Source organism: Gossypium hirsutum, chromosome D05 (assembly GCF_007990345.1).
Source record: "Gossypium hirsutum isolate 1008001.06 chromosome D05, Gossypium_hirsutum_v2.1, whole genome shotgun sequence".
In the NCBI taxonomy this organism is placed as follows: domain Eukaryota; kingdom Viridiplantae; phylum Streptophyta; class Magnoliopsida; order Malvales; family Malvaceae; genus Gossypium; species Gossypium hirsutum.
In genome coordinates this window covers 7,578,137-7,705,576 of record NC_053441.1, presented here as the reverse complement: position 1 = coordinate 7,705,576, position 127,440 = coordinate 7,578,137, and the positions used below count along the sequence as shown (strand labels likewise).

Genomic DNA, 127,440 nt, shown 5'->3' with positions numbered 1-127,440 from the left:
TGTACATTCTTGGAAATAGAGAATCAATTCAAATGCAACAGAGCGATTTCAACGATCTGGGAAAACTGTTAGTCGAATTTTACTGATATGTTGCATATATTGCTCGAATGGGAATAGACACGATTAAACCCATTGAAGGTCAATTAGAGGAAGTACCGAACCATATTCGACATGATACAAGATATTGGCCTCACTTTAAGGTAAAATTTACACAATCTTTATATTTTTAAAACATAAATTATTTCTAACTTTTATCTCATTACTTGTATTTATTTTAAAGGATTGTATTGGGGGCCATAGATGGAACACACATAAAAGCATGCATTTCGCCTTCTTCTCAAATACCTTATATTGGACGGAAAGGTGAACCAACTCAAAATATTATGGCAGCTTGTGACTTCAACATGTGCTTTATTTTTGCATTTCCTGGTTGGGAAGGAACAGCACATGATAGTAGAATTTTTTTTGCAAGCACTTAGAAAGCAAGAGTTGAAGTTTCCACACCCTCCACCAGGTCGAACTTTAATTTTTTAATTACTTTTTACATAAAAATATTAAAATTTTTAATTTATTTTTAAACTTGATATATGTTTTTACTTTTTTTGCAGGAAAATATTATCTTGTGGATTCCGGATATCCACAAATGGCAGGTTTTCTAGGTCCATATAGGGGGAAACGATATATTTACCTGATTTTCGTCGAGGTAATCATCAAGTATCTGGAAAAAAAGAAATCTTTAATCATGCCCATTCTTCGTTACGCTCTGTGATTGAACGAACATTCGGAGTGTGGAAAAAAAATGGCCAATATTAAGAGATATTCCAAGTTATTCATTCGACAAGCAAGTTTTAATAGTTATTGCAACAATGGTTTTGCATAATTACATTTGAAGACATGCTTGGTCAAATGATGAGGATTTCGAGAATTTGAGAATATACCGGACATGCCAGTCTCTTCAAGCCAGTTTGACAGAGGTGAATCGAGTTCTCTAGCAGAGAAAGTGACCTTGAAATCACAATGTTAAGGGAAACCATTGCAACTAGTTTAATGAATCAATATTTGTAAACACATTTTGTATCATAACCTAATTTCTAGTAATAATGAAACTTGTTATGTCTTATGTTACTATATTTTTTTTTTATTAAAAATCATCCGTTTAGATACTTCAAAATTAGATCCAAGTATAATATTATTATTTGTGAAAATAATATTTATCATTGTTATAAAAAATATTAATTATATCTATAAAAAAATTAAAAATAATTATCATTTTATCTAATAAATAATTTAAATTAATTATATAATTCATTAAAATATTGGAAGATACATTTTAATATTTTATTAAATGAATTTGCATATTTTAATAATTTTAAAAAAGTAAAATAATTTAAATAACTTCTATTATATATCAATTCTAATTTGATGTCCTTAATAGTCATTTTTCATTTTCACCTCACCGTTACAGCTGCGTTTGAATCCAAACACACACTCCACCATTGTAAAAATAAGGATAGAAAATAGGTAAAAAAGCATATTATTTACATGAATTATTATTTTTGAGCATTTGGGCACCATTTATAAAAATTAATATTTTAAATAGAAATAATAAATAATAAAATTTTAATTTTAAAAAGTGGGTTCGCGACAAGGGGGCGGCACTTCTTTTTCCCCATACTTTTACCACCTTCTTTTTTATATTTTTTTAGTTTTATAATATATTTTTATACTTTATTAGTTAGTTTTATATTTATATTTATATTTATATTTATAGTTTTCATAATTTATTTTTTTTAAAAATGGTTGAGTTGTTTATTTTATAATTACAATTTTTTAATTTTTATAATTATAATTATATTTTTAATGTTTTGATAATATGTATATTTTGAGGGCAAAATGTATTGAACTTTTTAAAAATAGAATGCGTAAAATATTAAGGGTTAAATTTTTATTTATATCATTTTGTTGGTGACCAAAATACATTTAATGATGAAATGACTAGAATTAAAATTTACTTAACGAAATTAAATAATAAAAAGTTTCATGACCAAAACAAAACTCGCTAAAAAACTTAAGTGACTATTTAGGTAGTTTACCCTAATTTTTTTATGTCACTTTACCAAAAAATTATCAATTTAGTTATTATTCTAAATATTCAAAAATTTATAATCATAAATATTAAAGAATAATAAAAATATGAAAATAAAACGACTTAAACATTTTTTATTAAATAAATAAAATTATAAAAACTATAAAATATAAATATAAAACTAACTAATAAAATATAAAATCATAAAACTATAAAATATATAATAATAATAATAAACGTACGGGGGAAAAGGAGTGCCACCCCTTTGTTGGCGACACCCCTTTTAAAATAAAATTATTATTATTCTTTTATTTATTTTCTTAAAATATTATTGTCTTTTAAATAATACATTCTTGTAAACAATTTATTTTTATTTTATTTCGTAATTAATTTTACGATACATTATTGGAAATAATTGTTTTATTTTATTTTAGTAATTACTTTTTTTTCATGTAAAAACCGTTTTAGTCGGAATTTTTTAAAGATCAATAGTGATTAATTTATTTCTTTAAAGAAATAATTTATTGAACTACTCAATTAAATGTCCCATTTATTTTTTAAAATAATTCGTCGAGTTTTTCGCCCAAAATCACTCATATTATTATTTTTACAATTTATTTTAATCCTACGAATCACAATGGCTGTATTTATTTTTGACTGGAATAAATAAGGGTATTCTTACAATTTTTTGTCCAATTTTAAGGGCAATTTACCACAAAGTCTTTTTTTTCTAAATTTATCGAAAAGGCCCAGTATTTTATTATTTATCGAAATTGACCCTTTTCCCCTAAAGCGTGTCCACGTCAGCTCGAAGTCAGGGGACGTGTCAGCGAATCGCGTCCACGTCAGTGCGCTTGCTGACGTGGCAAAAAAACGTGTCCACGTAAGAGCAATTTGTGTCCACGTCAGCAAATCGCGCTGACGTGGACGTGATTTGTTGCCACGTAGCGCGCCCCTAAGGACGCATTTCCCCCGCGCTGAACAGTGCAACGGTCATTTTTTTTACCGTTGCCCCCCCAACAATAAAAAAAATCTATAAATACCCCCACCATTTTTTTTACAAACTAATCCTCTCTCAATTATTTTCTCAATTTCCTCTCAAATTCCTTCTAAATTTCTCTTAAATCCATATTTAATCTCAATTTGCTCTCAAGTTCCTCTTAAATTCTCTTAAATCTCTATTTTTAAATAATTTTAAAAAAAAATTTTAAAAATTTTTTAAATCGTAAAAATTTGTACGACTTCAGCAATGGCCGGAGAATTGACTCGTCTTGATAAGCAGCACATATCCGTCGAACAAATGAAAATGGTAAGTGTTAAATTTAATTTTAAAATATTATTTAAGATTTTTTTATTTATACATTTTTAGATAATATTAATTTATTATTTGTTATAAAAGTCTGTAAATCGGATATTGGAATGCTATATCCGGAATATGCATGCCCTTCCATCACCGTGGTAGAGAACTATCTCCGGGAAGTGGGTTTTTGGCACGTGACGACAGTAGGCTGGGGATGCAAGTTGGACCCGAAACTTATCAGTGCGTTGATCGAGAGGTTGAGACCGAGACGCACACATTCCATCTCCATGTGGGAGTGCACTATCACTTGGAAGATGTCAGTCTGCAATTGGGATGGCGGTGGACGAGTACCCAGTTACCGGGTCTGTCCAATTTAGCGATTGGGGAGCGATGTGCTACGAGCTTTTGGACGCTATTCCAGAGAAAATGGACGGAGGTCAGATCGAGATGGGCTGGTTACGAGACACATTCTCGAATCCGGATGATGATTCAACCGAAGTAGAAAGAATCCAATATGCTCGGCATACATTCTTCAGATAATTAGAGGTTATCTGATGTCAGACTTGTCATGGAGCCGCGTACATCTAAGATGGCTGCTGAAACTCGTTGATTTTAGAGCAGCTGGTGAATTGAGTTGGGGTCTGCAGTCTTGGCAACATTATATCGGGAGATGTGCGGGGTGATGTGACCAAGTAAAGCAAAAATCGGAGGTTGCCTGTCACTACTGTAGTCATAGGCACGGTTTCGCTTTCCATTTCTACGTCCTCGAGTGGACCATCCATATACATTCTCACTCATAACGAGGTAAATTTTATATTAGATTTAACAATTATTATGTAGATTTTAAAAATAATAGTATGCTAAAAATTTATTTAATTAGGTGGAACCATCCGGCAAGTCGTACTTGATTACCTACCTCTCTTGAAGATATACGGCTTCAATTAGACCAACAGTCGGAAGCACATGTAAGTATTAAATAAAATTGATATTTCCATCATTCGCTAGTCGATTGGTATTTAGTATTTAATATTAGTATTTACTATTATGTATATAACTAATATTTCTATCATGTTCATATAGTTTCAATGGACACCATACGAGGATCTGGCAATTCGGGCAGTAATTCCGGATGAGTTTCAGCTACGCGACCGTAGAGATGCACCAGTCAGACAGAGTGATACGGTAATTTGGATGTAGACAACCGATTCCCGTGGCAGCTGAGATGTTTGATGATCAGCACAAATTGACCTACGGCAATTGCATACGGATTGGCTGAGATTCTGGTCCAACTACATTGAAATGTGGAAAGATCGGTATGAGTATATACCTACTATGGAACCAATCATCATTCCGGAGTTAGCGTGTGTGCCGGAATATATGCCATGATTTAGGATCCATGGCGAGTCGTATTTACTGTCGGTAGAGGAAAGGCAGCGGCAATTACGTGTCCAAAGGGAAAGATGTGGGCCTTTAAATCCAAGACGAAAAGACGATAATGCTGGCCCATCAATGAGGCCCAGACATTCACCTGGCCCATCATCAGCGGCCATTCAATCACCAGGCCCAACAAGAGCACCGACACAGTCACCTGACCCAGCAGTTCAACCGACGATACCCACGGCACCGCCTTTTCAGATGATGCCAGGTGCGTTTCCTAGCCCTTTTATGTATCCTAACCCTTATATGTTTCCTTTTCCGAGTCCTATGGCAGGTTGGAGCCAATGGCCCGGTTCAGCTCATTTTCCTGTTACGCCGAGTAGACCGTCGATGTATAGGCCAGCGGGACACGAGGGATCGTAAGAGGGGCCGTCGGGGAGCTCTTCTTTTTACCAAATCCCACCACCGTATGGGTTTCAAACACCGTCGCCGTTGGTGATGCAAACACTTCCACATCACTATTCTATCAAGGTGGCTCATCGTCCCAACTCCGACAACTAGATGCCTTACCGGATGAACCAGAATCCTCGCCGGAGGAACCACAACCGCCGCCAGAAGCTGGACAAAGAAGGAATCCAGCGCGTAACCGTCGACGGTCGCCATGTGGCACTGAATCCGGTGGGCAAAGAGATTGATTTGTATTTTAATATATTTGTACAAATATTTGAATATTTTGATATTATTTGATGTGATAAAATAGAAATTTTTTTAAGTTATTACTTACAAACCCTAAACTAATTTATTAAAAATTTATAAATTTATAAATTACAATTAAATACATAATTTAATTGACAAACCCTAAACCCTTAACTTAAAAACCTTAAACTTTTAACTTAAAAACCCTAAACCCTTGACTTAATTTAAAAACCCCTTAACTCAAAACTCCTAGCCCTAAACCCTAAATGCTAACCCTTAACTTAAAAACCCTAACCTTTAACTTAAAAACCCTAAACACTTAACTTAAAACCCTAACCCTAACCTTAACCCTTAACTGGTACTAACAATTAATAATTTGATAATTTTACTAACAATTAATACAATTATCAATTAATAATTGAAAAAAATATAATTTGTTTACAATTACATTCAACTATTACGATTACGACATGATCGACTTGTATGGCCTGGATTCCTACACTATCCGCACAACTTATGTTGACTAGCTGTTTCCCGGATATCCATATTGTTACGTATTCTAGTCGAGCAAGGTCGACCCTTTGGTTTGCGACGCAATTCTCTATCCGGTAACAGCTTAAAAAGAGCAAGAGATACGGGTGGCCACTTACGTTCATCTGGGACCGGTGGTAAAACGTGTCTCTAGGCGTTGTACATGTTTTTTAATTTATACACTTCGTCCACATAGCTCATCGGATCCAAACGGAGATTCTGACTAGCTGCAATAACATGAGCACATGAATAACGAAGTGCATCAAACATCCCACAGTGGCAAGTCCAGTTTCGCAAGTGTACACGATATTCCCCGCTAACAACACCTTGGTGCGGTCTGTCAAACTCTGTCACGCGAAACCATAAGTTATCTCAATCGTAACACACTGTGTGCATGGTGTTCGCTCGCGCCTTGGCTTTGTTAATTTCTTGTACTACCTTACTGCACCATACATGGCCTCCCTACATCTGGCATGTATAACTCGCTGCTCGCTTTGGAAATAGCATCGCCAAACGAAAATATGTCTCTCGCACAATCGATGTTATCGGTAGATGGCGCGTTCCTTTTAGAACATAATTTATGCATTCAGTCAAGTTTGAGGTCATACGACCATATCATAGGTCGCCGTCGTATGCTTGTGCCCACTATTCGAAACGTATGTTACAAAGGTAGTCCACCCCTTCTCCGTTAATTGAACGTAAAATTGCCAACATCTCGTGAAAACGATCTTTATTTATTTCATACCTTGCCAAAATAAGTTCATAGCAAATATTACATACCACTTCTTCATTTACAACTAATCAAATTGACAAACAAAATAACACAGATAAAGACTAAATACTCATGTTGGTCACTTGTCGACATTCGCTCTTAGATGGATATTGCCTGTAGTAGTTTGAAGCAACGTGCCTTAGGCAATATCGATGGTGTGTGTGCTGCCATAAGCTTCTCTGTCGATCAAATGCAGCTAGTATACCTGTACCCCGATCTGAAATAACACAGATATCAGGTTGGGGGCACACATGCCTCCTTAACCTAGAGAGTAAGAAATCTGAGTCATCAGACAACTCCCCCGGTGTTATTGCAAACGCAATTGGAAGAATTCTCCCACCGCTATCCTGTGTCACAGCAAGCAATAGCCGATGAGTATACCTACCAAACATAAAGGTACCGTCAATTTGTACCAATGGCTTGCAGTATGGAAATGCATCTCGACATTGCTTAAAGGTCCAAAATAGGCGTTTAAACACTTGGCATCCACGTAGCAATCGGCCGTTGTAGTACGCATGTTCTGTTTCAAGGTCTGTGATGGCACCTGGGACGTATCTTTCTAGCACTTAACACCACTGTCATATTTCATTATATGAAGTGTCCCACCCACTATGCATCTTCTCCAACGCTTTCTGCTTAGCTATCCAAGCCTTGCAGTAAGAAGGCGCGTACCCCATTTGGCTACGAATATTGGCAATTAAGACCGGAACTGAAATCCTGGGATCTGCCTTCACCGTGGATAGTACCAAGCTAGCTAACATAGTTGAATCCATCTTGGGATGATCTTGTGAAACACCTATAAATGGAGTACATTAAATAATGCAACATTACATAATAATAGTATTATTCAGAAACCGTCAATACTATACCTGCAGCATATGTATGTGGACATTTGTTCTTTTTAATCTCCCACAACTCTGTCCTTTTCCTTAACGAGGCGTAGATTTCCATGAACATGTGTCGTCTTGCACCGCACACTTCACCTCAAACTTATCAGATTTGGATTTAACGACGTGGTAGTTAATGTCATTTTTTTATGCTATGTTGTTTCAAAGCACTAATAAAACTATCCTCGTTGGTAAACTGATTACCAACTTCAAATTCACCTGAATCTAGCCCCGAACTGGTACGATCATGCAACCGGTGTGGTAGATCTGGAAACTCTAACGCATTATCTGCAGACAGATCGACATTATGCATGTGGGCTGAAGGTGAGTATGCTCTGAATCGTGGATTTTCTCCTTCATCTGAACTCCTTTCAGCATCTTCAGGTTCTGTTTGAATAGGCTCCGATTTAGAAAATAAGCTAACTTCTGCACCATCCGGCCTGGGCTATCAAGGTGGATCCAATCGGAGTCATTTCTAACCCACAATCATCTGCAGCGTACGAGGTCCCCTCACCGGTGGACGTCGTAGGGAGTACATCATCCCTTCTTCTAGGCATTTCATAACGTCCCCAATTTGATGTAGATTGCCAACGACTAGAACTTGATGCCGTTCCCCAATACGTATTTCCAGCATCAAACATCGAGCCACCGACGTACATGTCCCATCCACCGACAGAGTGTCTTGCAAGGGATGTGCATTCCACACCACTACCAAACATGGGTTGTTTCGTGTTTTGTAACCCGTTAACCGAGTGTCGGCCAAGGGTCGTGTATACATCTCGAACACCAATCGCAAGTACATCATTTGGCGATGTAAATTTTACATATAACTCAATATAAGGTGCTCCACTAGCAAGATGAGTCTGCACCATTGCCTCCAAGCTACGAGCACCTTTTATGTCGAACGAGTCATATGTCACCGGATCAACAGAAGAACAAAATCGATAAGTAATAGACAGAACTTTCATTGGCGTCGTTCTAAAATTTTTACGCCTAATTCTTTTACGAAGTTCTGTCAAATCTATGTTCTGGTTAAAAACTAGTCGCACCGTATTCTCCGACAAAAAAACAACACCATTCTCGGTGTGACAAACCTCACCATCATAGTAAATAACAACACTGATACGTTCACTCATATTTGAAACTCTAACCTTCTTAGCCTCTGTAAATTGTTTCTGATGTAACTTATGCATTCTGAGAACATTTTTTGCCTCATTTATAGCCTCAACCCAAACATGCTACTGTAGCAAAAGCGCGTCCGCGTGGGCGCGATTTCACAAGTTCTGGTCATAAAGCATCCTGCTTGAAGCGTTTTTATATTATTTGCTCAAAAACGTCAACTCGAAATTATTTTTCCAGGACCTACTGTAGCAAAAGCGAGTCCACGAGGGCGCGATTTCACAAATTCTTCTCATAAAACATCCTGCTTGAAGCGTTTTTATACTATTTTCTCAGAAACGTCAACTCAAAATTATTTTTTCCAGGACCAACTGTAGCAAAAGCACGTCCATGAGGGCGTGATTTCACAAATTCTTCTCATAAAGCATCCTGCTTGAAGCGTTTTTTATACTATTTGCTTAGAAATGTCAACTCGAAATTATTTTTTCCATGACCTACTGTAGCAAAAGCGCATCCACGAGGGCGCGATTTCACAAATTCTTCTCATAAAGCATCCTGCTTAAAGCGTTTTTTATACTATTTGCTCAGAAACGTCAACTCGAAATTATTTTTTCCAAGACCTATTGTAGCAAAAGTGCATCCATGAGGGCGCGATTTCACAAATTCTTCTCATAAAGCATCCTGTTTTGATTTTATCTTAAAAACCCATAAACATGAAACGTAATCCAATTTTGAATAAATTATAATTAATTTACTTTTTCCTCCAAAACCCCAAACCCTAAAAACCAATAACCTAACGTGAGAAAAATAGGAAAAATGCGTCCAGGGGAGCGCTACGTAGCAGCAAATCGCGTCCACGTCAGCGCGATTTCTGTGCACGTCAGCAAAGCGCGCTGACGTGGACGCGATTTGCTGACACGTCCCCTGACTTCGCGCTGACGTGCACACGCTTTAGGGGAAAATGACCTATTCCGATAAATAATAAAATACCAGGCCTATTTCGGTAAATTTAAAAAAAAGTGGCTTTTTTAGTATTTTACCCAATTCTAAGCCTTCAACACAACACAACCCAACAAATAAAATCCAATAAACCCAAATTTCAGTGAGATTCTGGCCTGAATAAGGAACAAGCAGCCTCTGCCCTTTGGTTTTATTATTTTCTTTTTAAATTTTTGTCATTAAAAGAAGGTAATGTAATTACCATTGAAGATAGTATCTGTAATTGACAGCTTAGGATTAAGTAATTAATTGAATGTTTATAATATAGTCAACAATCAGGTCCCTTGCTATGATTGGCCCTGCTCCTCCATTTCTAGCTTGACTGATGGTGTAGACAGAAGCAGGTATGGTTCATCGTGCATCGTAAAAGCTAGCAAAGTATAAAAGTCATTTTTATATTTTTGGTAAAGAATTGAGGAATATGTAAGACCTCGATGTTTCATGTACGGTTTTCCTTTTTGGGCCATAACAAACGGGGAGACTTGAAATTAACACAAGTTTTTATAGAATTTTCGCAATTTATAGATTTTATTTCTATATGATTTCTAAAGCATTCCAACTATTCATTGTTTTTAAGTACATTCATGTTCGGCAAATGTTGAAATATTAAGAAGTTGAACATATTTTGCATCAGTGTGCTAGGAGGTGCAGATTTCACTGGTGATTCCCATGGGAAAATAAAGATGGCCGTATGAGTTTTAAGTGCCAGTTAAGCAAAAGATACTTAACCCAAATAATTGGGAATCAAAACTTTGGAAGAATAAGAGCATAGCATTTTTCAATAGGGGAAGATTAAAAGAATGTGAGAGCGATTTTTTTTTCTTTTTGTGACAATTATTGGGTCATTAATCACCGAGTTGCTGCTTTGTTCTATTAGAAGGCGAGTTACAGCTTGAGCCAAGCCCCCTCAGGCCGTAGCACATCATTCAACAATGAAACAAGCTCTCATTTCACCTTCCTCAGGTCTCATTCACACCCAAAATCCATTTTCTTCTTCTTTTAAACCTCAACTTAACACCCATTCGATCCTCTTTTTCAAACCCATAGCTTCCTCTTTACTTCAATACCGAAGTCCAATTTTGAATCAAATTCGAACCATGGCGCTGAGTAACATAAAATCTAACAGATGGTCACTCCAAGGCATGACAGCCCTGGTAACTGGCGGCACACGTGGAATCGGGTAAAAACAAGAAATTCCCCATTTTTATAAACATGAAAAAGCTTGTCCTTGTAGTTGCCATGTAACGTAAAGCAGTAAACTTTGAGCTTTTTTTTTTTTTGGATTGGTTTTTGTTTTTCTGTTTTGTTAGACGTGCCATAGTTGAGGAATTGGGGGGACTTGGAGCAAGAGTGCACACTTGTTCACGTAAGGAAAATGAGCTTGACAAGGCTTTGGTAGACTGGGAAAGTTTGGGCTTTGAAGTTTCTGGTTCTATTTGCGATGTGTCCATTGCAGCACAAAGACAGAGCTTAATGGAAACGGTTTCATCATTGTTTGATTGCAAGCTCAACATCCTCGTAAGCTTCTGTCTTTCCTCATTTGAATGTATCTGTTATGTTTGTTTATTTGCCCGTGAGAGTTACAGCAATATAGCCAAATAAGGCTTGTTTCTTTAATCCTCCTGTTTTTGGTGTACTAATTGCTAGAAACGGATGCGGGATGTTAAAAGTAATACGAACAGTAAGGATTAAGATTACATTTTACCTTTTTTCACTCAAAATATGAGCAAATTAGTCTCAACTGTTCTATCCGTTAAAAATTTATCCATTTCTACTGATAAAAACTGGAATAACCAAATAGTTAATGTGGCATATCATGACCAGTTTTTAAGAGTAAAAATAGATGAAATTTTTAACACAATAATCAATTTGCTCTTTGATCTAATGTTCATGAACTAATTTGCTTTTTTTAGTAAAGAGGACAAAATGCAATCCAACTTAATACAAGGGCCTCCATGGTACTTTTACCATGAATGGGTCTTCTTGTTTGCATTCTTACATGTTAAAACTAAACTGCAGCTTTGATTTTACAGATTAATAATGTTGGGACAAATATAAGGAAACCAATGGTAGATTTCACAGCTGAAGAAGTTTCAACTCTTTTGGCAACCAATTTTGAATCTGTTTTCAATTTATGCCAACTTGCTTATCCACTTCTCAAAACATCAGGATCAGGAAGTGTTGTATTCACCTCCTCAGTGTCTGGATTTGTTTCGCTCAAGTCCATGTCACTTCAAGGAGCAACTAAAGGTTGTATACATTTAAGATAAATTTCAATGAAAATGCTGATATGTGGAACCAATTTGTTTAATCAAATGGTTATTTCCTTTTGTTTTACTTGGGTGTTGTGGTGTATTTTGATGCCTAGGAGCTATCAATCAACTCACAAGAAACTTGGCTTGTGAGTGGGCAAAAGATAACATAAGGAGTAACGCTGTTGCACCTTGGTACATCAGAACTTCCATGGTGGAACAAGTAATTTTCTTTTCACTCGTACAATTTTTTTTGAAGTTTGAATTGGATCCTGATTATATTTTCACAATTATGTTGGATTATGGTAATAAATAGTAATAGGCAATGGCTTCGATTCGTTGGCATGATAGCTTACATGCTTGTTTTCCTGTTCAACATGTATTTCATACTTAGATTGTTTCAAGTTAACATGGTACTGAACATGGAGACTAAAGAGATTCAGAGTATACTTTTAAACTTACTCCACCATACAGGTTTTTGGAAAGAATCGTTCTTTAGTTATTAAACAGTGTCCGAGTTCTAACGGCTCAGTTTCCTGGTATTGTGAATCTGAATTTGCCAAGTTTCAAGATAAGCTCCAGGCTAATGATACATGAATCGATGAAGCGGTTTACAGGGAATGGCTTATTTGCCATTTTGAATGTCAATAGCAAATGCTCCACAGGTGTGATTTAAGGAATGAAAACCGAAGCATCATTTCTGATTATAATCTTCCTCTCTCGACATCAACGTCTTCCATAATCTGTCACATACTAATCACTGTGTTTTGGAGCTTTAGGAAGACTCTCTTGTTTTGATCTCACTACTTTCTCTAGGTACTCAGCAACAAAGAATATTTAGAAGAGGTGTACTCTCGAACTCCTCTTGGACGACTCGGTGATCCAACAGAGGTTTCATCCTTGGTAGCATTCCTTTGCCTGCCTGCATCATCTTACATAACCGGTCAGATTATTTGTGTTGACGGTGGCATGTCTGTAAATGGTTTTTACCCAACAAATTACTAGAAATCGACTTAAGGATCAACTGGTCATATGCTCTGTAATTGATGATGTTGGAGAGGAAAGTTTCCGGGCCCTTGCTTTTCGACTTTTTGTTTTACAGAGTTATAATTTAGTTTTTTATTGGAAAATGGGGTGGTTTGTAGCCAATTTTGTTATTTAAGACCTCTCTATCTCTCCCATTATTCTGTAGCCCATATAATATTAAAAAAATGACCCATACGAAGAGAAGAGGAGTAATAAAAGAACAATAAAGAGAACGTATAAAACAAAAAGAAAAAAAACAGTCCTCAACCCTTCACTAACCAAAAAGCTACCAGCAAGTAACAAAACGTCGCCTCTCACCCTCTGCTAAAGAAACAAATCCGCAATGAAGTTTTAATTAATGATCCAACGGCGGATCGGATCTCCGTCAGTCCTCATCAGCAAACTTCTTCAGTCGGACAGGTAAATCATTCCACCAAGTAATATTTCAGGGCAAAAATCAGCCTTCTTGAGTAATTTAGTGGACAAGTTGAGTCCCTTTTCTTGGAATAAATTTAAATTTAAAATTATCCAACGGTTTTGTTATTTGAAACTAGATGGATTTTATCTAAAAAGATATTGAATAAATATTTTTCTTACCAACATTAAAATCCTTACAAAGCAAACTTTCCTTAGTGATGGTAATTATGGTATTTTTTATTAAATTAAATATTTGAATTTTTTTAACCATATTTATAAAAGAGGTAACGTCAAAGTTTTCTTGTTTTCTACCAAATTTGTCGAATCTTGCGGCATTAATGGTCTACAAGCATTTTTCTAATTGCAATTGGCACACATAAACGACAGTCTTCCTAGGTATATTATATATATTTATATAAATATATATATAGGTGTTGGTTGTTGTTTGTTGTTTGTTTGTGGTGAGTAATATACATATTAAGCATTCATAGTACAATATGTATGTAAACAATTTTACTGATTTTAATAAATTTGTTTATTTGTCGCATATGACAGGCAGCCACCTAATGGCTTAGCATAAAATTCGTCCACACATATTCTGTGCTTAACAACTCCTCAAGCCGTCGACTCTGGAGAGATAAGAGAGACAGAGAGTGACCGGTAACAATGGCAAAGGATTCAACTTCAAGTAGAGGCCGATGGTCTCTCAAAGGAACAACTGCTCTTCTGACGGGTGGAACTAAAGGAATTGGGTAACCCTCTCTTAACAATGACTACATCTTTCAGTCGTGAATTATTCCACCTTTGAGTTAAAACATTTGTTTGTGTTGCTGCAAATTGCGGTTTTAGGTTGGCTGTTGTGAAGGAGCTGGCAGCACTGGGGGCAACAGTTTACACATGCTGCCGCAACCAAGATCAGCTGAATGAATGCTTGAAAGAATAGAAGATGAAGGGTTTTCAAGTTTTCGGTTCCGTGTGTGATGCAACCTCCCGGCTCAAAGGGAAGCCCTCATCAATAATGTTTCCTCCATGTTTAATGCCCAACTTAACATCCTCGTAAGTTCATTTAATTTTTAGGATACTTTTCTCGTTATTAATTTATATTTGGTAGGAAGTCTCAATTTAATTTACTTATATGCCTCAACTTTTTATTTACTTAACTAGGTGTAAATTTAGATAGAATTTGGATAAAATTTTAGATCACTTTTCAATAAGAATTAAGCAATATAATTAAATAATGAAGAAAAAAATTGAAAATGGTGAAATAAGTTTCAAAATCCTTCTCTAAAACTTATCTCTTTCCTCCCCTTTCTAGACCTGCAATTGTGGTCCTAAATATATGCATTTGAAACCAATATTCAAAAATAAGTAATGAAAGTTACGTTTTTTTACTACATTTTATAAAATATTTATCATATTTTTAATTTGCTTATGATTTTAAAATTCTACAAACGTTGTGTGGAACCTTTATAGAATGCTTGTCAACCCCTAATAAAAAATTGTACGAAATAATTTTCCTAAAATCAAATTATATATTATTTGTCTCTGAATACATGTAAAAAAGTATATACTTTATAGCAAAGACAAATCTAGAAATTATATCCAAAGAGGTCAAAATTGAGATTTACCTATTATACTGTAGTTCCCTCTTGTGAAAGTTGTTTATTGCAGCCCAATTTGAAATAAATCTAACGACTAGTTTTAATATTGAAAAATTAATAAAAATAAATAAAAACGCTTATATTGATGATTACATGTTTCGTACTTGATTCAAATAAAAATATGTTTTTATCATTCAAAAACATTATATCTAATTCAGATAATTAAAATATTATAAAATTATTTAATTACAATAAAAAACATAAAATTGCGTGTATATATTGTATTAAATATTATAGTATTTAACTTTTTTATAAGCATAAAATGAACAATATTAACTTTAAAAATAACATAAAATATACTTGTTTTGATTGATTAAAGAGTAAAGTAACAAAATTAATATTAATTAATTAAATTTAGACAAAATTCTTTTAACAACTTTACAATATAACTCCCTATTTTACTATGTAATTTAAGATATTTAAAAAAATTGAGGGCCAAACATAAATTTTCCTTATTTTTTAGTAGAACTTTAAAACATTTGTAAGGGGCTTGTAAGGAATTACACCAAAGTTGTCATTGTATTTGCCTCTTTTTTATACGAAGGGTTAATATAATTTTCGGCTCCTCAACTTCATAATTAGGTACTTAAATTTGACAACAAGATTAACTTTTGTTCCTAAACTTAGATTTCATCAAAATTTGATGACATGGTACTCTGAGATTGTGTCATATCATCTCCTGAAAATTTAAATACTATTTTTTTACGTGATGATGTGATATAATTTTAGACTCTCATGTCATTAAACTTTTACATTTTCTAAGTTCATAAATTAAAATAGACTTAATTATCGAATGAAAAAAAATACAAATAATAGTCTTAATCATCAAATTCATGGATAAAAAATTACATTAACACTTGTATGAATCAAAGAGTTGAGAAAAGGTAAAACTTTTGACATGAGCTAGGCTTTCGTAGATAAACAATGTGGGGACAAACGATTGGAAACCAACAGCGAAATATACAAGTACAGAACTTTCGACTTTATTGAGTACCAATTTCGAATCGGCTTACCACTTCTCCCAACTTGCTTATCCCCTTCTCAAAGCATCGGGACATGGAAGCATTGTTTTTGTTTCTTCTGTTGCCGGTGTATTCTCAATCAATGTTGGATCTATCTATGGATCAACTAAAGGTACGTAATTACCTGTTTAAAGTCATGTTTTATATATACATAAGTTGAATTTAAGCCCTGTAATTAGCGTTATGTTTAAGCAGGAGCGATGAACCAATTAACAAAGGAACTGGCATGTGAGTGGGCAAAAGACAACATCAGGACCAATTGTGTCGCCCCATGGTTCGTCAGAACCCCACTTACTGAACAAGTAATGTCTTAATTTACCAATCACCACCATACTTCAAATTCTGGAGTACTTTTTTAAATTGAATTACTGCAAGTGTGTTGTTGTTTGCAGGTTCTGAGTAGCAGTAAGTTCATGGAAGCTGTGGTCTCTCGAACACCACTGGGTCGAGTTGGAGAGCCGGAAGAGGTTGCCCATTTGGTAGCATTTCTTTGCCTTCCAGCATCATCATTTATAACGGGCCAAATTATTTGTGTTGATGGTGGGCTCACAGCAAATGGGTTTTTCTTTCAAAGATCAAACCTTTGAATAAATTAATGCATTAAACAAACACTGATCGGATTGCAGGGCTTTGCTAATGGTGTCTCGTCGCCACTAAATGATATTCATCCAAGGTTTTATAAACTCTATCATGAAATAATTCACAGTAGATTTTGTGTCAACTTTTGTGAATCATACTTGCACGAGGATGCATGGGTCGAATCTCTTTTTTATAAAGAAATCCTTTAACAGAAAAAGTTTGGCATTCAATCAAAAGTATATGTTTCATTTTCTTTTTATGTTCATGGAGTATAATTATGAGCCAATAAAAAGTTATATTAACATAATCAAAGGTTAAGTTACAAAAGGAAGAGTACTTAAATTAACTACATAATCTAAATTACCCCTCAATGGAAAGACCTCGAATAAGCATAAATTGTATGTTCTATGACGAGCTAATTTGACCAGACTATAAGCATCTTTAAAAAATTAATATAAATAACATAATAGGTGTACACTGGTAATAAACTATTTAAAAATTTTACAGTTAACTTAATCAAATTATTTTTATCAATCTTGGATAAGCATGAAAGTGAACTTGTATAAAGTTTTTCATAATTTAAGTTCTTCAAACTCAAACTTCGGGAAAGAATTTTTAAAATTTTGAAACATTGCTTAGATCATAAACAGCTCTGATTTGCCGTGCTGATATAAATAATAATGTAGAGCTTACAGAAAATCATCATTAGATTACATAATAAAACATTTATTTAACTTCATTTTAAATTCACAATTATATTAACATTGAATAAATTTTATATTTTCATCTAAAATTATTTTACATATCCCAAGACTCAAGCTTCACCTCTTTATCATGTGCATTGAGGGTGATAGATAGCTCATACAATTGCAACATGCAATGCCTATAAAAGCCAACGGATAAGAATCTTCGACCATTAACTAAAAGGATTACGTCACCCAACACTAACACAATTCTACTTAGACCTAGAATAAATGATGATATTTGTGGTTATAAAAAATGTTTTTAATGTTTTTCTAAATTATCCAAAATTCTCACTTGTTATAAAATTAATGTTTTTTCTTATTTATTAAGGTATCCACTAAAGCGAGTTCAATAATTATTATTTCGCACTCTATAAACTCGTAAAATTGTTTCATACTCAAAGCGAAACCCTTAATCGTTAATTAATATAGAAAAGACTATCTTCTTACCTAACTCTTAGGGTTAAATTAATATTTTTTAAAAATAATTTTTTTTATGAGCGGACTTATGAAATGTTTTTTTCTTAAAGTTAATTGTACCAAACATCTTCATTTTAAATTAGTTTCCAAACTTCAAAACATTCTAATTGCATCTCTAAACTATTGAAGATGTACAAATTAAGTCATTTCGTGTAACACCCAAATTTTCAATGGTGTCGAAAACAAAGATTCGAGATCACTAAATCCAACCAGTAAGTTTTAGAACTTAATAAATTAATAACTATAGGTCAAGTGTGAATTTATAAGAATTTTTGAATTAGTGAATTTTGTGATTTAAAAAGAATTTAATAGGTAAATTGGGTCTAAAACAAGGTATCGAGACCTCAAATTCATAAGTCGAGACATAAATATCTTTATAAATATTTATGGAGTGTCATTGAGATAGTATAAAAGTTTCGTTAGAAAATTTTAACGTTTTGATGGTCAATTAACCAAAAAGGACTAAATTAAAAATAGTGTAAAATTTGTTAAATTGTGATTAAATAACTTAAGTGACTAATAAGGAGGGATTTAAAAGTTAGACCCAAATTACATGGGCTGGACGGTTTGGGCAAGAAAAATCAGCAAGAAAGTAAGGAAAAACAAGGGCAACATTGAAAATTTTGCAAATTAAATATATAAAACAAAGACAAAAGTTAAAAATCTAGAGATTTCTTCATAATTCATCAGCAAAACGACATAGGAGGTCTGAAACAAGCTGGTTTCTCATATTTTTACACCATGTGAGTTCAATTCTTGCTTTTTCTTTGAAAATTTTTATATTTTGTGACTTTTACAACTAGGTCCAACTATTGAATTCATTAGTTTTTGATTCCATGGGTGATTTTGTAAGTTACCATGAATAAGTGCTGGAATTTTATGATGAATTATCATAGATTTGAAGCTTTATTTTCATTATATTATGATTTTATTAAGTGATTTTAGTAGAAAATGATTTCTAGGACCTAATTTTGAAAAAGCTAGGAATTGGGGTTTTGTACTGAAATTCGGAATATCAAAGGCTGTATAATTGCCTAAAATGATTAGATAAAGTGTTATTTGAGGAAAAATTTGTTCAATTGAAGTGTTAATTGAGTAGGGACTAACTTGTAAAAATTGTAAATTTTTAGGTAAAAGTGTAATTTCAAAAATTAAAGGGCATAAATTGCGAAGTGAATTAGTATTGAATTAGATGCTAATGAATGGAAAAATTTATATTATAGATCAAGAATTCGAAGATAAACGTGGAAAAGAGAAAATATCAAACTAGTCCCTAAAATTTGTATGAATTCTTGAATATCAAACTAGTTTGATATTTTCTCTTTTCCACGTTTATCTTCGGATTCCCGATCTGTAATATAAATTTTTTTTCATTCATTAGCATCTATTTCAATACTAATTCACTTCGCAATTTATGCCCTTCAATTTTCAAAATTACACTTTTACCCTAAAATTTTACAATTTTTACAATTTAGTCCCTACTCAATTAACACTTCAATTGAACAGAATTTTTCTCAAATAACAATTTATCTAATCATTGTAGGCTATTATACAGCCTTTGATATTCAGAATTTCAGTACAAAACCCCAATTCTTAGCTTTTTCAGAACTAGGTCCTAAAAATCATTTTCTACTAAAACCACTTAATAAAACCATAATATAAAGAAATTAAAGCTTCAAATATATGATAATTCATCATAAAATTCCAGCACTTATTCATGGTAACTTACAAAATCACCCATGGAATCAAAAACTAATGAATTCAATAGTTGGACCTAGTTGTAAAAGTCACAAAACATAAAAATTTTCAAAGAGAATGCAAGAATTGAACTCACATGGTGTAAAAATATGAGAAACCAGCTTGTTTCAGACCTCCTATTGCGTTTTTTTGTTGAATTATGAAGAAATCTCTAGATTTTTTACTTTTGTCTTTGTTTTATATATTTAATTTGCAAAATTTTCAATTTTCCCTTGATTTTCCTTACTTTCTTGCTGATTTTTCTTGCCCAAACCGTCCAGCCCATATAATTTGGGTCTAATTACATTTTAAATCCCTCATTATTAGTCACTTAAGCTATTTAATCACAATTTAACAAATTTTACACTATTTTCAATTTAGTCTTTTTTAGTTAATTGACCATCCAAACGTTAAAATTTTCTAACGAAACTTATGAATATTTTTATAAATATTTATGGCTCGACTTATGAATTTGAGGTCTCGATACCTCGTTTTAGACCCATTTTACCTATTAAATTATTTTTAAATCACAAAATTCACTAATTCAAAAATTTTTCTAAATTCACACTTGACCCATAGTTATTAATTTATTAAATTTTAAAACTCACTGGTCAAATTTAGTGATCTCGAATAACTGTTTTCGACACCACTGAAAATTAGGCTGTTACATTAGCTACATAAAGTTGATGTTCCATTTAACAGTTAAATTAATGGATTTAATAACGAAAGGACCTTATTGATATAATATTGATAATTTAGATTTGTAATTAGAACGTTTTGGAATTTAAAAACTAATTTAGAATAGGGGTGACAATTGTAATAAAAATAAAATATATTATAATCCAACCTAAAGTTTGAACCGATAAATCCCCTATATATATTTCTAAAAATCCCTCTTGAGGAGGAGGGCACTCGAGATACTTTATTTTTACTATCCTTTTTCTTCTCTACTCATTCATTAGAACTCATCCCCCCTACTTCTCCACTTCTGTTGATATTGTGTATCAACACATATATTCAAAATAAATGGTTACTAACCTCCGTCAGATTTGCATATATGCTAGCATTAATTCGACTCTGACTAATTGGCAAAAGGTTAAGGAAGCCTTAGATAAGTTCGATCTAAGCAGGGGCCTCTTATTTTAATGAGGTAGTAGACAGGGGAAACCTGACTCATTACAACATTCAGGGCTAGTTTGGCAATGCTTTTGAAAAGTGCTTTTGAGAAGTGCTGTGGAAAAGTGCATTTGAAAAGTACTTTTGAGAAGTTTGGTTTAAAATTTAAGTGTTTAGCATTACTGTCAAAAAATACTTTTGAGAAATAAAATGTCCATTTTAGACATGTTATTATCAAGTAACGAATATGCATGTAAATAATATTTAAATTAGTTAATATTATTATATTTTAGTAAGAATATAAAAAAATTATTATAACTTGTTGTTAATATTTTAATATATGAAATATAAATTTTAAATTTTTTAAGCAATAAATATTAATTATTTATAAAATTTAATTAGAATGTATAAACTATATTTTAAATATTTAAATATAACCATTAAATATTTGTAATTAGTATTTTAAAAAATATTTTTTATTTTTAATTAATGATTTTAACTCATTTGTAATTAAGCACCAAGGAAAAAAAATGAAAGTACTATGTTATTGGAGGGGTGAAAAAGTAATTAAGCACCAAAAGTGATATTAGGAGAGGAAAATCTAATATTTTTAGCTTCTCCTTTTCAGAAGTACTTCTGAAAAGAACTTTTGAAAAGCTAAAAATTTCAACCAAAAGCAATTTGTTCTGCACAGCTTTTCTTCCAAAAGTACTTTTGAAGTCATAAATACTTATTTTAAGCACGGAAGAACAGGCCCTCAATATTCCACGTTTCAACATGTAAACGCCAACAAGGATAATAATGTTGGTTGATTTTTCAAAGAAATGATTACTCCATCTACTAATGGAGGGAGAGGCCTGATTTCAAGTAGGGGTGAGCAAAACTCGATTCGATTCGAAAAAATCGAAAAAAATTTGAATTTCGAGTTAAACGAATCGAGTTATTCGAATCAACTTGAATTTTTTTTTCGAATTTCGAGTTCGAATCGAGTTGAGTTTTCAAATTCGAATAACTCGAATAATTCGAATAATTCGAATATCAAACTATAATATTTTACAGTTTTACCCTAAACTCCCAAACCTTTTTACTTTTCCCTCAAAACTTTTACTCCTTCCCACTTTTCCCCCAAAACTTTTACTCCCCTCCCCTCCCAACCTCCCAATCTACCCAAAATCCATTTCTCACCAAAATTTTACTCTCCCATTTATTTTTTCTCAAAATTTTACTCCCCAAAACCCTCAAAACCTTTTATTTTCTCCCAAAATTTTTATTCCCTCCCACTTTTCCCCTAAAACTTTTATTCCCTTTCCATCCCACCTCCACTACCCCAAACCCTCCCCTCTCCAATTTTTTTTAATATTTTCCCTCCAAAATTTTACTCCCCCTATTTACTTTCCCTCAAACTTTTATTCTCCAAAACTTTTTATTTTCCCCCTAAACTTTTACTTCTCACCCTTTACCCTCAAATAAAAAATCAAAATTATCCAAAAAAATTCACTAAACATAAATAGTAATAATTTTATTTATATCTACTATTTATATTATTAAATTAAATTTCACATTTTATATTATTTATATTATTGAATTGTTTAGTCATATTGAATATTTATATTAAAATTGAATTATTAATTATGCCATAAAATATTCGTGTTAAAATTTTATTTTGGTATCAATTTCACATTTTATTTTTAAAATAAATTTTATTAAAAAATTCATATTTTTACATTTAATATATTTTTTAATTCCAAAATACATAGTGACAAGAATCTGAAGACAATTGAAACAACTAAGCAAGCAAAGAAGCTAACCAATATATAAAAAATTAATAAATAAATTATGAGGTGACGTAAGTTAATAAAAAATTTGATTAAGGTGGACAAATTTTATTACGATGGGTGACAGTGGTTACAATGACCCAAAATTATTTTTTAAAATTTAACTCGAACAAATATATTCGATTCGATTCAATTCGATCGAATGCTCACCCCTAATTTCAAGGCCATTTCGGGTTTATCTGATAGGAATTTAAACTTTAAAATCCTCGATTCCTTTCTAATTTTATTCGCCTTTTTGTTTATAACATTTTTATTTTCATATTAATTATTATAATTTGATCCCTAACATGAGTATGGAATGAACTTTTTTCTTTTTTATATACAATATTCAAAATATAATAGAATATCAACTTATTTTAAACAGGTGCCCATATAAGAGTTTTAACTTTTTAAAGATATATATGTACATATGTAAGCAACCTGATTTTTAGGACAAGTGCCTTTATGAGACATGCGATAACAAGTAAGAAAACAAAAATATTTAGTTACATAAAATTAACAGAAGTTCAGTGACACGTCACTTGCCTACCTAAAACTTTATAATTTATTGACAAACCAATAGAGAGCATAAATGTTGGTTGAAGAATTGAATCATGTGACGATAACCCTCGTGCCATTAATCGTTATCGCATTATTTTTAACTACGTACGTCCTTTAAACTATTTTAAAATTTCAACCAATTTTATATTGATGTAAACAAATCTCCTCTTCTTGATGAAATACTAATAATTATTTACAATTAATTACAAATAAACTGTATCTATTTTAGTAGTGCTTATTTTTAAAAGAAATATATATATATAAAGTGTTTTGGATCTCACGGGTGCGATGATGCGATGAAGTCTTGACAATTTGTAATGGGATTTTTTCTTTTCAATCTCGACGCGGTAGCCCTTTGGATGTCTATTGGCGAGGAAACTCACCTCACTGGCCTTCAATTCTCTTTTTACCCTTGACTAAATTTACTATATTATTATTTTTCAAAACCAAGATATTTATAATTGGTACTTGTCTCAATTTTAATAATTTATTTTTAATATAAATATAATTATTAAATAGAAATATTTTTGCTATTTATAATATAAATTTGTATAAAATATGGTTTCAATGATTTTGATTTTTTTAATATAAGTATGAATATATTTTAATTTAACGTTTTTAATGATTATTTTACATTTTCACAATTAAATCTGAATACATATTTCTTGTAATATATAATTTCAAAATTACTAAAATTAATCTCATTAATGATTTAGATGGCCATTTAATTGATGAATAGTAGTACTCTTTTATCACTTTTCTCAAAAGAAGTCATTAACATAACTTTCGGTCACATAATCATCGAAAGGAAAACTTTCGAGTACATAAATGCTTTATTGGGATTTGCAACTATTCAAATAAACTAAAAGAATTCATTAATTAATTAAGGGTTCAGCATTGTTAACTACTCCATTCTACAAAAGTTCAAATCCGAAATGCATGGTCACGTCTCCTAGAAAGGTGTAAATTACAATGATGAAACATTAGATTTTGAAAAGAAAAAAAATTAAAAGCTTAATTGCCTACTAGCTTTGTCTCTCGAACTGGACGGAAATAAGCGTCAAAGATGATATAAAACTACAAACATTTAATATAAAGAAAGAAAAGGAACCCCAAAACCCTGCAAAATCCCCTTGTTCGAGGTTGCCAGATATAACATGCAAGGTGTCAAGTGCAAAACCCTACAACCCCTACCTTTTTCATTCTTCATGCAAGCATGCATGCGAGGTTAGATCGGTAGCGCCAAATGTAATCAAAATCATGCATTCCCCCCCACCTTTCACCACGTAATCCCTCCCTTACCTCAACTCATCAAAACTTTTGTCTTTATTTTCCATCAAACCCAAACACCCTTTCCTGCCCTCTTTCCCCCTTCCTACTCCCCACCCCTATACGTGTCATCTTCGTCTTTCCACGTATCTCTCTTCCCTTTCAAAACCTTTTAGCCACGCGGCACTCCTTTTCGTTCCCCTAGGAGAAAAGACGAAACAACAAATATTAAACAAGTCTCTCCTCATTAATATCTTCTTCTGTTCTGTCAAAGGCCTTTTGTCTCTTTTCCTTTTTTTTTTTTCCATCTTGAGGTAAGAGTTCGGTGGAGTTTCATTTCCAAACAAGAGAAGTTAGGCCTTTGAAACCAAACCCAACCTAATTTAACCATACATTCCTACTCGTGGTTCTATGATAACTAAACTCTGGTTACCATTTTCCTTTTACATGTTAACTCCCAACAATCACGTGGCAACCTCACCTTTTTTTTCCTTCAAAGTGTCGACTTCATTCAAACCTCCCTTCAGTTACTACAAGTTTTGCTTGCCAGCTTGATTTTACACGTGTACCCATCTCCAAGGGTTCTCTCACTGTGGTCCCTACTCTACCTTTACTCTCCCCTCTCTCATTCACACGTTTTCCAATCCATATTCCCCACGTGTCCAGCAGAATCCAGTTTGTGTGATTTTGTTGCTGCCTACCTGAAAATATGCTCCCCCTTTATAATTGTGTACGGTAAAGAGTCTCTTCCTCTTCCTTTTGGGGGCCAAAACTGTAAAAATAATAAATTCTGTGGACCGACCTTTTAAATTAAAGTCGTGATTCGGGTCGGGTTAGACACGTGTTCTAAATTGATGACCCAAACCGGGCTCTAGATATTAATCTACACAGGCGTCAACTATATGGACATGGGGACCTACAAGTCAAAATCATCAACTGATACGTATATGGGTTTGATTGGCCCACGACATCCTAAGCGGAATAAAGTTGGAATTTTGAGTGAGAGAAAAAAATATGGCTCTATCTCGTATTCCACGATGAAGACACGTGGATAGCAACTCCAATTCTTTTTTATTTTTATTTAATCCCCTCTCTCTCGCGTCTTAAAAAGAGTTCAAAATGGGAAGATTAAAAATAAAACAATCTTTGGGGAGGACCACATACGTGTCAGAAAGGAAGCTCCTTGAAGAGCGCTGTTGAAATCTGATTGGATCATGTAAGAAGGTACCGATTAAAAGAAACACGTGGTAGATTTGAAAGAGCAAGAGATGTGAGATCAGCGGTGGAGATGAGTTCATTTAGGGGCAAGAGCACTACGTCACGGTACAAAATAGAGGACTACCTGTTTTCTGCTCTACCCGGGACGATATCGGGCAGCTGCCCGTGGCAACCCAAAATGGAGTTCCTTCACATACCCAAACCTTCTTCAGTTTAAATGCCTCCCTCTGTAGAGCGCGCGACTGTCTTTTTCTATTTCATTTTCGTATTCGATTTTGCGTTGATTTCTTTCTTTCTTTGGTTCTATTTTTTTTTCTTTTTAGGAAAAAAACGATAATTAGGAATAAAAGTTTTATCTTTTGATATTATCATTGATTTTTATGATAATAATGGTGTGGTTCTAGTTCTTGTTATGGCGGAGATCTGTTACGGAGTTGTGAGCGAAGGCGAAGCATCAATACCGTGCGAGCCGAGTTCACGTGCAGCAAGGAGGCGTAGGATGGAGATTAGACGAATTAAAATCGTCGACGTGGCTCCATCTGAAGCTGACAACGGCCGGAAACGCAAGAACCTGCAAGCTTACGGAGCATCATTTTCTCTGGACTGTGAAAACGCTGTAGAAAATTGTGCCTCCGATGAGGACGGAAAAAAGCGAACTGTTAAACCTAAAAATGGAAGACTAAAAACGAAAGGAACAATAATGAAAAGTAACTCGAGTCCCTCGCTTTTGATACCTGAAATCGATTCAGAGTTACATCCTAAATTCGGTGTCGCTTCGGTTTGTGGTAGGAGAAGAGACATGGAAGACGCCGTCGCTATTCATCCGTCTTTCCATCGTCAAGGCCAGGACTCTGCCGCCATTGGCTTCCACTATTTTGGCGTCTATGATGGTCACGGTTGCTCTCATGTACGAGTCTGTAAAATTTTAAAGTTAAAAATAGATGTTCTGTTGGTTTTTTTCCATCTCTGAAGAAATTGAATATGCTTTTGGCGGTTTTGGTTACTGTTTATTAGGTGGCGATGAGGTGCAGAGAGCGTTTACATGAGCTGGTGAAAGAAGAGTTGGCCAGTGAGGAGGAATGGAAAGGTGCTATGGAGCGTAGCTTCACGCGCATGGATAAGGAAGTGATAAAGTGGAACGAGAGCGTGGATGGTGCTAATTGCCGATGCGAGTTACAGTCACCCGAGTGTGATACGGTTGGATCTACAGCTGTTGTCGCTATCGTAACGCCTGATAAAGTTGTTGTTGCTAACTGTGGTGATTCGAGAGCTGTTTTGTGTCGTAACGGCAGGCCTGTTCCTTTATCGTCCGATCATAAGGTTAGCACTCGGTAGTTAGCTCTGTTATTTAACGTAAAAACGTTCTAATTGTTTGAAGTTTGAGAAATCCTGCTAGTTTACAAGAAAATGTTTCTTAGCTGTCTCCGTATTTCTTTCTTGATAACAAAAATTTGGTTCTTTTTCTATTTAACCAAACAACAAGCTTTAAGGAATAAGATTTTCTCCGGAAAATGTCTTCTTTTCCTTTTAATTTCTATGCAGTCAAGCAGCTTAATGTATAATATAGATTAGGTGCACTGCTCATACATATCATGCGGAAACAATGAGATAATCTTAATCTGATGGTTTGGACTTGTTTCGATGTTTTAACGGCCAAAATTTGGAAGAAAGATTTGGAATTCTGTTTACTATAATATGATATTAAGTAAATAAACCTCCTTTCCCCCGTACGTGTGAACAGCCGGATCGTCCGGATGAGCTGAACCGGATCCAAGAAGCGGGAGGTCGGGTCATTTTCTGGGATGGTCCTCGAGTTCTGGGAGTCCTCGCGATGTCAAGAGCCATAGGTAAAATTTATTTAAAAGGCAGATCATAACTTTCATTCTATTTAACATCAGGAGTACGCCGCTAACTTGAAAAACATTGTCTACGCCACAGGTGATAACTACTTGAAACCCTACGTGAGCTGTGAGCCGGAGGTTACAGTAACGGATCGAACGGCAGAGGACGAATGTTTGATTCTGGCGAGTGACGGTTTATGGGACGTGGTATCAAATGATACTGCATGCGGGGTGGCGCGCATGTGTTTGAGGGGAAAGTGTGATGTACAGGCGCCGCTATTGTCACCGGAAGGAGAGGCGGTTGTAGGGTCGATGATGGGAGGAGGAGAGATCCCGGACAAGGCGTGCGCTGATGCGTCCATGTTGTTGACAAAGCTGGCGTTGGCCAGGCATAGTACGGACAATGTTAGCGTAGTCGTGGTGGATCTAAGGAGAGCCACGTAATAGGCGTCCGAAAATTCAATGTTTTTCTCTCTCTAATTCTCTTTTTAGTTGGTCGGGACTTGGTAGTGAAAACTGAAAAAAAAAGTTGGGGGTATTTTCTTTGTTTAGATTTAAGTTTAGCCCTTTTTTAAGGAGAAGAGAGAGAGAGGGCTGAAAATAGTGGGGTGAATGTTGAAAAAAAATTTAAACACAAAAATACTAGTAAAATGAAAACGTTAGATCAGTTTTCTTGCTTCATTTTCAAGAAATCAAAATCTTTTAGCTGACAGAAAAATGTATATGTTCAATTAATAATTTTTAAATAATGATTTGATTTATTCATTTTACTGCTCTAAAAATATTTGATTAGAAATAAAAATAAAATAAAAACAAACGAAATCTCATGTATAATTAGAAAATAATTGCTGTTTAAATTTTATTTTGTATTAATATTATATATTTTTAATTTCATTTGGTTTGCTATTGTAAATGAATCATTGAATCCTAAATGAATGAGATAAATCTCTTAAAAGGTTGACCGACCTTACTTACGGGAGTTTAAAATTTTGTTCAAATTTAGTTTAGATAAAATTTAGTTTAGATAAAAATATTAAAATTTGAGTCCGACCACGTTCATGTTAATTTTTTATATAACTTTAAAATATATATAATATATTAAAAATATTAAAATAAATATTTTTAATAAATTAAAAATAAATTGAATATATATATATTTAAATAACATTAAAATTAAAATAGATATATTTAACAAGCAAATATTTTTAAAATAATAATAAAATTAACAATTGTTTTTAAAATAAATTTTATACAATATTTAAATAATAACAACAAATCAGTAGCAACATAATAAGAAAATAATTTAAAAAAATATTTTTTTTGTCCTTTAATGAATTCGGGTTGGACTGGACTAGGTTCAGGCCAGAAATGCCTTATTTGAAGTTCGGCCTATTTTTTTAACGGGTCTTATTTTTAGTTTAAATTAATTTTTTACAGTTATATTTTTACCTAAATTTTTTTATATTTCGAGCGGGTCTTCGAGTTGGCTGGCCTGACCATTAACAGGTCTAAGTGACAAGTGTTGCTCTGTTAACATAAGATGAAGGGAAAAAAGTGTCAAAGCAATGAATATAAGGAACGACACTTGAACCTCGCCAAGCAATTGGGTCTTGCCTTAGCCTTGGCCTACTAACAGAGGATAATATAAGAGATTTACAAGCAAAAACAGCTTCAGTACAGACAAAGCTTCTAATCCTGGACCCGCCTTTGGCTTAGGCTCCTTTACGGTGATCTGTTGGACGTGGGTACAACAGCCTTGACGATGTTGATTTCACCGACAACTCTCCTCCCTTCTCGGTTGTTAACGGTGACTCACCGGAACTTTGAACTTGATATTTTATGGCCGGACCGGAGGCTGGGCTTCCTTTGGAGGTCTCACCGGAACCTCTTGGGTTTGTAATCTCTTCGGCTTTTAATGAAAAATAAGTAACCACCATGGGTCTCATGGTAGCCGATGATGTCCTCTTCGACCTTGCTCACTAGTTGTGAGTGGGGATCTGACTTTGATGGGCAGTATTGATGTTGTTTTTGCTTTCTAAAGCTGCCTTTCTTCCTCATTCTACACCTTTTTTGGAGAAGATGTGGGTAGCAGGTGGCGGCTTTCCTTAGCAACAGTGGTTAATGTGTGGCCTTCTGATGGGATTTACCCAACCATCGACACTGACATGACAAAATGGTTTCAATGTTGTGCTTCGTTCCTTTTGTTGGGCAAATAAGGACTTTGCTGGGGATTGTCACGCTCCATGGCATGTGTGAGTGGTATGGTAAGCTATCGAGGTTACAGGAGAGTCTCCTCTTGCACCCATGTAAAATACAAATCCAACGTGGTTAAGAGCGATGGTTTTCTGAATTGACTATGTTTATTCTTATTAATAAAGTAATCTTTTTAGATTTTTTTTCTGCTATCAATAATTTAAGATTGAAATATAATTGTTATTAATTTTATTAAGTTTTGAATTATTATTTTATCTTATTTATGTTTTAAATGTAATAAATTATATTTACCTCTATAAATAGAGATTTTTGTTAATAGATCAAGTGGAGCCAATTCATAAATTTTCTATTATTTCATTACTTCTTGTATTTATTTTTGAGGGAGCTTAAAATCACTAACCTTCAAAGCTTTCACTTGTATAAATTATTGCCTTTTTTAAGTTTTTACCTTGTACGAAGATTAGATATGAACACTTGTAATTTCTTTGTTATGAAATAAAATTAATGTTAAAAAAAGAAAATTTTCTATGCCTAAATGTGGGCACCAACACTTGAACACCTGAACCAGTACACTAGTTGATTGTTGGTATTATCATTCTTCAATTTAGAAAAAAAAACGGGTGTTTATGTTCATGTTTTTTAATATAATTGTTTATTAATAATTGGTTTATATAAATTTTGTAGCTTCATATATTCATGTAGTATTCACATTATCTTATATTGCATATTGTTATTGTATTTTATTAAATCCCAAATAAATTAATAGTTTACATAAATTTTCAAGTTTAATTCAAATAATTTAATATAATTAAATTTTAATTCATTTATAATTAGTAATATAAATTCACTTGGGATGTAAAATCTAATTATTAGTTGATGTTGTAAACAAGAACCATTAAAGGAAACACAAAAACAAAGATGCAGGGACAAATATGTGCAGAGAATTTGCAAAAGCTGTATTGAGAATTTAGAGGAGTGTTCGAGACACTCGAACCACTTCAATTCGTTGTAAGTTGTTTATAACTTCAGACAGAGTCAGTCATACGAAACATTTGGTGGTTTCGTCAATTACTCGAGATTCACAATTATTTCATTTCTTGATGTTAGCAATGTACAGTGATTAAATAAGATCATTTCTTCTTGAGACCTTTTACTTTTTTTTCATCATGTGGGAGTTTGAATTAGTTCTTGTTTATACTCGGCTACAAAATTTATTTTGTACACTGTAGAGGGATCTGTTTTTCTATTAATAGGAGTTTTGAGTCTCGGTTTATATGGTTCTAATGAACCAACATTCAAATTTAAAACATTAGCTAACCAATCATATCCTATCACACTGAAAATAATATTCTATGTTGAATTTCTTATTGCTTTACTGTCAAATCACTGATTATACCCTTATATATATGATTACCAGATATCCACGGAGAGGTCCATTAGAGTACTTATATACTTCTAGCTGGATTTTTATTAAAAATGGGAGCATATGGATTAGTTCAAATCAATATGAAATTATTACCCCAACCAAAATCTCAACTCAACATGTGATGTCAGTCCAAATGTAGAACAAAACAAAGCATATTTGTGTTAGGTTTTATCTGGGGAGAACAATATCAAAATTTCAAATGATCTTCAATCTTATTCGGGAAACAAGAATGATTACACGTTCAACTGGAAATAAAAACCAGTAATCCCAATGCACAACTTAGACTCGGGGAAAAAAAAAAGAACACCAAAAATATAAAGATGAAAAAAACAAGCAACTTTCATGCAAGATGAAAGAAAGATTCTGAAATCAATATGATGAAGAATGCCAAAGGCCAAAAACTGAACCAGCTTTTTTGAAATAGTGTCCGGCTATCAGCCGCCAACACCACCACCTGCATGACAACCATCGCAACCACTTCATTCCACAGCGGAGGCATGTGCTGTAGTGGCACCCACTGCTACAGCAGCAGCCATTCCAGCATCACTGCTGGCTGTCGTAGTAGTAGTAGTGGCACCCTGATAATCAGCATCATCCACATTCCCTTCCTTTTTCCCACTTTTGTCAGACTTTTTATGGGATTTTGCTTTGTTAGAAGAACTGTCTGAATCTTCTTGCTTTGATCCTGGGATGCAAAAACAAAAGCTTCTGAATTTCATGGCTGCAAATGAATAAACCCTCAAAACAGGTAATACTTGAAGCAAAAGAACTATGTACGAAGTGGTAAAACACCATATCGTTTATTTATTTAGCTCTAGGTTCCTTGGTTGACAAGCATTTTCAAGATACAAACAGGGATTCTTTTTTAAATTCTTAATTATTCTTCCTCATCAGTATAAAAAGGTAAAGCCCCACTTGTATAAAATGAGTGTCTAAACCAGGTTAATTGAAAAAACCAATCAGAAAAGCTAAGCTGTAAAGCTCGAGAAATTGGGATGTCATATCATTAAATAATAAAGGTAAGGACTCCTTTTCTAAGCTACAATAAAAATAGCAATCTCGAGAAAGAAAAAAGAAAAGAATTGTAGATTCGATAATTCAAACTTGGCACATAAAAAACCTTGGGTTCCAATTAATCTGTTTTAAAGCTGATTAAAGAAGCATTTTAGACAGTACTAAGGGCTTATATCACGGGAAATTTAACTGTTGGTGATTGATAGATTGCACATGAAATGCAGATGCATGAACTGAAAATGAAGCTGCATCAATAATTTTATAGACAGGCTGTTGGCATATATAATCATAACCCATTATTCTGTTTCCTACCTAAAATTATTTTGGCTAACGTGGTTATCCAATAAGAATGTTTTTATTTTTATTTTTATTTTTTTTTGGTAATTCTTTTCCTTCTGTTGTAACAGGTACCCTTGTTGTTAACGGTACCGAAATCCGTGGGTTTGGTGGAATATATGCTATGGGGAGTTCACCAATTCAAGTACAAGCATCGAGTTTGCTAATATTAAAACCTGAATTCCAGGTTATGACGAGTCATTGTCAAGGCAAGCTTGGGTTTCTTCCCTGACTCAGAATAGGGTTTAACGAAACTTACTTATAATCGACATACATCTCTATAGTTCTAGTTTTGAATCAGTACTCTAAGCAATATCCAGTTGATGACGCCGAGAGTTCGACAGAAAAATCAATGTCCATTGAAATATGGTACAAGAGAAACTATACAATGGTTACAAGGCAGCGGAAAACCTGAAATTTCCATGACAGGGCAGCGCATACCCAACATCCGATTAAGTTGTTGTGGGATCATTAATCACACCTAAGAAATCGTCTTTTGTGGTACCAATACAGAACTGCAAGGAAAAGGCCATTAAAATTAGATGAGACGTGAATCAAATAGTTTTAAACCTTAAAAAAAGTACATAAAATACAAAGTAGCCTAAATGTCGTAATATTGACTCGAAATTAGATCATCTTTGATCTCATAACCGCAACACAACCACATACACGGATGTGAATTTTCATTCTGAACAGCATGGCTCTTAAATCACATGGTTATAAAAATTGTGATACAATCGCAATAATTGCATCATTAAGAAACTTGAACTCGAATGCTACCTAGTGAAGGCAATAACCTCCTCCATTAGTACTAGCCATCCTCCATGCAACTTATTATTTGACCACTCACTGGTTTCAGTAATCAGTTACTAGTTGCATTAAGGAATGCTTGAAATTCTCAGTGAAACGAGCTCTTTATCAGGTTAGCATCTAAACATCTAAGTTAATCACACCAACAAGATTGTGAATTGTGATTCATTTTGCTATTAGGAAAATTATATTCAAATATGAAGAAGCAACACAAATGATTATAAAACTATGAGTTGAGAGTGTGTACTATTTCCGTAGCATCTACTCGAGTTCCAATTATCTTCAACCGCACTTCACTATCTTTTTGAATCTTAACCTGTAAAAGAAAATAAATATCAAAGTGAAAAACTAAACTTCTGCAACAGAAAAATTAACAATTACTTGTCTTAAATGGAACTGAAGCATACCGATCCATCAGAGGTAGTATAATTTGGCATATCTCCAGACTGAAACTTCATATCATCAGGAATCAACTGAGAAAACACGCACAAAAAATTATTACACATTTGTGGAAGAGATTGTTGATAAGTCAAATTAAAAAAGGTGTTGAAAAGTCAAAAATGGGAGGTGCAAGTGGCACCGAAAGAAAAAAAAAGTGATAGGCAAGTTGTTTAAAGTTGAATGGGATAATTGCAATTTTGGTCCCTAATATTTTAGGCCATTTGCAAGTTAGTCCCTGAACCTCAACTATAAATAGGCCTAACCATTTCTCATTTCAACCATCCCAACCAATCTTTCTCTCTTAGTTTTCTCTCTTCTCCCATTTGAGAATTCTTAAGGAATTCTATTTGTTTGTAATATTTTGGAGATAGTAAAGTTATCATCTGGTGTTAGTGCCCGAGGACGTAGGTATAATTTACCGAACCTCGTTAAAACTCTTGTGTTCTTTCTTGTCCTATTTTTCTTTCAATATTTGAGGGTATAATAGTAGTATTTAATTGTGCTATTAAATTACTATAGAAGGGATATTCTGTCTAAGGAAAGACTTGGTATTTAAGAGATCCATGTGATCCACCTCTCTTTCCTGGGAATTGAACTTTGTGTGATTTTTTAGTACAATAATTTACACGCTTCTGACCCTATTGGAACAACAAGTGGTATCAGAGCCGAAGGTTAATCGTAGTATGCTCTGTGGTTGCAGTTTAAACTGATCTTCCACATCAGAAAAGATTTCCTTAGGTATATTGAAAGATTATGGAGAAAACGGTCGGTGTAGGAGCTTCAACATCGTCCATGTGGACAAGACCGACAATTGCAAATGCAAGATTGGCCGTGGAGATCTTTGATGGCACGGGCCATTTTGGTATGTGGCAAAGTGAGGTTCTAGATGCCCTTTTTCAGCAGGGTCTAGACATTGCCATTGATGAAGAGAAACCAGATGATGTACAGGAGAAAGATTGGAAGGCGATCAATCGGTTTGCATGTGGCACAATTCGATCATGCCTTTCTCGAGAGCAGAGGTATGCTTTTTCAAAGGAGACTTCTGCAAATAAGTTGTGGGTGGCACTTGAAGAAAATTTTTTGAAGAAAAACAGTCAAAATAAGCTCCACTTGAAGAAAAGACTGTTTCGCTTCACATACGTCCCAAGTACCACAATGAATGATCACATCACCAAATTTAATCAGTTAGTCACTGATTTGCTGAATATGGATGAGACGTTCAAAGATGAAGATTTGGCTTTGATGCTGTTGGGGTCACTTCCTGAGGAGTTTGAGTTCCTAGAAACTACTCTACTTCATGGCAGGAGTGATATATATCTGAGCGAAGTCTGTGCGGCCTTATACAGTTATGAACAGAGAAAGAAGGACAAACAGAAAAACTTAATCAGAGATACAGAAGCTTTAGTAGTCCGAGGTCGTTCATACACTTGGAAGAAAACTCAAAAGGGGAGATCAAAGTCAAAGTCCAGACTCGGGAAAGATGAATGTGCTTTTTGTCATGAGAAAGGCCACTGGAAGAAAAATTATCCAAAGCTGAAGAATAAGGGAAAAGCTGCTGTAGATGCTTGTGTTGCTAAGCATGATACTAGTGACTCTGAACTATCACTGGTTGCATCATCATCGTTGTTCCATTCAGATGAGTGGATATTGGATTCGGGTTGTACCTATCATATGTCCCCTAACCGGGAGTGGTTCTCTGATTTAGTAGAACTAAATGGAGGAGTTGTTTATATGGGCAATGACAATGCCTGTAAAACTGTTGGGATAGGTTCAATCCAATTAAAGAATAAAGATGGATCAACCAGAGTTCTGACTGATGTTCGGTACGTGCCCAGTTTGAAGAAAAATCTCATCTCATTGGAGCCTTGGAATCCAATGGTTCAGTTGTTACTATGAGAGATGGGATTTTGAAAGTGACATCTGGCGCACTTGTGATATTGAAGGGCATCAGGAAAAATAACTTGTATTACTACCAAGGTAGTACAGTTATTGGAGCAGTCGCTACAGCTTCCGGTAACAAAGAATTGGACTCAATGCAGTTGTGGCATATGAAGTTGGGACATGCCAGCGAAAAATCCTTGCAAATTCTGGCAAAGCAAGGATTGTTGAAAGGTGCAAAGGCTTACAAATTAAAATTTTGCGAGCATTGTGTTCTGGGAAAGCAAAAGAGAGTGAAATTCGGTACTGCTATCCATAATATAAAAGGTATTTTGGAATATGTTCACTCAGATGTGTGGGGGCCTTCCAAGACACCTTTATTGGGAGGAAAACACTACTTTGTTACTTTTGTTGATGACTTTTCCAGAAGAGTTTGGGTGTATACCATGAGAACTAAAGATGAAGTGCTTAGAGTTTTTCTTAAATGGAAAACTATGATCGAAAACCAGATTGGCAAGAAAATCAAGCGGCTTAGGATGGACAATGGAGGGGAATATAAAAGTGATCCGTTCTTCGATGTGTGTCAAGAGTATGGTATTGTTCGACACTTCACAGTTAGGGATACACCACAGCAGAATGGATTGGCAGAGCGTATGAATCGAACATTGCTGGAGAAAGTTCGATGTATGTTGTCCAATGCTGGGTTGGGCAAGCAATTTTGGGTTGAGGCTGTGACATACGCTGGCCATCTTGTTAATCATTTGCCATCATCTGCATTAGAAAGAAAAACTCCTATGGAGGTATGGTCTGGAAAACCGGCTACAGATTATGATTCCTTACATGTGTTTGGATCCACTGCATATTACCATGTGAAGGAATCAAAGTTAGATCCGAGGGCAAAGAAAGCTCTCTTTATGGGAATCACTTCTGGAGTGAAGGGTTTTCGACTTTAGTGCTTAAGCACAAAGAAAATGATCTGTAGCAGAGAAGTTACCTTTGATGAATCTGCCACATTGAAAAAGGTAGCAGATAAAGATATTCAAACGAGCAATACTCCACAGCAGGTGGAGTGTACTCCAAAACAGGTGGAGTTTGAGCAGATGGGGATTTGCCCAGTTAATAAGTCTAATTCTCCAGCCACAATGGAGGAATTAGAGGTTGAAGAGGTTCTGACCCAAGAACCACTAAGTACACCAGAACCAGTTGCAGTTGCAAGGCCACGGAGAGAAATTCGTAAACCTGCTCGATTTACTGATATGGTGGCCTACGCCCTTCCCGTTATTGATGATATTCCTATCACTTATCAAGAAGCAATGCAAAGCTTAGAAAGTGATAAATGGAAAAGCGCCATGGATGAAGAAATGCAGTCTCTCCTGAAGAACAATACTTGGGAATTGGCGCAATTACCGAAAGGTAAAAGGGCAATCGGATGCAAGTGGGTATTCGCAAAGAAAGATGGATCTCCTAGCAAGAAGGATATTCGCTACAAGGCAAGATTGGTAGCTAAAGGCTACGCTCAGAAGGAGGGAATTGACTACAATGATGTATTTTCCCCTGTTGTGAAGCATTCCTCCATTAGAATTTTGTTGGCCTTGGTAGCACAGTTGAATTTGGAACTAGTTCAACTTGATGTTAAGACGGCTTTCTTGCATGGTGAGTTAGAAGAGGAGATCTATATGACTCAGCCAGAAGGATACACAGATGCTGGTGGTAGAAATTGGGTTTGTAAGCTTAACAAATCGCTATATGGATTGAAGCAATCCCCGAGGCAGTGGTACAAGCGATTTGATAGCTTTATGATAAGGCAGAAGTACACAAGAAGCAAATATGACAATTGTGTATATTTGCAGAAGCTGCATGACGGATCTTTCATTTATCTACTCTTGTATGTTAATGATATGTTAATCGCTTCGAAGAGCCAAAATGAGATAGATAAGCTGAAGGCTCAGTTGAATCAAGAGTTCGAGATGAAAGATCTAGGTGATGCGAAGAAGATTCTCGGCATGGAGATAAGTAGAGATAGACCGAGAGGCAAGCTCTGTTTAAATCAGAAGCAATATCTGAAAAAGGTATTACAATGTTTTGGTGTAAATGAAAACACAAAACATGTAAGTACCCCACTTGCTTCTCATTTGAAACTTAGTGCTCAATTATCTCCGAAGACTGAAGATGAAAGAGAATATATGGCGAAAGTCCCATATGCTAATGCAGTTGGGAGTTTGATGTATGCGATGGTGTGTACGAGGCCTGACATTTCACAAGCTGTTGGAGTTGTGAGCAGGTATATGCATGATCCTGGAAAAGGACATTGGCAAGCTGTGAAATGGATTCTACGGTATCTTCGAAAAACCGTAGATGTTGGTTTAATTTTTGAACAGGATGAAGCACTTGGTCAGTTTGTAGTTGGATATGTTGATTCCGGCTTTGCTGGTGATTTAGATAAACGTCGTTCAACTACGGGGTATCTGTTTACTCTTGCGAAAGCCCCAGTGAGTTGGAAGTCTACCTTACAGTCTACAGTAGCTGTGTCTACTACAGAGGCAGAATATATGGCAGTTACAGAAGCTGTTAAAGAGGCTATTTGGCTTAATGGATTGTTGAAAGACTTAGGAGTTGTTCAAAGTCACATAAGTTTATATTGTGACAGTCAGAGCGCTATTCATTTAGCGAAAAATCAAGTCTATCATTCAAGAACCAAGCATATCGACGTAAGATATCACTTTGTGCGGGAAGTCTTTGAAAAAGGAAAAATTCTGCTTCAGAAGATTCCAACAGCAGATAATCCCGCAGATATGATGACCAAGGTGGTAACAACAATCAAGTTTAATCATTGTTTGAACTTGATTAACATCTGAGAATTTGAGCACCTTTAGGTGTATGGCGCTCAAGAGCGCATTTGGAGGCACTACAAAAGATAGCTTTATCGAATTTGGGGAGTTGAAGGAAGTGTGTGAAGATGTGATTATCCTAATCAAATCTTCAAGGTGGAGATTGTTGATAAGTCAAATTAAAAAGGGTGTTGAAAAGTAAAAAATGGGAGGTGCAAGTGGCACCGAAAGAAAAAAAAAAGTGATAGGCAAGTTGTTTAAAGTTGAATGGGATAATTGCAATTTTGGTCCCTAATATTTTAGGCCATTTGCAAGTTAGTCCCTGAACCTCAACTATAAATAGGCCTAACCATTTCTCATTTCAACCATTCCAACCAATCTTTCTCTCTTAGTTTTCTCTCTTCTCTCATTTGAGAATTCTTAAGGAATTCTATTTGTTTGTAATACTTTGAAGATAGTAAAGTTATCATCTGGTGTTAGTGCCCGAGGACGTAGGTATAATTTACCGAACCTCGTTAAAACTCTTGTGTTCTTTCTTGTCCTATTTTTCTTTCAATATTTGAGGGTATAATAGTAGTATTTAATTGTGCTATTAAATTACTATAGAAGGATATTCTGTCTAAGGAAAGACTTGGTATTTAAGAGATCCATGTGATCCACCTCTCTTTCCTGGGAATTGAACCTTGTGTGATTTTTTAGTACAATAATTTACACGCTTCCGACCCTATTGGAACAACAGAGATATCATAGAAAAGGGAATTTATGAGCCCATCCAGCAATTCGGAAATGAAAGAATATGGCAAAGCTACTATAATTGACAAAGAAACTTCATTACAATTAACAAGTCAAATATGCAAGTACATAATAATGTATAAACATCACCAGGAAATGAAAGTTTGTTATATATGAATGAAACTTATCTTGAAACATATCGAAACAAGCATGCTTAGAGGAAAGCAACAACTTCTTCCTCTTTGCAATGGTCAGATAGCGAATCTCTAAAAACAAACTTATATTTTCTCCTATGTGACACCAGAAATAGAAAATCTCCCCTAACAAAGAAACTAGACCGATAAAACAATCAAATATAGAAAATCCTAGATTCTATCATTATATAGTCTTCGGCTATGCTTCTCATAATCCTACTTTATCTTAATTATAAGTTATCAAATAATTACGCCAACTCCATAACTTTGAAAAGGAAAGCAAAATTTGAACCTTGGAAGACATCATATATAAGAAATATAAGGAACATATATCTAAAAGGGATTATGATAAATAAGTGATGACAAAAGACATGCAATTTCCTAACTACGCTATTACGTAAAGGAAAAAAAAGAAAGCTTACATGGTTAGAAACGAAAATTTGAAAAGGTCTAGCTTCTGCAAAGAATCCCATCTGTTGTTCCAATAGGGTCGGAAGCGTGTAAATTATTGTACTAAAAAATCACACAAAGTTCAATTCCCATGAAAGAGAGGTGGATCACATGGATCTCTTAAATACCAAGTCTTTCCTTAGACAGAATATCCCTTCTATAGTAATTTAATAGCACAATTAAATACTACTATTATACCCTCAAATATTGAAAGAAAAATAGGACAAGAAAGAACACAAGAGTTTTAACGAGGTTCGGTAAATTATACCTACGTCCTCGGGCACTAACACCAGATGATAACTTTACTATCTCCAAAATATTACAAACAAATAGAATTCCTTAAGAATTCTCAAATGGGAGAAGAGAGAAAACTAAGAGAGAAAGATTGGTTGGAATGGTTGAAATGAGAAATGGTTAGGCCTATTTATAGTTGAGGTTCAGGGACTAACTTGCAAATGGCCTAAAAATTAGGACCAAAATTGCAATTATCCCATTCAACTTTAAACAACTTGCCTACACTTTTTTCTTTCGGTGCCACTTGCACCTCCCATTTTTGACTTTTCAACCTCTTTTAATTGTCTTTCAACAATCTCCACCTTGAAGATTTGATTAGGATAATCACATCTTCACATACTTCCTTCAACTCCCCAAATTCGATAAAGCTATCTTTTGTAGTGCCTCCAAATGCGCTCTCGAGCGCCATACACCTAAAGGTGCTCAAATTCTCAGGATGTTAATCAAGTTCAAACAATGATTAAACTTGATTGTTGTTACCACCTTGGTCATCATATCTGCGGGATTATCTGCTGTCGGAATCTTCTGAAGTAGAATTTTTCCTTTTTCAAAGACTTCCCGCACAAAGTGATATCTTACGTCGATATGCTTGGTTCTTGAATGATAGACTTGATTTTTCGTTAAATGAATAGCGCTCTGACTGTCACAATATAAACTTATGTGACTTTGAACAACTCCTAAGTTTTCAACAATCCATTAAGCCAAATAGCCTCCTTAACAGCTTCTGTAACTGCCATATATTCTGCCTCTGTAGTAGACACAGCTACTGTAGACTGTAAGGTAGACTTCCAACTCACTGGGGCTTTCGCAAGAGTAAACAGATACCCCGTAGTTGAACGACGTTTATCTAAATCACCAGCAAAGTCGGAATCAACATATCCAACTACAAACTGACCAAGTGCTTCATCCTGTTCAAAAATTAAACCAACATCTACGGTTTTTCGAAGATACCGTAAATCCATTTCACAGCTTGCCAATGTCTTTTCCAGATCATGCATATACCTGCTCACAACTCCAACAGCTTGTGAAATGTCAGGCCTCGTACACACCATCGCATACATCAAACTCCCAACTGCATTAGCATATGGGACTTTGCCATATATTCTCTTTCTTCTTCAGTTTTCGGAGATAATTGAGCACTAAGTTTCAAATGAGAAGCAAGTGGGGTACTTACATGTTTTGTGTTTTCATTTACACCAAAACATTGTAATACCTTTTTCAGATATTGCTTCTGATTCAAACAAAGCTTGCCTCTCTGTCTATCTTACTTATCTCCATGCCGAGAATCTTCTTGGCCTCACCTAGATCTTTCATCTCGAACTCTTGATTCAACTGAGTCTTCAGCTTATCTATCTCATTTTGGCTCTTTGAAGCGATTAACATATCATCAACATACAAGAGTAGATAAATGAAAGATCTGTCATGCAGCTTCTGCAAATATACACAATTGTCATATTTGCTTCTTGTGTACTTCTGCCTTCTCATAAAGCTATCAAATCGCTTGTACCACTGCCTCGGGGATTGCTTCAATCCATATAGCGATTTGTTAAGCTTACAAACCCAATTTCTACCACCAGCATCTGTGTATCCTTCTGGCTGAGTCATATAGATCTCCTCTTCTAACTCACCATGCAAGAAAGCCGTTTAACATCAAGTTGAGCTAGCTCTAAATTCAACTGTGCTACCAAGGCCAAAAAATTCTAATGGAGGAATGCTTCACAACAGGGGAAAATACATCATTGTAGTCAATTCCCTCCTTCTGAGCGTAGCCTTTAGCTACCAATCTTGCCTTGTAGCGAATATCCTTCTTGCTAGGAGATCCATCTTTCTTTGCGAATACCCACTTGCATCCGATTGCCCTTTTACCTTTCGGTAATTGCGCCAACTCCCAAGTATTGTTCTTCCAGGAGAGACTGCATTTCATCATCCATGGCGCTTTTCCATTTATCACTTTCTAAGCTTTGCATTGCTTCTTGATAAGTGATAGGAATATCATCAACAACGGGAAGGGCGTAGGCCACCATATCAGTAAATCGAGCAGGTTTACGAATTTCTCTCCGTGGCCTTGCAACTGCAACTGGTTCTGGTGTACTTAGTGGTTCTTGGGTCAGAACCTCTTCAACCTCTAATTCCTCCATTGTGGCTGGAGAATTAGACTTATTAACTGGGCAAATCCCCATCTGCTCAAACTCCACCTGTTTTGGAGTACACTCCACCTGCTGTGGAGTATTGCTCGTCTGAATATCTTTATCTGCTACCTTTTTCAATGTGGCAGATTCATCAAAGGTAACATCTCTCTACAGATCATTTTCTTTGTGCTTAAGCACCAAAGACGAAATCCCTTACTCCAGAAGTGATTCCCATAAAGAGAGCTTTCTTTGCCCTCGGATCTAACTTTGACTCCTTCACATGGTAATATGCAGTGGTTCCAAACACATGTAAGGAATCATAATCTGTAGCCGGTTTTCCAGACCATACCTCCATAGGAGTTTTTCTTTCTAATGCAGATGATGGCAAACGATTAACAAGATGGCAGCGTATGTCACAGCCTCAGCCCAAAATTGCTTGCCCAACCCAGCATTGGACAACATACATCGAACTTTCTCCAGCAATGTTCGATTCATACGCTCTGCCAATCCATTCTGCTGTGGTGTATCCCTAACTGTGAAGTGTCGAACAATACCATACTCTTGGCACACATCGAAGAACGGATCACTTTTATATTCCCCTCCATTGTCCGTCCTAAGCCGCTTGATTTTCTTGCCAGTCTGGTTTTCGATCATAGTTTTCCATTTAAGAAAAACTCTAAGCACTTCATCCTTAGTTCTCATGGTATACACCCAAACTCTTCTGGAAAAGTCATCAACAAAAGTAACAAAGTAGTGTTTTCCTCCCAATGAAGGTGTCTTGGAAGGCCCCCACACATCTGAGTGAACATATTCCAAAATACCTTTTGTATTATGGATAGCAGTACCGAATTTCACTCTCTTTTGCTTTCCCAGAACACAATGCTCGCAAAATTTTAATTTGCAAGCCTTTGCACCTTTCAACAATCCTTGCTTTGCCAGAATTTGCAAGGATTTTTCGCTGGCATGTCCCAACTTCATATGCCACAACTGCATTGAGTCCAATTCTTTGTTGCCGGAAGCTGTAGCGACTGCTCCAATAACTGTACTACCTTGGTAGTAATACAAGTTATTTTTCCTGATGCCCTTCAATATCACAAGTGCGCCAGATGTCACTTTCAAAATCCCATCTCTCATAGTAACAACTGAACCATTGGATTCCAAGGCTCCCAATGAGATGAGATTTTTCTTCAAACTGGGCACGTACCGAACATCAGTCAGAACTCTGGTTGATCCATCTTGATTCTTTAATTGGATTGAACCTATCCCAACAGTTTTACAGGCATTGTCATTGCCCATATAAACAACTCCTCCATTTAGTTCTACTAAATCAGAGAACCACTCCCGGTTAGGGGACATATGATAGGTACAACCCGAATCCAATATCCACTCATCTGAATGGAACGACGATGATGATGCAACCAGTGATAGTTCAGAGTCACTAGTATCATGCTTAGCAACACAAGCATCTACAGCAGCTTTTCCCTTATTCTTCAGCTTTGGACAATTTTTCTTCCAGTGGCCTTTCTCATGACAAAAAGCACATTCATCTTTCCCGAGTCTGGACTTTGACTTTGATCTCCCCTTTTGAGTTTTCTTCCGAGTGTATGAACGACCTCGGACTACTAAAGCTTCTGTATCTCTGATTGAGTTTTTTGTTTGTCCTTCTTTCTCTGTTCATAACTGTATAAGGCCGCACAGACTTCGCTCAGAGATATATCACTCCTGCCATGAAGTAGAGTAGTTTCTAGGAACTCAAACTCCTCAGGAAGTGACCCCAACAGCATCAAAGCCAAATCTTCATCTTTGAATGTCTCATCCATATTCAGCAAATCAGTGACTAACTGATTAAATTTGGTGATGTGATCATTCATTGTGGTACTTGGGACGTATGTGAAGCGAAACAGTCTTTTCTTCAAGTGGAGCTTATTTTGACTGTTTTTCTTCAAAAATTTTCTTCAAGTGCCACCCACAACTTATTTGCAGAAGTCTCCTTTGAAAAAGCATACCTCTGCTCTCGAGAAAGGCATGATCGAATTGTGCCACATGCCAACCGATTGATCGCCTTCCAATCTTTCTCCTGTACATCATCTGGTTTCTCTTCATCAATGGCAATGTCTAGACCCTGCTGAAAAAGGGCATCTAGAACCTCACTTTGCCACATACCAAAATGGCCCGTGCCATCAAAGATCTCCACGGCCAATCTTGCATTTGCAATTGTCGGTCTTGTCCACATGGACGATGTTGAAGCTCCTACACCGACCGTTTTCTCCATAATCTTTCAATATACCTAAGGAAATCTTTTCTGATGTGGAAGATCAGTTTAAACTGCAACCACAGAGCATACTACGATTAACCTTCGGCTCTGATACCACTTGTTGTTCCAATAGGGTCGGAAGCGTGTAAATTATTATACTAAAAAATCACACAAAGTTCAATTCCCAGGAAAGAGAGGTGGATCACATGGATCTCTTAAATACCAAGTCTTTCCTTAGACAGAATATCCCTTCTATAGTAATTTAATAGCACAATTAAATACTACTATTATACCCTCAAATATTGAAAGAAAAATAGGACAAGAAAGAACACAAGAGTTTTAACGAGGTTCGGTAAATTATACCTACGTCCTCGGGCACTAACACCAGATGATAACTTTACTATCTCCAAAATATTACAAACAAATAGAATTCCTTAAGAATTCTCAAATGGGAGAAGAGAGAAAACTAAGAGAGAAAGATTGGTTGGGATGGTTGAAATGAGAAATGGTTAGGCCTATTTATAGTTGAGGTTCAGGGACTAACTTGCAAATGGCCTAAAAATGAGAGACCAAAATTGTAATTATCCCATTCAACTTTAAACAACTTGCCTATCACTTTTTTCTTTCGGTGCCACTTGCACCTCCCATTTTTGACTTTTCAACCCCTTTTAATTTGTCTTTTCAACACCATCTGTATGTAAACCATAAACCACAAATCTAGTTATAATCACACACTCACACACACACAAAAAAAAAAGTGGCAGAAATCTAATTACCCAATTAACAAAAGAATCAAACAAAGTGAAAAAGAAGGAATGCATGCCTTGTTCACCATGGTAACAACAGCTTCCAAGATCTCCCTTTAAATGGTCTAAATACAACACATTGATACTTCACAGGGAATGTCACAAACCCTGTCCCGTCTCGAATCAAGCCTTTCCCTATGTTCTCTATGCCTGTTATTGCCACCACAAAACCATGTCTACCACTGCACATTTACCAATTACACTATTCAGTTATGTTTGCCCCTAGATTGCTTTTAGAACCAAGCAAATAACCAGAATCCATTGGAAGCTTAAAAGGGAGCCGCCATGTTAGAACCCCCCATCAACTAGGTATAAAATTACAGCTATAGCATCACCTCAAAAAACATCAAACAAACTGAATTCAAAGGGGAAAAATCACAGAACCCAAAACAAGCAAAGATTGTAACTTTTCGAAACCCTGTTGGAAATTGGAATTGTGAAGGAAAGAACAGAACCTGCAAGTGCCCTCAGCATCTTTCATGAGATCGGATACAAGGTTTTCCCGTAGATTACGACCAAAGTGGCGAGGATGCAATTGCATGTTCCTCTCCAATACTATGTGGAAAAACACGCCCCTTTTTGGTCTCTTCGAATAAGATTGAGAACAAAGATTTTCCCTGTCTGAACTTTTCTTAACATGATAGTCGGTAAGGACTGTAAGGTCAAAAAGTTGAAGGTGTTTAATAGGATACGGTTCGCCTCTTTTTCTTTCCTTGGGCTCCATTATATGGCATTGAACTTGGGCCCCTTGGGTTTGATTTCTGTTTAGCTTTTTCGTTTCACAGCCTTGTGCTTGTAGATCCTTTTCTCGGTTATCAATTGCCACCGTGTTTTGGGCTTTTGTCCAGAAACTACAATTCAACATCTTATTTTATAGTTCCACAAAAAGCTTCTTCATCGGTACTCGGTAGGAAGAAAAACCTGTACCAATGGGCAATCTTGATCCCTCCCTTTACAACAAAGTTGGGCCAATCGAATGCTTGAAGATGATCGGGAACTAACCCAACAAGTTTTTGTATCTTTTATTTCTCTGATGATCTCAAGTCTCGAACTTTAGCTTGCTTAGCTGATTGAAATATTCAAGCAAAGTAACCCTTGTGAGATTGGAAGGTGCTAACAGAGACAGAGAGAAGCAAGCACAAGGAAAACTTTCTTATGTTATAATTTTATGGTCTTAATTTTATATATAGAGCAGAAGAAATGACCAAACTTGAAAGAACTTTTTTCCTTGACTAAAAGATACCCGTTGCTTTATGTTTACGAGTCGTTTTCTTCTTACAAAAAATGTGTTAGAAAACTTCTATCGTTTATAGGAAAAAAGTAGTATTTGTTTCACTTATTGGCTTAACTCATTATCATAAGATCATTAAGAGATATAAATTGCCATTAACAGAGTACTTTTGTTGACGTGCCTTAATTTTTTGTCTTGTTTCTTTCTATTTCGCATTTTCAAAAACATAACATGCATGCAAGTTATAGTAGGACACGTACATATTATTAATAATATTAATATTAAATGATACAAAACATGTATTATTAATATTAAATATATACGATTATACAATATTTAAAACTTCAAAAACAAGCAGCAAGGTGATTACTTTTATTCATTATATATAGTCCCAACTTCCAAACTTTAGGGCTTGTTTGAAGCATCCCGAGGTTCAGCATTGGGACGTTTCGTTAGAGATGATACTTTATGGTACGGAGACGGCAAAGTATGGAGGAGAATAGCCACCTGAAGGTGGAGGATATTGATAAGGTGGTCCATAGCTAGGGGGAGATTGAGGAGGCTGCGGATGAATTTGAGTAGGTGGTGAGTACTGCATTGGTGGTGGATGACTTTGAGTGGGCGGCGAGTATTGGGTTGGTGGTGGATGAGTTTGAGTTGGAGGTGAGTATTGCCTCGGTGGAGGATGAGCTTGAGTAGGTGGTTCACAACCTTTAGTGGGTGGCGTGTATTGCATTGGTGGTGGATGTGTTTGAATGAGTGGTGAGTATTGCCTTGGTGGCGGATGAGCTTGTGTGGGTGGCGGGTATTGCGTTGGCGGTGGATGTGTTTGAGTGGGTGGTGGATGGGTTTGAGTGGGTGGCGGATGAGCTTGTGTGGGTGGCGGGTATTGCGTTGGCGGTGGATGTGTTTGAGTGGGTGGTGGATGAGCTTGAATAGGTGGTGGGTATAGCCTTGGTGGTGGATGTGCTTGAGTGGGTGGCGGGTATTGCCTTGGTGGAGGAGTTTGAGTTGGTGGTGGATGTGTTTGAGTGGGTGGTGGGCATTGCCTTGGTGGAGGGTGAGTTAGTGTAGGTGGTGGATGGCCCTGAGTGGGTGGCGAGTATTGCCTTGGTGGTGGATGAGCTTGAATGGGTGGTGGGTATTGCCTTGGTGGAGGATGAGCTTGAGTGGGTGGCGAGTATTGTGTTGGTGGTGAATGAGCTTGAGTGGGAGGCGGGTATTGCCTTTGTGGAGGAGTTTGAGTTGGTGGTGGATGGCCTTGAGGGGGTGGCGAGTATTGCCTTGGTGGAGGATGAGCTTGAGTGGGTGGCGGGTATTGCCTAGGTGGAGTTTGAGTTGGCGGTGAGTATTGCATTGGTGGTGGATGTGTTTGAGTGGGTGGTGGGTATTGCCTTGGTGGAGGATGAGTCTGTGTGGGCGGTGGATGTGTTTGAGTGGGTGGCGAGTATTGCCTTGGTGGTGGATGAGCTTGAGTGGGTGGTGGGTATTGTCTTGGTGGAGGATGAGCTTGAGTAGGTGGTGTGCAACCTTGAGTAGGTGGTGGATGAGTTTGAGTGGGTGGCGGGTATTGCGTTGGTGGTGAATGAGCTTGTGTAGGTGGTGGATGTGTTTGAGTGGGTGGTGGGTATTGCATTGGTGGAGGATGAGTTTGTGTGGGTGGTGGATGGCCTTGAGTGGGTGGCAAGTATTGCTTTGGTGGAGGATGAGCTTGAGTGGGTGGCAGGTATCGCCTTGGTGGAGTTTGAGTTGGCGGTGAGTATTGCATTGGTGGTGGATGTGTTTGAGTGGGTGGTGAGTATTGCCTTGGTGGTGGATGAGCTTGAGTAGGTGGTGGGTATTGTCTTGGTGGAGGATGAGCTTGAGTGGGTGGTGTGAATTGTGTTGGTGGTGGATGAGCTTGAGTAGGTGGTGTGCAACCTTGAGTAGGTGGTGGATGAGTTTGAGTGGGTGGCGGGTATTGCGTTGGTGGTGAATGAGCTTGTGTAGGTGGTGTGCGACCTTGAGCGGGTGGCGAGTATTGCGTTGGTGGTGGATGACTTTCAATGGGTGGTGAGAGTTGTATAGGAGGAGGAAGTCGATAAATAGGAGGTGGGTAGTCTTGAGATGGTGGTGGATATCGTATCGTTGGTGGACTTTGAGGAGGTAAAGAGGAAGGAGGATACACGTATAAAGGTGGTGATCGACCATACTCCATTCCATCTTTCATGAATACAGATTGAAGAGCAGTGGAATGCTTTGAAAAGCCAGCTTTAACATCACCATTTTGCCTCCCATATACATTGGTTAAAGAAGCAAACGAAAGGGCAATGCTTTGATCTGCGATCACTAGCAGCACCACCAATGTAATTTGCGGAAGCAAAGCAAACAACTTCATTTTAAAGCATATATGAATGACTGTTTTTGGTACAGTGAAAGAGCGGCGAACTCACTGTATAAATAGCCTCTCAAAGTGACAATAGCTGACAAATGTTCTAACACAAACAACTTGTTCTCTTTATCATCTCTAAAGTTTCAGGTTTATTCACACACAGTCTCTTATAATTTCTGGTTTATGCACAATATTCCGACGTTAAAGTTTATGTTCTTTTGTACCGTTATACACCGACATGCATCTCGCCCATACCCTGTTTCATATCAGATTTTGAATTTTTATTTCATAATTTCAGTTCAAAAAATAAGAGCACTTTGATATAGCCATTGTCCACGCCTAACGTGTACCTTACACTGCTTCAAAATTCGCCAATCTATTTACCTGTATCACTAAAAAATTCTCAAAATATTAAACTAATCTTCTTTTTCTAATGAAACAATCAAATAGTTCTTTTTTAAAAGAAAATTTACCCACTCTCTTCTTATTGGAAAAACACAAAGAAAAGTGCACAAAATCAAAGGAAGAAGCAGTCTAAAACTTGGATTTGTTATATATGAAAATAAGCTGCCACCTAAGCAAGTTACCATTTTTTTTTTGAATATCCTACTATGATTTGATATATATGATATGCTACTATATATATATATATATGTATTTATCATGTACATGAATAAGTTACCAATATATATTTTACCATTTATATTGACAAGTAGGACATACCACCTGTCAAAAAAAAATACAGCCAACTAAGCAAATTACCATTTTTATTTGAATATCCTAATATATGGAAACTCATTGTAACTAGTTTATGATAATCTTTTTACTGTTTAAAATTTATCCACGTTTATTAAAATGTGGTTTTTAAGGATTTTATCCACATTATACCTTATTATGAGGCTCCTTGATACCCTAAACCTTTGATTATCAGGCAACAGAGTATGAAGGGGTAAGTGATGTTCATATTTAAGCTATTTTTTAATGATGTTATAATTTAATTAAGTTGTCAACTTACGACCCATTTATGAATCGAATGTTTGAAGCCTGAAATATCAAACATGCACCCCCACCGACATGCAAATGAGCTGTTTTCTTCATCGTGTCAATTAGCATACACCTTTCCCTCCATGTGTTGAAAAGCTAATGTAGTCGCATGCAAAGTTTGAACACTAAAATATGTTGATTATGAAATCCAATCCAATTGTTGGAAATGGGATATGATTACTGAAGCTGAAATTCACTCATTGGTATGGTAAAAACACCGCATACATATCATGTTTTCCAGAAATTATTTTATGTTTAAACTATCGAGGTTTTTCTTGGACGTCATTTGATTGACTATTCGGAGGGGGGAAAATACACGAGGAATCTGCTGACACTATAAAGGGAGACCATTGCCACCATTTTCCGGTTCAAGAGTAACCGAAATTACTCATATATGTATGATTCAGTGCATGAATGCGTTTCTGATGCATGCAACTCATCTCTCCACGCCAACTTTTCATCTAAACCCAAATACCTTTCAGATTACAGCACCACAGCCTTCGATTTTTCTTTCTTTATTTCATTCTTACTACCTTTTTAAGTAGTTAGAACAATTTTTTAGGGAATAAGTAAAATTTTAAATTTTTATAGTCAATATCTTTATAAATTTTAAATGATTAAATTATTTTTTTTAATTTTAGGGGGTCAAAGTATAATTTTACCTTTACTAATTTAAAATTTTAAAAAATTTTAAAGAATCAAAATAACAATTTTCCATTTTAGGGGGGGCCGTGGCCCTTGCCAGCCCCTTTAGATTCGCCTCTACTTCTAAGCTTAATACAAAGTAACATTATTTAAAAGGGATAAATCCCAAAACTATACATGATGAACTTTGATTTTATGCAATTTTATATATTAAATTTTGATTTGATCTAATTCTTGTAAATTATTAATAAAATTATTGCTATAACATCATTTTATGTTTATATATTGCATGCATAAATAATTATATTTATCCAATATAAAAATAAATTGATGTATTTTTTTCTTTAAATGTGTATGATTAAATCAAAATTAAAATTTTAAATACACATTTGAACCACAATTAGAGTTTCATGTGTATAATTGTACCAAATTAAAATTCATTTATATAACTACACATTAAATCAAAGCACAAGTATAATTTTGAGATTTATCCCTATTTAAAATAATAATTGATTGACATAATTAACTATAATATTAATTAAGTGATAATTAAGATGCTTAAAATTCTATTCAAGTAATAATTCTATTTTACATAAATAAAATTAGCACAACTTTTATTTTCGTCACAACTTTTTAAACTAATAATTGTAAATTATAATTATAATTATCACAATATTTTCTTATAGTTTATATTTAAAGTTTTATTAAAGTAATTATCACAACTTGTATTAAATTATAATTATTTTTAAATATATAACTATCACAAATTTTTAACTAATAAATTTAAATTAAATATTATAATTATTTTTAAAAGTGAATTCAGTTCAAAAGTTTTTCCAAACTCATGTTTTATAGATTACACATAGATAGTTACTATAAAATTCAAATTTATTTATGAGAGAATATTTGATGCATAAATCTCATGTATCATTAGTAAATAAAAATTATTGAAGAACTTGAAATTTTTATTTAAACATAATTAATTAATTATAATTATTTTATTTCTCATTCGAGTCTTTGGCTTTGGGTTTTAGATTTCAATTTTTTTAAGTTTAGGTTTCAAGTTTCGGATTTAATTTTTTTTTCATTTATTTATATTTAATACTTATAATTAACATTTGTTTTAAAAATAAAGTTATTTATATTAATGTTTGAATCCTTTAATATTTTTATTTTACATCAATCATAATATTTATTATTAATTGACAACGTATCAAATATTCTCTTCTTATTTATTATAATTTAAATCCAAATTAAGTAATATTATACATTGAATTTCCAAGTCCATAAGCAAATTCATTAAGATACTTTTTTTTTAAAAAATGGTCAAATGATTAATATTTGCATTTATTTTAAATCTATAAGATATTCAAATACACACAATCATTTTGATCAAATCTTGGTGTTTTTTCCCCCTTTTTCAATATTTTCCAAGTCGTAGGAATTTTTTTTTAATACAAGGAATAAGTAGGAAAAATAGAAGAAAAAGAGAATAATTTCTTTCTCACAATTTGGTATTTTATCTTTTGACTAAAATAATTATAAAAAATTCTAACATTTTATTTTCACGACTCCCAAACAAATCATTAGCCCTTAATTGACAGCCAAATAACCCAACAAACTTTTAATCGAAATAAACCAACATTTCATTCAAAACAAAGACTTATTTGTATACAAATGAAAGTGTAAATTTTTATTTAGGTACAATCAAAACATAGGAAATTTACAAACATGAAATAGTTCAAAAGCTCTTTCAATATTTTAGCTTTTTTTCCCCTTCCTCCTAATTCCTAAACCCTCGTTATTTCCTCCAACTCTTCTCCCTTTCCTATGATAAAATAAAAGAAAATATTGAAAATGCCATGGGTTCTAAAAAATGGGTGAATAATGAAAAAAAAAAAAAAGGAATCAAAGGATTTCAGTGGCTGAGTCCTTGTCAACCATGCCTTATCTTTCGATTCATATGGTTATAAAATAGTGGTAAACAGATAACCTGTACCCTTTGATATAGGGAAGGATATGGTCATATTTCATTATCACATGGAGCTGCAAAACCAGCATCAGCATCCTTAATCTTTGAACATTTCTTCTCGAATCACTACTGAAATTGCAACAAATATGTTATAATCGACAGAGACAACACAGAAATTAGGTTCACATATGAGAAAAGACAATTAAAAGTTTATGATGAAGGTTAAAGACATTGTATGATCAGACAAACATCATAAAATATGTGCAAGTAAATTTTCATGCGAAGTCTATAAATAGAATATATGAACACAAGAAATGGTGGCTGAAGATAACAAATCAAAATACACAGTTTACAATGAATTTGTAACCTAGGCGATCGATCTGACAAGTATTGTGGGTAGAATTATATGATAGAGTTACGTGATAAAAGTTGGATTAAAACTTACATCAGCAGTTCAATGTAGGAACAGAGACAGAGTAGTGTCCTCAAATGAACCTGGACCTTTTATCTGCAGGCTTAAGAATTTGGAAAGAGCACATCAGGCTTTCATCAACGCTCATCATGGCCCCGGCATTATCAAATTCGCCACAATAATTGGGAGCGGAAAATATTGTCACGAGTTGTCTGTCAGAAAAGAACTCGTATCCATCTTCAACAACCTGACAGAAGCATTAGGGTTAGCTGCTTTGCTTACGTCACCCACACACATAAAGAAGGAAGAAGATAAAGAGCAAATAACCCTAACCTGATGGGCACGGCAAACAAGGTCCATATCATTTTTCATTAAGAACTCCGAGACTCTATCTGGGCCAAATGTGAATGAGACTCCTCGATCGTTCATACCCCAGCCTTTTATATCCCTACCAGGATCAGACCAAAGTAAATCACAAAGGAGACCAGAATCCGGGACATCGGTTGGACGAGTTATGCTCCTAATTTGATCTAAATTTGTTAGATCAGGGGAAAGGCCACCATGCATGCACAATATTTTGTCATCTATTACAGCAGCCACCGGAAGACAGTTAAAACACTCGGTAAAGATTTTCCAAAGCCTCACATTGAACCTTCGTTTGCATTCATCATAAAATCCATAAATCCGATTAATAGAAGCACATTCATGATTCCCTCTCAAGAGAAAGAAGTTCTCGGGATATTTGATCTTATAGGCAAGCAAAAGGCATATTGTTTCTAGACTCTGCTTGCCACGATCAACATAGTCACCCAGGAATAGATAATTAGCGTCAGGGGGGAAGCCCCCATATTCAAAAAGCCTCAGAAGATCAGTGTACTGCCCATGAATGTCACCTGGAAGAAAAAAACAACAAAAGAAAACAGATTATTAACATTTCTTTCAAAATGTTAAGACCAATTGTCAAAATTAGGAAGATAAATTTCCAGAACTGATGTTCAAAGTAGCACCCCAATCTTCAATTTGCTATTTTGATATAGCTGTTACTTCCACAAAAATCGAAAGTGAATTTAGTTCAATTATAACCCTAACACTAGATAGCTACCATAATCAGCAGAACATTTCCAACATTTCATTAGGATTTAGGTGAGTTGCTTTATCTGTTCTTAAATGGAACGACCAAGTAGTACGAAACAAGTATTATTTCAACAGTTTTCTGGTACTATGGTGGAAGAAACCTTTAAAGAAAGATTTAAATAAAATCACAGGTACGAGCAATCATTTAGTCCTCTGTACTTATAATGGGTATTTATGGTGAATGGAGGCTTTAATAATGATAGGGCTCCATGCTTTCTTATGTGGTTCTATCATTTTCATGATCTTCTCGATGTTCGTCATGTAAAAATATACTAATAAATGGCTTCTTTTAAACAATCGATAATCTTTGTAGTAGTCATTGATGATTAACATAAACATTCTGGTTTCCCCTTCCATCCTCTGCCATCTCGGAGTTTTCTCCACCTATGAGTCTTTCCAGCCAACCCACAACCCTCGAGTAACCGAGATAAAAGGAATGCAGCGCCAGTTTAAAACATTCTTGCATCCCAACAGCATTAAAATCCTAAGAAAATCTAAACATTTGATGCATCAAAACGTTACAATTCACACCATCACTATCCCATCAAATTCGGATTATATGCAATTATGTATCGCAGAGACGATCAATAGCTTAGAAACTACATACTCAACCTCATTTTCAATCTTATTCTAAATTAAGAATCTGGGTAATAACCAATCATACCAAGAACATCCAACAAAAAATTCAATTTTGGATTAATGTAATTTAAGCAAAGAAATCAAGTACTCCAATGCAGCCGCTACGAACATACATAACCATAATCATTCAAAAAGCTAAAACATACATTTCCTTGAAAATTTTTGCAATTTTTCCCTAATATAATCACATTCCCAAATAAAAATAGAACATTTCTCCAAAGTTTTCAACTTTTGCCTTATCCATTCGAAATTCAAAACACCCAAATCCTAAAATTAAAACGTGAATTTCCATCATTTTCAAGTGGGAACAAAGAAAACAATTATTAAAAAAAAGGCGTACCACAGATCTTGATGGGAGCTTCAAGCTCAAGAAGATTAGGCTGTTGAAGAAAGATTTCTCTTGCGACAGTGCAAAGCTGACGGATCTCGCCTTCCAACAGCTGCACTTGCTTCCCGGGCCTCGCTTGTTTTAAATCCAATAAACGATATATTATATCATCCAAAACGGCAGGTTCCATTGAAACGGATCCCATAATTTGGGGAAATGATTTTTTTGTTTAAACAATAACAGCAACAAAAAAAATTCTTTGTTCTTCTCTCCTGGGTATTTCCAAAACTGAGTTTTGGTTTGGTTTGGTTTGGAGGTTCTTTGAAAAAAAGAAAGAGGCGGAAAGCGGACGCCTAGTCTTTTTTAATTAATACTTTTTTACTGCTATATTTAAAGAAAATGATTAAAAAAACATTTATAATTTTGTAATATAAGGGTGGCGGTGATTGGCTGACTGAAACTCCGATGTGGCGGAGAAGCCTATAATTTTTTTTCTATATGTTTGTGAATAATTCTCATCGGGGTCCATAAATCCGCTCCTTTTTATATTAATAGCCTTTGGTAAAACTAAAAGCCGTTGCCTTTGTGATAAAATTTGGAGATATATTTTTGGATTTCTTTTACTTTGTATATTATGTCCGATATATATTTTTATTTATATATATGCTAATTAAGATCATCAAAATGATGAAACTGGATTTTCCATAAAAAAAATTAAAGTTACTTTATAATTATAGATTAAATTCGGAATACTAGTAGCAATTTGGTTTTGAAATGTTGGGTGAAGTTTGTGCCCATTTAACTGAAAAGGAAATAAACTACAACATGAATCTAATCTAATCCAATTAAAAACAACGTATGACAACAACCAAACAAATTTTGAGTGGATATCAGCTTGGCTTTGTTTGATTTGATTTAGATCCATTCAATTTTTATTTTCTTTTTAGAATTTGATAAAGAAAACAAAGAATTAATTTTCGTACTCACATTTAATACTCAGTCAAATTCGGCTATCGTAAAAAAGGTTGATCTGCAGAGTACCACTCTGTTCAAATGGGTATTCTAGATTAAAACATAGACGTTGATGTGTATTCCATATAAATTATATATAATTGAGTCAAAATGCCAGGCGTTGCGTGTGGCCCTGTAATGTGCATGCTTATCGGGCGGTCGCTTTGTTTTATTCCCCATTACCCTAACTGTCAAAGACGATGGACAGCACGTTGGAGTCGGTTATGCTCACGTTACGTCCCTACTTGTTCATGCCACCATTCAGATCTTCCCAATATTTCATGCCTACTCGTATTTTGGTCAGACAGCCAAACTCCGTCTATTTAAATATCATTTCTTTAACATGAATTACATGGACCGGCTTAATAAAGTCCTTTTTCAGATTAAAAGGTTTTTTACTTGAATTTATAACTATAAATATAATACAATTTAGTATGACTATAGTACAATCGTAAATATATATCTGAATAACTGTAAAATAAAATCAAATTAATAATACGAATGTTGAAATACTCAGAACTAAAATCAATCCATCAAAAACCGGTCAAATGTCAATTTTATACCTTTTAGTCCTACATCCGCAAACCCAAAAATTTTAAAAGAAAACCCAAACATGACATTTAACGCATAAACCTTAGCACTCAAGGTCACAAAGCCTCATTCATTGTCAACACTGCCAATGCCTCATTTACTCGCATCATAAACTTTAATTAAGCCATGCATGTTAAAAGAGGTACAGGGAGACACTTTAAAGACAAGTGTGCCAGATCAGATAAAACCAATTACGCTTCCTGCCTTTTCTAATAGCGACATCTCACCAAAACAACTTTTGAAGTAACACGTTGAGTAACAGAGCAAAGTAAAACCAGGCGTTCCATTCTATTTCTACTAACAATTTATAGTTGTTTAAAACATCACAAGCTTCATATCACAATTCAGGTAATATATATATGTATTTTACATGTCTCCCTCTCAGCCAAAAATTGACAAAAACAGAAAAAGGGCCTACTTCCTAGCAAATATTTTTACCTTCTCAAATGTAACCTATGACCTTTTAAGGTAGAACAGCATCAAATGTAACCTATCACCTTTCTAAGTAGAACAGCATCCTCTCTTAGTGTTTCCTGATGTATCAGTGACATTAATGGTAGTTCCTTGGCCAGGAATTGCGGTACTAGCAGCTGCTTCCTGGGCTGCCAATGCCTTTTTGCTTATGATATGGTAGATCTCAGTCAATATAGTTCGGAATGCCTTCTCAATGTTGGTTGCTTCCAGTGCTGATGTCTCAAGAAATGAAAGACCTTCCCTCTCAGCCAGAGCTTGACCATCCTCCTCGGTAACAGCTCTGAGATGATTCAAGTCGGATTTATTTCCAGCCATCATGATGACAATGTTAGAATCTGCATGGTCCCTCAATTCACGAAGCCACCTTTGAACATTATCAAAGGTTTGCCTCTTCGTTATGTCATAGACCATAAGTGCACCAACAGCCCCTCTGTAGTACGCACTGGTGATGGCTCGATATCTCTCCTGACCTGCCGTATCCCAAATCTGTGCCTTGACAGTCTTTCCCTCTACCTATATCAGCAAAAACAATATAAATTCATTGCAAAATACAAACAACAATTTACCAATCTGCACCAATATGATTGCTAATTAACAAAGAACCCAAAGAAGGTTCTAATAAATCTGACATGACAGGCTGGAAAACACAGGAAAATGATGTTTTTTTCTCAGAGTCAAATGCTCAATCATGTAATGAGCCAATAAAAGCAACCATATACTCCCTGCCAGTGTAAATGAGAATAAAACGATATAAAAACAGCCTGGAGAAGTATAATAATGGAGAGTGGAAAAATTGCAAACGACAGACAAGTCGTTTGCTTGTTTTTTCACTAACAAAAGCCTTCTCATCCTTCCAACTTTGTTGCTTCAGTAAATAAAAGATTTTGCTTGCGAGGGCACTCTTTAAGATTACTATAAATAGTAATATCTCAACCTATGTATTGAAAATGATGAATGAAGTCGACAAGCACTTCATTTATTACAATACTCATTACTTTATAATATATTGACAATCCTTAAAGAGTGGCCCAATGATCCTTGTTACTTTGTTAGAAAACCCATAACTAAAATAGTTGAAACATGTAAAAAGACTCTTTGTATTGATCAACTTTTCAACACATCTTACATCCGCAATTTGTTCCTAAAAACAGAAATGGAATCCCTCAACTCAACCGTATGATTTAAGACTTTCACAGTAAAAGAACGACATAAAGCACCTTCGATGAGCATCATTATCCAGATATCTTTTCTCTTAACATTCAAAATGAACTTCCAAGTTAAAATCACAGTGTAGGATAAGGCAACCGGAATCATCACACGATATTTATTGAGATGATTTTTTATTTACTGAATATTCAATTAAGTGAACATAAGATTTCACAATCAACTTAATCATGCAAAAATTTACGAAGCTAAATCAGATCAGAAGTATTCAAGCACACTTCAAAATATCAAAGCTGAAGATACTTTTCAAGAGTTATTCATTTTTAGCAAAAGGAAATAACAGAAACTAAAAAACATACATGAAGATGAATAAACATGGAGTCGATTAAATAGATGAAAAACCTGGAGGGTTCTAGTAGCGAACTCGACGCCGATAGTGGATTTAGATTCCAAACAAAACTCGTTTCTGGTGAACCTAGAGAGAATATTCGTTTTTCCAACTCCAGAATCGCCGATCAACACGATCTTGAAAAGGTAATCGTACTCGTGATCTACTCTATGCGCCATTTTACCCTCTTTTTCTCTATATTCTTTATCCCTTCTCTCTCAAACCTGGAAGATCCCAAAAATTCAATCAATTCCACCCAAAAAGTAAACGAATAATAGAGAGATAGATCTTGAAACGATTAAACTTACCCGAAGCGGATAGATCGAGAAGAGAAGATTATCAATGTGAAAAACAGATAATTTTAGAGGATTTATTATAATAAAATTTTAGGGGGAAAAAAAGGAGAGAGAGAGACTGAAAAAAGAAGAAGGAAAAAGTGTAATCAAATGAGAGGAGACGGAAAAACCAATGACGATTGGAGAGAGGTGGAAAGGAGTGCCAGGGGATTTGATTTTGATGATTTTTCTATAAAATAATAGGTCAATTTCTGTTATTAGACCCTGTACTTTGAGTAAATTGTGAATTTAATACCTGTATTTTAATTTGATCAATTTTAATCCTTATATTTTTCAAATTTTGAAACTTTAGTCCTCATTCAATGGTATCAGTTAAATCTATTTGATTAAATTTATGTCATTAGTCCTATATTATCTGTAAAGTTATAGATTTAATCCACGTTCATCAATTGGATCATTCTTAGTGGTTATATTTTTTTAATTTTAAAATTTAGTCTTAATACAAATGGAACCCATTAAATTTATTAACTAATTTTTTTGAACAATATATTTTTATAATTTTTAAAAGACTAAATTAAATTTTTAGCATTTTTAAGGGGTAAAATATAATTTTATCATTACTAAATTAAAATTTTTAAAAAATTAAAAGGCTTAAATAAAAAATTTTCTTAAAAATTTTAGGGGTCAGAACGCCTATCAACCCCTGGCTACGGCCGTGTGTGATAATATTTTTTTTAATTTAATATTTTTCATTCGATTAGAATTAATATTTTCAAATTCTAAAAATATATTGAAAATTAACAAATTAAAGGTAAAAATACACAATTTACACAGAGTACGCAGAATTTGACAGAAAATAATATGTTATTGAGGTTTTCGCGTCCTTTTTTGCCTTTTTCAATTTTGGGGTGAAAACGGTGCCGCTTGAGTGGTAATTTTGTAAATAAAAAAAAAACTTGGAAGGACAAAAATGAATATTACGAGGCTGGTTGGCTGAATGAGTTGCTCTGATGGTGGATGTTAAGGGTGTTCATTCGGTTAATCGATCCGAAATAATATTAATTGAATTAACCGACTTTTTAAAATTTTTAACCGTTAATCGAATCGAAATTTTTTCAAAAAAAATTAACCGAACCGATCGGTTAATTCGGTCGGTTAACCGAATTAACCGAAAATTATTTTTTATTATTTTTAATTAAAAATTAACCGAATTAACCGGATTACCCGAATTAATCGAATTGAATCACTACATAATTAAATTATTTTTAGACTTTTAGACTTTAGTTTTAGTTTTAGAATTTTATTTTTATTTATTAAATTATTTGTAATTTTTATGATTGGGTTGTGTTGAATACTTGGGTTTGAATTGGGTTTAGGTGAATAGTGGTCTATTTATATATTATAATTTTATTTATTAATTTTTTCGGTTAAACCGAAAAAATTTGGTTAACCGACTGGTTTCGAATCGAATTAACCGTTAACTGAAAAATTAAAAAATAATTAACCGACCCCCGACCGAAAAAATTTGTTTAACCGACCGATTAACCAAATTCGATCGATTAACTGAATTTTTTCGGTTTTACCCGAATTTTGGACATCCCAAGATGTAGCACTTAGCAATATCAGCTAAGCATGTCTCTCTTCCTTCAATGTTCAATCCGGTTATTGAAAAAAAAGCGAAAAGCAACTCAGCATGTTACCGTAATATATTATATATAGTAGTCGGCGCAAATTTTAGACCCTTTATGTTTTTTTAATTAATTTTATATACTTAAATAATGTTTAAATTATAAATATTTCAGTAAATTATACTTTTATCAAAATGATTATTATAAATCCTAATTTATAAATATGTATAGAGCTTAAATTTCTTAGCACTCTATTATTGCAGATGAAAAATGAAATTTTATCAATACTATTGGATCTGAGAGTGCTCAATTATAATTAGAGCCATTTTCATTTCTAATCACTTGATCTCATTATACTTCATTTTCCATTCTTGAGTTAAAATATATATTTAAAAATATTTACTCAAACACCTTGTATGCATTGCTTTCTTATAGTTTTTTTTGTTCAATTCAAGTTTCTTTCTCTTTTGAGTTGTTTTTGTTATATTTTCGATGCCTTATAATTTTTGTAAGAATTCTTATCTTTTCAAGAGTTAGATAAATTTAAAACATTTTTAACATTGTTTTTATTTTTAAACTATGTTTTAATTTTTTTAAATTTTTATCATGATTTGAAAAATAATTTTATAATTAACATGTTTCGATATTTTAGTAGTATTTTATATTTTTAAAATTTGCGTTTAACTTTTTTATATTTATTAATTACATTTTTAAAGAAATTTTTGAATAGTTATTGTTAAGAAATCTAGTGAATTGTATATAAATTTGTTTAATTGCTAAAGTTATTATATTATTATTTTAAAATTATAACGTTAAAAATGATAGTAATATTATTATTTTTTTACAATACTTTAAAAATTGCAAGTCTCGATTATTTTAAGCTAATAAATATATAATTTTTTATGGCATAAATATATAATTATTATATATGTTGTTACTAAAAAAATCATAGTATTAAGCAAATAGATCATGATAAAAAAGTTTTAAAATTTTAATAATAATTTAAATTCCATGTAATATTTCCAAATTTAAAATAAATATAATGTGTATGTATGTAAATGGTAACACAAATTTGTAATATCATTGGTTAAGAGATGAACAAGGAAACGACTGTTGTCATGGGTCAAGATGCAAAGCCCGTGACTATCGCACACAATGTATTCCATGGAGGTTTATCATTGAGATGAGGATCATTTAGTTTATAAGAACTGACCCGATTCTAATAACTGATAAAGAAGCTTGGGTGGCCCAAACTAACTAGTCCGTTGCTTTAAGAGATTAAAGACTCATCTACAAAGTATGACCAAGTCAAAGATATACAATATTGGAGATAACTTGTAATATTAGAAGATATAATAAATGTAATCTTAGAGATATGATTTGTAAATAACTTTTAATCCTAGTAGTTGATGTAACTTAATCTTGACCGTTGGTTTTGGAAAAGTTCAACTATAAATAGAGAGTCTTCCTCTCACTTGTAAATCATCCATTGCATCTTAAATTCTTAAAAGAAATAGGATTCCAGAGAGCATTCTCTCAAACTCTCTCATGTGTTCTTAGCTTTTCCGTGACTTTGTTCTTATATTTCATATTTATTCATATTTGTTATTCGTTGGTGCTGAGAGTTAAGCTGACTTATACATTTTTTGAGCGAAAAAACTGCATAAGGCCACATAGATTGCATGGGAAAAATCTAAGTCCGTGACACTATCACCTTCATAAAATTTGAACCTCATTTAAATTAATTTAATATATTAATATTAAATTAAAACTTAAAAATGAAACTTATTATTTTTGAAAATTGCTAGGATTTCTTAATTATTTTACGTGTGTAAAATTTTAAATGAAATATAAATTTTTAAAAAGTTAAATGTTTTGAGAAACTTAAATTTTAACAACAAGCCGATTAAATCCTTTAAAGACTTTTTACATGTTGAAAAGTCATCGCCTAAATCAAATTTTTGTATAAATACATATGTGGAAGGTTTATAATAAAACAAAATAGAATATGGAAATTACAATTTTGACATTGCTGTAAATTAAGCTATTTTAATTAACTAAATACTTTTTTGAAATATATAGGTTTTTATATAACTAACATATAGTACAAATAAAAGGTAATATGATCATGTATAATTTGTTACTTGTTTTAAAGCAATATAACCATACATATTTTATCATTAAAAGTAAGCTTTTGGGCATAGGTAGAACTCGGCTGAGTTGAGTAGTGGAAAGGTTTAGGTAAAAATGTAAGATTAAAAAATGAGTTTAGATAAAAAAAAAGGTCCATTTTTTAAGTGAATTAGGCCTTAAGTAAGTTTTTTTTTTATTGTTCGGGCTTTACCCGAATTTGCAAAAGAAAACTTGCTATTTTTTGGTATTGTTTTTACTATTTTGTCACTGTGTTGGTTCCGCTTTGTTATTATATTGCTATTATTTTATTGTTATTGTTTGGAGATTGTATAATTATTATTTTATTGTTAATTTTGTTACTATTTTAGATGTATTTGTTTATTAAGTTGTATCTATGTTAGTGTTATTTAAGTATAAATAGTTTTTAAGTTTATTTTCAATTTGTTGAGAAACATTTATTTCAATGTTTTTAGTGTATTTGATGTGTTATATTAAAAAAAATTATTTTTATATAAAAATAATAATATAACAAAATTTTAATACAGGTGGGCTGAATCGAGCTCAGGTTTTAACATTTTTACCTGGGTTGAATTTGTGTAAAATTTAGGCCTACTTTTCGTCTCGAGTCAGACTTGAACCTAAAAAACGAGCCTCAAATTCTATTGAGACCTGATCTAGTCTATGATCACCTCTAGATATAAGGATAAATAAAAATAAAGATATTGATCTAAAATACAATGAATATTTAAAAAATTGATTTAATAGTGCTTGTAACTTAATGTATAATACAATAAAAATATTGCATATAAGTGAATTATTGTAGGAATAATTATAACGTACTATTGTTTTTGTAAGAATGTACCTAAAAGATATTAATATAATACAAAATATTTAAAATGCGAAGCAAAAAATGGTTTGAGTATAATAAACATATGTTTAATTAAATTAGAATATGTATAATAAAAATAAAGATATTGATCTAAAATACAATGAATATTTAAAAAATTGATTTAATAGTGCTTGTAACTTAATGTATAATACAATAAAAATATTGCATATAAGTGAATTATTGTAGGAATAATTATAACGTACTATTGTTTTTGTAAGAATGTACCTAAAAGATATTAATATAATACAAAATATTTAAAATGCGAAGCAAAAAATGGTTTGAGTATAATAAACATATGTTTAATTAAATTAGAATATGTATAAGAAAATAAAATTGGAATATAATTTAATTTTAAAATCATTATATAAAAAACGAATGAAAAAAATAATTAAATTACATTGGTTATTATGTAAGTTAATAATAAGCAAGATGTTGCTAGAAATGTCTCATGTAGTGGGTTTTTTATTCCCTTGGGCCGTGCAACTATCGGCTTTTCCTCTTCAACTGAAGTAGGTCAGTAAAACACATGTTTAGGGGCAGGTTTAACCAAGTGAAAGCCCCTTTTTTTCATTCATTCATTTCTTTTTTTGGTTAGTTGAGTTGTCCATGGGCTAGGCCGGGTGGTTAATTCGAAAAATGAGATGATTTGAGTAAAAATACAGTCTCAAATAATGGGTTTGGGAAAAAAATAAGATTCATTTAGAAAATGGACTGGGCCTCGATAAGGTTTTTGGCTTGGGCCTGGTCCGACCCGACCCAAATTTGTAATAAAAAATCATGCTGTTTTGCTACTTTTTATCACTGTTTTGCTATTATTTCACTATTATGTTGCTACTATTTTATTGTTAATGTTTGGTATTGTACAACATTTGTTTTATTTTTAATTTTGCTACTATTTTAGAGGTATTTGCTTGTTAAGTTACACTTATCTTAATGTTATTTAAGTAAGTATAAAAACTTTTTTTAATTTATTTTCATTTTGTTGGAGAAATATCTATTTTAATATTTTTAGTATATTTGGTGTATTATATTTTTTAAAAACTACATAAAAATATAAAATTAAAAAAAATTAATACAAACAAGCCGGACCGGGTTTTGGAAAAACTTAGGCCTAAAATTTTATCAAGGACTAGACTGGACTGGCCTGACCTGAACCATGGACAACTTTATGACAGTATAGTTGGGATAAATACCAAAACTGCACATGGACTATGGGTTAATATGCAATTGTATATATGAACTTTGATTTTGTGTAATTTTATACATGAAATTTTGATTTGATTCAATTCTTATAAATTATTAACACAATTATTGATATAACATCATTTTATGTTCATATATTGCATATATAAATAATTATATTTATCCAATATAAAAATAAATTGATGTTTATTTCTTTAAACGTGTATGATTAAATCAAAATTAATGTTTCAAGTATACATTTGAACCACAATTAGAGTTTCATGTGTATAATTGCAGCAAATTAAATTTCATGTATACAATTGCAGGTTTTTTACAAAAATATTATAAAAAAATAAAAAAATTACTAAAATGTTATAACTTTTTTTATTTACCAAAAATATATTTTTTTAATTTATCAAAATATATAAAAAAAACCAAAAAAACAAAAAAAAAATCTGACACCAGCCTGATTAAGCCAATTAAATTGGTGGCACCAAAGGTGCCAAATGAATTGGTATAATTGGCGGCACCATGGTGCCAAAGGAAAAAAAAGTGTGTAATTGCTTTCTAAGTCCTCATTGTTTATTATTTTCTTTTTATTCCCCTTCAACTCATTTTTTATTTAATAACTCTATTTTAATTTAATAAACTATTCTCATTTAATAACTCTATTTTAATTTAATAAACTATTAAGTAATACTTAATTTTTTTAAATTAAAATAGAGTTATTAAATGAGAGAATTCTAATTAAGTGACTATCTGCAGTTTTAAGGACCTGATATGCAAATTTACCATTTTAAATTTTGAAAGTGAATTGCTGCTGCTTGCGCACTAAAATTGAAATGTGGCTAATTGCCTTCTAAGCCCTCCTTATTTATTATTTTCTTTTTATTCCCCTTCAACTCATTTTTTTATTTAATAACTCTATTTTAATTTAATAAACTATTATCATTTAATAACTCTATTTTAATTTAATAAACTATTAAGTAATACTTAATTTTTTGAAATTAAAATAGAGTTATTAAATGAGAGAATTCTAATTAAGTGGCCATCTGCAGTTTCAAGGACCTGACATGCAAATTTACCATTTTGAATTTTGAAAGTGAATTTCTGCTGCTTGCGCACTAAAGTTGAAATGTGGCTAATTGCCTTCTAAGCCCTCCTTATTTATTATTTTCTTTTTATTCCCCTTCGACTCAATTTTTATTTAATAACTCAATTTTTATTTAATAAACTATTCTCATTTAATAAATCTATTTTAATTTAGTAAAATATTAAGTAATACTTAATTTTTTAAATTAAAATAGAGTTATTAAATAAAAAATTGAGTTGAAGGGGAATAAAAAGAAAATAATAAATAAGGAGGGCTTAGAAGGTAATTAGCCACATTTCAATTTTAGTGCTCAAGCATCAGCAATCACTTTCAAAATTCAAAATGGTAAATTTGCATGTCTGGCCCTTGAAACTGCAGATGGTCACTTAATTAGAATTCTCTTATTTAATAACTCTATTTTAATTTAAAAAATTAAGTATTACTTAATAGTTTATTAAATTAAAATAGAGTTATTAAATGATAATAGTTTATTAAATTAAAATAGAGTTATTAAATAAAAAAATGAGTTGAAGGGGAATAAAAATAATAATAAATAAGGAGGACTTAGAAAACAATTACACATTTTTTTTCCTTTGGCACCATGGTGCCGCCAATTACATTGGCACCATTGGTGCCACCAATTTATTTGGCACCTTTGGTGCCGCCAATTTAATTGGCCTGATCAGGCTGGTGTCAGATTTTTTTTTTGTTTTTTGGTTTTTTTTTGATATATTTTGGTAAATAAAAAATATATACATATATTTTGGTAAATAAAAAAAAGTTATAACATTTTAGTTATTTTTTTTTATTTTTTTTATAATATTTTTGTAAAAAACCCATACAATTGCACATTAAATCAAAGTTCATTTATAATTTTGAGATTCATCCCCACCGTAGTTCCAAAAATGTCATTTTGTTTCTTTCTATTTTTTCTTCACTTAAAACCCCTAAATTAACCCTAGCCGTCATTGCTACTCCGTTGTACTCAGATGGTCCTTTTCGGCAACCGTCAAAGATTCTGCTTCCTCTCCCTTTTCTCCATTGTTTACCATGTGACACAACAGATTAGTTAATAGTGTCAGATCAGCACAAAGTAACGATATTAATGTGGAAGTGTCAACTTGATTATCAGAATATGAATTCAGAGACCAACTAGTTCCAAAAAAAATTTTAGAGAACAAGTAGGTACAAATGGACAATTCCGAGGGCTAGATTATATAATTGATTTAATATAAAATTTGATTTCATATGTATTAGAACTGAATTCCAAAGTAAAATGGATTCATATAATTGAAACACGATAAAACCATTCCAGCTAAGTCTTGAATCAATTATCTTTTTTAACTCGTACAAGTTAAAACCGATTATGGTATAGCAGATTATAAGTCATGTTTGGACATTTCAAAACCAATGTGTTCAAATCTGTTGAAGTTCAGCAAACAAGTAGAATTAGGCTAAAATTTGGCAATTTTGTCAAATTCACATGAATGGCAAAAAATGAGTACAGATACCAGAAAGGAGTATACCAAATCTCAATGATTTGTGTGCTTTTAATGGATTTTATTTCATAAATCTCAATTAACGTAGTAATTGATATCCTTTAATTATATTATAGGAAGTAGACATTTTACAGATGATAAAAAGTCAAAGAAATGATTTGTTTTTAAGGAAACTAATCAAATTATGCTTTATTTGAAGATTCACAAGTGATTGCTAGATGTTGTAATTCATGAAATTTCTTTACTTATATGAAAGAACATTGAATTACTTAATTAGCCCTAAATTTCTCTCCAAAATAAATTGATAGAGAAAATCCGGGATATTTGATACTGGATCATGTCCTGAACCCCATATAAGAAGCACCAACTTGTCTGGATACACTGCAAATATACCAATGGCCAGTTACAGGTTTCAGCTGTTTCTAAACATTTCCTTCTTCCTTACACTTGCGATTGGCCAATCGTCCATAGCAGCAGCTAATGATGATAGAAAGGCAAGTGTTGTGTTTGTGACTTAACAACGGGTAATAAATATGATGATACTGTCTGTGATTTTATTTGATAAGAAAATGATCGATGCAGGCTTACATTGTTTATATGGGATCGGCTCCTGAGGGGGAATATCTTGCAACTTCCAGGCAACGAACTATGCTTCAAAAAGTTATCAGGGGAAGGTAACCTTTTATTATCATTATTTATTTATGGATTCAGAGATGAATCTTAACTCTTACTTGATCATATTCTTTCGAAATATATGTAGTTCTGTGGAAGAATCCATGATCAGAAGTTACAGAAGGAGCTTGAATGGGTTTGCTGCCAAGCTCACTGAGGAGGAAGTAGAAGAACTGGCCAGTACGTGTTTTTCAAACTGCTGTTATTAATGGTGATTATTGTTGTAATTGATTTTAATGAGGCCTGTTTAATTTAAAATTATAATATGATATGTGCAGACATGAAAGGAGTAGTCTCCATTATTCCTAATCGAATTTACCACCCTCGGACAACAAGGTCATGGGATTTTATGGGTTTTAGTAATACTGTTAGACGCAATCCCACCGTTGAGAGCAATGTCATTATAGGTGTCATTGACAGTGGGATCTGGCCTGAGCTACCAAGTTTCAGTGATAAAGGTTTTGGTCCCCCTCCGAAGAAATGGAAGGGTGTTTGCAGAGGCGGCAAAAACTTCACTTGTAACAAGTACATTACCTTCAGAATTTTCTCACTTTATTTATTGATAGTTTCATATGTTCATGAATAATTTGATATAAAAATTGTCTTACTTGACATGGTTTCTGCTTCAGCAAGGTCATCGGTGCTCGGTTTTACAAGTCAGTGCCATCTGGTGATGAGTCTGCAAGAGACAATTCGGGTCATGGTACCCATACAGCGTCAACAGCAGCCGGGAATGTGGTAAAGGATGTTAGCTTTTTCGGACTTGCACAAGGTACAGCAAGAGGAGGGGTTCCCTCTGCAAGGATTGCTGCATACAAAGTTTGCCATAAAAAAGGGTGTGAATCAGTGGATATCCTTGCAGCTTTCGATGATGCTATCGCTGATGGTGTTGATATTTTATCAGTGTCACTAGGATCAGCTGAATCAACAGAATTCTTTGATGATGTCATCGCCATTGGTTCTTTCCATGCAATGGAGAAAGGAATACTTACTCTGAATTCTGCAGGCAATAATGGTGTAGCAGGACCACTTGGGGTTGAAAGTGTTGCTCCTTGGATGGTTGCTGTTGCAGCAAGTACCACGGACCGTAGATTATCCACCAAAGTTGTTCTCGGGAATGGCAAGACCTTAAATGTAAGCAGCATCTTAAACTCAGCCTCTTGCTCATCAATCATTCCGTACTCTTTCATAAGCTTTATAGCATAATCTTTGATCCAACAGGGATTTTCAGTTAATCCTGATACTTTCAATGGAAAAAAGTTGCCTTTACTTTATGGACGTGAAGTTTCAAGTATCTGCTCTGAAGATGATGCTAGGTTTGTGCAATTTAACATAATATGTTAAATTTCGTTTGTTCCAATACACAGTATTCAGTGTATTAGCCAAAAATATTTATCTTTCCTTACAGGTTGTGCAACGAATCATGTGTCGACAGTAAACTAGTTAAAGGAAAGATTGTTTTGTGCGATAATTCCGGAAGTGATTCTGTAGTTTATAGTGCTGGTGCTGCAGGGTCAATTGTTCTAGATGACCTACCCGTGTCTTTTATTACACCATTGCCTTCGCCTGGTTTAAACGCTAGAGACTATGATTTGCTGTTGTCCTACAAGAATTCAACCAAGTATGTTGTATGCTAAAGTTTAATTTTTCAGTGTGGCTAGCAACCTTCCAGGATTGTTTGAATGACTTTGTTTCTTTATCCTATGTTTTAGGAACCCTGTTGCAGAAATATTGAGAAGTGAATCCATTAAAGAATCATATTCTCCGGTGGTTGCTCAATTCTCCTCACTTGGGCCTAATTTTATTGCACCTGATATTCTCAAGGTATACAGTTTTTAATTCGCATTTCTAATAAAGTTGAAGAATTGAAACATATCTTATACCGATTTTTATTTTCTACAGCCGGATATAACAGCTCCAGGAGCCGAAATTTTAGCAGCCTATTCGCCAATCTCATCACCTAGTGGTTCACCTCTAGATAAAAGGCGAGTAAAATATAGTATATTATCAGGAACCTCAATGTCTTGCCCTCATGTTGCTGGTATAGCCGCATATGTTAAAACATTTCACCCAGATTGGTCTCCCTCAGCCATCAAATCTGCTCTCATGACTACTGGTATATAAATTTTGTATATCCATGGTTTAAACAAATCAATATTCATGTCTGACCATTTTTTTCTTTGTTGTTAGCGTGGGCAATGGATAGAACCAAAAACCCAGATGGTGAAATATCTTATGGATCGGGGCATGTCAACCCTGTAAGAGCCATCGTTCCAGGACTTGTATACGAAACTTCGAAGGAAGATTACATAAAACTGATGTGCAGTTTGGGATACACTCAAGATAATATAAAGCAAATTTCAGGAGAGATCAGTGCTTGCCCTGTGAAATCTAAAAATGTTCCAGCAAGGGATATGAATTATCCTTCATTGGCAGCTTCAGTCCCAGCCGTCAAGTCTTTTACTGTTAGTTTTCGTAGAACAGTCAAGAATGTTGGCCTTCCAAACTCTATTTACAGGGTTCAAATCTCTCCAAACCCAAAACTTAAAGTTGAAGTGGTGCCTAAGGTTTTGACTTTCAAGGCATTGAAAGAGACCAAAACTTTTACTGTTACTGTTAGTGGTGGAGGTTTATCAGCAAAGTCTATGGAGTCTACTACATTGGTCTGGTCGGATGGGACACATATTGTTAGAAGTCCAATTGTTGTACATACATATCCTAGTATTAAGTCTAGTTAATTCTTTGTTTAGATTGTCATCTTTTTTGTTCTCTAATAAGGATTCCTTCACGGATTGCGTTATGTATTTGCATTTTATTATGTCGTAAGTTTATAAAATATTTTTTCCCATCTATATAATATTCTGTTATTTTATTATGTATATATTACCTAATTACGTATATCACAACTATGAATAATCCCTAAGCTTTCATTTTTTTTACTATAAAGTCCAAAATTGAGTAGCGTAACATAATTATTAATAAACAATAGGATAAATTAAAATACTTGCAAAAGGTATAAACTATGATAACACCATTAACTTAGTAGGCCTTACTAAAATTTTTTTTGAGTGATGATGTCATTGTGATATCTTCATCTAACACATAGGGAATAAGTGACTAAATTTTAAAAAAAATGAAGTTAAAGGACCAAATTGGTGAACAGCCCTTAACCTTGTCCTGACCTGGGTAGAAAAAACATTTAAGGATCAAAATGAGAAAAACGGAGTATAATTTAAGGACTTGGGAGTATTTTTCTTCTCCTAAACCCTTCACATTCCCGTATTCTACCGGCTCTAATGGCAACTCGCGCCTTTTCAAAATCGAAGTTCCCAATTTTAACGTCAATCCTCCTTCAAAACCTCACGAAAAACAGTATTACGAGGTCCCCGTTTCTTGTAAAACCTCAAATTCCACCTGTACAACCCGATTTCCATAAACCCATTTCAGGGTTTAAGCAATATCATGATGGGAGACCGAGAGGTCCCCTTTGGAAAGGCAAAAAGCTGATAGGGAAAGAAGCCCTTTTTGTAATATTGGGTTTAAAGAGATTTAAGGATGATGAAGATAAAGTTCTGAAATTTATCAAAACCCATGTTTTAAGGCTGTTGAAGATGGATTTGATTGCTGTTCTTTCAGAGCTTGAACGTCAAGAGGAGACTTCTCTGGCTGTAAAGGTACTCCTTGCATTTTCACTTCCATTAATTCTTTTAATTTTCTCTTATTTGGGTTTTTCTGGACTCTTTTGCATTCTTCGTTTTTCTCTGAGTTAGAGTGAAATGAGATTGCTTTTATTTTGTTTGATCAAATGCTTGAGAGAGATTTTTAATATTTCTTGGTGAGCATTGAATTTCCGGCCCATTATCCAGAAAACCCTAATGCCTTTTTGCACTGAAATTATGTAATTCCTTTTTCAGTACACTAATATATATAGTTATTGAGCATGAGAATGGGTGTTTTTATTGTTGCATACACAGAGTACTTAATCGGGTTTTCTCCTTGTGAAGTAGATAAAGTTGCTTCTGAGTTATAATATCATCTGCTTGATATTTTGTATCTTGCTGCATTTTCAGGTTTTTGAGGTGATTCAAAAGCAAGACTGGTATACACCTGACGTCTATTTGTATAAGGACTTGATTATTGCATTAGCGAGATGCAGGAAAATGGATGAAGCAATGAAGTTATGGGAATCTATGAGAAAGGAAAATCTGTTCCCTGATTCTCAGACATACACCGAGATCATTAGGGGATTCCTGAGGGACGGTTCTCCTGCCGATGCAATGAACATATATGAGGATATGATAAAATCTCCGGATCCACCAGAGGAGTTGCCATTCAGGATTTTACTAAAGGGGCTTCTGCCACATCCTCTTTTGAGGAACAGAGTTAAGAAAGACTTTGAGGAGCTCTTTCCAGAAAAGCATGCTTATGATCCTCCAGAAGAAATTTTTGGCAGATGTTGAGGTTTGCATAGTGACCCATGCTCTTTCTAGTTTTTGTGTTTTCTTTCTTTAATTTCATTTTTTAAAGAAATAACAGTAATAATTGGTGACGACGAATTGACATTTTTTAGGGTAATTTGGTTAATAATTCATTAAGAAAGCTTTGTACATGCAAGCAGCTAACTTAACCATGTCAACTCTGAAACTATCAACTTTTTCTTACCAGGATGTTGGCATCAGCTATTACCTCTGTTGAACCAGTGCTTCTTGTGCACTCAAATGTGTTACTTATTAGGTGATCTATGCATATGATGTGTCCTAGTGCTTGACTGAATGGATCTTCTAGGATCATTGCAATCTTTATCTGTTTTTGTGAGAACCAATAGTTTTTGTTAGTTCAGTGTTATTAGTTAATCACTTGATGCCACTAAACTAATCATTTGGAAAAGAACTGGTAATGCAGTTCTCCATTTGACAAATGCACTGGATTACACTAATCTATTATATGACGTGTTTTTTTATTTTTTATTTTGATTCAATTTTCATTGGTTTCAGGGCTTCAAATGAGTGATCTTGATCGCATAGGGTTGATAGAAACTCGTACGGTTAAGACAGCAATGCTTTACAAGGAGGAAGCAAAGAATGAGTTACTCCATTGAAGAAGATCTTATATTGGAGATAATTTCCTGTTCAGAGATAGCATGGTCGACATGTCTGTGTCATTAAGGAGTTCTCCCATCTTAAGACTGCGGTGTACCTTAGAACATGTCTTGGACTCATTCACGTTAAAGTTTGCCCTTGATTTATTGCTAGATGCACATGGAAGATGGATAACATTTGTTGGGCTCATTCTTGAGACCCAACAGTTGCTGTATAATGTCCTGTTCATGTTATAATGGTGACAATGTTTATATTTACATTATAACTCGTATTATAAATTTGTTTGATGATCATGCTATGGTCGGTGTTTTCACTATTTTTTTGTGTTATGTTTGCATTATGTTATCATGTCCTTATCCTCTAGCAGGTTGCCTAAACAATGATAGCCAATTGGCGATATTGCTGTAAGATCGATGAATAAATAAGTAAAGAGTTTGCTTTATAAGGAAGGAGATGAAAGGAAAAAGAGGATGAGATACTCGAACTATTATTGAAAGTTTGAAACCTTCATCAAGGAAAAAAGTTGTTTGTTTCAAGCTAATACATATGGGTGCAAGAAGAATTTTGATTATTCTTGGTGAACCCGATTCTGCATATTATTTCTCACAACTCATTATTGGATTCACAAATTTGATATGGATTCCCCCCCTCCCCCCAAAAACAATGAAAGCGTAGTTCATAAGATAAATATCAGTAGATGGTAAAGTTTTTTGATATGATTGAATCCGAGATGTTTTTTTAAGAAACATGATATGTTAATAAAATTTCAGTTTACGGATGGAAACATGTTGCATGAGATTACAAATTGAAGCTCCATCAAACAAAATCCCAGCATGCTCTCTCAACCATTACTTCCCAAGATGAGATCATCATGACCGAAAATGACCACAACGCTGGATATTTTTTTCCAGGAAAATTCAGTCAAACTATCACTCTCCAAATTGGTTGAGCTGACGCATCACCTTTATCTCTATGAATATTCAATCTTATTTTAGTCCCAAAACATCACCAACTTTGCTCTTAATAACATGCAATTTGCACATAATATGTGAGATTGGATAATGATATCTCAAAACCCCCCAATCGGAAACCGATTTCGATTTGGATAAGTTTAAAATGCGGATAAGTGATGGTTTATTCCTAATGGAAAATCTGGCTCCTCTTAATTGAACCCATTTTCTTTAAAGTAATGATTATAATAATAATTGAACCCATTTAATGACAGACAGCCAAAAAGGAAAGCAGAGAAGGCAAAGAGGATTTGGTGGTAAGCAATTTAGTATCTTCGTCATGCCAAATACATCAATATGATTAGTTAGGTAGCTTCAATTTCAAGTATAAATAATAATCTCATTTAAATGCTATTTTAGTGTCGAACTTTGGTATTTAAAAGAGAATAATTAAAGGTCAATAACTATTAAGGGCACATAAAAAGGAAAAGGATGAGTGAGTGGGGAAATTAAACCTTATCTAGTTATCTTGTTGCATGTGAGTCAAAAGAATAGAGATCTCTTCAAATCTTTCATTCAACCCATCTTGAAGCTATATCCAAAGAATTCATTCCCTGAATTCGGGTTTAACACTTTTGGTTCATACTTCATACAAATCATATTATTAAAAAGTTGTATATATTCACTAAAAATGAAATTCGATGTAAAGAAGAAAAGAAAATCATTCCCTGGACATGAAGGGTCAAGTACTTGTTAGGGAAGGACGGTTTAGTTGGGTTTGTTTTTGACCCTATAGAGCCAAGAGAGGCTGCATTTATCCATTTGAGTACAGATGGCAGTAAACGGTAAGCCAGTTAGGATGCCAAGTGGACCACCCGTGGCACTTATCCCTTACTATAGTTGAAAAAAAGTAAGATTGAGAGAATAAACTGTGAATGAGAGGAAACTTAATAGCAAAATTCCTTCATTTCTTTTGATTTTAAAAGAGAAAAAAGAAAAAGAAGGGAATTCTTTACCATAGTCATACAACACCTTTTTTGGTTTGATGATGATAGGCACATGGGCTGCACTGCAGTGTCAACTAATTTTGAGTGTATATATTTGATGGTCTACTGAGACAGTTATACATCCCTCCCATATACTGTGATCGTCACGTGCACTGCTCATTTCCCTTTGTATTTTCTCTGCAAATCTTATCTGTTTTTCTTTCTTTCTTTCAACTGGTGTAGTCTTTTCTTGGAAGGCGTTGGTACACTGTATTTGATTTAGTTTTTGGACCTTTGTTTTACTTCGGGGCTGGTTTCAAAGAAGAAAAAGCAATGGAGACTAAGAGACAAGTTGGTTCTTCTTCCTCGTTCACAGCTGATCTTTTTGGCTCCAAAGATTCATCATCTTCATCATCAAAAGGGATTTTCAGTTCCATTTTTCCACCTCCATCTTCGGTATATACATATACTTTCTTTTTGCGTTGGTGATTGTATTTGTTATGGTTTTATTTCTTTTGAATCTTTTCAGTTCCTTTCTTGCTTCTCTTCGTATATTCAATCCTGCTGATTAGACACTAGACATGTTTTAGTACATTATTCATGCTACCAAGTTTTATTGTATTATGGTATATGTAGGGTTAACAGTTTTAAGAAAGTTTGAAAAGGTTAATTTTTGTCTAATAAGGGTATGAGCTTTTCAGGATGTTATTGACATGCTCCAGTAAATTTCCTTTTTTTTTTTCTGACATGTACACTAGTCTTTAAAACTGAAGCTGAAAGGTCTCATATTTCGAAGTTACTCAGACTTTTCAAATAGTATTGGACAATCATGGCCGACACATATTTTTGGTCTAAATTAGAGGTTTCTTTGTATGAAATTTCAGGTTGGAGGGAAGAACTCCTCAGGCTCCAAGGTGCTGGAATCATGGCCAAAGCAGCCTTTAGAAGGTTCAGCTTGGAGACAAGGTATGCAAGGTTATTGATCTGTGTGTGTGTGAGTATACTGTATATATATGTTTCACTAATCTCCTATAACTTTGTCTGATTAATCTTTTCTTTTTGGTTCATATAATGTAGCTCCACTGCCAAACAAGGAAGAAAGGGTTGAACCATGCCATTTAAGTTCATCTCTTTACTACGGTGGGCAGGACTTGTATTCCCATCCCTCGACTTGCCAAACATCTACAACATCGTATCCGGTTGTGAGTCTCGACATATCAAACTCTGATATGAAAACTAGTTTCTGATACATGTGTATATATGAAAGTAATTATTGTATATATTTTGGTGAATGACTATAGTTTAAAAAAGATGGGGGAGAAGATGACACTAAAGGAAACAATTCAATGGATGCTTCTAGAGGGAATTGGTGGCAAGGTACTGATTTTCTATTTGAAAGCTTCAAGTTGGTGATCAACGAAATTCTGGGTTTAGAGTTATTCCTATATCTCAAACACTTGACTTGGATTTCTACAGGTTCGCTTTATTATTAGAGCCTAGATTTCCTATGCACCTGAAATTCTCCAAGGTATTCGGATTCTCAATAAACTTGTCTGAAGATTTCAGTTGAGTTTCTTACACTAACACACTTTGTTAATCCTGAAAATTTGCAGGAATTCATAAAGCAAAGCAAAGCCAATAATTATGGAAGAACATAAAAGCATGAATAAGTTGCCGACTCTTTGGATTTCAAATCGTTTCAGTAATACCTTTTTCATAATTTTTCTCTGGAAAATGAAGCTTGAGAAGTCCTTTATATGTAAAAGATCATGCTTGAGATTCTGTATCAAAAATACCATATTTTTGCTTTGTATCAAAGTTGCACAGCAAAAATTGAAAAACAAGTATCTTTTTCCACAATTCATGCAAAGGCACTACTCAAGTCAATACTCATCATCCGTCTCCATATCCAAATAATAGAAATAAAAGAAAAAAACTGTAAAGACTCCAACAACTCAAAAAAGTCCTCAAACTGAAATCTGCAACGAAGCCAAAACCGACCTCTAACAACAACGAAAATCTGAAACCAACATCACACAAGACAGGCACGAATTCCATGCCCAGTGATGTCTTTTTTGCAGGGGGAAAAAAAAGCGTTTCGCCGTTGCCGGGGATCGAACCCGGGTCGCCCGCGTGACAGGCGGGAATACTCACCACTATACTACAACGACCTTGTTGATGAGAGGTCTTCAAAGTTATTTTATAAATAAAAAGCATTTAAGAGAAGCTTTAATAGAACAACGTCTAGTTTGATACACGTTGTAACAACTGATACTGTTTTTTCTTTTTTTGTTTCAAGAGAGGTACTGAGTTTTCTTTCTTACAATAACTTGTGCGCTAGATCCTTGTCCTCCAACTGGCTTGGTCGAAGGAGGTAGAGGAAATGGGAAATGGCAAGAATAAATGCAAGTTGGTTGCATCAGTGATGTGACCAAAGGATCGAATAATATTCGTCAAGGCACCATTAGTTTCTGCATGATATCCATCTATGGTTTAAGAAGCCAATACAAAATCAATCAAGTTGAAAATTCTGTCGTACTCTTTTATCTTTCTCTGCCTAATTGGACTGCCTGTGTTTTAGGGAAATTGGGCTTCAGAGCCTTAGATTTTGGCCCCAAAATGAAGTTTCACGCTCTGTTATTGAGTGCAGGAGCTTTAACCAATTGGGCCATTGAACTTAAATAAGTGAAAGCCGAAAGCTAAAAAATGATAAACCACTTTTAACTTATATGTACCAAATCTTTCCAACCAAAATCTCTGTTCATTCTCACCTGCTCCCATTAATCAGCTTTAATTTTTTTTTTGTTGACTAAATTGCGAAACCTTAAAGGAAATATAATAAAGGCAAACCAAAATCTTCTCTTTTTAACAAGGTCCAGTTACTACAAAACCTTTTGTTTTGGGTACAAATGGAATAAGTTGTTCTATTTACACTTGAATGTGAAGACAGAACAAAAGTACTGATCCTCGGTCAACCACATTAACCTTTATTTTGTTTGTGGAAACAATCAACCTCAAACCCCTCAATTTGTACCTTATTCAACAATTTGCTTATATTTTAAATTAGTAATTCTAATATTATTATTAAAAAATCAAAATTTTTTAATTACCCAGAGTGCAACTCCCTAACAAATGGCAGGTGAGGTGAATTTTGCTGAGTTTGGACAAGTCTAAAGTCCTACCTGCTATAACCAACATACATAACACAAAACAAGCACCGCACATAAATGGAAAAACAACATTATATAAGTCTTCCTTTGCTCAACTTGTCTTGTTTTTTTTAATATTGTCTGTATCTTAAAAAGAACCCAAGAAGTAACCCAAAATTCCCATATTTCCATTCCTTATAACATCGGTTACAAAGTCCCACAGGATTCTCTCCCACACCCTCTCTTTATTACTCTCTTGTTCTCTTTCTCTTTTTTTTCAGTGTTCATGTGTAGTAGATCAGGTAATAATTGTATCTTGTCGAACCAGCGACATCCATAATAGCAAATCATCAAGCCACTCACCTGATTTTTCCAGTGTCACTTTAAAGTGCAAAACTTATATTTCCATTAAATGATGGCTGTTGACCTACACAACTTTGAGTTATTGCTTCCTTCTCAGTTTTTCACTCCTCAAGATAACCTTGGATCCGGGTTGAGTTCACCTATTGGCTCCGATCAGCCGAGTTCAAGCTCAACAGACAGCACTCGAGAAGAAGACGATTACATTGGTGAGTTGACTCGCCAGATGGCTCAGTACATGCTTCCTGATGATGATAAACTTGAAAAGGTATCCCATCCTCTATTCTTCTTGATCATGTTAATAATACCAAAGATTCGATATGTTTTACATTAAAAAACTGATCCTTTTTATTTTTCCTTCACTGTTGTTTTCAAGTCATGGGGTTTGGCTGGTTCACCGGAATCAACGCTGTGGTCACAGTTTGGCTCGAACCTGGATGGTCCAATAGTACCATCTAGGGAGCCATCTCCTCCAATGGCACCTTGGGTTGGGAATTTTGAAAAGATGAAGATAACTGAAGAAACGGCAAGATATAACCAAGGTGAGAGATTTTCAAGTACATCCAATTCAATCCAAGTTTCTGGGGGAAACCTGAATGCTGGAATTCAATCAAAACAAGCCCTTATTGATGATCAAATAAGAGCAATCCAAGTAAGAATGAACATCATTACTTTTGAAGACTTAATTTACAGATGAAACAGCACTAATTTTCCTTCATATAATATTTACAGCTTTACAGGCTTAAACAGGAGCAAGCTATGAAGCAAATGGAACAAAAGCCAAGGGTTAAGCATTATCATCAAAGCAAAGGAAGAGTGTTCGGTGGGTTTAACAATGGCCAAAAAGCCGTCACTAACTCTAATAATCCCTGGTATAATCTGCAACAGCAGCAGCAACAACAACAACAACAACAAAGCAACCAACAAGCCGGTTCTCGTATGAGAGCGGTTTTCCTGAATGCATCCGGTTCAAGAAATGGTTCTTGTGGAACCGGGGTATTCTTGCCTCGTGGAATAGGAGGAACCCCTACTGAGTCACGCAAGAAACAAGGTTAAAAAAAAGTACCTTTCCTTAGCTTTTTATTTTTGACTTTTGGTTCTTAAAATAATTGAAAGGTTACTTTTATGTAATTTCTGGGGTGTGCCTTTAGGATTTAGGCAAAAGTTTGGTTGGATTTGTTGGGGGGAGTGGTTAAGTGTTCAGTGGACGATCAACTCCCAATTCCATCCCATCTTCTGATTAGGTTTACATTTTACTATTTTGGTTTCCTTAGTTTTGACCATGTAATCTGATAATTTTCTTTTATATTCCCACCCATGTTCTCAGATTCCATTTCATCAACAAATCTTTCCTCCATTGCTAGTGTCCAAAATTTTGATTAACGTGAACTGGAATCTTCACCTTGTCATGGTCCCCCCTTAGTCTATTTGCATGTTGCTTTAAATAAAAGTCTGGTTTTACAGATGTTAGAATTGGAAATCTAGATTCATGATTTCATGAATTTTGTAAGAAAATTGATAGCCTCATAACAGATATTCCTTCCTAGATATTTATACCTGGATTTTGTTCTGGTCAGGATGTGCCACAGTTCTGATTCCTGCAAGAGTAGTACAGGCACTGAAGCTCCACTTCGAGAAAACAGGTGTTCCAACAAGGTCCAGTAATAGTGCTTTTCCCCTACAACACGGTGAGAAAAAAAAATCTCTTTTTTTTCGCATTTGTCTTCATCCTTTAGCGACTTAATTTTGAAAGAATACCTTTTTTTAAAAAATGATTCCTATACAGATGCTTGTGTAAGTGGGAGGAATAATAGCATGCATTCACTGCAAAAGTATCAGTCCAAGACGGTGCCGGCTTTGAACCATCAAGAAATGAATCTACCTCAAGAATGGACATATTAAAATAACAATCCCCTCTGCCTCTCTCAATCAAAGCTAAATGTATGAAGGGAACAATACAAAACAAGTTCAAGGCAGAATAAAAGAGGAAAAAAAAGCCAAAATAAAATACAGACAGTGGTCAAAATATAGGGAATCTAGGGTTAAGAATATGTATTTTTCTTCTTCACTTTCCCCCTTGTTTTAAAGGGTTTTAATTTAGATGGGAAAATGAAATAAATTTGCTTTATGAAAATGATGGGTACAGACAGTCTTTGTACCTTCCTCTGGCTGCAGGCTTAAGTATTTGTAAGCTTATTGGAGATGTCTTTTGTAAAATCCTTGTAATAAAATCAGCTATAAGCAATATGAAACTTCCTTTGGTTTCTCAAACCCATCCTTATATCATGGGATATCATTGTGATGATTAAGTACTTTGACAAATAAAGGAAATTGATTGGTTTTTCATTTACACATTATTAAAAAGTAAACAAAATTAAAAGTGAGAATAAAGATGACATGAATCATTAGCAGCAGTGAACTTCATCTCATTGAAACAAAATTTCTGGCCTCTTGTAAACATTCTATACAAGTTTCTTGTTGCTTGCCTATGCTATAGCCCAGACCCAGAAACCAAATTCGTGCCTTTCACTCAAATTCTAGAGAGAAGACCCACTTGGCCCACTTGTAACATAAAATAATAGACAAATATACCCAGAAGAGAAGAACACTAATCCATATGCGTCCATGCAATCTCTATCACTATAAGCTTGAAAATAGCTTTCAAGTGTCACTTGGAAAGTTCCAATTTTTTCAAAGTTTCTTGGACGAAAAGACTGAACTTCAGACTTTAGCCTCTTTTTAGGTGCTTAAAGGGTAAGACAGGGTGGTTTTCTGATTTGCCAGCGCCCCTCAAAGTTTTGTCATTTGTGCACCCTTTTGTCCTTTTGCTGTATTTTTTTCGTTTATCAACTGTTGCTGTGTGGGAGAAGTTGGAAAATAAGTGCTTGCTTGTGGTTTGTGGGGTCAGATTCTTTCCATTTCCAAGATCTAACGACTCCTTCCAGATTGTGTCTTCTGTGTTTATGTATATGTGCATGTGCGTATGTGTGTACGTATGTCGGTATTGAAATGATCCAAATCTTCTTCATAATTCTGATGAATGTGATAATCTTTCTGTTTCCATTTTGACTAGTGATCTATGTTTCTGGCAAACATAAGGACAAGATCCAGTGCTACAGCTTGCAATGATGAAAGCGATTGATCAGCATTCATATTGCTTTCTGTTTTTCCATTCAAATTCTTTGAATGCGTAAGGCATGCAATTTGTAGGGCTAATTGTTGGATCATTATGCCCCATATGTTCGTTGCAAGTAGATGATGGCTTGATTTCTTTTATCAAGTTACCAAAATTCTATTCAAGTACTGAATGCGAATATATGTCGGTGCAAGCTTTAGCTCGAGACCGTTGCACTTATTCAATAAAACGGGCCACTGACCTTGTTTAGAAGCCTGTAAATTGTTTTGGTTCTTTTATGATCTTATTAAGTGTGGAGTAAAAGAATGTTCAAATTGAAGCTTATTTCATTTACTTTTATTCGATAGTCTCAGATTTAACATTTTCCATATCCTACATTGCTATAAATTTCACAAGTACTACAATGAGATATAAATTTAATTAAGGAATTGAAACAGAAGGATCCAATACACTTATGTGAACAATCAGCAGCTCATAGGAGGAAGATGATCAGATGTTTTTTCAGAAGACAATATATCCATATTTCTCTTGAAAACCCTACTACCAAACAACAAAAAGCCTAACATATGACCAGCAATCGCCATCAAAAACACCCCCACCATTAAAGGACATGACAGCAAGCATTACCAAATAAGCAAGACCAACCCGCACGGCATGCAACAAACTTTGCACCACGCCAGCCCACACATTGTTCGCTCCACCTGGCTTGATCAACCGAGAATGAGAGATCCATTCAACAAGGAACGCAAGAAAAAAGATGAATATCAAGGCTAATGCATACATGCCGCCACCCAAACGCCTGCCTGGCCACCCCGAGAATAGGATCTCGGCGTCCTTGCCCCAGAAGAAGGTCATATGCATCATCATCATCTTCTTGCCGTAGTGCATCCCCGAGGTGCCATTCATTGACAATGGTGGTGCTGCCATGCCATGATCATGATTCATTGTGGTTGCTATGCCAAGTACTGTAAAATTTTACTTTGATTGCATATAAATTTTATCAATTTTTTGAATTTGTATTAAAAAAACCTTTGCTAATAAGAACAAAATTTTAGGGTTTTTAGCTGACAGTTTACAGTACATTATCCCAATTTGCACTGCTAAATTTGTACTATTTAATTTTAATTTTCTTGGCACCTATACATATATGGCAAGCTCCACTTTGGATTTCTTTTCCTTTTAAAAATATTATGCTGTAATTTCAATATAAGAAATCATAAATAAGTAGACTTGGGCCCAATTCGGACAGCAGTAGAATCCAGATCATTCGCGCTAATTCTCTAATGTTCATGAAATATAATTTAAAATTTTAAGACCCAAAAGACAAACATGAAAGTTGGGGAAAATACTAGATTCCTCTTCAGCTTGTTATAAATTCTCAACATGACATAGTTCATTAGCATCAGCAAGATTATCTGAAACACTCAGCAATCAAAAACTTTCAGTTTCCATTTTCTTTTTCAGTTTTTCGTTGATCATTGTTTCGGTTGGGTAAGCGAAATGGCTATGATCCCGAGTTTATTTGGTAACCGAAGGAGCAGCGTCTTCGATCCTTTCGCTCTTGATGTATGGGATCCTTTCAAGGACTTCCCTTTCCCTTCTTCACTGACGACAGGTTCCCCAGAAACCTCGGCTTTTGTCAATGCCCGCATGGACTGGAAGGAAACCCCTGAAGCTCACGTCTTTAAGGCTGATCTTCCAGGGCTTAAGAAAGAAGAAGTTAAAGTGGAGGTTGAAGATGACAGGGTGCTTCAAATCAGTGGGGAGAGGAAAATAGAAAAGGAAGACAAGAACGACACCTGGCACCGTGTGGAGCGGAGTAGTGGGAAGTTTTCGAGGAGGTTTAGGTTGCCCGAGAATGTGAAGATGGATCAAGTCAAGGCTTCAATGGAAAATGGAGTTCTTACGGTTACCGTTCCTAAGGTGGAAGTGAAGAAACCTGACGTCAAAGCCATTGAGATATCTGGTTAAAAGAGCTTCAATGGTTTTGTTCTTGACATACTAAAGCTATTATAAGGTACTCTGTGTCTTCATGTTCGGCGTGTGTTTTATGTTTTCCATGTCTTGTTTAGATGAATAAACAAGATCCCTTGTTTGTGGATGACAGGTTGAAGTTATTATCAAATTACAGTTTGTAATGTTATCAAGTTTCTATCAATAAATGTAAATTGTTCTTTCATTTCTCTACTCCTCTGTTTCTGGATTCAACTTTGCTGTCAAAATGATGGGAGGACTGCATTCGTCTTCCTTGAAAATCGCCTCTTTTTGGTTTTCGATCTTTAAAACTATAAAGCTCATATACTGTATGAAGATGCTTGACAAACATCTCCTCTTATAAAGAGTTGATGTACTTTGCTGAAGCTTTGGTAAATCAGTTCCATTTCTCTTAGTCGAAGACTGTAACCATTACGCCCATGTATTGATTGTTGAAAGACTTAGGAGTTGTTCAAAGTCACATAAGTTTATATTGTGACAGTCAGAGCGCTATTTATTTAGCGAAAAATCAAGTCTATCATTCAAGAACCAAGCATATCGACGTAAGATATCACTTTGTGCGGGAAGTCTTTGAAAAAGGAAAAATTCTATTTCAGAAGATTCCGACAGTAGATAATCCCGCAGATATGATGACCAAGGTGGTAACAACAATCAAGTTTAATCATTGTTTGAACTTGATTAACATCCTGAGAATTTGAGCACTTTAGGTGTATGGCGCTTGAGAGCGCATTTGGAGGCACTACAAAAGATAGCTTTATCGAATTTGGGGAGTTGAAGGAAGTATGTGAAGATGTGATTATCCTAATCAAATTTTCAAGGTGGAGATTGTTGAAAAGTCAAAAATGGTGGGAGGTGCAATTGGCACCGAAAGAAAAAAAATAGTTGGCAAGTTGTTTAAAGTTGAAAGGGATAATTGCAATTTTGGTCCCTAATTTTTTAGGCCATTTGCAAGTTAGTCCCTGAACTTCAACTATAAATAGGCCTAACCATTTCTCATTTCAACCATCCCAACCAATCTTTCTCTCTTAGTTTTCTCTCTTCTCCCATTTGAGAATTCTTAAGGAATTCTATTTGTTTGTAATACTTTGAAGATAGTAAAGTTATCATCTGGTGTTAGTGCCCGAGGACGTAGGTATAATTTACCGAACCTCGTTAAAACTCTTGTGTTCTTTCTTGTCCTATTTTTCTTTCAATATTTGAGGGTATAATAGTAGTATTTAATTGTGCTATTAAATTACTATAGAAGGGATATTCTGTCTAAGGAAAGACTTGGTATTTAAGAGATCCATGTGATCCACCTCTCTTTCCTGGGAATTGAACTTTGTGTGATTTTTTAGTACAATAATTTATACGCTTCCGACCCTATTGGAACAACAAGTGGTATCAGAGCCGAAGGTTAATCGTAGTATGCTCTGTGGTTGCAGTTTGAACTGATCTTCCACATCAGAAAAGATTTCCTTAGGTATATTGAAAGATTATGGAGAAAACGGTCGGTGTAGGAGTTTCAACATCGTCCATGTGGACAAGACCGACAATTGCAAATGCAAGATTGAGCGTGGAGATCTTTGATGGCACGGGCCATTTTGGTATGTGGCAAAGTGAGGTTCTAGATGCCCTTTTTCAGCAGGGTCTAGACATTGCCATTGATGAAGAGAAACCAGATGATGTACAGGAGAAAGATTGGAAGGCGATCAATCGGTTGGCATGTGGCACAATTCGATCATGCCTTTCTCGAGAGCAGAGGTATGCTTTTTCAAAGGAGACTTCTGCAAATAAGTTGTGGGTGGCACTTGAAGAAAATTTTTTGAAGAAAAACAGTCAAAATAAGCTCCACTTGAAGAAAAGACTGTTTCGCTTCACATACGTCCCAAGTACCACAATGAATGATCACATCACCAAATTTAATCAGTTAGTCACTGATTTGCTGAATATGGATGAGACATTCAAAGATGAAGATTTGGCTTTGATGCTGTTGGGGTCACTTCCTGAGGAGTTTGAGTTCCTAGAAACTACTCTACTTCATGGCAGGAGTGATATATCTCTGAACGAAGTCTGTGCGGCCTTATACAGTTATGAACAGAGAAAGAAGGACAAACAGAAAAACTCAATCAGAGATACAGAAGCTTTAGTAGTCCGAGGTCGTTCATAAACTCGGAAGAAAACTCAAAAGGGGAGATCAAAGTCAAAGTCCAGACTCGGGAAAGATGAATGTGCTTTTTGTCATGAAAAAGGCCACTGGAAGAAAAATTGTCCAAAGCTGAAGAATAAGGGAAAAGCTGCTGTAGATGTTTGTGTTGCAAAGCATGATACTAGTGACTCTGAACTATCACTGGTTGCATCATCGTCGTCGTTCCATTCAGATGAGTGGATATTGGATTCGGGTTGTACCTATCATATGTCCCCTAACCGGGAGTGGTTCTCTGATTTAGTAGAACTAAATGGAGGAGTTGTTTATATGGGCAATGATAATGCCTGTAAAACTGTTGGGATAGGTTCAATCCAATTAAAGAATAAAGATGGATCAACCAGAGTTCTGACTGATGTTCGGTACGTGCCCAGTTTGAAGAAAAATCTCATCTCATTGGGAGCCTTGGAATCCAATGGTTCAGTTGTTACTATGAGAGATGGGGTTTTGAAAGTGACATCTGGCGCACTTGTGATATTGAAGGGCATCAGGAAAAATAACTTGTATTACTACCAAGGTAGTACAGTTATTGGAGCAGTTGCTGCAGCTTCCGGTAACAAAGACTTGGACTCAATGCAGTTGTGGCATATGAAGTTGGGACATGCCAGCGAAAAATCCTTGCAAATTCTGGCAAAGCAAGGATTGTTGAAAGGTGCAAAGGCTTGCAAATTAAAATTTTGTGAGCACTGTGTTCTGGGAAAGCAAAAGAGAGTGAAATTCGGCACTGCTATCCATAATACAAAAGGTATTTTGGAATATGTTCACTCAGATGTGTGAGGGCCTTCCAAGACACCTTCATTGGGAGGAAAACACTACTTTGTTACTTTTGTTGATGACTTTTCCAGAAGAGTTTGGGTGTATACCATGAGAACTAAGGATGAAGTGCTTAGAGTTTTTCTTAAATGGAAAACTATGATCGAAAACCAGACTGGCAAGAAAATCAAGCGGCTCAGGACGGACAATGGAGGGGAATATAAAAGTGATCCGTTCTTCGATGTGTGCCAAGAGTATGGTATTGTTCGACACTTCACAGTTAGGGATACACCACAGCAGAATGGATTGGCAGAGCGTATGAATCGAACATTGTTGGAGAAAGTTCGATGTATGTTGTCCAATGCTGGGTTGGGCAAGCAATTTTGGGCTGAGGCTGTAACATACGCTGGCCATCTTATTAATCGTTTGCCATTATCTGTATTAGAAAGAAAAACTCCTATGGAGGTATGGTCTGGAAAACCGGCTACAGATTATGATTCCTTACATGTGTTTGGAACCACTGCATATTACCATGTGAATGAGTCAAAGTTAGATCCGAGGGCAAAGAAAGCTCTCTTTATGGGAATCACTTCTGGAGTGAAGGGATTTCGCCTTTGGTGCTTAAGCACAAAGAAAATGATCTGTAGCAGAGATGTTATCTTTGATGAATCTGCCACATTGAAAAAGGTAGCAGATAAAGATATTCAGACGAGCTATACTCCACAGCAGGTGGAGTGTACTCCAAAACAGGTGGAGTTTGAGCAGATGTGGATTTGCCCAGTTAATAAGTCTAATTCTCCAGCTACAATGGAGGAATTAGAGGTTGAAGAGGTTGAAGAGGTTCTGACCCAAGAACCACTAAGTACACCAGAACCAGTTGCAGTTGCAAGGCCACGGAGAGAAATTCGTAAACCTGCTCGATTTACTGATATGGTGGCCTATGCCCTTCCCGTTGTTGATGATATTCCTATCACTTATCAAGAAGCAATGCAAAGCTTAGAAAGTGATAAATGGAAAAGTGCCATGGATGAAGAAATGCAGTCTCTCCGGAAGAACAATACTTGGGAGTTGGCGCAATTACCGAAAGGTAAAAGGGCAATCGGATGCAAGTGAGTATTCGCAAAGAAAGATGGATCTCCTAGCAAGAAGATATTCGCTACAAGGCAAGATTGGTAGGTAAAGGCTACGCTCAGAAGGAGGGAATTGACTACAATGATGTATTTTCCCCTGTTGTGAAGCATTCCTCCATTAGAATTTTGTTGGCCTTGGTAGCATAGTTGAATTTGGAGCTAGCTCAACTTGATGTTAAGACGGCTTTCTTGCATGGTGAGTTAGAAGAGGAGATCTATATGACTTAGCCCGAAGGATACACAGATGCTGGTGGTAGAAATTGGGTTTGTAAGCTGAACAAATCGCTATATGGATTGAAGCAATCCCCGAGGCAGTGGTACAAGCGATTTGATAGCTTTATGAGAAGGCAGAAGTACACAAGAAGCAAATATGACAATTGTGTATATTTGCAGAAGCTGCATGACGGATCTTTCATTTATCTACTCTTGTATGTTGATGATATGTTAATCGCTTCGAAGAGCCAAAATAAGATAGATAAGCTGAAGGCTCAGTTGAATCAAGAGTTCGAGATGAAAGATCTAGGTGAGGCCAAGAAGATTCTTGGCATGGAGATAAGTAGAGATAGACAGAGAGGCAAGCTTTGTTTGAATCAGAAGCAATATCTGAAAAAGGTATTACAATGTTTTGGTGTAAATGAAAACACAAAACATGTAAGTACCCCACTTGCTTCTCATTTGAAACTTAGTGCTCAATTATCTCCGAAAACTGAAGAAGAAAGAGAATATATGGCAAAAGTCCCATATGCTAATGCAGTTGGGAGTTTGATGTATGCGATGATGTGTACGAGGCCTGACATTTCACAAGCTGTTGGAGTTGTGAGCAGGTATATGCATGATCCTGGAAAAGGACATTGGCAAGCTGTGAAATGGATTCTACGGTATCTTCGAAAAACCGTAGATGTTGGTTTAATTTTTGAACAGGATGAAGCACTTGGTCAGTTTGTAGTTGGATATGTTGATTCCGACTTTGCTGGTGATTTAGATAAACGTCGTTCAACTACGGGGTATCTGTTTACTCTTGCGAAAGCCCCAGTGAGTTGGAAGTCTACCTTACAGTCTACAGTAGCTCTGTCTACTACAGAGGCAGAATATATGGCAGTTACAGAAGCTGTTAAGGAGGCTATTTGGCTTAATGGATTGTTGAAAGACTTAGGAGTTGTTCAAAGTCACATAAGTTTATATTGTGACAGTCAGAGCGCTATTCATTTAGCGAAAAATCAAGTCTATCATTCAAGAACCAAGCATATCGACGTAAGATATCACTTTGTGCGGGAAGTCTTTGAAAAAGGAAAAATTCTACTTCAGAAGATTCCGACAGTAGATAATCCCGCAGATATGATGACCAAGGTGGTAACAACAATCAAGTTTAATCATTGTTTGAACTTGATTAACATCCTAAGAATTTGAGCACTTTAGGTGTATGGCGCTTGAGAGCGCATTTGGAGGCACTACAAAAGATAGCTTTATCGAATTTGGGGAGTTGAAGGAAGTATGTGAAGATGTGATTATCCTAATCAAATTTTCAAGGTGGAGATTGTTGAAAAGTCAAAAATGGTGGGAGGTGCAATTGGCACCGAAAGAAAAAAAATAGTTGGCAAGTTGTTTAAAGTTGAAAGGGATAATTGCAATTTTGGTCCCTAATTTTTTAGGCCATTTGCAAGTTAGTCCCTGAACTTCAACTATAAATAGGCCTAACCATTTCTCATTTCAACCATCCCAACCAATCTTTCTCTCTTAGTTTTCTCTCTTCTCCCATTTGAGAATTCTTAAGGAATTCTATTTGTTTGTAATACTTTGAAGATAGTAAAGTTATCATCTGGTGTTAGTGCCCGAGGACGTAGGTATAATTTACCGAACCTCGTTAAAACTCTTGTGTTCTTTCTTGTCCTATTTTTCTTTCAATATTTGAGGGTATAATAGTAGTATTTAATTGTGCTATTAAATTACTATAGAAGGGATATTCTGTCTAAGGAAAGACTTGGTATTTAAGAGATCCATGTGATCCACCTCTCTTTCCTGGGAATTGAACTTTGTGTGATTTTTTAGTACAATAATTTACACGCTTCCGACCCTATTGGAACAACATTGTTGACTGCTCAAAAGTAGGCTTTAAGACAGGGACGTCGATCAAACGGAGGGAGAAACATTCAACTTCCACGATGATTCTTGGTTTTACAGTTACGAACTGTCTTTTTTAATATTATAGTATAATCTGTCTTATCAACCACTTATTTGAACTTAAAATTTTAATATATAATTAGAACAGTTAAATTTTAAAAAACATATATATAAAATTCAATTTAACAAATTTATAAAAATTTGAAATATATCCATCAGAGGATAATATCAATTTGGACAATTTGAAGAGCTTTTTATCAAAATAAAACTAATAAGTTAAAATACAGTTTAGTACAGATCACGATCATAGATATTACATTTCTACATATACACAAATGATTCTTAATAAAAAAATCTAGAATAATATGTTGAAAGCTACTCCCTAATTGAGTTAACTTGTTCGCATATCGATTCCCCTCCCTGAATATGTGCTTGAGTGAAACAGTGGTCAACTTAAGCAGTAGCGACCTGCAATCACCAACAGGACCCCATCTAAGGGTGTCAATAGCTTCGTCATTCATTGAAAGCTGGAGACTAACAATTTTATCACCTATCTCTCTAGGGGGCATGACAGAAACTAGAGTGTTGCCTTTTTCTTCAATACTCGTTTCCGTGTCTTTAAATTGCAACATATCTTCACTCTTGGGCAGAGGCCCATGTATGTTGTCATGCCAAGGACCATCTCATCAAAAGTTTGTATCTTTCGGTTCTTTCCCATTATGCATTTGTCTTCTCATCCCTTTTTCCATAGAGGGGCCGACTTTGGCAATAGAAACCCAAGTAACGGACGCCCTTTTACCTTTGTTGGGGTGTCTTCTACCCATCACATATTTCTCATACAGAACTTAGAGCCCAAATCTTCGATTTTTCCTTAACCAATTTCATGATATATCCCTTTTTCTAGCACTGCTTTTTCTTTTTTTCTTCTTTTCCTGAATTAGTCAACAGTCGCTCCAGCTTTGTTTATTAATGCTATGTTTGGCTATTAGGATAATAAAATGAGGAAAAAGCTTTTTAGTACATATTCTAAAATAATTGATATAAACTATAGTATAATTAATATAAATTCAAATTTGAAATTAAATGATGAACAAAAACTCTCGTAAAATAGAATAACTTTTCAAAATAAGTATTTTCTTTTTTTAGCAATAAACAAATTATGTAAGTGGTTAAAAAGTTTCAATTGGGATTCATTTCTTAGTAAAATAAAACATGTGAAAATAATAATATTTTTATTAAACCTAGCATAAATGAGATATTCCATGAAAGCAGCAAAAGGGCAGTTTTATTGGAGGAAAACATGATTTAAATCAAAAGAAATGCTTCCATCATCTAGCGTAACTCTTGGATATCAGCAACTACTGTTATATTTCAATCATGTTATACTTTGTATCGTCTTTTTCTTAAACATACTTTTAGTGTCTTGTATGCTACGGGAATCGAAATTGTTTGGAACCCCTTGAGCATTCTGGATTACGTTTTTATGGTGCGCTATGACAGCTATCCAGCTAATAGTGCCTTGTCAAAAGCATAAAAAACTGCCGGACATTTTCACCGAGAAGATGGATTCTACATAAATTGGTGTTGGTTCCATGTCCCCTTTTCATGCCATGGCTTCTAAACTTTCCTAATCCTAACAATCACCTTGCTTTCTACCAACATCAGTTGCAAAGCAGGGCTCGAGAAATCATTGACCCAGATTTTTGAGAGAGCTGAGAAAGATCATAATTAGCCCCAAAGTTTAATTTTTTTTGTAAATTTATGTTATGGCTATCTCAAAAATATAAGTAAGCCCCTTTAAGGTTTAAGATCTTTGAAATTTTTTTCTTTGTATATATATTATAGCTCTCCTAGAAATATAAGTAAGACTTTCTAATATTTTTATAGGATTAAAAATAATATTAAAAATATATTATTAATAAAAATAAAGAAAAAATCTTTTTGAAGAAGCTAAATTACTCATTCTAATTTCTAAATGATATTTTTATTAAATAATAATAGTTTAATGTTTATTTAATAGTTTACTTAATATAATAATATTTTATAAGTAATATAATAATATATATATATAAAGAAAAAAAAAAGATTCATATGGTGCTTAGCAAGAAAAGAAGAAAAAAAATTTATTTATTATTTTTCCTCCAAATTTGAAATATAAGGTATGTTTTTTTTTAAACTTTTCATAGATTTTAAATATTCGAAATTTGTTTTACATATATGTACCAATAGCTTTTTTTTTATTAAGTATATTAAAAGTTACCATTAAAAGATATTGATGGAACTTGGAAGCTTATAAAATTAAGAGAAATGTGTATGTTTTTCTATGAAAAATGATTAGGAAATAGTTTTTAACTTGTTAGAATTGTAAAAACGAAACAAAAATAGTTAGATAATGTTACAGTAAGTTACAGCCAAAGTAAGAGAGAAAACATTTGTCACTTTGTTTAAAATTATATCAGCTTGTGAAGCAGTGAGCATTCCTATGAAAATAGAATAAAAAAGTATTAATCAAGTCAAACAGTAACTATTTTATCTTAATTGTTAGAATATTGTTTCTTTTGAATATATTTTTTATATGTTTAAATTAATTTTCATATTAGAATACCGCTTTTTTTAAATCGATTGTCTATATGTTTAAATCGCCTATTACATAATACTTATAATTTTAACTTTCACCCCAATATTAATGTCCTGGCTCTGTCACTAAGGGTGGGTTTGGATCGGCAATTGGTGCAGTATGATGCAGTGCGGTGCATTTAGTTTACTTTTTATCTCACACTACAGTATCGCTACAGTATCTAATCTCACCGCTACCGCTGTTTTTACACTAACCGCAAGTAAACGCACCACCGATCCAAACTCACCCTAAATTCATGTACTTGAACAGAAACCGTGGCGCATAAGCAGGAGAGCTTCAAAGCATCCACCAGTGCTGCCATCTACTCACATAGCATTCATTTCCACAACCCCAGCAAGAGGGTTATATGCCCTCGCAAGGTATATTTCCTTAATATTTGTGTCGCTGAGCTTCAATATTATAGCTAAAATCTACACAGTGGATAAAGACGCCATGTCACTGATCTTTCTTGCAGTACAGCAACAAGCTTCAATATTGTAGCTAAAATCTTACACCGTGAATACAGACACAACGAACAATGCTATTGTTCCAACTGCTTCTAGCAGTTTACTAGAAGAGGATATAGAAGGTGCAGATAGTGGCTTGACGAAACAGAGCTCCTAATTCAGTTTTATATGAGAACGACTGTCATGGGAAATGGCTGAGGAACAACAAAGAGGCCCTCCTTTTCGGTGCTCGGGCAAGTTGTTGCCTGAAGATTTCACAATGAAGTTACAGAAGAAGAAGAAAAAGGACTAACAGTGAAATGCGCACCCCAAAGTGTCGACTCCTAAAGCAATGGCAGATTTTCTTTTTGGAGCCACTGCCGCTGGAACTCAACCTCGGAAAATATTTGCGCGAGTTGGAACTGTTTATCAGCAACTTTTCGGAGACTATCGAAGGGGAAAAGGTCATAAGAAAGTTTATAAAAGGGAATGAGTCAAGGCATAGGGTATTCAATCTAAGAAAAAACAGAACTTCGCAAACAGATATATAAAATTGAGATATTTATATTATTACAGATACATAAAAGACCAAACTACAAAATTAAGACCATTACAAATCACAACGTTATTTAAAAGTTTTATACATACATACGTAAACACACATATATTATGGATCGCGCATAGTGGGAACTGAACTCTGATCTGCCAGTGTTGAAAGACACGGTTTAGAAACCCAAGTTCAATCGTTTAGCCAGAAATGTCAATAGCCTTGACATCGGGCTTTTTCACTTCCAGTTTGGGAACAGTGACAGTAAGCACACCATTTTCCATGGAAGCCTTGATCTGATCCATCTTGGCATTCTCAGGCAACCTGAACCTCCTCATAAACTTCCCACTGCTGCGTTCCACGCGATGCCATGTGTCATTCTTGTCTTCCTTCTCAATGTTCCTCTCTCCGCTTATCTGAAGCACTCTGTCATCTTCAACCTCCACTTTCACCTCTTCTTTCTTAAGCCCCGGAACATCAGCCTTGAACACGTGCGCTTCTGGGGTTTCTTTCCAGTCAATTCGGATATTCACAAACGCTGAGGTTTCCGGGGTTTGTGAGGTGAGTGAAGAAGAAAGGGGGAAGTCCTTGAAAGGATCCCATACATCAAGAGAGAAAGGATCAAAGACATTGCTGCGGCGGTTGCCAAAAAAGCTTGGAATCATAGCCATTTTCAGGATAGAAAACTGGGATTAACAGGAAACTTGGATTATGATATTTTGGGAGATTGAGAAACTCGTCTTGATTTTTGTATGCTTTGCTTGTCTGAGTACTTAGAGCACCTGGAGTGGGGTTTTTATAGGACTTGCGGAAAATTCTAGTCTTCACAAGATCTTTTCTTTACCTTTTTTTTGGTTGTTTTCTTTAGAATTCTAGTGTTGAGAAGATTATTCTATTTTAGGTTTAAATAATTTTCTAGGACATTTATCCACACGCCTGTTCCAATTACATGACTAGACACTTCTATTCTGGGACATTCCTGAATTTTCATTTTCTCTATGGGCTTTTTAAACAGATAAATGGAAGACTTGAGCCTCAATAAAAACTGAAATGACCTTCATTTTAAGTCCTTCTAAGTATATCAATCAAATTGGGCTTGGACCTTGGGTTTATACCATATTTCAGCTTCATCGTCGTCCATGTGAAGTGGGTAGATAGATGAGAACATTGTCATTAGGCCCATCCACTGAATGAGGAAAATCCAAGTTTATAGTTATTATCACGTTGATGAGGTTTGTAGTTGCTGCTGCATGTGTAGACAAAGTTTGTCGATTCTTTGATGAAGCAAATAAGAGGCCAGCATGAACATCAGTGGAATTTCCCTCACTAATGTGTCTGAACATCTCTGTTCGATATGCCTTCCCTTCCTCGAGAACTTGCCACCTGTCTAATCCGGCAATGCCACGTTACAATTTTTGTTCTCAACAATCCTCATTCTTTAGCCCTGGGGTAAGTCGACCTTCAACACAAGGGTTTCAAGTGTCTGTTTTCAGTCAGTGTGAAAGTGTAGACCGAGACAGAGTTTTCTCGGGAAAATATTTATAAATTTCTGAAGCCAAACAAAAGGTACTTTATTATTTAATGATAAACCAGCAGGATGAAAACTTACTACTTAGGCTTCCAAACCATTGTTTCAGTGTCCACACCTGGAATGAAACATTTTCACTCGTTAAAAAAGACACAAAGACAAAAACATAATCCAAGTACAGGGCAAAACCTGCTCTTTGAACTTGGAAAATTTTGTACCCACACGTATTCACGTGTTTCTTCTTTTTTTCTTCTAAGTTCTGTACACATTCACATGTTTTTTGATAGTGCTAAAGAAATTATTTTAACACATCATAGAACAAATATAATGAGAAGCCAAGTTAGAGATAAAATTATAACGTTTATGAGTTTAAAAGCTGAAATTGAAATATTAATAGTTAGAAAGGGCCAAAAATGTAAATTACTTCATTAATCAAAAGACAGGGTCAACAAAGAATAAACGCAAGCAGTGTTTGCGAGGCTGAAACTGTTGAAGCAATTAATTAAACGGCGACGATCCTTGTCTTTTATTATTCTATTTCCACACTGTCTTTGTGAAGTGGAGTAAGGAAGGGAAGGGTGAGGATGCTTCGATTTTCGAACACACATGGGCCAGTGTCGGTGAATTTTTCATTTCTTCATTTGGTGGCCTCACCTAAATAAAATATTTTTTTTCAGAGATTCACGTGAAGATGATCATCATCAACTGCAATCATAAAATGCGCGATCACCATCATCATCCTTCCCAACCCAATATCATCTACGGATCTCTTTTATATAAGATTGAGTAAAATTATTTTAACTTCATCGAATTGATAAATATTTTTTTTATCTTAATTCGATTTAAATTTTTTTAAATTGAGTCAACTGAAATGGAATTTGAATCGAGTCGAATTGAATCAAGTTAAATTATTCAAGTTAAATTGAAAAAATTAAAAATATTAAATTAACATCTTATTAAAATATAATTATTTTCATAATAGCACATAAATTTAAAATCATATATATTTTAAAATATTTTTAAAACAAGTAATAAAAAATAAGATATTTTAATATAATAAACTTGAATCATTAATTAACTTATTTATACCTTAAGATTATTATTTTAGAATTTTTTTTGAAATTTAAACTTTCTTTATATATTCTTTAGACTTTTTAACAAAATTATATTTTTAAAATATAAATTTTGGAATTCTTTTAATTATTTTGAATTTTTGAAAAATTTTTTATATTTTTTGTTGAGAGAGAGACAAATTTGCTTATCTTAAAAATTGTCAGGGACCAAAACGATATTTATACAAATCTATTATTCAAATTATTTAGGTTATTCGAATCGTAAAATTCAACTTAACTCAAATTCGAAACTCGAATAACTAGATTTGATTAACTCAAAAAAATTTAAAAAAATTATTTTTTCAAACCGAAACAAATTTTACTCATCAGTACTTTTACTTCTCCAACTTTAAGCATCACAAATTATTCTTTTTAATTTAAAATTATTGTTAATATGAAAACATATTGTTTATTAATTATATTATTTGAATTTTGTACTGGATGTCGACTATATATTTAATTTTTGAAGTATTATAGAAACTAAAACCTTTGACCAATAAATATATCATAAAAAATGAAAAGCAAAACAACCCTACAAAATATATACCTATATTTCATATTTATACTAACACTCCTATATCCGATTCGATCTAAGAAACTTGATATAAAAATATTACATTTTGTGCCAAAGTGATTTTGGCTAATCACTAATATATTTGAACATTAAAAAAAATTAAGTTTTCATAACTTATATTTGTGTCCTTACTACTTGGAACACACTTGGTCTTCCTAAATACATGTCATTCTATTCAAACTTTTGAAACAAACCCTCTTGGCACTTGGAGATGTAGTGAGATAGATGCTCACAACCTCAATTACAACCCGTCAAAATCACTGTACCTAATCTGCGCACGAAAAATAAAATCGTACGTTGAGTAAAACTCAATGGTATTTCTATAATCCAAATATTTAAAGACAAAATAGTATAATAAGCACAATTAAAATTATAAGGACATATTAATGTCTAGTATCATGACTATAATTTTTTTTATTTAAACAATATCCTAATTCACACAATTGCTATATAAATGGTTATTCACATATCAAACCATATTTATTCGTATAATGGCATTAGTCATGCAATACTCAATTCATGAATACATCATTATATACCATATTCAATTTTCATCACTTGCTATATAATAATTTTCCATATTCAATTCATGAGTATTTAACTCATGTATTCCATGTATTTACAACATATTTCACATTTTATTTTCAATTCACTATATCAATTTCATTTCTCATACTATGTATGCAGCACCCCTTAACCCTTATTTGTCGTCGAAACAGGGTTACGGAGCATTACTGGATTTTTTAGATCAAATACGAACATTTCATACCATTTAACAAAAAATATTGTAAATAAATCATATTGTCCTTTTTATGAGCCCTCAAGACTCAAAATATGTGTTAGAAACAAATCGGGACTAAACCGAGTACTCAAAAATTTTTTTCGAAAACATCAAAATTTCTCAAAGAAATAAGGGACGCATGCGCCTGTGGCCAGGCCATGTGGCTCACACAGTCAAGAGACACACTCATGCCTTAAACCGTGTCTAAAATTGGGTGCTCACCGACTTATGTCACACGGCCAAGCCACACGTCCGTGTGCTAGGCCGTGTGAGCATACTGACTTACAATATTAAGGTACAGGGTTCACACGGCAAAGTCACACGCTCGTGTGCTAGGCCGTATGCCACACACGGCTGAAACACATGCCCGTGTCTCTGCCAATGTGAAAATACTTGAGCATTATGTTTTAAATGTAACAACCCGGTTTTGGCTCTAATCGGAATAGTGGTTTCGGGACCACACATCCGAGTCTGAAAAAAATATTTTAGTATTTTATTTGGTGTTTATTATGTGTGAATTTGCATGTGTGAAAGTTTCGTGAATTAATATTATGGTTTGAGTGCTTAATTAAAGAAAAAGGACTTGATCGCGTAAAAAAATAAAAAGGCTAGTTAATGTGTAAAGTGTTAAATTGCTAATGCCTTTTTAATATGGAGTCCTTAATAGGTTATTAGCCCACTATTAAGTAAGTGGGTGGTATTGGTCAAGAATGACCTTGTATTATAAGGTATATAAATTTTATAAACAAAGGTTAAATAAGTAAACTAGTAATGTGTTAATATATGTTAAATTATATCAAAATATAATTCATTATTCTTCATCCTCTTAAAACCGAAACTAAAGAAAACAAAAAGAAAAAAAAAACACATAAGCTAGGTTCGGCCAATTTACAAGCTTAATTCAAGGTTAGTTTTGTTTTGATTTTTGATAATTTTTACGTTTTTGATATCGTTGCTAAGTTATCTTTAAAGCCCATGCTTGAATTTTTGAATTGGTTGTGTATTTTGTGATATGCCATTGAAGAGAGCTTATTGTTTTTGTTGTTAGATGATGGAAAATAAATATATGTTGTTAGATTTTTCATGTTTTAATTAGTAATTTTTAATAAAAATGTGTATTAAGGACGAAATTAAGAAAAGTGTAAATTGAGGGACTAAAATGTGAAATATATGTCATGCATCGACTTACATGAGCTTATTGAACATTCGGCTAAGCTATGGTACAATGAAAGTTTGTTAATTTTATATTTTTTTTGAAGTAGAGACTAAATTGTAAAAAGTGTGAAATGTCATGGGCAAATTGGTAATTTACCCATTTGTGTGTTTTTGGACTAAACTAAATGAATTATTGAATAAAAGAGTTAATTTTTAATATGTTTAGATCGAGAAACGAAGAAAACGGAGTTGGATCGGGGGAAGTCAAAAGTAGTCGAGTAGTCGACTGTGTCCGTCGATATACGAGGTAAGTCTAATAGCAATTTAAATGTTATTAATTTAGAATTTATATAAATATATCTATCATACATTTAGTAAGCTGGAACTAAAAGTATATAAATTGAATAAAATTTGATGATTTTTCTATGTGAAAGCCGAACATAGAATTTGATTTTGGGAGGTTAATATTAATGGTATAAATTACATGTATATTAACTAAAGTATGCTTTAAGTTCAATGATATGAAACTAATAGTAGAATTTACATGGATATGTAGTTCGAATGTAAGATTTAATTTCTTGAGTTGAATTTAAAGTTATGAAATATATAAATAAAGTTGAATGTATGATACAAGTTCTTTGAGTTGAACTTAATATTCTGATATATATATATGCACATACGGTTCGAATATATATATTTAAAGTTATTGAGCTGAATTTAATGTATGAATTTTACAGACATATGTGTGTGGTTCGAATATAGGTTACAAATTCTTTGAACTGAATTTTAATGTTGTAAATTATACGAAAGATCATCTTTGTATCTGAGATTTTCAGGCCTAATGCCTAGCAGGCTTGATGCCGGTGAATTAATTCAGACTTGATGTCTAGCAGGCTTTATGCCGGTGAAATGTATCAGGCTTTGTGCCTAGCAGGCTTTATGCCGGTGTTTTATGCAAGGCTCTATGTTCTATAAATCTTATGTGAGCAATAGTAAAAGCAAATAAAGGTGTTAAGAAAGCTAAATTATTCAGGTATGTGTTAGCCATTTGCTTAATTTGTGTTAAGGTAAGTTGATTATTTTTAATTTGATAATAGTTTCAAATGAAATATAGAGTATGAGTTAACCATTTGAGTATAAACATAATTTGGCATAATGATTTATTGAATATTTGGCTTTGCTAAATATTTATGTGTATTTGGCCATATGGTTTGTTTATATGAAAATTTAATGTGATTTTATTAAAGCGTTATATGATACAAAATATTAGGATCTTTGGTTTATTTTAACTTAATGATGGAATAAGTATTAATATATAAATATATATTTGAATTTCTGCTTAAGACTTACTAAGCTTTTATAGCTTATTATGTGTATTTTTGTTTACCTCGGTTTTATAGATTTTGGAGTCGTGTTACGAGCTCGGGGATCATCAGCAAGCCTATCACACTATCGACTGTTTTCTTCGGTATTTTACTAAGTTAAAATTTGAGATTATGGCATGTATAGTTTGGATGAAATAATTGATTTTGGGACTTGTATGTATATAGCCATGCGAAAAATGGCTTGTCTTTAATCATTAGTATTTGTTTTGGTTTTTGATTTATGGGTTCTTGATTAAGTGTTTAATTTTATAATTTCGACTATGGCTTATTTATATGTAATATATGGTAGCTATGTTTTGTTGATAATATGGTGAATGATATGATATATAAATATATATATATAATATGCGTGGAATGTATGGAATTGGTAATTAATTGAGTTGACTATAAATTTTGGAAGTGTAGGATAATTTGATTTGAGTTGTATTGATAATATGTTTGGGTGTAATTTGGTTATACAGGTTCAGTTTGTTTTCTTTAAAAAAAATGAGTTATCCATGATCATTTTGTTTAAGTTGAGTTTATGTGATTTTTAAATGGATATTTGATGTGTATAATTTTTATATTTGAAATTGATTATATTGGAGCATGAATTGAGCTTGCAACCGAATGAAATATTAAAGTTATACGTATATGACATTTCTTTTTGTTTAAGTTAGTTATTAAGATCTTGATACATGAGTTGAATATTAAGGTGATATTTAATTATGAGTTTTGACATGTTAATTGAATTTTTAATTATGCTATGTAATAATTAAGTATTCAGAAATATCGTAAGATCATGTGGTGCATTTAAAATATGTTTGATTTAAAATATATGTGAATATATGATTCGGCTTGATGTTCATATTTAAATTGATAAGTATGCGAATTGATGAATGTCAATAAAGTATAAAAATGTTATAGGTACTGTGTTATAATGATCGAACATGTATTTCTTAGCCTGGTAATGATATTGAAATATGGTTATTTGGAAATGGCTCATTAGGAGTTCAAGCGCAAGCTTGGGTCTTTTATAATGATGTATATTTGTCTTTTAAATGAGCTTAAATAGGTTAGTCGAATTGAGTACATGGTAATTAGCGAGGTGTGAATATACATTGATGTGAACAGCTGAACGTAAGGATTTTAATTACATCAGGGATTTTTATTGAATCGGTGTGATAATACATAATTCTTACTTAATATTTTAATGTACATTTCTTGTATGGCTTTGTGACATGTTGAAAGTTGTATCTTATTTAGTAATGCATCGTAACCCTAATCCGATGATGGATACGGGTTAGAGGCGTTACATTAAAATTTTAAAGTTGCAGGGGACACACGGCCAAACCACACGCCCATGTATTAGCCGTGTGTCTCACACGATCCAGTCACACGCCGTGTATCTGGGCGTGTGGACTCAAAAAGAACCTTAAACAACAAGTTTACCAATCCCTACAATCTTAGACACCAAGCAACTCAAAAATCATTATCTTAGACACCAAGCAACTCAAAAATCATTCATTCAACCAATTCAAAGCACAATCAAATACCTTCAAAACATGTCAAAATAATCAACCTAAATGTCTAACCATTGTATCCTCATAGGTACCACAATTATATTATCAAAATATATTAATTTAAACATCATTTTATCCATGTTATAAACATACTAATTTCAATCAAATTTTTACCTAAATCATGAACACTTAAACATTAATTTGACATGCCATATTAAAACTTCAAACACAAACACATGCTTATATATATCAACCAACATTAAAATTATAATATTGTTTACAACTAAACCACAAAATAGTTAACATTTAGACACCCTAGGTACATGCCGACACAAAAGAAATATGCATCACCACGTTTGAGATCGGGATCGTTGATGGATGCTGAATCGGCGATCACACTTAAGTTCCTAACCTGTGCACGAAAAACAAAATCGTACGCTGAGTATAAACTCAGTGGTATTTCTATAATCCGAATGTTTAAAAGCAAAATTAATATAACATGCACATTTAATCATACAATAACAATAACCATTCAATTAATTAGTTCATAACAAATCATTCATAACATATTCAGTTCCTATCATTTGCTATCTCAAATAGCTTTTCACAATATGATACACAATCCATGTGTCTCATTTTGATTTCACATTCAATGTTTTCCAATACCAATCATAGTATCATTTCATTTAATTACCCCTATTAACACGACTCGGACTAGGACGGATACACGGATCCAAGCAAAACACACCAATTTGGTACCCAGTACCTTATCGAATAATTCAAAATAATAAGTTGACACCCAGTGACTCATCGGCTAAATCGAAATAAATTGGCACCCAATGCCTCATCGAATTAATCTGAAATAATAGATTGACACCCAGTGTCTCATCGGCTCGTAGTCAAAGAATCCCTAAACTCTTCCAATCCTATGGCATGCCATCTATATCCGACTCAGCTCGATACAGTTAATAGGGTTTCAATTTCACAATTCAATAATAATCAATATCAAATATCAATTTTCCATATAATCACATGTACAATGAATTCAATTTAGTTCAATATCAAAATGTCATATGCTCACTTCAATTACTTACCATAAACATTAAATCAAAATACAACAATTAATAATTAGAATCCTTGAGCTATTCCTCGTTGACTTTATCTTTTCCCTTCTTAGTCGAGGTTTTAGACACAACATTAGCTATGGAATTAAAACTCATCAATATAATACAATTCAATTTCACATTGAATATTTCAATTTTTATCCAACATTTGCCTAAATTCCAATTTAGTCCTTAAATTGAGACTAACTTTATTTCTACACAATTAGTTCTAAATTTTCAGTCAATTCCCACCTTAAACTAGATTTAACTCTCTAATTTCACTTAAATCCCTAAATTTCAAAATTTTTATAATTTAGTTCCTAATACTCAAAATTTATAATTTATTCTGCAATTCAATCATTTTTCATTTATAACTTAAAAATCTATCAATTTAGTCTCTAAACTCTGATTATTCAACATAGACAGCATTTAAAAACTCAATAATTTTTAAAATTTTGACATAAGTTGGGTAGTATCTAAAAACACAATTTTTTTTAAAAAAGAGAACTAAATTGACTAACCAATTTAGCTTTGAACTTTGAAAACCCTAGCTTTCTCCTTTTTCTTCTCTCTTTTTTCCCTCTGTTTCGTTTTAATTGTTTTTGTTTCTTTGTTTCTTTTTCTTTGGTTTATTTTGTTTATTCTTTTAGTTATTATTATAATAATATATATTTAAATATTAAGTAATACATATTTTATTAATATGTATATGTATATTATTTTTACACATGTAATTATTATTACCATACACTTGTTGAAATAAAGATTAATTACTTCTTTAGTCCTTTTATTTTTAATTTATAATTCAACTTTCACACTTTATGCAATTTAGTCCTTATACCTCATTACTCTTAATTCATACAAATTCACCTAACCAAAACCTAATTAACCACACAACTAACTTCGTAAATATTTTTAATAAATATTTACGAATCCGTTTTACGAAAACGGAGACCTAAAAATACACTTTCCAATACTCATGACTATCAGGTCATTACAATGTCATTTCAATATCAATTATAAAACTTTATTATTTATTTACCCCTATTAACATGACTTGGACGGATACACGGATCCAACCAAAAACACACCAGTTTGGCATCCAGTGCCTCATCGGATAACTTTAAGTAATAAATTGACACCTAGTGTCTCATCGGATAAACCAAAGTAAATTGGCACGCAGTGCATCATCGAATTAATCTGAAGTAGTAAATTGACACCCAATGTCTCATGGACTCGAAGTCAAAGAAATCTCTGAACTCTTCCAATCCTATGGCATGTCATCTATATCCGATTTAGCCCAATACAGTTAATAGGGTTTAATTTCACATTTCAAAAACAACCAATATCCAATATAAAATTTTCATATAATCACATATACATGTGAATTCAATTCAATTCAAATAATCAATACAATCATATATATATATATAACAATTCAATAAATTTCCATCAACTTTAATTTATTTCAATACCAAAATGTCAAATACTCACCTCAACCACTTACCATAAGAATTAAATCAAAATACAACAATTAATAACTAGATTCGGATTATAGAAATACAAACCGAAAATTCCAAACTATTCCCCGTCGACTTTATCTTTTCCCTTTTTAGTCGAAGGTTTCGGTACGACGTTAGCTACGGAATTAAAACAATAAAATTCATCAATACAACACAACACAACACAACACAATTCAATTTCATATTGCATATGTTAAATTTTTACTCAATATTTACCTAATTTTCAATTTAGTCCCTAAATTGAGACTAACTTTATTTCTTTTACAATTAATCCTATATTTTCACACAAATTTCACTTTAAACTAACTCCATATTTTCACTTAAATCCCTAAATTTCAAAATTTTCACAATTTAGTCCCTATTACTCAAAATTTACAATTTATTTTACAATTCAATCCTTTTTAATTTCTAACTTAAAAATCTATCAATTTAGTCCCTAATACTAAAATTATTCAACATAGACAACACTTAAAAACTCAAAAATTTCTAAAATTTTGACAAGAGTTGGGTAGTATTTAATACCGGGATTTCAAAAACATAAAAATTACAAGAAAAAAAAAGACTAAATTAACTAACCAATTAAGCTTGAAAGTTTGAAACCCCTAACTTTGGTCTTTCCCCTTTTCTTTCCTTTTTCTTTCTTTTTCCCTTCTGTTTCGTTTGTTTTCTTTTATTTGTTTCATTTACTTGTTTATTTTATTATATTTACTTTATTATATTATATATATTTACTTAAATATTAAGTAATACATATTTTATTAATATATACATATGTATATTATTTTTTACACATGCAATCACTACCACCCACTTGTAGGAATAAGGCTTAATTGCTTCTTTAGTCCTTTTAATTATTCTTTAATCTATAATTTAACTTTTATCCTTTATGCAATTTAGCCATTTTACCTAATTACTCTTAATTTATGCAAATTCACCTGACCAAAACCTAATTAACTACACAACTAGTTTTGTAAACATTTTTAATAAATATTTACGAGTCCAATTTATGAAAATAGAGTCTCAAAAATACACTTTCCCACACCCGTGACTATCGGGTCGTTACAACCAATCTTATTTAGAGTCACTTTTGTTGGACTCGGATTATATTTTAGTCACTTGTATTTGAAAACTTACATTATGGTTTTATTACGAAGTGGTCACTTTACCGTACCTTCCTAATGGCAGTCCTACGTAACAATCCAAATAAGTTTTAAATGCTAACTTAGATGTGCAGTTGCTGGGATGAAAATAAGTTTTTAATTAAATAAATTTAATTTGGACTGCCACGTAGGACATTTAAGTTGGCATTTAAAACACATTTGGATTGCCACGTAAGATCGCAGTTAGGGAGGTAATGGAGCTTAACGGTAGAGTGACCATTTTGTAACAAAACAATAATGTAAGTGACTAAAACATAACATTTCAAACATAAGTGACTAAAATATAATCTAAAACAAACAAAATTGACTATTTTTATAATTTACTCTTTTATTTAAGAAATTCAACCAAGTTTAAGATATTTTTTTTTCATTTAGATGCCATTGGATACAAGTAAATTTAACCCCCTTTTTTTTTAACTTTAACTATATAAACACTTGTTAAATTTAGGAAAATTAATTGATATATTTGTGTAAGCTCCTCCCATCATCATCTCCAAGGCTGTAAAGCAGAAAAAAGAAAAAAAGAAAAAAAAAAGGGATCATGTGGGAATAACTTATCCTTTTTTAAGGATGTCTTAGTGTTTTATTTAAGCCTGTTTAGTCAGTTGACACTTAAAGAACTACATGTGCACACCAATAAGGAACTATAACATGGTAGTTAGACCAAATATTTAAAGTAATGTTTCTTTTTTCCAATTAAATCTCTGGTTAGACTTTAATTTTGTTATAAGAGAATCTTTCCTCCTCCTCCTCCTCCTTCTTCTTCTTCTTCTTTTTACAAATATTTGCTAATACAGGTTTTTTAAATAGAGAAAATATAATTTATATTACTATAAAATTAAAAACATTTAAATCATGCATATAAATTTTAAATAAATTAAAAATGTTTGACTATTTATTCTAGGTCAATGAAATTAACCTTTAAATATATATTAATAAAATCAATATTCTTTATTAATATGATAAAATATAATAGATTAATTCAAAAATTTACAAAAATATATATTAATACAAAATTATTTTTCATTACTTTTTAGATGATAAGTAAGGGAGAATCTAGAAAAAATTTCAGGAGGGGGCCATAATTAACCTATATATTTTTGAGAGGTCAAAATATAAATTTTTCAGATATCAATTTATGATTTTATCCTTTTTTAAGAATTAAACATATATTTTTCATTTTTAAAGTCAAAATATAATTTTATCATATATAAATTTATAATTTATTAAATTTAGCATAATTGGAATTATTTTTTTTGGTAAATATAAACTTAAATAACAAATATAAGATAACGTGAGCAGTTAATGTGCTCTGTTTGTGACCAGCAACGATTGTCGAATGTCATCCTCCAAAAATTCTCTTACATATTTAGGGGGTTCCTCCAAAATAACCAATTGATCCATCATGCCACCATCTGCCTTCGCGGTGCAACCCGCAACTCTATTAACCTCCCCCTGGATATGTTTGAACTTAACTTCCAAATGTATCAAACACAACCCATGAATGCCTCTAATTTTATCATCATTACTCATTGATGCCCAACCATTTCGAATGAATTCAATCAACATAGCACTATCACATTCTAATTCAATTTGCCTGAAACCTCGATCCCAAGCCAACTTCAAACATTCTAGAACAACTCTGACTTCTACTTGTAAGATATCAGTCAACCCAACTGTCATTTTGAAACCCACCAACTAAACACCGCTAGGCCCTCTCACCACCCCTTCAACCGCCGCTTTCTGAATTTGCCTTGCCACCGAACCATCAACATTAACTTTAACCCATTCTACCTCAGGTAATTGCCAACTTCTTATTGTCATAGATGTACAAACCCATTGCCAACATTAACTTTAGCTAATTCTTTAGTCTCCAAAGATTTTGTCCATATCCTTGTGAAATTGATAAGTTCAAAAATACTTCTACTAGAATGACAGAAAATAAAACCATTTCTATTCTTCCAAATAAACCAACCGATAATAGAATAGAAGGCAACAAATTATCTTCATTCCTAATATTCCATAACATCCACCTCTTCCTTGGCAATTATCCATCTTTTTAGGAACTAGTGCCGAATGCGCTTTAATATTCGTCCCTACTTATAAGTGAGTTGCCACTAAACTTGAGTAAAGAACCAAAAGAAAAATTCGAGTCACAATCTAAATTCATTTGATGTGTGAATAAAACTACCTATATGTATAAATATAATTATAATTACAAACAATATATATATTTAAATAACGTAATTAAATATTCTTGAGAAATTAAAACTAAAATAAAGGCATCACAAACGTTGATATTTATTTATTTTTTAAATTTAATCTTGCTTCATATCTCCCACAAGACTATATACATATGTGTGTGTGCGCTGTATATATAACTGTTTTGGGTGGTTTGACTAAATTCTCTTAATTTCCTTACAGACCCTACTACCTAATATTCCCTCATGAGAGAACCTCGATCATTCGAATATAAATCTTGCAACTTGTTCGGTGATTCGGTCCGACGAGTTGCACAAAATTGTGGATTTGCTGAACTTAGATCAATTTGACTCGTGTTTGATCATGCAAAATAACTTCCAAAACTACGAATGCTTAAATATTAAAACCAATTGCTTTTCTTAATCATAACAAATATATTTAAAAGAAACATCTTAAATAGCATAAAAAACATTTTAATTTATACTTGTAGTTAAAATTTTTGACATGAATTTAAATCCTGTGATCTTATCTCATTTAAATACTATATAAAAAAACATTTTAATTTAAACTTTGTCATATATAAATCTTTATTAGAATACATTTTAATTATTAATTTAATTTCACTCAAATTCATTTTTTAAAGTTTTACTTTTAACTCAAAAAAGTATGTTGGATTTTAAAATGATTTAATTAAAATAAAGTGAATCGAATTAAATGTCTTTCATTTCTATCAATGGATCAGTATTGAGTACATTAACAATTCCACAATCAACTTTAAAAAAGTTATTACGTGTCTTTTTTAAATAATAATATATTAATAATTCATGTACATGTATAGTCTGAAATTATTCGTATTGTTTTTTATCATCATTATATTTTAATTATTTTTCGTAGACATGTAAAATTTATAAATGATCAAAATATTCTTGCATATTCCTTTTTACTACTTTAAGCTTTGGAGCGGAAGTGGAGGCTTTTGAAAACAGGCGCGGGATCAAAAGCATGGCATCTTTTTCTTTCTTGTAGATAATCATAGTATGGCATGAATAAAGTGAATGATATTTGCATGTTTCAAATTATAATTAACATTCATAGTGAGTATTGGGGCTTCATTTACAGGGAATCCCATGCAATATTTCTAAAAAGGAACTCCCACTTTTTTTCGCGCTTTAAAATGTTTCAATGACTTCAAAACCTATTTATTTTGTTTCTTTCTAAAATTTTAAACTCATATTGTTGCCTTATTTATTCAAACTAATTACTTTTATATTCACTTTAATTAAATTAGAATTTATTATCAAGTCTTCTATTAATATTTGTTTACATTTCTTTATCCAAATCCAAAAGACAAGTGGGAAGGAAGACAATCAGAATCATGAAGAAATCACAGTATCTTGAATAAAATAAACGATTTTTTATTTTTTAAATATAATACAATTATTATGAAGTTATTTTTTAAAATCTAGGGTTAAGGGGTTTAAACTTGACAACTCTTCTCTTATTGGGGCTCAAAATTTTTTTTGTTCTTGAATTTAACAAATGTTCTCATATTAAGATATGACTTTCTTTTATCCATGTTAGTCCTTGAAAATCTTGAAATTTAAGCTCTAATATGAGAATAATTATCAAATTCAGTGTCTTATTTGTATAAAATAAATTTAAACCTCTAAATTATCAAGTTTAAGTCTTAAATAGTGATTTAGCCCTAAAGTTTATTTATAGTAATATTTATTATTTTTAAAATAAATGAGGTTTTTTGATCAAATTATCAATTAAACTATTGTTGGATTTGTTTGACTTACGATAATAATTCAGTAAAAAAGTTAAATAATAATATAGATTTTTATATTGTGCACCAAAAAGATGAAATATTTTTATATAATACACTCTGTAAAGTAAGGACAACCGTACATGACCTTCTCCACCCCCGGTCTTTCTGGTCTGATCAGCTGAATTGACAATTGTTCCTAAAATCTTTTATTTCTACCGTCCGATCAAATAAAGAGGACTTAACTTTCCATAAACCCTAATACAAACAATTCCCTCCCCTAACTCTCTGCCCTCTCACTTTGACTCAATCACTTCATGCAGAACAAAAACCGAAAACAACAAAAGGAAAAGGAGAAATAAATAAATAAATAAATGAGCTCCAGCAATTAAATAAAAAAAACAATTAAAAAATTTCTATCATTTTAGCTTTCGTTCATACTTCATAGGGCCTTTCTCTTTCCCTCTCTTGGCTGCGACTTTGAGCTTTTTGTTACCTGAAAAGCTAAAAAGGAATTGGGATTTGTTGCTTTAAAGCTCTTTTTTTTAACGAGGAGATTCGTCATTGCTCTAAGCGTTTAATGATTTTATCTCTCTCTCTTTTTCACCTCTGATCCTCTGTTATTTCGTTAGTTTTCTTCGTATTTCACTGTTCAATGTGCTGCCGAACGAGGTTCTCCTTCTTCTTCCTCGAGGCCTTCACGTTTTCCGTTACTGACCGCCCGTTTCGTTCTGCATTTCCTGTTTTCAGACTGGTAAGTTTCTTCCTCTCACACTCACTCTGACTAGAAAGTTTTGAATGCTTGAAACTTCAACAAGGGTTTGTTTCTTTTTTTCTCCCTCTCACGTCTGCAATCTAATTTTTATAACACTGGAACTATGACGTGAATTGTACTTTTCCAAAAAAAGGAGAAGATTTTGTGTTTTAATAATTTGATGGAGTAAACGAGGCTTTTACTGTTTTGAAATTTGAAAAGAAAAATGATTGCGCCCGTTGTTTTGCTTAAGCTTAAGGCGATCTTGTCGTTTCCATTGAACTTAACCGGTTTTGAATTTTGATGATGACTCATCATATGTACATTATCCGAAGGATAGCTTTCATTATCTTTTGTTTTGTTTGTTCTTCTGGACCACTCACTCTCGATTTCTATACTAACTATCTATCAAGGTTCTCTGGTTTCGTTTTCAATCTCGTCTTACCCATATTCTATTAATTTTGTTAACTTGTGAGTTCTGAAAAAGTTTAGAATTTTCATTTCTTTTACTATTTTGGAAACTGTAAGCGGAAAATTTTCAATTGAGGTGTATTTTGCAGTAAACTTGTTACTTTGGAAGTGATTTGAGGCTTTTGAGCTGTGTTTATTGAGAATTAGTACTAACTAGATAATCTGGAAAATTCTGAAGAAAAAAGAATTCATGGCTTTTAAGTTTTAGTTAGGAATCATGGAATTTCGCAATCGATTTAACGCTGCTCCCGAGCATAGTTGAATTTCACTTAAAAATAGTAGTAAATTTTAGAACTACACTGCTTATTGCTTACTTTATAAAAGATATTACTTGTGAAGCAAGTTCATGATTTGATTGGTTCGTTGTTGCAATTTTTAATTTCGTAATGATAATGATTGGGATTGGGATGTTTCCCTTGCATCACCTTACGTATGGGGATTTGGTTGTCACCTCATGTGCACTTATATCAAAAGTATCGTCCTCTTTGAGCATTCGCAGACCCCTCAAGCCTTTGTCACATGAAGATGACCATCTCTAAGTTTGATACAATTGGGATTTTTGCTTAATGGGATATCTCACAACGTCACCATTGGTTAAGACTTAAATGAATCAATGCTTGCCGCTATAGGAATTGTGTTCTCTTGTTTGCTCCAATTGCCGAATCATAAGCTCTCACTTGTTTCGAGAACCTTATGCTACTATGCATGTGATACACTTGTTGTTTTCTGTTTCTGATATGATTGTAACATTGTTTTCCAATGCTTATTTTCATTTCCACAGGTGCCTGCATCAATGTGAAAGGAGTCAAAACTGTTCAGCTAAAAGGATCTGGAGTGATTAAGACCTATCCAACCTATGGAACGCCATTTAGAGCTCAAGTGAAATTTAAGAGATTTAATCCTTTGGAATTTCTGTGAAGACAATGTTGCCCCAAGCTAGCTATAGGGCCAACATGCAAGCCAGGTTTAAACCTGAAAAGCCTAATTTGTCATATGCTGATCTTCATCAAAAGATTGCTGACGGTGGAAAAGGGGTGTCAGTTGAATCTTCATTGAAGTACAAAAAACAAAATGCTGATATCAAGGCAAATGAAGAAGATGAGCTTGTGAAGTATATGTCAAAGCTACCAAGTTACCTGGAGAGAGGAGTTAAGCCCCAAGAAAAAGTTTTAAATGTTGGGGTCCTTGAGTGGGGGCGCCTTGAAAAATGGCAATGTAGCCATAAACAGATCTTACATAGAAGTAGTATCTCTTCCCCCAGCAGCAACACATCTTCCTCGTTTTCTACAGATGAATCATCAGCACTTTCCAGCATAGGTCATAGTTTATCTCCTGCCCGTCAAAGGTTACGACGGCCTTCACTGCAATCTCATCTGATGTCAGTCTCCGCAGAAGGCCATTTGCCATTTGACAAACCTACCAGGGAAACTACTGGAAAGTTTCAAGATCCCAAGGCTTCTGAGAGCAGCAGCTTCAATGCTCGGGGAAAGTTCCTGAGAGAAGATAAATCTTTTTGCAAGACTAATCCACGATTCAAGCTTGAAAAATGCATGAGAAGAGAAATGGTCCCAAAGATTGATTCAGCGGGTTCAACTGTGCCAAATGGGGTAAAAGATAATGTGGCATCATATGACAAGGTGAAAATGAAGAACCAAGTTGGTGAAGTTATGAAGAAAGCTGAGAAGTTACAAGAAGTTCTTCCAATTGGGGCTAAACTAGATGTTGCTGAAAAAGGAAACGCAGTTGTCTTCCTTTTGCCAAGAGATTTGCCCAAAACGAATCATTCAGGAGCAGGCAATCTTTCTAATTTAGCAATGAATTCAAGTAAAAAAGGAGCAGAACCTAGTCAGAGGACATTCCTCGAAACATCTAAAGAGGTCCATCATGCAGCAGTCAGCTCCAATTTCCATCTTTCAGGCCTATTGCCTTGTGAGCTTGATGGCAGTAGACATTCCCAGATTAAAGTGACAGGTTTAGATGCAAATGGTAACAACGTAATATCAGAAAGATCTCGTTCTGTGCCTCGTGCAACAAGGATTGAAAGTAATTCTTCCAGAAGCAGAAATCTAGAGGAGAGAAAGCCAAATGCAACGTTGGTAAAGACTTCTGCAAATAAGGCTTGCAGAGGATCAGACCCGAAAGGAAGCAAGGTTGCTTCTGAAAAAGTACGAAGCACTTCACCTTTCCGTCGTTTTAGCTTCAGCATGGGCAAGACAGGCAAAATTTCTGGGCCTAAAGAGGGTTCTTCTATACCTCAGGCAGGCTTAACTTGTAGTTCTGGAAAATCTGATTTACAGAATCCTGTTTCTTCTGGTGTTGATACTTCTTGTAGTGACAAGCTCAATGCTAAAAGCAGAGCCAGGTCCAGCCCTTTGAGAAGACTATTAGACCCAATTCTGAAACCGAAGGCAGTTAACTGTCGCAATTTTACCAACCAATTACAGGACTCAATATTAGCAGAAAGCGCTTGTAAATCATCAGAACAGCTAAGACATTCAGCCTTGTCCATGCAGTCGGCCAAAGTGAAATCAGACACAGCCAGCCATTGCGCAAACAATGCAAATGATTCGGCGCAAAGCAAAAAGAATGAATCTTCACCAGTTCAAGCTCTTCTCAGAGTTCAAGTTAAGAATGGGTTGCCTTTGTTCACATTTGCTGTGGATAATGAGAGTAACATTCTTGCAGCTACAGTGAAGATGCTGAGTGCCTCAGGGAAGGGTGATTATGGGTGCATTTACACATTCTTTGCCATTCAAGAAATCAGGAAAAAGAATGGACGGTGGATAAATCAGGGCAAAGGCAAAGGTCAGGATTATGTCCCAAATGTTGTTGCCCAGATGAAGGTCTCTGGTTCAGAGTTTTCTCATTTGTCCAGGCCATATGTGGATCAGTTTAGCATCAGAGAATTTGTTCTTCTTACCTTGGATGTAGGACAGGAAAATCCACAAGCATCAGATTTCCAGCCAAACGAAGAGCAGGCAGCTATTGTTGTCAAGATCCCAAAAAGGAACAAAAGAAGCTCAATCAGAGATGGGTATCTGATTGATAAGCGTAATAACTTGCATGAGGCTCCATTGAAAGAGTGTCTGCCAGAGGCGAAACCTGATTTTGATTCTGGGAAAAAGTGTCCATTTATGGGCAGTGAAGACATTAGTCCTACGGTCATACTTCCAAGTGGTGTACACAGCCTGCCAAATAAAGGAGAACCTTCATCACTGATCCAACGATGGAAATCAGGTGGAGCATGTGACTGTGGTGGTTGGGATTTAGGTTGCAAACTTCGGATTCTTTCTAATAAGAGCCAATTCAGCCAGTGGTCTGGTTCGTTGAAAGGTTCTCCAGTCTCTAATCAGTTTGAACTTTTCTTTCAGGTATGATCATAGATCTTGTGTCAAGTAAACTAAAATAGACACTGTATTTTATTGAAAATGTCAGCTGACTTCTCTTTATGTTCTAATAATAACTAACAGGGAGGAGAGCAAGACAAGAAGCCGTTTTTCAGCTTGGCCCCTTTCAGAGATGGGATCTATTCAGTTGAGTTCAATTCTTCTCTTTCACATATGCAAGCATTCTCCATTTGTATAGCAGTCTGGGATAGTAGGAAACACTGTGAGCTTTCAGAATCAGAACCATTTACGTCTTCTCAAGAAAGAACTTTGGGGGAAACCATATTAAATGAGAGAATAAATGCCCCTAATCCTCTGCAAGGTGAGACTGCTGCTAGATATGTGCAATATCCTCCCGTTTCCCCAGTTGGAAGGGTCTAATTTCACACTACCAATGATATGATGTAATTAAGTGAAAGATATAATTATATATAATTTCTGGTTTGTTGGTTGGGTAATGCTCAGCGAGATCTCCATCACCTGTAAGGTTAAGTGTCGCCCAATGGAGAATAAGAAATGATGAGCAAGGCTTGCTTGTAATAGTTGGGACCCCCTGCGAGCTTTGGATATTAGTAGTTTGATATTACTTATTTAACAGAAGCAATATCAGCTGTAGTATGAGCAAAGTATTTTGATGAATGTAAGTGTGCATATAAAATCAAGTGATTATTATATCTGCTTTTCTCCTAACCCTTGAACTTCAACATGCTTCGATAGTACTTATGGTGCATTTATCAGTAGATGTCTCAAGAATCAAACTCTAGGACAAGGTAAGTTCTCCATTTATAGAACTGCTATTGAAAAAACCCTTTTTATGTTTCTGGGCTATTCTAGTGGAGCTGTTGTTTTCTTGTGGTCTTGTACAATAATAGTTTGGTCGAGGGAAAATGAAAAGGAAAGACACAGAAATTAATTAAATGATAATTACTCTTTTTCAAGGCCAATTTCTTTAACTCTTACCCAACGATGTAAATTAGTGAAAAATATATAAAAATAAAAAATCATGGCCACTTGAAATAAGGAAGGCAAGAACCAGAACTTTTTATTTATTTTTTCTTTAAATTTCTGTTCTAAACCAGAAATTACTTAATGGGTAATTCTTTGGCGATTAAAATTTCAGCAACAACTTGTCAGGCTTCGTAGCATAAGCAAAAATTGGTTAAGGTTTATCAGAAAAGTTTCAATTAGGTACACTGATAAAATATCAAATCGTCAGCACAAGCTGAATATAGCTTTAATGTAACATATTTAAAACACCAAAAACAACATATTCTCGTCTCTTTTATCAATTACTGAATTGAAATTGATTCAGGTTTTCTCAATTATGATTTGCGCTCTTAGTTATTTCAAATTCGATCAAAGAATTGAGTATACATCAATGAACCAGATTATTGTAATTGGTGGTAAAGTAGTGTATACCTGCGTACTTACAGAGGAAAAGCAGAAACCACTTATATCCCCCCATCAGATTATCATGTTCGAAGATGAATCCAGAGAATCGATAATAAATTGAATAAAGCTGGAAAATTTTAGGGGCCATGGTACTTTGAAGGCCAAATTCAGGGCTTTAAAACTTTTTGAGCACAGTGACAAGATTAGGGTGCATGTGAGATGGGTTTCTTTTTTGGCAAATAGGAAGCTGGCATGTACCAATGATTCAATCGAACAATGCTTCTTTGTCTGATGTCCCACCATTGCCACCACCACCCTTTACTTTTACAATTACATTATTATTAGTTGTTTTCTAAAAGAAGAAGTTTGTATATTCATTTTCTGTAAGGATATGAAATTGGAGACAACACTTGTTATATCACATGCTTTTCTTAGTACCTCTCACCATCAAAGCTACTGTTTCCCTTCCTTTTTTGATCCAATCTTGGTTGCTGCTAAGATATCTGATTTGCTTCCCCTGCCATTGTTAAAAAGTTTTATTTTCCCTTAAGAGATAGTTGCAGTTTGCATGCACTTTTCTCTCTGAAATTGTGTTTTTAGTCCAAGTGCAGCCTAAAAAGCCTGTGCTAAAGCTGTTTGCACCAAGTTCACAACATTTTACACTGTAGCTTTAGCCCTTAGCAATCACCCAGCAGAGATTACTTACCTTAAAATATTTCATATAAAAAATAAAATCTCGGGTTTAATCCAATTGGTTTTTATATTTAAGACCTGCTCTTGTTTTTGTTTTCTCATTTTCATGTTGGTTCTTTTGATGACTCATGTTTTGCATAAAGCACATAAATGGCTGAGAGATGAAGACATGTTCCACTGTTGAACATGTTTTTGAAGTGGTCCTAGCCTATAAATAAAACATAAGTTTCCTTTCGTTTTAAAAAAATTAAGGTTGAAGATTACAGCATCAAAGGTTAAAAGGGAGCACAGCTCTCATGCTTCCCAACTCCAAGAAAAACCACCATGTTTAACACTGTTGGTAAGTTGCCAAACAAATCCTGAGGGAGGATCTTTTGTGTCTGTGATGAAATTTTAGCAGAACAAAAAGAGATCAACTTATTTTTAATATTTTAGGTTCTGCCCATTGCCAAGCTACCTTTGCTCGCTGCCCCATGTGGGCTTTTCTTTCTTATATAATGGTTTCTACTTTTGTATATCTGTTGGACTACAATCTTTCTTTCTTTGGTTTTTAACCAAGATATAGATATTTCTTTAAAGAAGTAAATGAGTGACTTCATTTTCGTTTATAAACGAGATCAAACTCTTAACCAGATAAGAAAATGAAATCAATTTTCATATTTGCTTGCTCAAAATGTTTTAATATTAAATTAGAGAGTTAGTAATGAATATTTCATTTATAGAGTAAGATTCAAAGGTTTAGGTACAGAAATAAACAACTTGGGTTGAAAGTATATTTGTTATGAAAACAAGTTGCAGAGTGTGGTCATTAATAGACATTTGGGGCTCCGTTTTTCCTTTAAAAGTTGCTTTTAATATTTTAAACATAATCTCCAAAAAGGAAAAAAAGGTTTACCTGAATTCCTTGAGCTCATTTGATGTTATTATTATATCTAATCTCGTAATTAAACATGGAAAAGCACACACAATTTCTAGACTCCATACTTTTATAGCAAGGACTCACTCTTCCATATTCTAGATTATATAATTGGCCCCCAGCTATGCCCATTATTCTATTCATTTCTGCTTCAATTTCAAGCCCTTACTTATATCACTCATCATTTCATTTTTCTACTCATCACTTTAAAATGTCCAACACACACACACAAACATAATGGCATTAGTTTAGTAGATTAAAATTGCATAACCTATAAATAGTAGTATAATAAAGCGCACTTGAACTTATGTATGCTTATATTAACGACAATATTCATACCAATTTTTTTAATAATAAATTAAGATTTGGATTCCATATGAATGTTTAATAAACAAATAATAATTATATAGTAGAAAATAGAAGTGGAAAAAATGGCATAAATGATGAGGGGGACCAACAAACCATATCTAATGTTTGATATCAACATCATAAAAGGCGAAGGAATTTCCAGCTTTTAATCCGACCTTCTATTTTCCTAAAATGATTTAACACCTGTAATTATCACAAATTAATTGTTATTTAAAAAGAAATATCTGTTGGATTTTCTGAAAAGGACATAGCTTTCTTAAAACCACCTCATCAATAAACTACTTTATTTAGTGAAATTAAATGTTGATAAACTCTCTTATTATTATTATTATTACAGAGATTTATCTAAAACATAAATAAATGTTTGTTTTTATTTTTTTAATTCTCTTCTTTGACTTTGACTCCCCTAATTACTCTACTCTCACTCACTCTCCCCTTCACATAGTTTTTCCAAACACAGTCTCACAGTTATCAATTTCATTGGAGCGTGTATCCACGCGATAAACAAGGACTGGGTTTAGAATTAAGGGGGAAAAAAGGAATTTTTTTACTTGAAAACGAAAAAATAAGAAATGTAAAATGTAAGGAAACGAGAGAATGATGAGGTGGTGAAAAAGGAAAAAAAATGTGAAAGCGAAGAAGAAACCTTGGATCCAAAAAGTTAAAAGCTTTTTTTAATTTCTTTTTTAAAAAATTGTTTTCTCTTACTTTCTCGCTTCCCAAACACAACTATTCCTCTCCCCTGTTTACTACTAGACTAGTAGTAGCATTCTTCTACCTGTCCTTCACTCAAATTCCGTCTCGCTCAAAGCAAAGAAAGGCGAAAAGAAGCAACTTTTTTTTTTTTTGAGAGTTAGGTTGAAAATTTGAAGTTTAAGCCAATGGGAGCTCGTTGCTCCAAACTTTCACTTTGCTGGTGGCCGTCAAATCTCAAGTCAAACCTCAACGACTCCTCCGATCTCGGTTAGTTAGTTGACTAGTTTCATCACTTTCTCAGGAAATTTTTACACTGTACAAAATTTTCCTTGCCTCTTCTTTTTTACATAAATGTTAAAATCTTATTTGATTTCGTTACATCAGAGAATGGGGAGGAAGCGTTACCTGGATTCAGCGAGTACAGCTTGGACCAATTAAGAGCTGCCACAGCAGGTTTCTCTACGGACAACATTGTATCGGAGCATGGAGAAAAAGCTCCCAATGTAGTTTACCGAGGGACCCTCGACGAGGATCGCTTGATTGCTGTTAAACGCTTCAACAGATCGGCTTGGCCTGATCCTCGACAGTTCCTCGTATATATATACATTGACTTGTCCTTCACTGCAATTTATTTTTATTTTTGGTTGATTTGAGATTATTGAGTTTTTCTTTTCTCATTTTTTTTGGGGGGGGGGGTTTAGGAAGAAGCGAGAGCAGTTGGGCAGTTAAGAAGCGATCGGTTGGCCAATTTGATTGGTTGTTGCTGTGAAGGAGATGAGAGATTGTTAGTAGCTGAGTTTATGCCTAATGAGACTCTCTCTAAGCATCTTTTCCACTGTAATTTTCACTCTTGCCTTTAGCTTTCTTCCCCTATTCGTATTTCACACTATAGTTTATATGTACATATAATCTATAATCTATGGTTTGATTTTATTATAGTCTATCAAACCAGCATCAGTCTTATAGAATCTTCATTTCCTTCAATATATAGATTAAATACGCGGGTAATTGAAATCTTACTAATTATGCTATATGTTCTGTATTCTGTTGAAATGGTATAGGGGAAAATCAGCATATGAAATGGCCGATGAGGCTGAGAGTGGCACTATATCTAGCACAGGCACTTGAATATTGCAGTAATAGAGGGAGAGCGTTATACCATGACCTTAATGCTTATAGAATCTTGTTTGATCAGGTAATATCTTAATCTTTAGACCATCCATATTTGAACCTAGTATCATACTGCATACATTGGCTTTTAGATTCATGTTTTATTGCTTAAAGCGATGGGTTACTTCTTGATAGGATGGTAATCCCAGACTCTCTAGCTTTGGCCTTATGAAGAACAGCAGAGATGGAAAAAGTTATAGTACAAACTTGGCTTTCACCCCTCCAGAATACCTAAGGACAGGTAAAGTACCATGCTAATACATAAAGTCTACGGAACTCTCATACAGATTGCAATGCAACACTCTTTCTATAGTATGAAGTATATATACATATATTGATGTCTCTTTGGCCGAGCTAATATAGACACCTTAACATGGCAGGAAGGGTTATCCCGGAGAGTGTGGTTTACAGTTTTGGCACCCTTTTGCTTGATCTTCTCAGTGGCAAGCATATACCACCAAGCCATGTGAGTTCTCTTTTCTTCTCTTGTTTGAGATATTTTCTCACTGAAATTTAGTAAATTATTCAAATTGTAGGTATCTAAACTGCATCATAGCATGCCTTAGGAGATAATTTAAATGCTTAATGTTGGATTGTTATCATGTTGCAGGCACTGGACCTAATACGGGGAAAAAACTTTTTGATGCTGATGGACTCATGCCTGGAGGGTCAATTTTCAAATGATGATGGAACTGAGTTAGTGCGGTTAGCTTCACGCTGTTTGCAGTATGAACCTCGTGAGAGGCCAAATGTGAAGTCTCTTGTAACTGCTCTTACCCCACTTCAGAAAGAAACTGAGGTATACTCGCATTTTTCTCCACTATAGTGTCTATTTTCTTATCTTCAACTGTTATTTTAGAAAGTCTATACAAAAAATATTAGTACGTTGTTAGTTATCTCTTCTAGATTTTGCCAAGAATTGAATTTCTGCGACTGATCAGAACATTGTAATTTTGTATGGAACTTACTAATAGCTTGAAATTTTTATTTAATTTCCTGAAACATTGAGCGCTGAATTGTTTCCTTTTTTACTTCCCCTTATTTAACAGGTACCATCACATGTTTTGATGGGCATTCCACATGGAATGGCATCTTCAAAGCAAACAATGGTACTAACACCTTTGGGAGAAGCCTGCTCAAGAATGGATCTTACTGCAATACATGAAATATTAGAGAAGATTGGATACAAAGATGATGAGGGGATTGCAAATGAGGTCAGCAATCTTTACATTTTATATTGATCCAAATCTTAAAATGAAAAAAAAAATTACATGTATAGATTCAAAAGAAGGCCTTAACGTTGCTTTGGTGGTCTAGAACAAAAGCTAGCTGATAGGTGCATTTTCAAGAAATACTAGCAAGTTAATTAGACATCAACCATATGAAAATCATGTTCCTAGTACATCTTCATTGTTCAAACCCTGCTATAAGAACAGAAATGCTTTGATTACTTCCCTACCACTGTCAACATCATCTCAGCAAAACTTGTGACGTGGATCATCTTTTGAAATTCTTTATGCTAACTGGTGTTGAATTTTGCTGCTTCTAGCTTTCTTTCCAAATGTGGACAGATCAAATACAGGAGACTCTGAATTCCAAAAAACGTGGAGATACTGCTTTCCGAGCAAAAGATTTTGGAACAGCCATTGAATGCTACACTCATGTAAGCCTTTTGTTTTGGCAATGCCCAGTCAAATTCCTCGGTACCTCAAGATAAGATTTCAACCCATAATAAGCTTAATGGTGGTTTAATTTAATTTGCCTTTTGTGTATAGGTCATTGATGGGGGCACGATGATATCACCAACCGTGTTTGCTAGACGCTGCTTATGCTACTTGATGAACAACATGGCACAAGAAGCACTTGGAGATGCTATGCAAGCACAGGTAATATCTCCAGAGTGGCCGACAGCATTTTATCTCCAAGCTGCCGCCCTGTTTAGCCTTGGGATGGACAACGATGCACAGGAAACCCTGAAAGATGGTACGAACTTGGAAGCCAAAAAACATAGAAACTGAAAGCTCATACCTTTTTTTTTTTTTTTTTTTGCCTTTTTAACTTCTAAATAGCTCATCTTGTATCTTCCTGTCATATTTCCCCCCACCCCTTCGGTCTATTGTTAATGTGATCTCAGCACCACAGTGATTGTAACGTTCATAGTCTGGTTTTGGTGTTTTGTTTTGTTGTCTTTTATTTCACGCATTCCCAACACTTTATTTTAAGACGATAACCACAACGAATGTTTCATTTTTCTCTTTTTGAGTTTGACTTCAAGGAAATGTGCCTCACCTCTCTCTCTAATTATTTCATTAAACATTAATTGAAGACCATTTTCATTAGCTGGGAAGTTTAGTGATACATGAACTTCACCAGTTAGGTATAATTCAATTCCACATAATAATTTTGAACACAATAGGAGCTTCATGAAATGTTTGAAAGATCAATTTAATCCTTCATATGTAAACTTCCCAATACTCGTATTTTGTGCTCATATCATGTCATTATTTTATTTTTTTATCTAAATTTTATACGTTTTATTTTGCTTTAGCCTCTATACTATGCATACATTGTGGCTCAATTTTTAATTTTTATATTTTTCAAAATTTAAAATTTTAACAAGTTTGAAATTTTATTAATAATGAAACAAATATATCATGTCTAATAACATGTTAGTTTGCCTTTTTAATGTATTATTTACAAAAGAAAAAAAGCTAATTAATTTAAAAGTTATTGTTTATATAATGATTGAAACTTTAAAATAAAAAAAAATTATATAGTTAAGAATGATCAAATTAAAAAATGTAGATTAAATTGTGAACTTTACGCTGAGCAAGCCAAATACAAAACTTAAAACAGTTTTAATTGCTACAATTTGGGTCTTGAATTTTTAATTTTTGAAAAATAGATAACTAAAAGTTACCAATTTATATGCTAAAATTGACCAAATTAAAATAAAGACAATCTACAATTTACGTATAATACAAAGACTAATAGCAAAATTTGACCTATTTCATTAAGTAATTGGTTATATGTATACACACATAACTAGTTAGTAGCTAAAAATATGTGCATATTTTCTATCAGCAGCTTCAATCCATATAAGATGAATTCAAATGGCAATTCCTCTTTAAAAAATTTAACCAGTAACCAAGAAGCTCTTCAACACCAAAATCCTTATTGTATAGTAGTAAGTAATACAAAACTGCTACAATTATCAGAACAAAATGTGATTTCATAACACATTAAAGACATGTTGTAAGCTTAATTTCAGTCTCCACATTCTCTGGCAACCAGCAAGACAAAGCCATGGCTTTTACATGTAAATCAGAATTGAGAATGGAGGATGGCAGCATCTTACATTGGAGGCCTACCTCCAGCACTCAGCATCTGCCCAATCATGCTATTCACCTACAAAATATCACAAAAGTTGTATGTAGAAGAATCAAATTTCAGCCATCATCTAAGAAAATATGATACAAAACAGAGCACATCTAAAAGAAACCGCTCATCACTATCAGAATCAAGACTCGACAGTGGAACGATTAAAAGCACTTTTTGCCGAGTATATTAGGCAAATGTTTGACTCAAACCAGTGGCACAATTAAATGCAGTACACAGCTTGTATAATACATATTGTGGTAATTATGAATAGAACAAGAACATGCAATTATATATAGTTGGTGGACATGGTTATAAGTTCAATAACATATACCTGCCAATACTTTGAAACACAGCGATCAATGCAACTATTTTCACCCATGTTTAGCTCAGACTCCTTGTACCTAAAGCAGAAAGAGATTATCGTTGACGCCATCCTCAATGAAAAAAGCAACTATATTTAACATGTGTACATCTCTTGGATAGTTTGACAAACAAAAATGAGAAAGGCTGCATTGGGGATTTTAGTACCTTTTGTCAACACACTTGTTGAAACATGTTTGTCCAAGCCTGAATAAAAATCATAAAACAAGTTGCACTCAGAAACTTGAGTATTGGCATTCAAAACTTGAAAGCAGTGGAGAAGATTTGTCACACTATCCATAACAAAGCCTATCGGGCCACAAGGGTCCTTTTTCAAATTCTCAGCTCTCAAATCTTCATTTATTGGAAGATATATTAATCATTCAAGGAGTTTCCCAGATGAAACATAATTTACGTTTGTTTCTGGCAGCAAATCTTGACATATCTTGTTTTAACTTATAGATGTACTATTAAACATATTCATTAACAATTGGGAATTCTCTCTTTACCTGTTGAAGAGTTCTACCCTATATTCCATCTCCGTTTCCGCCATGCCGAAGGCCTGCCAAGCGATTCAAACATGACCTTCAAACCACCCACATACATTGCAATAATGATGACAAATAAAAAATAAAAAACTAAATTAAATTACAATCTTTAATCAAAACCCAAAACGACATAAGTCCCAAAAACTATTTCCAATTAGTTAATAGAAACAGTGAAACGCCTTCATCCATCGAGACTAGAGATCCAGAGTTACTTAAGGAGTCCAAATGCAGCAAAACAGAAGGCCAAATTAACGAGTAGAAAAGATCAGGTTTTTCTTTCAATGCAAATCAGAGAGTTAAACCCAAAGCTAATACTCATGAACTAAACGGAAAAAAACAGTACAAAAATAGTTAACCTGCTCTTTGTCTATTCCAGCTGGGGTGGTGTTGGCAGCCATTAGAACCCTGAGCACCAAACAAGATCGATCAAAACCTAACAATAAAAATGAGGGGTAAACATTTAACCATGCTAGGAAAATGGGTTTTATAGAATCTGACTTGTATGATTTTCCTCTGATTGAAGAGAAGCCTGATTCTTGTTAGGGTTTAAAGATCCGCCGAAAACGAGAAATGGGAAAAGGAAACCGGTTCGGGATTCACTAGGTCCGTTAAATTGGATCTCAAATTAGGGTTTTAGAGGTAAGTCTAAGGTGTAGCTATGAATATAATTTCGAGTTAAAACTGAATAATAAAACGCCACGTCATTGCTTAATTTAAGTTAGGGGTAAATTTATAATTTCGTTTTATTTAGTGACAAAAATATTTTCTCCCTAGAATAAATTATTCTTTTAATTTAGAAAAACAAAATAACTTCACAAATAAATATGAGAACGATGTTAAAAGTAACATTTGGCATCAAGTTAAAAATAACAGAACAATTATCCTTTTAATTTACATTATATTCGGTCGTGTATATACCTGCTCTTGGTTGGGTACCCTGGCCCGGTCCAAAAGTTCACCCGAAAAGTGAAAAAGTTTAAATAAAAATATAGGTTTAAAAAATGAAATTTGATAAAAAAATAATACCTAATTTTTTAAACGGATATATAAAAAATAATATGGTTCAAGCCGAGTCTGAATTTTAATATTTTTTTCTGGATTGAGCTAGGACAATTTTAGAATGAGTTTAAAATTTTGTTGAACCCGATTAAGCCATGAGCACCTCTAGTCTACCATACTTTTCTCTTTACTGTTATTTATCTTGCTGTTTGTATGGATAAAAAAATCCGGTCTTTTGTGCTTAAATTTCTTACAAGCTGTTTGTGTTGGATGATTAGCCACCTAATCAAATCCATATTACCGATTCTAGGAGTGAACCGAAAAGAAAAGTTACAACCACTCGAAATAAATGAGCTAAGTTTGCTGATAGGCGGTCCAAGTTCTGACTTAGAGTCTAGTCAAATTCCAAAAAACAATGACGCCATTGATGACAGCGTAATAGCTTCGCCCAACAATGCTTTCTTATGCTCCTTCATTAAACAAGTTGCATCCAAGAAAATGATTGTTTAAACGATCGACATACAGATTTCGAGGGTTTCTTCATTAAACAACTTGTATCCGAGATTTGTAATGCTTGTTTAAAGCTATCAAAAAGCGAACTCCAGATTTCATAAACATTTAGTGCTTTACCAGAATTGCACACTAGATTTGCCTATAATATTTCATCATTCAGTTCATTTGCTTTCATAAAACTCAAGACAATATTTAGAAAGAAACTTCAAAGAAAGAAAAATACAAGTCTGCAAATATCCAGAAATGCAACAGCAGTTACAGCAAAAGTAAATGACTAATTCTTTCACATCCAAAACAGGAAAAAAAAGCACCAGCAACTGGGAGTTGAGATTTTGAATTGCCAAAATGGCAATAACTTTCCTTCTCCTTAGTCCTCATATTCGGGTTCCTCTTCTTCTTCTTCGTACTCTTCATCATCAGCTGTTGCATCTTGGTACTGCTGATACTCTGAGACCAGATCATTCATGTTGCTCTCAGCTTCAGTGAACTCCATCTCATCCATGCCTTCCCCTGTGTACCAATGCAAGAAGGCCTTCCTCTTAAACATAGCTGTGAACTGCTCACTCACACGCCTGAACATCTCCTGTATGGATGTTGAATTGCCAATAAATGTTGATGCCATCTTCAGCCCAGTGGGTGGGATGTCACAAACAGTCGATTTCACATTGTTCGGGATCCACTCAACAAAGTATGAGGAGTTCTTGTTCTGGACATTCAACATCTGCTCATCCACTTCCTTGGTGCTCATTTTACCACGGAACATAGCAGATGCAGTCAAGTATCGACCGTGACGAGGATCAGCAGCACACATCATGTTCTTTGCGTCCCACATTTGCTGGGTGAGCTCAGGTACTGTTAGAGCTCGGTACTGTTGAGACCCCCTAGAAGTGAGTGGAGCAAAACCCACCATGAAAAAGTGAAGACGAGGAAAGGGGATGAGATTCACGGCAAGTTTCCTGAGATCGGAGTTGAGCTGACCAGGGAATCGCAAGCAGCATGTAACTCCAGACATTGTTGCAGATATCAAATGGTTCAAATCACCAACTGTGAAAAGATCAAAACGAAAATAACAAAGATACGTGAGACATTCGGAAATCCCCAAAATGATCTTAGATCTAAACTAAATTGATTTTAGCATAAAAAAACAAGTTGATATAGCACAGAATAATCATATGCAAAATCTGAGCCAAGATGTTTCACAAAGATACTCCCAAATTACATTAAATAAAAAAGGGGAGGGTTAGTTGCCATATTACTAACATAGATCTAGTACATCAAACTCTAAGCGATAATCTTGGCAAAACAAAAAGCATAGATCAGGGTAAGGCTTACAGCTGGGAGTGGTTAGCTTAAGTGTGCGGAAACAGATGTCATACAAGGCCTCATTGTCCAGAACCATACACTCATCAGCATTTTCAACCAATTGGTGAACAGACAAAGTGGCATTGTAAGGCTCCACAACTGTATCAGAGACCTTAGGAGATGGGAAGACTGAGAAAGTCAGCATCATCCTATCTGGGTATTCCTCCCTTATCTTCGATATCAACAGTGTTCCCATTCCAGATCCAGTTCCTCCTCCCAGGGAATGACAAACCTGAAACCCTGAATAAACAGAAAGAAGAAACAATTATTCACTTCAAAACCAGTTAAAACGTAAAAGAAGAAGTTAAATCGCTCAGATCTGTTTACCTTGAAGGCAATCGCAGTTTTCAGCCTCTTTACGAACAACATCAAGTACGGAGTCGATTAACTCAGCACCTTCAGTGTAATGGCCCTTAGCCCAGTTGTTACCAGCACCAGACTGACCAAAAACGAAGTTATCTGGTCTAAAAATCTGACCGACGGGGCCAGATCTGATGCTGTCCATGGTTCCAGGTTCAAGATCCATGAGAACAGCACGAGGAACGAATCTACCACAACTGGCTTCATTGTAGTAGACATTGATTCGCTCAAGTTGAAGATCCAAGTCTCCTTGGTAACGCCCAGTTGCATCTATGCCATGCTCAGCACAAACAACTTCCCAGAACTTGGCTCCGATTTGGTTGCCGCATTGGCCACCTTGAATATGAAGGATCTCACGCATTTTCTTTGAAGAGGGAAAGGAGAAGCGGGAGTGAAGCACGGAGAGAGTGAGACACTGAAGATATGGCGGAAAAGGGTGAAATGAAAGGATTCTTAGGGATGTTTTTATTTATATCTCACAGAGATGAGATTGATGAGGGTTTTTATTTATTTTATTTTTTTCTATTTTTTTTAAAATTTCAATTACTATCTTTTTACTGTACAGCCTGCCTTCCTGATTGGTTAGTTGGTTAGGTTAAATTTTTTGTTTTGAAATTTGAATCAATGGTTACGAGGCAGTGGCTGACAACAGTTAACGGCTGGAATATAACAAAAAGAGGTAACGGCTAACTTAACCTAAA

The 127,440-nt window shown here is 34.1% G+C and overlaps 15 protein-coding genes, 1 long non-coding RNA gene, 1 other non-coding gene and 3 pseudogenes across 23 annotated transcripts; 11 read left to right on the top strand and 9 right to left on the bottom strand.

The window, feature by feature from the left end:
• Positions 1 to 10,324: 10,324 nt before the first annotated feature.
• Positions 10,325 to 13,168, top strand: LOC107906578 (tropinone reductase homolog At5g06060). Of its 2 annotated transcripts, none has more exons than XM_016833614.2 (5): positions 10,325 to 10,947; positions 11,078 to 11,285; positions 11,801 to 12,017; positions 12,136 to 12,242; positions 12,836 to 13,168. In XM_016833614.2, the coding sequence occupies exons 1-5, from the start codon at positions 10,700 to 10,702 to the stop codon at positions 13,022 to 13,024; spliced, it is 969 nt and encodes a 322-aa protein (XP_016689103.2). In that variant the 5' UTR covers positions 10,325 to 10,699; the 3' UTR covers positions 13,025 to 13,168. The 2 variants fall into 2 exon arrangements, with proteins under 2 accessions (XP_016689103.2, XP_016689104.2); XM_016833615.2 differs by having other exon boundaries at positions 12,494 to 13,083.
• A 105-nt stretch (positions 13,169 to 13,273) lies between these two features.
• Positions 13,274 to 16,866, top strand: LOC107906579 (tropinone reductase homolog At5g06060-like; annotated as a pseudogene).
• An 8,862-nt stretch (positions 16,867 to 25,728) lies between these two features.
• LOC107906580 (probable protein phosphatase 2C 24) lies at positions 25,729 to 28,184 on the top strand. The gene is made up of 4 exons (XM_016833616.2): positions 25,729 to 26,569; positions 26,677 to 26,982; positions 27,404 to 27,509; positions 27,601 to 28,184. Exons 1-4 carry the CDS (start codon positions 26,075 to 26,077, stop codon positions 27,945 to 27,947), a joined length of 1,254 nt encoding a protein of 417 aa, XP_016689105.1. The 5' UTR covers positions 25,729 to 26,074; the 3' UTR covers positions 27,948 to 28,184.
• A 3,146-nt stretch (positions 28,185 to 31,330) lies between these two features.
• Positions 31,331 to 46,376, bottom strand: LOC107959146 (DNA-directed RNA polymerase II subunit RPB7-like; annotated as a pseudogene).
• Positions 46,377 to 47,006: 630 nt separating this feature from the next.
• On the bottom strand, positions 47,007 to 48,917 carry LOC107902769 (proline-rich extensin-like protein EPR1). Its single transcript, XM_016828893.2, has one exon. The coding sequence runs from the start codon at positions 48,915 to 48,917 to the stop codon at positions 47,007 to 47,009; it is 1,911 nt and encodes a 636-aa protein (XP_016684382.2).
• A 3,327-nt stretch (positions 48,918 to 52,244) lies between these two features.
• LOC107906581 (serine/threonine-protein phosphatase PP1 isozyme 2) lies at positions 52,245 to 55,597 on the bottom strand. Of its 2 annotated transcripts, none has more exons than XM_016833617.2 (4): positions 55,098 to 55,597; positions 53,318 to 53,877; positions 53,018 to 53,231; positions 52,245 to 52,701 (listed from the first exon to the last, which is right to left on the bottom strand). In XM_016833617.2, the coding sequence occupies exons 1-3, from the start codon at positions 55,288 to 55,290 to the stop codon at positions 53,058 to 53,060; spliced, it is 927 nt and encodes a 308-aa protein (XP_016689106.1). In that variant the 5' UTR covers positions 55,291 to 55,597; the 3' UTR covers positions 52,245 to 52,701; positions 53,018 to 53,057. The 2 variants fall into 2 exon arrangements, with proteins under 2 accessions (XP_016689106.1, XP_016689107.1); XM_016833618.2 differs by having other exon boundaries at positions 52,245 to 52,698.
• A 1,346-nt stretch (positions 55,598 to 56,943) lies between these two features.
• Positions 56,944 to 59,281, bottom strand: LOC107906582 (ras-related protein Rab11C). The gene is made up of 3 exons (XM_016833619.2): positions 59,022 to 59,281; positions 58,728 to 58,937; positions 56,944 to 57,674 (listed from the first exon to the last, which is right to left on the bottom strand). Exons 2-3 carry the CDS (start codon positions 58,890 to 58,892, stop codon positions 57,189 to 57,191), a joined length of 651 nt encoding a protein of 216 aa, XP_016689108.1. The 5' UTR covers positions 58,893 to 58,937; positions 59,022 to 59,281; the 3' UTR covers positions 56,944 to 57,188.
• Positions 59,282 to 67,670: 8,389 nt separating this feature from the next.
• Positions 67,671 to 70,957, top strand: LOC107906584 (subtilisin-like protease SBT4.13). The gene is made up of 10 exons (XM_016833620.2): positions 67,671 to 67,927; positions 68,016 to 68,107; positions 68,194 to 68,285; positions 68,384 to 68,630; positions 68,735 to 69,239; positions 69,327 to 69,421; positions 69,514 to 69,726; positions 69,818 to 69,929; positions 70,008 to 70,221; positions 70,296 to 70,957. Exons 1-10 carry the CDS (start codon positions 67,829 to 67,831, stop codon positions 70,841 to 70,843), a joined length of 2,217 nt encoding a protein of 738 aa, XP_016689109.1. The 5' UTR covers positions 67,671 to 67,828; the 3' UTR covers positions 70,844 to 70,957.
• A 369-nt stretch (positions 70,958 to 71,326) lies between these two features.
• Positions 71,327 to 73,502, top strand: LOC107906585 (protein THYLAKOID ASSEMBLY 8-like, chloroplastic). Its single transcript, XM_041093475.1, has 3 exons — positions 71,327 to 71,779; positions 72,176 to 72,566; positions 73,100 to 73,502. Exons 1-2 carry the CDS (start codon positions 71,402 to 71,404, stop codon positions 72,563 to 72,565), a joined length of 768 nt encoding a protein of 255 aa, XP_040949409.1. The 5' UTR covers positions 71,327 to 71,401; the 3' UTR covers position 72,566; positions 73,100 to 73,502.
• Positions 73,503 to 74,736: 1,234 nt separating this feature from the next.
• LOC107906586 (uncharacterized) lies at positions 74,737 to 77,000 on the top strand. Of its 4 annotated transcripts, none has more exons than XM_016833622.2 (6): positions 74,737 to 75,596; positions 76,025 to 76,106; positions 76,218 to 76,342; positions 76,442 to 76,517; positions 76,617 to 76,668; positions 76,754 to 77,000. In XM_016833622.2, the coding sequence occupies exons 1-5, from the start codon at positions 75,474 to 75,476 to the stop codon at positions 76,631 to 76,633; spliced, it is 423 nt and encodes a 140-aa protein (XP_016689111.1). In that variant the 5' UTR covers positions 74,737 to 75,473; the 3' UTR covers positions 76,634 to 76,668; positions 76,754 to 77,000. The 4 variants fall into 4 exon arrangements, with proteins under 4 accessions (XP_016689111.1, XP_016689112.1, XP_040949408.1 ...); XM_016833623.2 differs by having other exon boundaries at positions 74,984 to 75,596; positions 76,218 to 76,339; XM_041093474.1 differs by having other exon boundaries at positions 75,072 to 75,596; positions 76,025 to 76,115; positions 76,218 to 76,339.
• A 239-nt stretch (positions 77,001 to 77,239) lies between these two features.
• Positions 77,240 to 77,311, bottom strand: TRNAD-GUC (transfer RNA aspartic acid (anticodon GUC)). Its single transcript has one exon. It is a non-coding gene; the product is annotated as a tRNA-Asp (tRNA).
• A 788-nt stretch (positions 77,312 to 78,099) lies between these two features.
• LOC107906587 (uncharacterized) lies at positions 78,100 to 80,905 on the top strand. Its single transcript, XM_016833625.2, has 5 exons — positions 78,100 to 78,917; positions 79,026 to 79,301; positions 79,382 to 79,700; positions 80,227 to 80,337; positions 80,436 to 80,905. Exons 1-5 carry the CDS (start codon positions 78,702 to 78,704, stop codon positions 80,549 to 80,551), a joined length of 1,038 nt encoding a protein of 345 aa, XP_016689114.1. The 5' UTR covers positions 78,100 to 78,701; the 3' UTR covers positions 80,552 to 80,905.
• Positions 80,906 to 82,132: 1,227 nt separating this feature from the next.
• Positions 82,133 to 82,730, bottom strand: LOC107903247 (copper transporter 6-like; annotated as a pseudogene).
• Positions 82,731 to 83,285: 555 nt separating this feature from the next.
• LOC107906588 (17.3 kDa class I heat shock protein) lies at positions 83,286 to 83,964 on the top strand. Its single transcript, XM_016833626.2, has one exon. The coding sequence runs from the start codon at positions 83,286 to 83,288 to the stop codon at positions 83,754 to 83,756; it is 471 nt and encodes a 156-aa protein (XP_016689115.1). The 3' UTR covers positions 83,757 to 83,964.
• A 9,611-nt stretch (positions 83,965 to 93,575) lies between these two features.
• Positions 93,576 to 94,476, bottom strand: LOC107906589 (17.3 kDa class I heat shock protein). Its single transcript, XM_016833627.2, has one exon. The coding sequence runs from the start codon at positions 94,245 to 94,247 to the stop codon at positions 93,777 to 93,779; it is 471 nt and encodes a 156-aa protein (XP_016689116.2). The 5' UTR covers positions 94,248 to 94,476; the 3' UTR covers positions 93,576 to 93,776.
• A 3,908-nt stretch (positions 94,477 to 98,384) lies between these two features.
• Positions 98,385 to 100,416, top strand: LOC107903248 (uncharacterized). Its single transcript, XR_005913812.1, has 2 exons — positions 98,385 to 98,477; positions 98,953 to 100,416. It is a non-coding gene; the product is annotated as an uncharacterized lncRNA (long non-coding RNA).
• Positions 100,417 to 109,457: 9,041 nt separating this feature from the next.
• On the top strand, positions 109,458 to 114,654 carry LOC107906590 (uncharacterized). Of its 2 annotated transcripts, none has more exons than XM_016833628.2 (3): positions 109,458 to 110,123; positions 111,376 to 113,965; positions 114,065 to 114,654. In XM_016833628.2, exons 2-3 carry the CDS (start codon positions 111,518 to 111,520, stop codon positions 114,359 to 114,361), a joined length of 2,745 nt encoding a protein of 914 aa, XP_016689117.2. In that variant the 5' UTR covers positions 109,458 to 110,123; positions 111,376 to 111,517; the 3' UTR covers positions 114,362 to 114,654. The 2 variants fall into 2 exon arrangements, with proteins under 2 accessions (XP_016689117.2, XP_040949406.1); XM_041093472.1 differs by lacking the exon at positions 109,458 to 110,123 and adding an exon at positions 110,513 to 110,594.
• Positions 114,655 to 117,908: 3,254 nt separating this feature from the next.
• On the top strand, positions 117,909 to 121,469 carry LOC107906591 (serine/threonine-protein kinase BSK5). Its single transcript, XM_016833629.2, has 10 exons — positions 117,909 to 118,313; positions 118,431 to 118,639; positions 118,748 to 118,883; positions 119,108 to 119,241; positions 119,352 to 119,457; positions 119,597 to 119,682; positions 119,827 to 120,015; positions 120,266 to 120,430; positions 120,766 to 120,879; positions 120,992 to 121,469. Exons 1-10 carry the CDS (start codon positions 118,232 to 118,234, stop codon positions 121,232 to 121,234), a joined length of 1,464 nt encoding a protein of 487 aa, XP_016689118.2. The 5' UTR covers positions 117,909 to 118,231; the 3' UTR covers positions 121,235 to 121,469.
• A 905-nt stretch (positions 121,470 to 122,374) lies between these two features.
• Positions 122,375 to 124,371, bottom strand: LOC107906592 (mitochondrial import inner membrane translocase subunit TIM10). Its single transcript, XM_016833630.2, has 6 exons — positions 124,004 to 124,371; positions 123,862 to 123,910; positions 123,467 to 123,519; positions 123,126 to 123,164; positions 122,929 to 122,998; positions 122,375 to 122,624 (listed from the first exon to the last, which is right to left on the bottom strand). The coding sequence occupies exons 2-6, from the start codon at positions 123,901 to 123,903 to the stop codon at positions 122,571 to 122,573; spliced, it is 258 nt and encodes an 85-aa protein (XP_016689119.2). The 5' UTR covers positions 123,904 to 123,910; positions 124,004 to 124,371; the 3' UTR covers positions 122,375 to 122,570.
• Positions 124,372 to 125,166: 795 nt separating this feature from the next.
• On the bottom strand, positions 125,167 to 127,160 carry LOC107906593 (tubulin beta-2 chain-like). The gene is made up of 3 exons (NM_001326979.1): positions 126,707 to 127,160; positions 126,350 to 126,619; positions 125,167 to 126,061 (listed from the first exon to the last, which is right to left on the bottom strand). Exons 1-3 carry the CDS (start codon positions 127,098 to 127,100, stop codon positions 125,385 to 125,387), a joined length of 1,341 nt encoding a protein of 446 aa, NP_001313908.1. The 5' UTR covers positions 127,101 to 127,160; the 3' UTR covers positions 125,167 to 125,384.
• Positions 127,161 to 127,440: the final 280 nt, after the last annotated feature.

Coding starts and splice junctions, on each gene's coding strand:
- LOC107906578 (XM_016833614.2), top strand. CDS start 10,700: ATGAAACAAGCTCTCATTTCACCTTCCTCAGGTCTCATTCACACCCAA. Junction 11,286..11,800: donor ATTGCAAGCTCAACATCCTC/GTAAGCTTCTGT, acceptor TTGATTTTACAG/ATTAATAATGTTGGGACAAA. Junction 12,018..12,135: donor ACTTCAAGGAGCAACTAAAG/GTTGTATACATT, acceptor TTTGATGCCTAG/GAGCTATCAATCAACTCACA.
- LOC107906580 (XM_016833616.2), top strand. CDS start 26,075: ATGGCGGAGATCTGTTACGGAGTTGTGAGCGAAGGCGAAGCATCAATA. Junction 26,570..26,676: donor ATGGTCACGGTTGCTCTCAT/GTACGAGTCTGT, acceptor ACTGTTTATTAG/GTGGCGATGAGGTGCAGAGA. Junction 27,510..27,600: donor CGCGATGTCAAGAGCCATAG/GTAAAATTTATT, acceptor TCTACGCCACAG/GTGATAACTACTTGAAACCC.
- LOC107902769 (XM_016828893.2), bottom strand. CDS start 48,917: ATGAAGTTGTTTGCTTTGCTTCCGCAAATTACATTGGTGGTGCTGCTA.
- LOC107906581 (XM_016833617.2), bottom strand. CDS start 55,290: ATGGGATCCGTTTCAATGGAACCTGCCGTTTTGGATGATATAATATAT. Junction 53,878..55,097: donor AGCTCCCATCAAGATCTGTG/GTACGCCTTTTT, acceptor TTTTTCTTCCAG/GTGACATTCATGGGCAGTAC. Junction 53,232..53,317: donor TTGTTTGCCGTGCCCATCAG/GTTAGGGTTATT, acceptor TGCTTCTGTCAG/GTTGTTGAAGATGGATACGA.
- LOC107906582 (XM_016833619.2), bottom strand. CDS start 58,892: ATGGCGCATAGAGTAGATCACGAGTACGATTACCTTTTCAAGATCGTG. Junction 57,675..58,727: donor TCGCTACTAGAACCCTCCAG/GTTTTTCATCTA, acceptor TTGCTGATATAG/GTAGAGGGAAAGACTGTCAA.
- LOC107906584 (XM_016833620.2), top strand. CDS start 67,829: ATGGCCAGTTACAGGTTTCAGCTGTTTCTAAACATTTCCTTCTTCCTT. Junction 67,928..68,015: donor CAGCTAATGATGATAGAAAG/GCAAGTGTTGTG, acceptor TGATCGATGCAG/GCTTACATTGTTTATATGGG. Junction 68,108..68,193: donor CAAAAAGTTATCAGGGGAAG/GTAACCTTTTAT, acceptor AAATATATGTAG/TTCTGTGGAAGAATCCATGA.
- LOC107906585 (XM_041093475.1), top strand. CDS start 71,402: ATGGCAACTCGCGCCTTTTCAAAATCGAAGTTCCCAATTTTAACGTCA. Junction 71,780..72,175: donor AGACTTCTCTGGCTGTAAAG/GTACTCCTTGCA, acceptor CTGCATTTTCAG/GTTTTTGAGGTGATTCAAAA.
- LOC107906586 (XM_041093473.1), top strand. CDS start 75,474: ATGGAGACTAAGAGACAAGTTGGTTCTTCTTCCTCGTTCACAGCTGAT. Junction 75,597..76,024: donor TTTTTCCACCTCCATCTTCG/GTATATACATAT, acceptor ATGAAATTTCAG/GTTGGAGGGAAGAACTCCTC. Junction 76,343..76,441: donor CTACAACATCGTATCCGGTT/GTGAGTCTCGAC, acceptor GAATGACTATAG/TTTAAAAAAGATGGGGGAGA.
- LOC107906587 (XM_016833625.2), top strand. CDS start 78,702: ATGATGGCTGTTGACCTACACAACTTTGAGTTATTGCTTCCTTCTCAG. Junction 79,701..80,226: donor TGAGTCACGCAAGAAACAAG/GTTAAAAAAAAG, acceptor TGTTCTGGTCAG/GATGTGCCACAGTTCTGATT. Junction 80,338..80,435: donor TGCTTTTCCCCTACAACACG/GTGAGAAAAAAA, acceptor ATTCCTATACAG/ATGCTTGTGTAAGTGGGAGG.
- LOC107906588 (XM_016833626.2), top strand. CDS start 83,286: ATGGCTATGATCCCGAGTTTATTTGGTAACCGAAGGAGCAGCGTCTTC.
- LOC107906589 (XM_016833627.2), bottom strand. CDS start 94,247: ATGGCTATGATTCCAAGCTTTTTTGGCAACCGCCGCAGCAATGTCTTT.
- LOC107906590 (XM_016833628.2), top strand. CDS start 111,518: ATGTTGCCCCAAGCTAGCTATAGGGCCAACATGCAAGCCAGGTTTAAA. Junction 113,966..114,064: donor AGTTTGAACTTTTCTTTCAG/GTATGATCATAG, acceptor AATAACTAACAG/GGAGGAGAGCAAGACAAGAA.
- LOC107906591 (XM_016833629.2), top strand. CDS start 118,232: ATGGGAGCTCGTTGCTCCAAACTTTCACTTTGCTGGTGGCCGTCAAAT. Junction 119,683..119,826: donor AGCATATACCACCAAGCCAT/GTGAGTTCTCTT, acceptor ATCATGTTGCAG/GCACTGGACCTAATACGGGG. Junction 120,431..120,765: donor ATGAGGGGATTGCAAATGAG/GTCAGCAATCTT, acceptor TGCTGCTTCTAG/CTTTCTTTCCAAATGTGGAC.
- LOC107906592 (XM_016833630.2), bottom strand. CDS start 123,903: ATGGCTGCCAACACCACCCCAGCTGGAATAGACAAAGAGCAG. Junction 123,520..123,861: donor CTGGAATAGACAAAGAGCAG/GTTAACTATTTT, acceptor ATCGCTTGGCAG/GCCTTCGGCATGGCGGAAAC. Junction 122,625..122,928: donor GTGTTTCAAAGTATTGGCAG/GTATATGTTATT, acceptor GATATTTTGTAG/GTGAATAGCATGATTGGGCA.
- LOC107906593 (NM_001326979.1), bottom strand. CDS start 127,100: ATGCGTGAGATCCTTCATATTCAAGGTGGCCAATGCGGCAACCAAATC. Junction 126,620..126,706: donor AAACTGCGATTGCCTTCAAG/GTAAACAGATCT, acceptor CTGTTTATTCAG/GGTTTCAGGTTTGTCATTCC. Junction 126,062..126,349: donor TAAGCTAACCACTCCCAGCT/GTAAGCCTTACC, acceptor ATCTTTTCACAG/TTGGTGATTTGAACCATTTG.